General features: G+C 44.2%; 1 protein-coding gene and 1 non-coding gene across 2 annotated transcripts; one reads left to right on the plus strand and one right to left on the minus strand.

Moving 5' to 3' along the window:
• Nucleotides 1–3,547: 3,547 nt before the first annotated feature.
• Nucleotides 3,548–94,665, minus strand: LOC139259511 (regulator of G-protein signaling 10-like). The gene is made up of 5 exons (XM_070874997.1): nt 94,470–94,665; nt 43,020–43,138; nt 29,235–29,321; nt 25,506–25,649; nt 3,548–7,944 (listed from the first exon to the last, which is right to left on the minus strand). Exons 1-5 carry the CDS (start codon nt 94,519–94,521, stop codon nt 7,795–7,797), a joined length of 552 nt encoding a protein of 183 aa, XP_070731098.1. The 5' UTR covers nt 94,522–94,665; the 3' UTR covers nt 3,548–7,794.
• Nucleotides 94,666–111,460: 16,795 nt separating this feature from the next.
• trnar-ucg (transfer RNA arginine (anticodon UCG)) lies at nt 111,461–111,549 on the plus strand. The gene is given in 2 exon segments: nt 111,461–111,497; nt 111,514–111,549. It is a non-coding gene; the product is annotated as a tRNA-Arg (tRNA).
• The last annotated feature ends 32,630 nt before the right edge of the window (nt 111,550–144,179 follow it).

The following is a 144,179-nucleotide window of genomic DNA, read 5'->3' on the forward strand; positions in this document are numbered from 1 at the left end:
CCATTGAAACTGACCGCAACTTCAGGAATTAGCGTATGCACATCTATACACGGAAATCCTGAAGTTGTGGACAGTTATTCCCTGCTCCGACACTGACTGCGCTGTCGCCCACCCCACCCCACCCCCATAGCCGGCAATCAGTGAAAATGACCAAAACTTGAGCTTTTCTGCATTAATATCATTGTTAAATACTCCATTAAAAGTTAGGCCTTGTTGGATTAGGCATAACTGGGGTTTTAACAGCTTATTGACTGCTAAACAAATATTATGGCCCTGAAAAATTAATTTAATTTTATATAGTATCAAATTTCTCCATTATGATAAAAATTACAATTTTTAAGATTCTTATAAAAACGTTACATATTTTGATCGCTGTAATATTTTAAAAAGTCAGGATAAAAGCAGGTTCTTTCCTACTTCCCTGGCTGAGAAATCCTCCCCTGTATTGCACTGAAATCTCTTACACATCGAAAAAGGCAAATTTCTCACCACAGAGATCGCAAGTTTGCCATTTTGAAGTTTGAGAGTTAATAAAAAGTATTTACCAAAATTATTTGAGCTAAGCTTAAATATTAAAGACACATTGGTCTGTATTTTGCGGTCAGGAGCGAACAAATGCTGCTAGCCATTCATTACACTTACAGTTGCCCACAGATGACGTGTAGGTTTTTGCACTGCGACTTGTGGTAATGAGTCAAAACAGTGCGGCACTCTCGACAGGGGATTTGGGACGTGTGTGAACAGGGAAAACAACGGTTTGGCTCCTTAACCAATCAGATTGAAGAATCCTTACTGAAGCACACGGAGTCTAAACCAGGAAGTGTAAGTTAGAAAATTTACTTCAATTCCAAATCATGTACAGAAAGCGAAATAAAGAGAGGGAAAGAAAGATGGGATTAAGAGAGGAATAAAAGAGACAGAAAGAAAAGTTTTTTTTCAGAGAAGTTTGACAGTAATTAAGACTTAGCACGCCGGTAAAAATTCACTTACACTTAAATGGACAAGCCCTAACTTTTTCTGACCTGTTTAGTGGGTATCTAGTGGCTAAGTACCACAATATCACGCTTTGTATGTACCTGTACTTCAATGCCAAGTCTCTTGGCGAGATACTGTTATAGTGAAGCATCTGGAAGAGCAGGGCCACTCCGACAGCAAACTCCTGATTTCTTTGTTTAATTGCGCATGTGCGGATGCCGGAGGTTGTAATCTGATTTATTCCTTAATAACAGTGAACATGGATAGCCTAATCGTTATTCTTACTGCAAAATCCCTGCCATTGTTTTTCCTGTCAACTACCCTGGTGCTGACTTTCAGCTTATTAGGATAGAACTTTGCAAGGGAGGTCAGGGTACAGAAGCTCTTTAGAATCAGTTTCAGGGTTAAGTGATCCAAATCCTCCATGCTGCAAAGACACAAATGGAAGAGCTCATCCTTGATCAATTTTCCACCTGCCAATGGAATTGCATATCAGGCGCTGCATATAACGGGTGGCCGATCCAATACTGCCACCGTCTGAGATGAATTTCTAGCCCATCAAGTTGAATTTCATTGCACCTGTTACAGGGTAGTTCTTATTATCTAGCTGACAGTACCTTTGTTACATGTGCTTTAAATCCTCAATGGCATATCTATCAAAATGGCCGAATCAGTAATTGCCATGTGTTATGTATGTCTTATACAGTGACATGAAATATTTTATACAGCAATTATTTTTTAACCTCATCACAATGTTAACCTGGACACTGAAGCTATTAAAAATCAAGTGCAGCTTTGTTATTGGTTATTAAAGAGAGATATTTTGGAAATATTTATTGAGAGATGTTGAGATTTATACAGATAGAATCTAAAACACAGCTAATAGCCTGTTAAGATAATCAGAAAAATGGCTCATATCCTGTCCCACCAAAGTAGTCTGAAATGAAGTTCATGTCCTGTCAAGAAAAATGATTCATATCCTATTCCACCAAGCGAGTCTGTAACGTGGCTCGGTCTTGTCCTGCTGAGGCATTCTGACAAATGACTAGTGTTCTGTTTTCTCAAGGCAGGCTGATACCCAGTGAACGTTCTCACAAGACATTAACAAATGATTAAAACTACTCAAGAGACAATAGTGGAGTATAATTAAAAATCATTTCAAATGAGGCATGTTGCCCTGTAAAAAATAAATCTCAATTTATTCAGGATCTCAAGGAAGATTAACAATACAATGCTGTTATAAAAGAAAGCATTGACAGATTTAAAAAATTTTTTTTTAAAAGGACTACATGTGTGATTGCATCATTAGATGTTAAAGATCCCAAGGCTCTATTTGAAGAGCAGCAGGATGTTTTCCTGATGTCCTGGCCGGCAATATTCTCTCAATCAATAGCGTCAAAACAGATTAATGGATAAATCATTTAATTGGGGGTGAATTTTCGCTGGGGTTCTCCCACGGGAAACCCCAGAGTAAATTCACCCCCAATGTTGTTTGTGGGATTTAGCTGTGTGCAAAATGACTGCTGCGTTTGCCTAGGTAACATTGGTCATTGCATTTGGAAGTAATTCATTGCATGTGAAGTGTTTTGAGATATTATTAAGAGATGTAATAAAGCACTATATAAATGCAAATTTTTCTTTAACATACCTAAGCTTGCTTGCAGGAGGTCCCTATAACATCTCTGTTCTTTGCTAAATCAGGTTCCTCATTCACTGTTTAATAAGTTACAATTACTATAATTTTACTAGCAAATTGCACCTACCTAAATATACTTATGAATGTGCTGGGTTCATTTTTTGTTTGCCTAAAGCAGTAGATGAACTTCTACTGGCTCTGGTCCCAAAATGTGTGTTTAAAATTCCCTGCGAGCTGCAATGGATAAAATATTCAAGTATAGCAGTTGGGAGAAGGAATAAGAAACAGCAACACTGGTGTCCGAAATGTTTATCACTACCTATTAATAATGGTTTATACATAATACAATAATGCCTGCAAAAGTGAAATTTGAATATTGATTAAATAAAATATCAGTTTCAGTTTGAGATGGAAGCTTTGCAGGATCATACAAACATAGACAGTAGGCACAAGCAGTCTATTCTGCACCTTATATCCAGTGAAAGACAGATTCTGGCTTGGGCTCAAAGCTTCCTTCCACCGCTACATAGTTGAAAAGTTTTCCCTGGTGCTTCACAAAGACCCCGACAAGAATTCCAAAAACAACAGTATCTGCAGACGCTGGGAGTTAAGGTGGGAGATTTTTAATCAATCATCTTTAGCCATGACTGCAACGATTAATACCGGAACAAATGGAGAAATATTTCAAATAGCTTAAATAGATTTATGAAGAACAAGAAAAAACATTATGAACATCCCAAGAGACCTCTAAAGTTAACAAGAAGCAATTTGCTTTGTCGATCTGGTAAAAATTAGACTAAACATTATTACTGTACTTTAACCATTCCTACATTTTTCAATGCCGAGACCTTTAAAAAGTCTATATATTCTCCATGTCAGCAGGAGCTATGAGGCATGAATGAGAAAGAGAAAATCTTGAAGAAAATCAACCCCACATTACTCCATACCTTTTAATATCTAGTTCAAAGTGGCAGAGCCAGAACCAGACTGGAATCCATATCATAATCTACAACATTCAGGTGCCTACAGTGCAGAGTAGTGCATTTCACTTAAACTCAATACACACAGTATACTATTAAATCAGTCTTGGACAGACTGAATTTGGGAGCCCTTTTTCTGAGTGGACTAGTAGTTAGATACCTGTATATCCAAATGTGGAAAACATTAACACAACCAAAGAAATCTTTACCAGCAAGGCAACATTGAATTTTAATACTCAAACATAACAAATGCAAGACATATATACAAATACAAAAATTAGTTACACTACTGACAAATATCTTAATATAAACACAACTAGTATCAATACACATGTGGAATTTGTCAAAAAATATATTTTTTAATCCTCCTGAATTCAACTGTTTATAAGTTTTTGAAGACCGTAAGCTAGTCCTGAGCTGCATGCAAGTTTTCTCCCAAACCTCAACTTCAACTCTTTAAACCGTTCACTGTACTAATGACATACCATGGTCTGCAACAAATAAAAGTGGTCACTATAACCTTAAGCATGTATTTGGAAAAATAGTTCAAAGCAGTGTAGTGGCGTAGTGATTTAAGGTACCAACTTGGTGCGCTTGGGTCTAAATTTGCACACAATTCCCCACAGATTGAGTTCCTGATCTCAGGCAGGGAGTATCAAGTACATGATAAGCACTTCCTGACAGGGAAGGGAGGAAAAGAAAATCAAAGGATAAATGCATCACTCTTATGCATCGCCTAGCAGTCCAATAAAAAGTGGCATTCAGAGGGGCCTGGGAGCAGATCGAATACCTGCTCTCTCAGCAAGGTTACTAATGGAGTACAATGCTGCAGAAAAAATGCTCAGCTTTTCTTTAATAATTTATTTCATAAATCTGAATGTCACTTGCACTGCTCAGCAAAGTGAGAATTCACTACAATGAGATGAAAAACAACAAATTAATACTAAACACGTCTTAATTTCCATTTAAAATTTATAATTGGGTTTCCACAGAATAAATAGGCGATCATACTACTGGTCATGCATTCTTGCTAGCCTTTCCTTTGTATGAAAGAATGTCATAACTCATCACTGCCAAAGACAATTGTGAGCTTGGCTCTTCCACATCATGAGAACTTTCAGAGCCGAGCACTAACTACACAGTGCATCCTGGCAATACAAGACATTTATATTTTACCATCCCAGGGAGGTTGCCTCTCTGGGATAGTAAAATATAAATGTACAAACATTGCTACAGTTGTTTTATACACCATTATACAGTATACACTTGAAGCTCTTAAAAGTTGTCATCATTGTCTTATATCAACTGAATTTTGGGCCTGTTATAGAAAGCATATCAAACAACTGGACAGGTTCCATCAGCTGCCTTTCTGCAGCATGTGAACATTGAATGACAAAACAAGATAATCAGCACCAAGATTCTGATGACGGCAAAGACAACTGGCATTGAGGCAATGCTGACGAAGACTCAAATGTACTGAATTGACCATGTAATGCGAATGGCTGAGGATTGCTCCCAAAACAGATCTTTTATGGTGAGTTCAAAGAGGAAAACATAAGAGAACCAGTCAGCATAAATAGTTCAAGGACAAGCTCAAGCAAAATCTGATCAACTGTGCCATGCCAGTAGAGGATTGGGAACACACTACCATTGGTCGGTCAAGTTGGCATGCTTCTATTCGCAAAGGAGTAACACATGTTTGAAGCTCAGTGGCTGACACCTATGCAGCAGGAAGCAGAGGAAAGCACAACCCACCGATGATGACTTTCAATGTTATAAATGTGGATGAATTTTCCATGCACACATCTGCCTCACTGCTGGAGAACACAAACGTGAATACATGAATGTGACCTGAGATTTTGATCTTGAATGTGACCTGAGATTGGTGTGACAAACATCATGTCAATGGACAGCACTGTTGTCTGGCAGTTATGTTAAGGATTCAGGCTGTTGAATATGGATCTTGGTTTCATATTCTTTTATGTGTGAAATTAAGTTTGTTCAGGGGACCTCTCCACATGTTTTTGGTGGTTTTGTTTTCATATGCAAAGACTAAGGGTTAGAAATTTGGTGCATTTGCGCCTCCAGTTACCGCCTCTGGGCAAATGCCTTACCGCCTGGGTGTGGCGCTGATAACGACTCCCGCCATATTGGGCGGGAGTTTAGCGGCAGCGGTATGGAATTGTGCCCCAATCTCCTGCGCCCAGAAATCGTAACGCCATCAGCGTGCGCATCACCCCGGCCCTGAAATTCACTTTCACCCCCTGCAGCAGCGCCGGGCGAAAACACCGACAGCTGCAGGAGGCGGGGATCAGGCAAGGTGGTCGACGGAAACTAGAAACCAAATTTACCTTGGTTTTCCCACTGCTGATCCAGTTTCTTTGCGGGGTCCTGGCCGTAATCACTCAGCCTGGCACTCTGTCTGAGTGCCGGGTGGATCGCGCGGCACCCCCGCTCCATGCTCGCCCAGGTAGGTCCCTCTTTCATTTGCAGAGTCGGCAGCGTGAGCCCTTCCCTTTAAGTGAGGGAAGAGACCCTTGGACGTGGCAGTGCTGCACGGCCCAGTGTGCAGCGCTGCTGAGGTGTCCGCCTCATTAGCACCCCAGGAAGGAAGTGGAGAGCTTGATTTAGTGTTCCACTTCCTTACAGGGGTGGTATCCCAAATTTTTAGAGAGGGGTGAGACTTCAGCGCATGGCGCTAAGTCTCGCGCCTCCTGACTGTTACCGCACCCAAATGGTTCGATACCAAATTTCTCCCTCTAAATATCATAACAGCAACATCAAGCGTAGACGTAATGTGAATGATAGAAACAGTCTCTTAATATAATTTCATCCAAATTGAAAAATGCCCTCTGAGTTACCACTGAATGCATTTTATGCCTTCCCATCATTTCACCTCAGAACTGAAGATTTGGATTCCCAGCATTCGTGATTTTAGTAGCACAAAACAGTAAGTACAATACAATGCTGTAGAGGATGAATGACGGCACAATTACACAGTAAAGGCAGTAACTGCAAATTTATGGCTATATAAATCTTTCATTGGCTTTTGATGCAATCAATAGATCTTATAAAACATATCCAGTATAAAACAAGTTAAAAATAAAAATGAGTTATGAGCAAAACACCTTGCAGTTCGTTCAGTACAGTGGGTGCCTGCTTATTTGCAGACAGGTAACTGGATAAATAACCCTTTTTCTTTAATTGCAATTACTAAATACAAGTGGGATAAAATTGCAATGTATAACATTTGACTATTCATATGAAATTCCTTGATCTGTTATTTTAAAAAAGCTTTGACACATTTCTTTAAAGGAATTTTGTGCGTTAATATTGCACTGCATAATTTACCACATTGACTTGGTTAGGTAAGTAAAGATACTAAATGCAATCTTCACATTGATTAATGTGAAATATGGCCCACCCTCATTAGAAAGCTCAACTCTCACTTGTAAGTCTATCAACTATAAACATACTCCGCTCCCAATGCTTTTATGTTCTACTTTATGCTATTTTACAGAAATTGCTAACAGCATACATCTTGTGATAACAGGCACACACGGACTGTATTGTAATGAAGGTACAGCATATTTCAGTGAAAATTGTCGAAAGGTACCAGTAGTGTGTGTATTTATAGTTTATATTATGGTTTGGGTTGATAATCCACTGTGTTGCCCAGTTTAATAGTGAGCCTGCTTAATGAATAAAATTAACTGATTGCAAACAATACACAGTTAAGTGAATGCTACCTGCTTTTCTGCATGGTGTTTTTCTTTTAATCGTTCTCAGTTCAGGGATAGTATAGTAGTCTAAAGCAATGATTAGCACTATTGTCTTCATCTGTAGAAACTTAAATATAAATGGATTCCAGCAACAGATGGCGATAGCAGTGTAAGATAGATGGCAGTCTTGGTCTAGTGCCCAGCAAATCGTAATCACAATATAATACTGTTGCTTTTCACATCAGAGAATCTGAGGTAAAATTCAAAATGGCTTCTTATCCATACTGATGTTGAAATTTAGGTGTCACTGTTAACAGCTCCAGGTCTGCCATTACCCTATCTGAGAATACTCAGTATCGTCAGACACAGAGTACATCCACATCCCTTTCTTCAACACAGTCAACCTTTAGCCATTAGGGTCCATTAAGCAAGTAAAGCAAAGAAAGCACACAGTTGCTATGAAGCTATTCCACATTTTCAGCTATCGATTATAAATCCTGGATGCCCTTTTAGGGACAGATTCATCGCTGTCTAGGGAATTCTTTCCACTTTCTTCCAGTCGCTTGACTTGTTGGCATAAATCAGATTTCAAAAAACGGTTGTAACTGTCATACTTCATGAGAGTAAATATCTGAAAGATAAAAACATAGTGCATCAAACAATGTGGTCGTCAAACTGCACCATCTCTATCTCCTATGTAGCTATGTGTTTCACTAAAATGAAAGCTATTTAAACTAGAAATTATGTTGTTTAGTGCATACTTTAAAAAAAACTCAAATCGAAACTAGTAAAGAACAGCTGACCCTAAACCGCCCTGATTCCAGCATTACAAACCAATGCATACACTGGTTTATTCCAATTCAACTTTTAACCTTTAGCAAAATATGTTCTTCTTGGATCCTCAGCAGAGGAACACAGGGTTAACTTGTGGGAAAATGTGCCAGTTTAAAGAGCAAACAATGAATCTAGTTTCTTTTAAATAGTAACTCTACAAGATTCCTGTTTTCAGGAGGTGCAATAGACCATAAGAATAAATTCACAGCAATTTGAGGTTTTGTGAAATGGAGGATAATAAGGGTCGCATCGAATGACATTTTCTCATTCCACAGATTATACTTTTCTTGCATTCTTTCCCATTACCATACAGAAAGTAATCATTCTACATATACAGTTCTTGTTTGCATTTCTATGGAATAGTTTTCATGTTTTTAAAAATAATCATTTAAAGGGCAAAACAAAAAAAAAAAATCAACCTTAGGATGGACAGAAAAAATCTATCAATAAAATAAAGGATACAGTAAAGTTCACAAAAGAATTAATGGGCAAAACAAACTGGGCCATGGTCAGACGGCCAAAAAAAAATTCAAATATAAAACAATTCTCGATAAGCAGAAACCACGGCCTTAGAACAGGAACAATTGACATAATGGTTCCTTTGCTAAAATCACATCAATGGCAAACTACAGAAGAATTATAACATTCCATTTTTATAACATTCCGTACTTTGGTTCCTAAATAATAGAGGTAGAAAGTGTAACTATATGGTCAGCTGAGAGATCAGCATCAAAATCCAATTAGATTTTGTGTTACTGCGTGATCAATAGCAGAAGTGCAAAGAGCAAAGACTCAAAGCTTAAGCATTGCCCCCATCAGCCTGTATCATGTTCGAATGCTCTGGAACTCAGACAATTATGGTGGCACTAACTGAGAAACATGAGACAGGCATTAGGAAAATAACATGGAACATAGTGTCAGGACATCCTAAAGCAATTTATAACCAATGAAGTACTTTGCTTTGAAGTGTAGTCGTCATAGTAATGTAGGAAATGCTCTAAGAACTCATTTTTAGAGTGAAAGCAAGTCCTCCTCGATCCCGAAGAACTGCCTATGATGATTGTCATGTATTTCACCATCTTGCAATGACAATAGTTATGTAACTGTAACTCATGCACACTGTACCTGTACCCTTGAAATGCACACCCTGACCACAGGGGGTGAGCCTGCGGGAGACACTCCTCACCTGGGTTTCCAGGTATAAAAGGGGAGGTCCCTTGGTCCTGGGAATAAAGTGAAGGTCACAGAGTGACCGTGTCTGATAGATACATGCCTCGTGTGAGTTTGTAACAAGATGCAGATACGCTACATTTGGCGACGAGAATCGGGAATCACCGAACCACGAGGATGGCCACCGGTGGCACAGAGGAATGCTACTGTGTGGGTGAGGACTGGGACGACTTTGTGGAAAGACTCCAGCAGAGCTTTGTCACAAAGGACTGGCTGGAAGAGACAGCGGCTGACAAGCGAAGGGCGCATCTGCTGACCAGCTGTGGTCCACAGACGTATGTGCTGATGAAAGACCTGCTCGCATCCCAAAAACCAGCGGACAAGTCCTTCGAAGAGCTCAACCAGCTGATCAGTGAACATCTCAAGCTGGCAAGTAGCGTACACATGGCCCGGCACCGGTTCTACTCTCTCCGGCGTCGGGAGGGTCAAAACGTCTCGGACTTCATGGTGGAACTGCTGCGTTTGGCCAGTCTCTAAGTTCTCCGATGCCTGCAGGGGGAAGATGTTAAGGGACTTTTTCATCGAGGGCATTAATCATGCCGGCATTTTCAGGAAGCTCATAAAGACCAAGGACCTGACTTTAGAAGGGGCGGCGTTGATAGCTCAGACCTTTATGGCAGGGGAGGAGGAGACCAAGCTAATTTACGCACGCAGCCCTGGTTTTAATGTTGCGATGAACCAGGGAGTTAATGTTGTAAAAGTGATACAGAACCCCGCAGGCAGGCAAGGATAATTCGACACCGCCCAGGCAGGCAGGCAGGCAAGGGCAATTCGACACCGCCCAGGCAGCAACAAGCTCCAGGGTGGGCCCGCAACAGGGACAATGGAAAGGGGATCGGCAATTCACGCCATCATGAGGAATCAATGCATCCCGTGATGGAACCATTAACACCCTCCATCAGAGTGCTTAGGAACAGCCAAACGGGCAATCAGAGAGGAATGCCTGGGAATAGTCCTTTTGTTAACAGCACTCTCAGCTCATGCTGGAGGTGTGGGGGTAGACACACTGCCAAAAGCTGCAGGTTCCAGCTTTATACCTGTAGGATTTGTAATGTCAGTGGACACTTGGCCAGGATGTGCAAAAAGGCAGTAGCGAGGCTAGTCTGCGAGACAGAGGAACCAGACGAGGGGTCTGTAATGCAGGATGAGGCCTGGGGAACAACCATGGATGCTAAAGTTCAGAGAGTTCATGTGGCTGACGTCCACAGCTCATACACTAAAACGCCACCCATGATGATGAAAGTCTTACTGAATGGCATCCCGGTGCACATGGAGCTGGATACAGGAGCTAGCCAGTCATTCATGAGCACCCAACAATTTGAGAGACTATGGCCACACAGAGCTAGCAGGCCCAAACTGGAACGCATTGAGACGCAGCTACGTACGTACACCAAAGAGATCATCCCAGTGCTGGGCAGTGCATACTTGGTGGTAATGCATAATGGATTACAGAACTGGCTGCCACTCTGGATTGTTCCGGGAAATGGCCCCGCGCTTTTGGGGAGGAGTTGGCTAGCTGAGATGAATTGGAAATGGGGGGATGTGCACGCCATTTCATCCGTGGAGCGAAGTTAATGCTCGCAGGTATTGCAAAAATTCAAGTCACTCTTTCAACCCGGTGTCGGAACGTTCAAGGTCACTAAAGTAGTGATACACATCACTCCGGACGCCAGACTAGTGCACCACAAAGCCAGTGCGGTGCCGTACGTGATGCGTGAGAAAATTGAAAGTGAACTGGACAGGTTGCTCCGAGAGGGCATAATTTCGGCCGTTGAATTCAGCGACTGGGCAAGTCCCATCGTTCCCGTCCTCAAAGCAGATGGCTCGGTTAGGATTTGTGGCGACTACAAAGCCACCATCAACCGATTGTCGCTGCAAGACCAATACCCGTTTCAGAGAGCGGAGGTCCTCTTTGCCACGCTGGCAGGTGCAAAGCTGTTCACGAAGCTGGACCTTACTTCGGCCTACATGAGTCAGGAACTGGCGGAAAATTCCAAGCTTCTGACCACCATCACGACGCACAAAGGATTATTTGTCTGCAACAGGTGCCTGTTTAGCATTCGTTCGGCAGCGGCTATCTCTCAGCGAAACATGGAAAGCTTGCTCAAGTCCATCCATGGAACGGTCGTATTCCAAGACGACATCCTTATAATGGGTCGAGACACCGAGGAACACCTCCGCAACCTGGAGGAGGTGCTACGGCAATTGGATCAGGTAGGCATGCGGCTGAAAAAGGGCCAAGTGCGTGTTTTTGGCCCCAGAGGTCGAATTCCTGGGCAGGAGGATTGCCGCAGACGGGATTCGGCCCACTGAATCAAAAACTGAGGTGATTCGCAGGGCGCCCAGGCCCGGCAACACGTCGGAGTTGCGATCATTCCTGGGACTTTAGAACTATTTTGGGAACTTTCTGCCGAACTTAAGCACATTGTTGGAGCTTCCGTAAAGGTTGTGAATGGTTTTGGGGGGACTGTCAAGAACGGGCTTTCAATAAGGCGAGGAACCTGCTGTGTTCCAACAAACTGTTGACTTTGTATGACCCCTGTAAAAAAAACTGGTTTTAACATGCGATGCGTCATCCTACGGGTTGGGTGTGTATTGCAACAGGGTAACAATGACGGCCGACTCCAATCGGTGGCTTACGCCTCCAGGTCGCTCTCTCAGGCAGAGCGTGGATACGGCATGGTTGAGAAGGAGGCACTCGCGTGTGTGTACGGCGTGAAAAAGATGCACCAGTACCTTTTCAGTAGACAGTTCGAGCTAGAGACGGACCACAAGTCGTTAACATCCCTGTTGTCCGACAACAAGGCTGTCAACGTTAACGCGTCAGCTCGCATTCAGCGATGGGCCCTCACGCTGGCTGCGTATGACTACACCATACGGCACCGGCCAGGCACCGAAAATTACGCTGACGCACTCAGCAGGCTCCCACTGGCCACCACCGAGGGGGCGTCGGAGCAGAGCGCCAAGATGGTCATGGCCGTTGAGGCTTTTGACACTGCGGGCTCCCCCATCACAGCCCGACAGATCAAACTCTGGACCAACAAGGACCCCCTCCTATCCATGATAAAAAAATGTGACCTGACTGGGAATTGGGCGCCCGCACACAGGGCGTGCCCCGAGGAAGTCAGGCCGTTTCAGAGACGGATGGATGAGCTCTCCATCCAAGCCGACTGCCTGTTATGGGGCAGCCAGGTAGTCATACCCAGAAAGGAAGGGAAGCGTTCATCAGGGAACTCCACAGCGAGCACCCTGGCATCATGTTAATGAAGGCCATTGCCTGGTCACATGTATGGTGGCTGGAGATTGACTCAGACCTGGAACACTGGGTTCGCAGGTGCACGACGTGTGCCCAGCTGGGCAATGCCCCCAGGGAGGCTCCACTCAGCCCGTGGCTCTGGCCCACCAGGCCATGGTCACGTATTCACGTAGACTATGCGGGCCCGTTCATGGGGAAAATGTTCCTGATCGTAGTCGATGCATACTTGAAGTGGATCAAGTGCATCATATTGAACTCGTGCACGACATCCATCACAGTGGAGAGTCTGCGTACGGTTTTCACGACCCACGGCTTGCCGGACATCCTGGTCAGCGACAATGGCCCGTGTTTTACCAGCCATGAATTCCAGGAGTTTATGTCGGGCAATGGGATCAAGCACGTCCGAACAGCACTGTTCAAGCCGGCTTACAATGGCCAGGCGGAACGGGTGCTCCAAGTCATAAAGCAGGGCATGCTATGCATCCAAGTACCCTCCCTTCAGTACCGCCTATCGCACGTCCTGCTGGCCTACAGGTCCCGGCCGCACTCACAGGAGTCCCGCCAGCGGAACTCCTCATGAAACGCACGCTCAAGACGTGGCTGTCCCTCATTCACCCAGACCTGGCAGACATTGTTGAGGGCAAGCGCCAGTCCCAAACCGAGCTCCGTGATCGAGGCTCAAGGGGGAGGTGTATAGAAATAGATGACCCGGTATTTGTTCTTAACCATGCTTTGGGACCCAAATGGCTTGAGGGTAGCATAATTGGCAAAGAAGGAAACAGGGTCATGGTGGTCAGACTAAACAATGGGCAGATATGCCGCAAACACTTGGACCAAGTAAAGACAAGGTTCAGCATAGACATGGAGAAGAGCATGATGAGATAGCACCCACACCACTGCCAGCGTATGAGCAACAAAGACAGCCCTCAGCATGCACAGTCCCTGCGGCCAGCCCGGACAGGCCGGAATCACCTCAAGTGACAGAGACGTGTGCTGAGGCTCAGCCACCAGAGCCACAACTGCGGCGCTCCACGAGAGAGCGTCGACCACCCGATAGACTTAACCTCTGAAACTAAAAGACTCAATAGCGGAGGTGATGTCATGTATTTCACCATCTTGCAATGACAATAGTTATGTAACTGTAACTCATGCACACTGTACCTGTACCCTTGAAATACACACCCTGACCACAGGGGGCGAGCTTGCGGGAGACACTCCTCACCTGGGTTTCTAGGTATAAAAGGGGAGGTTCCACCCAGGGTCAGCACTCCTTGGTCCTGGGAATAAAGTGAAGGTCACAGAGTGACCGTGTCTGATATATACATGCCTCATGTGAGTTTGTAACAAGGTGCAGAGACACTACAATGATGATGATATAGGAAATGTGGCAGTCAATTTGCGCACAGCAACTCCTATAGACAGCAATGTGATAACGACCAGATAATCTGTTTCTTAGTGACATTGGTTGAGGGATATATATTGGCCAGGACACCGGGAGAAATCCCCTGCTCTTCTTACATGCACCTGAGAGGCCTCAGTTTAACGTCTCATCCAAAAGACGGCACCTTCCACAGTGTAGCACTCCCTCAGTACTGCACTGGAGTGTCAGCCTAGATTTTGTGTAAGTCTCTGAAGTGGGACTTGAACCCACAACGTTCTGACTAAGAGGCAAGAATGCTACCACTGAGCCACGGTGAACACATGTGATTATCAAGTACACAAAATCCACAAGGTATGCGCTATCCTCCAGGAGGACATCTCCCACTGATTTGTGTTTGCACCAAGTGAAGTATAACTCCAGTCTTAATGAGTGTCATTCTTTCAAAAACACGGTGAGGTTTTCCCCTTCAATGTCTTTGTTATTTCAGTTTAAATATAATACTTTTCTTGCAGAGTGCAGACGTGGGAAAAGGAATGCCATTGCCTGAAACTGCCTCCACTGTTGTCAATATTTTATCATCTCTTAACACAAAAGGTTTCAATTGTATTTCAGCACATATCATATTTCAGTGCTGATTAAAAGCACTACCTAAAAGGTACAAGGTATCTTTGAAAGAATTTGCATAATGAATATGTGTGCTTAAAAAAGGCTGTAACCTGACTTTACATTCTAAATTACTTCACTTTTAATTTGTGCAAGTAACTGACTGTGTGGATTCTTGGCTGAAAAGACGCATAATATGGAAAAGCTTAAACTCTTAGTGCAAGATAATGAATTAAACAGAAGGCCACTAGCTCCTCTGAGTAGAAAGCAGTTGGAAAATAGAAACATAGAAAATAGGTGCAGGAGTAGGCATTCGGCCCTTCTAGCCTGCACCGCCATTCAATGAGTTCATGGCTGAACATGCAACTTCAGTACCCCATTCCTGCTTTCTCGCCATACCCCTTGATCCCCCTAGTAGTAAGGACCTCATCTAACTCCTTTTTGAATATATTTAGTGAATTGGCCTCAACAACTTTCTGTGGTAGAGAATTCCACAGGTTCACCACTCTCTGTGTGAAGAAGTTTCTCCTCATCTCGGTCCTAAATGGCTTACCCCTTATCCTTAGACTGTGACCTCTGGTTCTGGACTTCCCCAACATTGGAAACATTCTTCCTGCATCTAACCTGTCTAAACACATCAGAATTTTAAACGTTTCTATGAGGTCCCCTCTCATTCTTCTGAACTCCAGTGAATACAAGCCCAGTTGATCCAGTCTTTCTTGATAGGTCAGTCCCGCCATCCCGGGAATCAGTCTGGTGAACCTTCGCTGCACTCCCTCAATAGCAAGAATGTCCTTCCTCAGGTTAGGAGACCAAAACTGTATACAATACTCCAGGTGTGGCCTCACCAAGGCCCTGTACAACTGTAGCAACACCTCCCTGCCCCTGTACTCAAATGGTTTGGAATGATTTAAAATTAAATGTGATCTTCTGAATATATATGTTAGCAGTATATTTAAGTGAGTTCAACTCCATTACTGTACACAAGACATCAGATTGACCAATAATAACTTGTCTTTTGCCATATTATAAAGTATTTTTGTTTCTTCACCACTGCTCCACACCGCCACACATCATTCCATGACTGAAAGGACAGTCAGGTGGTCTGATCACGGGCTGCTGCAAAGGGCATTGGGTAAATGGCAACAATGTGAGAAGGTACCGGGACTTTCTTCAGTGATTCTCATCAGCAGGGGTGAGACAGGGATTTCAGCTGAATTGTCCTGGTCAGTCCTTTAAACGGGGCTTCTGCCTGACTTGGATGGAGATAATACCACAGGAGGAAAGTGGAGGGACCAAGCTTGCATCCTTCCACTCACTGGTACATGTTGGGCTCTAGTACAGAGCAGCAAACTTTTCAAACAAAACAACTGTTGTTTTCATTTTAAGATTCACATTTGTTAGAGATTTGTGGTTGGCTTGACTTGATAATCATTTTATTTACTTTGTAGTCCCCTGCAACCTACAGCAAAGAAAAACTTTACTGGTCTGTAAATTCATCCGGTAAAATGGAATTACAATGGTATTTATCCATGCTCTTTAACATAAAATAAACGACTCCATATGGAGAGGCTGACAGAGGAAAATATGACTCACTGGTGTATGACAGAGTCAAAACTGGAAGTAAACTCTCAACGTGAAAGTTAATGTACAATTTGTTTGTAATTAAGATCTATGCATATCTCAGCTTTATGCAAGCCTGAGGAGGAATTTGTTTGAATATTTGCATAAATCCACATTATAATATCAAATAGTAATTTTAGTACTGATGCCTATGCAAATAAGTTGAGAACAAAGCTTACATACAAGAACAAACATTAACAATATATCAGACACATGGGTTACATGTCAAGATCAAGATGTAGAATCAGTTTGGGTGGAGATAAAAACATCATAAAGGTAAGAAGTCACTGGTGGGAGTGAGTGGTCTACAGGCCCCCAAACAGTAGCCACACTGTAGGACAGAGTATAAATCAAGAAATTGTAGAGGTTTATAAGAAAGATACGGCAATAATCATGGACAATTTTAATCTTCATATTGATTGGACAAATTGGCAGAGATAGCCTGGAGGAAGAGTTCATAGAGTGTAAGCGGGATGGTTTCTTGGAACACTACGTTGTGGCACCAACCAGGGACCAGACTATTTTAGATCTGGTAATGTGTAAATGAGTTTGGATTAATTAATGATCTTGTAGTGAAGGATCCTCTTGGGAAGAGTGATCATAGCATGGTAGAACTTCAAATTCAGTTTGAGGGTGAGAAAGCTAGTTCTCAAACTAGTGTCCTAAACTTAAATAAAGGTAATTACAAAGATATGAAGGCAGAGTTGGTTAAAGTGGACTGGGAAAATATATTAAAGGGTAAGACTGTAGAAAAGCAGTGGCAAACATTTAAGGAGCTATTTCATAACTCTCAGCAAAGATATATTCCAGTGAGAAAGAAAGACTCTGACAGAAGGATGAACCATTTGTGGCTAACTAAGGAAGTAAAGGATGGTATCAAATTGAAAACAAAGGCATACGATGTTGCAAAAAACAGTACAAGGCGAGAGGATTGGAAAATTTTTAGAAACCAGCAAAGGACGACTAAAAAAATGATAAAGGGAGAGTAAACTAGCAAGAAATATAAAAACAGAAAGTAATATAAAAAGGAAGCAAGTAGCTAAATAAACATTGGTCCCTTAGAGGATGAGACTGGGGAATTAATAATGGAAACAGAGAAACGGCAGAGACTTTGAACAAATATTTTGTATCGGTCTTCACGGTAGAAGACACTAAAAGCATCCCAATAATTGATAATCAAAGGACAATTGGGGGGAGGGGGAAACTTAAAACAATCACTATCACTAGGGAAAAGTACTAAGCAAATGAATGGGACTAAAGGTGGACAAGTCCCTTGGACCTGATGGCCTGCATCCCAGGATCTTAAAAGAGATGGCTGCAGAGATAGTGGATGCATTGGTTGTAATTTACCAAAATTCCCTGGATTCTGGAGAGGTTCCAACGGACTGGAAAACCGCAAATGTAACGCTCCTATTTAAGAAAGTGGGGAGACAGAAAGCAAGAAACTATAGACCAGTTAGCCTAACATCTATCATTCGGAAAATGCTGGAGTCCATTATTAAGGAAGTAGTAGCAGGACATTTAGAAAATCATGATGCAGAATCAGCATGGTTTTATGAAAGGGAAATCATGTTTGACAAATTTGCTGGAGTTCTTTGAGGATGTAACGAGCAGCAGATGTTGTGCATTTGGATTTCCAGGAAGCATTCAATTTGGTGCCACATAAAAAATTACTAGACAAGATAAGAGCTCACGAGGTTGGGAATAATATATTAGCGTGGATAGAGGATTGGCTAACTAACAGAAAGCAGAGAGTTGGGATAAATAGGTCATTTTCAGGTTGGCAAACAGTAACTGGTGGGGTGCCACAGGGATCAGTGCCGGGAACTCAACTATTTACAATTTATATTAATGAATTAGATGAAGGGACCAAGTGTAATGTAGACAAATTTTCTGATGATACAAAGATGGGAAAGCAAGTTGTGAGGAGGACGTAAAGAATCTACAAAGGGATATAGATAGGCTAAGTGAGTGGGCAAAAATTTGACAGATGGAGTATAATGTGGGAAAAGTGAGGTTATCCACTTTGGTAGGAAAAATAAAAATGCAAATTATTATTTAAATGGAGAGAGATTACAAAATGCAGTGGTACAGAGGGATCTGGGGGTCCTTGTACATGAACACAAAAAGTTAGCATGCAGGTACAGCAAATAATTAGGAAGGCAAATGGAATTTTGGCCTTTATTGCAAGGGGGATGGAGCATAAAAGTCAGGAAGTCCTGCTACAACTGTACAGGGCATTGGTAAGACCATAACTGGAGTACTGTGTACAATTTTGGTCTTGTTATTTAAGGGAGGATATACTTGCACTGGAGGCAGTTCAGAGAAGGTTCACGAGGTTGATTCCTGAGATGAAGGGGTTGTCATATGAAGAAAGTTTGAGCAGATTGGGCCTATACTCATTGGAGTTTTGAAGACTTAGAGGTGGTTTTATTGAAACGTATAAGATTCTGAGGGGGCTTGACAGGGTAGATGCAGAGGATGTTTCCCCTCGTGGGGGAATCTAGAACTAGGGGGCATAGTCTCAGAATAAGGGGTCACCCATTTAAAATGGAAAGGAGGAGGAATTTCTTCTCTCAGAGGGTCGTGAATCTTTGGAATTTTCTACCTCAGAGAGCTGTGGAGGCTGGGTCATTGAATGTATTTAAGGTGGACATAGACAGATTTTTGAAAGACAAGCGAGTCAAAGGTTATGGGGAGTGGGTGGGGAAGTGGAGTTGAGGCCGGGATCAGATCAGCCATGATCTTATTGAATGGCGGAGCAGGCTCGAGGGACCTACTCCTGCTCCTATTTCTGATATTCTTATGTTCTTATATGAATTAGTTTGATTTTAAAATGGAAATGTTGCAATCTCAATATTTTTCTAATTAAAAAAACTAACTGAAACTAAAATGGTATATATCAATGTGCAGTTTGTACACACAGATCTGCAGGTACTAACTAAATGACAGCAATCATGACATGCTCTTTGAAGTTAGAATGACAAATTTAAGTTTTCAAAATGGATGTCAAGCAGTCATGTGATCATGTCATGTGAGGTTGATCTCTGATAAAAGGGACAGCTTGTTGGGCCTAATGAATTTTTTTACTGCTCCTAAAAAAATCTTACACTGTTATGTTAGAAAAGGAATATGCTTCATACATTTAAACAGTGGACAATCCTGAATCAGAAGGATTTCTAAACTGGTTTTCTAGCACATATCCCAAATCCCAAAGTTAAGATTTAATATAGGCTATCACAGAATGTGCTAAGCCTGTGATAACCAAACAACACATTCAAAAAGCTTCACCATACCTGTAACACAGCAAAAACTGAATAATGAATAATTCTCAGGAACTAATTCAATTTTTGGCATTTGCTGAATAGGAACAACTGAATAAAATGGAACATTTTGATCATTAAGCAGTTTTGACAGCCCGATTGAATGCTGTCATCCTGTGTTTGTGCCAAAAGAGGTTTTCTACCCTTTCACAGGTATCACTCAGCACAGCCCACACACAACAGGAAGCAGCAAGTATTCAGCGTGCTGAGGATGGGGCAAGTTTTTAAAAAAATATTTCCATACAAACAACGGTAACTTGTATATATTACAAAATTTGAGACAAAGACTCATTTGCTCATGTGATAGAAAGATTTATAAGGTTTGGGGCCTGTATCACAACTAACTGATAATTACATATACATGGAACTGATAAATCATCCCTGTGCTGTTTTTAACCACCAAGTTTACCAAATTAGAAGTGTTTACTCAGCTACTTAAGTGAACCATTTCAAATGTTGAGTAAATGTCTGAATAGTGTAATGTTAAGCTATAATGCGTCTCTAGGGTAGCATTCAAGTCTGTGGTCCAGATGACAATCTTACATCCCAGATGATATCAATAAACCTGTCTGATACTTTAGAACGTTGTTTTGTTTCTCAATTAGGGAGACTTCATGTTATGGCAAATTGTCTATAATTTGTAGAAGGAATTAGTATTGTCTCATTTAGTGCTTTGTATTGTTTTGAAGTAGGAAGAGGCTGCGCGATGGAGCTAGAAGCAGAGAGAAGCCAGTAAGGGAGTACAAAGCAGGCTGAGGGGTTGGGAATAAAGGAAAAACTGATTGAAGCAAAAATTGACAATCCAATAGAGAGTGAGAATTTGGGAGAAGCTAATAGACAAAGCAAGTAGATGGGAAATGCTCCTCCATAATACTTTTCCTTTTTCAAATTGATCTTTGCCAGCTCTTTGTCAAGTCATTAAAATTAGTGGTACTTGTAGCCACGTCTATGAACTTTTTGCTGCAAACTCGTGTCTATAGAGTTGGAGACTATCCAGGCTCATTTCTAATAAGAGTCGTTCCTTGGGTTGAATCCAAACCCAGATTCCAAAGATGATACAATAATGTGCTAGCAAAGCTGATACAATAGCGTTCTAGCAAACGCAGGCATCCCATTAAACATGTAAGGTGTTATATCATCATCTTTAAATCTACTGTTAACACAAGTATATGGCGACAGACAGACCACAGAACAAGAGATTGAAAAGCAGTAGATTTTATATTTAACTTCAGCGTCTATTGCATAAAAATGATTTTCTAGGGATAAATGTAGTTATAGCTACCTTGCAATAAAATGGTTACAAGGTTGGTAGAACTACATTTATCTCTAGAAAATAATTTTATGGAGAAAGAGTCAGACTGAACACTGAGCTCAAAGTAAAGTGTGAACTTAGTCTTTTATTGCAGGTCTCCAGCATGCCTCTCCAACCTGTGAAGCCTCCTTAAATACCTGTGCTCCCAAGGGATTATGGGGTCCCTTGGGACTCCAGGGGATGAGCCCTCTGGTGGCTGTACAGAGTAAATACAAGTATACATATATAACACTCCCCCCCCCTTCCCCCCCACCCCCAAAGTCAATAGTGTAACTATTTACAATGTGAGTTGATCTGGGGCCCTTCTTGCCCTGGTTGATCGTCTCGGTGTGAAAGCTGGTGTTGTTGAATCATTTTTTGGGCCCTCACTGGGCTGCTGTGCAGCTGGCCTTGCTGGGCTGCCTGGTGTGTTGGGCACGGCTGGGTTGCTGTGGATGATGGGTTCTGCTTCGTGGTCAACCATGATGCCGGTTGCCAATGGTGTGTATGTTGGGGGATCAAAAAAGGAAGGGTCCAAGGTGGGTTGCTCAGGATAGACCGTGAATCTGAGTTTGATTTGGTCCAAGGTGAATGAGTCCATTTCAAAGTTTGACCTGAAACACCCTGCTCCCCTCTTTGGCCACGACAGTGCCGGGAAGCCACTTGAGACCTTGTCCATAATTTAATACAAATACAGGATCATTGATTTCAATCTCGCGTGACACATTTGCGCTATCATGGTATGCACTTTGCTGAAGCCACCTGCTCTCTACCTGTTCATGTAGATTAGGGTGAACTAATGAGAGCTTTGTCTTAAGTGCTCCTTTTATGAGCAGTTCAGCAGGTGGGATCCCACTGAGTGAGTGGAGTCTCGTGCGGTAGCTAAGCAGGACTCGGGATAGGCGAGTCTGCAATGAGCCTTCAGTTACCCTCTTCAAGCCTTGCTTGATGTTTTGCACTGCTCTCTCTACCTGACCATTGGACGCTGATTTAAATGGGGCAAATGTGACATGTTTGATCCCGTTACGGGTCATGAATTCTTTGAACTCAGCACTAGTAAAACATGGCCCGTTGTCGCTCACCAGGACATCGGGTAGGCCGTGTGTGGCAAACATTGCCCGCAGGCTTTCAGTAGTGGCAGCGGACGTGCTAGCCGACATTATCTCACATTCAATCCACTCGGAGTACGGAATATTTTACCCAAGAACAGGCCTGCATAATCGACGTGTACCCTAGACCACGGTTTGGAGGGCCAAGACCATAAACTTAGCGGCGTCTCCCTGGGTACATTGCTTAACTGCGAGCATGTATTACATCTGTGAACGCAGGACTCTAAGTCCGCATTGATAGCAGGCCACCACATGTGGGATCTGGCTATCACTTTCAGCATTATGATGCCTGGTTAGGTACTGTGGAGGTCATCGATGAAGGTATCTCTGCCCTTCTTGGGGACCACTACTTGATTGCCCCACAGAAGGTAGTCTGCCGGTATACACATTTCATCTTTGCGCCACTGGAACGGCTTTATCTCTTCCTGCATTTCCACTGGGACACTGGACCAGCTCCCATGAAGCACTGAACCAGCTTTTGAAATAATAAGGGGTCCTGGCTTGTTCAAGTTTTGATCTGCCGGGCAGTGACAGGTGATTGCTCACTCTCAAATGCTTCCATAACCATGGCTAGATCTGTGGGCTGCGCCATTTTCACTCCCATGGTGGGCAATGGCAGCCTACTGAGAGCATCGGCGCAGTTTTCTGTGCCTGGCCTGTGGCAGATGGCGTAGTTGTATGCGGACAATGTGAGCGCCCATCTCTGGATGCGGGCCGATGCGTTGGTATTTATCCCTTTACTCTTGGAGAACAGGGATATGTGGCTTATGGTCAGTTTCCAATTCGAATTTTAGCCCAAACAAGTATTGATGCATTTTCTTTACCCCATAGACACACGCTAACGCTTCTTTCTCAATCATGCTGTAGGCTCTCTCAGCCTTAGACAGACTCCTGGATGCATAAGCAACCAAAATCATTAGCTTGTTGCAAGACACACCCGACGCCATATGACGATGCATCACATGCTAGTACCAAACGCTTACATGGATCATACAACACAAGCAATTTGTTTGAGCATAACAATTTTCTCGCTTTTACAAAGGCATTTTCTTGGCTTTTGCCCCAAACCCATTTGTCCCCCTTTCGTACTAAGACATGCAGTGGTTCTAACAGTGTGCTGAGACCCGGTAAGAAGTTATCAAAATAGTTCAGGAGTCCCAGAAATGACAGCAGCTCCGTCATGTTCTGTGGCCTCGGTGCGTTCTTGATTGCCTCCGTCTTCGCGTTGGTGGGCCTGATGCCATCTGCCGCAATCCTCCTTCCCAGGAACTCCACTTCAGGCACCAGGAAAACGCACTTCGAGCGTTTTAACATGGGCCCCACGCGGTTGAGTCGACTAAAAACCTCCTCCAGATTCTGCAGATGCTCGACTGTGTTCCGACCTGTGACCAAGATGTCGGCCTGGAAGACCACGGTGTGCGGGACTTCAGTAAGCTTTCCATGTTTCTCTGGAATATCGATTGGATTCCAAACGGGTATCTGTTATAAACAAAAAGATCTTTGTGCATATTGATGCAGGTGAGGACTTTCGATGATTCCTCCAGGTCCTGCGTCATGTAGGCTGAAGTCAGATCCAGCTTCGTGAACGTCTTTCCTCCCACCAGCGTTGCAAAGAGGTCATCGGTCTTTGGTAGTGGGTATTGGTCCTACAGGGAGAAACGATTGATAGTTACTTTGCAATCGCCACAGATTCTGACGGTGTGGACTCCCTTGAGGAATGGGACGATAGGACTGGCCCACTCGTTGAACTCAATCGAGGAAATGATGCCCTCTCTTTGCAGCCGGTCTAGCTCAATCTCTACTCTTTCTCTCATCATGTACGGTACTGCTCTCGCCTTGTGATGGATGGGTCGCGCCCCCAGAATTAGGTGGATCTGCACTTTTGCTCCTTGGAATTTCCTGATGCCTCGTTCGAACAGCGAAGGAAATTTGTTTAAGACCTGGGCACACGAAGTGTCGTCAGTGGGCGATAGAGCTCGGATGTCGAAGTTCCAGTGTATCTTTCCCAGCTAGCTCCTGCTGAGCAGTGCGGGACCATCGCCCGGTACCACCCAGAGTGGTAGCTTGTGCACCGCTCCATCGTAGAAGACCTTTACGGTAGCACTGCCGATTACAGGAATCAGTTCTTTTGTGTAAGTTCTTAGTTTCGTGCGAATTGGAGTTAAGACTGGCCTTGTGGCCTTGTTGCACCACAACCTCTCGAAAGTCTTTTTGCCCATGATGGACTGGCTCGCACCCGTGTCCAGCTTCATTGACACTAGGAGTCCATTTAGTTCAACATTCAGCATTATCGGGGGACAATTTGTGGTGAATGTGTGCATCCCATGTACCTCTGCCTCCTCGATCTGAGGCTCTGGTTCGTCGTGATCCTCCATGGATCTGTCCTCCTCTGCAACATGGTGGTTTCCAGGTTTAACAGGCTTTGCAGCTCACCTGCACACTCGTTGGAGGTGTCCCATTGTTCCACAGCCCTTGCAAATATACTCTTTGAATCGGCATGAATGGAAACGATGATCACCCCCGCAGCACCAACAAGGTATTAATGGCCTTGCATTCATCACCCTTGATGGTGGACTCTGAGACATCTGCGGACGTGTAGCTGCAGGTATGTGTGACCTGCCCTGTACGTTACGATTTGAAAACAACATCACTTTGTTCACAGTACTTGTAGCAGAACTTGTGTGCTGAGTGATTTCCTTCATATTGTCAGTGGTGGCAATGAACGCCTGGGCTATCGCTATGGCCTTACTCGAGGTTGGGATCTCTGCAGTCAAAAGTTTGCGAAGTATGGTTTTGTGGCCAATGCCAAGTACAAAAAAGTCTCTGAGCATGTGCTCCAAATGTCCTTCAAATTCACAATGTCCTGCAAGGCGTCTTAGCTCGGTGACATAACATGCCACTTCCTGGCCTTCAGACCTTTTGTAGGTGTAGAACTGGTACCTCGCCATCAGAACGCTTTCCTTCGGGTTCAAATGCTCTCGGACCAGTGTGCAAAAATCGTCGTATGATTTCTCCGTGGGTTTCGCTGGAGTGAGCAGATTCTTCATGAGGCCATACGTTGGTGCCCCACAGACGGTGAGGAGGATCGCCCTTCGTTTGGCAACGCTCTCTTCCCCATCTAAAGTATTGGTCGAATCACTCCACATAAGTTTCCCAATCATCTCACTCCAAGAATTTCTCCAGGATGCCCACTTTTCTCTGCATCTTTGGGTTCGCTATCTGTATCTCGTCTTCAGTTGTTGTGTATGGAGAAAGAGTCAGACTGAACACTGTGAGCTCAAAGTAAAGTGTGACCGTAGTCTTTTATTACAGGTGTCTAGAGTGCCTCTCCAACCTGTGAAGCTCCTTAAATACCTGTGCTCCTGAAGGGATTACAGGATCCCTTGGGACTCCAGGGGATGAGCCCTCTGGTGGCTGTACAGAGTAAATACAAGTTTACATATATAACAGTAGCACCACATTTATCCCGAGAAAATAATTTGTTGTGCAATAGATGCTTGGAAAAATTAGCCATCCAGAAAAATAAACATGAAATAGGTTACCTGTTCTTGCAATTTCTGAAACATGAAGGGGTGTGGATGTGCCAGCATGCTCTCACTGAGACGAGACTGTCCCTCCACATTTACTTGTGTTGCGGCCTTACTGCACAGAAAGGTTTTGTAGATCTGCTGTGCCTTGCCATGAAGCTTAATCAATGCAATAAAGAGCGTTCAAGGAATTAATACATAAATATTGGGCCTAAATTAACTGACACAGATAATCAATTAGAATATTAGCCATAAGTTAATATATGTTAAGAATGTTATGATAATTACAATATACTGTAGTACAATATATAGTAGAATATTGTTTTAGTTTTATATAATTTTATCAAATATATTTCAGTGAGTTTGGGGCAATAATTTAGTCTGAGATACTGCTGAAGTTCATAAACTTCATGAGCTTTCTCGAACCAATGGTAGCCATCAATTATTATAGAATTATTAGACCAATTCAATAGAAGGAAATTGCTCTATAAAGAGATAACGGCCCAGAAATTCGTCTCGGGCAGTGGCGCAATACAGGTGGTATTGGATTGGCCGCCCGTTATACATACCGCCTGATATTCAGATCCACTGACTGCAGTAGAACTGATTATCAGGCGTTGCGTATAACTCTGACAAAAAGTTTGCATAGAAACATGTTAAAAGAGTGATCAGAGATACAAAGAATGAAAACATAGCTGTAGATGCAAAACATAACATGAAGAAATGTTTTCAGAACTATAATAGTAAGAGAGAAGCAGTCAGGGAAGTGATGAGAAGCTAAAATATGCAAACAGATCTGAAACCGAGAATCAGCACAGGATAGTTAATACACTAAAATAATTATTTCCTCCAAGTATTTACTACTTTTCAAGTATTTCATGAGCAACATGACCTCCCCAAGCTTTAATAACCCAAGCAGAATTAATGACTGATATAAATGAGAGGTTCCAGGTATAAAGGACTTAAAACAAATTTCAGAAATAGGTGATATTTTGTGCTAAGTGAGACAAGGGAGGAGATCTGTGAGGCACTTACAAACATCAGGGAGTCCTAGTTGATTGGAAGCAGGCTAAAATGATACCCATTTTTTTTAAAGTGACAGGGAGAATCAGGCTAATACAAACCAATTAGTCTTACTTCAATACAGCGCAAAGTAATGGAACTGATCATCAGGGGTAACATTGTGGAATAACAGTATTAATCTCGTAAGCAGCAGCTAACATGGATTCAGAAGAGGAAGAGTATGTCTGATCAATCCTCTTGACATTTTTTGAGGAAGTGACATCCCAAGTGGGTGTTGAAAGGTCTACGATGTGATGTACCAAGACTCACAAAAAGCATTTGACAAAGCTTCACATGCAAGGCCATCGGTTTAACTCAAAGCAGTGGTGATTCTGCATACAACTTGGGAATGGATAAGAAATTGGTAGATGAATAGAAAGCATTAGTTACTTCTTTAAAAAGTTATGTCAGGGTGGGGGCAAAGTGTTGAGTGGGGTCTCCAGAATCAATTTTGGGACTCCACTACTCTTCCTAATTTAAACCCTTGATTTCATAAATTTATGGCAGCTTGGTCAAATTTGCAAACTAGGAGGGGCAGTGGATTCTGAGGAGGCAGCTCAGGAACTACAAAATAGTTGGTCAAAGAGGCAGATTAAATTTAATATGGATAAGTGTAAAGTATTGGATGTAGAAAGAGAAAATGAGCAACATAAGTATTTCATAAATGGTGTGACATTTTAACAGATCCAGGTGTATAGTAAACTCCATGCTCTACATGCCCAACATCTAGAGCAGCAATTAACAACACAAATAGAATGCTGAACCATATCGACCGAGTGGAATACAAGTCGGAGGAAGTCATGCTCAAAGTCCATCGTGCTCTGAGCAGGATTATGCATTGAGTACTGTGTCCAGTTCTGCTCCCTGAGACACAAGGAAGACATTGAAGCCCTGAGGGCAGTTCAGAGAAGAGCCACGAGGCTCATCGTTAGCATCAAATGACTGATTTAGAAGGAGAAAGGAAAATCTTGGGCTTTTTAATCATGAAAGGAGGTGACTAAGGAATCACCCGTAGAGATTTATAAGAAAATGGCATGGAAAAGGTTGATTCAGGAAATTACTTCAAACTAAACTGTGAGAACAGGACAAGGAGAGACAGGGTAAAACAAGTAAAAGACCAATTTAGAATTGATGTCATGAAGTTCTTTATATAAAAGTGATCAACGCATAACGTAGAATCTTTAGTAGAGTGAAAGTGAAAACTGGTATTATTTAAGAAATTATTTCATACTCTGATGGGTAATTCTGGAAAGAAGAACTAAAATAAACTAAATCACCTTCCTTGCCCATACTTAGCTTGTGATTTGTAAAATAACACAAGCTCACAGTCTTCTGTCGGCTTTTTTCAATTGTGTAGGCATTTTTGTGCTTGTAAAGTGTGAGACGTTAGTATGAGGGAATGGCATCTTCTTCTTAGGCAGTCCCCCGGAGTCGAGGATGACTTGCTTCCACATTAAAATGAGTTTGAAGGTGTCTGAAGCCTGATGTTCCAGGTTTGGAACTTCATTTTAAAAGGAAGGTGCCTGTGCGTGAATTCACTCGTGTCAACATCAACCTTTCTCAATTCTGGCAAAGCATGGTCATATGCAGAGTAAGACCCACTGTTATTTTCCTCTGTAATCTGCCTTAACTCCACCTTCCATACAACATGCCTTACAGTGCCAGTGCAAATTTCTCTAGCTTTCACCTCAGTAACTCACTGGTATCTGAGTCAATATCGTGTTAAATTACAAGCTGTTTGATGCTGCATGCCCAACCTCAGGAAGTTTTAAACAGCTTCTGTGAATCTACTGGAATTTAAAAATTGGCAAGGCCCTACCTTTAAACAATAACACATTTCTCATGCTGTGTTAAATCTTGCCTGCTGGGAAGTTCAGTTTACATTTCACTTTTGATGGTTATATAACTGAATGTTTACGAATGCGACAGGATTGCAGTTCAGCAGATTTATGTTCAAGAATGAAATTTAAGATGCAATAAATCAAAAAATGTATCAATATCTATAAATGTTCTTCAGCAGGGATAAGGAATATCTCAGTGGCCTATCACATTGATGTACCAATACGTTGCAGTGCACCAGTGGATTCCTCAGGTCAATTCCTGATCTCACCTGGGCTGATGGCAGGAAACACCAGATGAAGGTGGAGCACTTTTTTCACACAGTGAGAAATGAGTCAGACAAACTGCTTTCATATACTTCTTAAGCATTGACTCAACAAGAGCCTCTTGGCTAGGAATAGTAAGTGAGGGGGTGGGTGGGCGAGGAATAACTAATAGAGTGAAGTGACCTTAAATGGTCAAAGGAACAGTTTCCTGGGGTTAAATGAACACACTCAGCCATGTGAATTGTGTGCGAATGATATGGAGATCAGTACCAAGCAGTTATATACTGAAAAAAAATTGAACTTTCTGGAACCTTTGAAATATAGAAATAGATACAATTCTTATATCCATGAAACTTAAAAGACTACAATCCACTTTATTCTGGAAATACGAAACACACAGACCAATTCCATGTTATTGGTCATAACTGTTACCCAATTCTACACTTTCTTTCAGTCATCTTGAATAAGATTGTTACAGCAAAGTCAGACTGCAGAAATTATGCAAAATTACACCTCCATAAACAGCAACAGACAGAAACCACTAATTCATCACTAAAGCCAAGTGACTAATACCTACCAGCTTTTTGTCTTGAATATTCTTGAATTCCTCGCATTCTAACCAGAACAAAACATTTTCCTCACTAAATTCACGCTTTAGAAAATCCTATGAAGAAAAGAAGAAAAATAATTCTTACATTGATCAGAGCTAATTAAGAGATCAACAAGGGTTCGGGTTAAGAGCATGTCCATTAAACCCCAAGGGAGTGGAGAATTGGGTGCAAATGCCAGTATGTCTAATTTACAGTGCTCTTAATTGCCTGCTCATTAAAATCAATAACAGGAGTAACACCCTCTGCCCAATTCTCCAATCCATGTACCTGTTGAGTGAGACTCAACTACGGGAGTGTAGTCTCAGAAAATTTACCCCAAAACACACCAGAAATAAATATATCTAAAAGGTTTACAAAGTCTCCTGATAGAGTCAACGCTCTTAATGCAGTCACTTAATTTGAATTATCAAATAATTAGAATTTTTTTCTGCACCAGATTCCCACTTTGTTAATTTAAATGCTTTTATTTGCATTGATTCATTCAAAATATTGGATCAATTGATTTTTTTTAATCAATTAAAAATGACTGAATTATTGAACATGCTTTATTTCAATGAAGTTTATTCAAACAAGTTTGAAGTATGATTTGGAAAGTTACCTACACGTGCAGTTTCCATTCTGCTCCCTTCTTTTACTTTTCCTTCCCTAGGAGCTAAATTAAAAAGTAGGACCTCAAAGGTAGTAATCTCGGGATTGCTACCAGTGCCACGTGCTAGTCAGATTAGGATTCGCAAGATAGCTCTGATGAATACGTGGCTTGAGCAGTGGTGCAGCAGGGAGGGATTCAAATTCCTGGGGCATTGGAACCGGTTCTGGGGGAGGTGGGACCAGTACAAACCGGACGGTCTACACCTAGGCAGGACCGGAACCAATGTCCTAGGGGGAGTGTTTGCTAGTGCTGTTGGGGAGGAGTTAAATTAATATGGCAGGGGGATGGGAACCAATGCAGGGAGACAGAGGGAAACAAAACGGGGACAGAAACAAAAGACAGAAAGGAGATGAATAAAAGTGGAGGGCAGAGAAACCCAAGGCAAAAAACAAAAAGGGCCACTGTAAGCAAAATTCTAAAGGGTCAAAGTGTAATAAAAAGGCAAGCCTGAAAGCTCTGTGCCTCATTGCTAGGAGTATTCGGAACCCAGGAGAGGACTCTGAGCTAGTTAGAGTGGGTGAGAGCTCAGATGAACAGGACCACAAGAAAGAATGCAAAAGGCAGGAGGCAACAGAGCAGAGTAGCACTGGGGTAAGTGTAAACCACAAGGTGATAGGAAGCGACAATATGTATGAATATAAAGGGGTTGCAGGAGGGGTCAAAACTAAAAATCATGGTTTAAAAACTAGTATTAAAACACTCTACCTAAACGCACGCAGCATTCGAAATAAAGTAAATGAGTTGACGGCATAAATCATTACAAATGGGTATAATTTGGTGGTCATTACAGAAACGTGGTTGCAGGGTGGCCAAGACTGGGAATTAAACATACAGGGGTATCTGACAATTCGGAAAGATAGACAAGAAGGGAAAGGAGGTGGGATAGCTCTGTTAATAAAGGATGATATCAGGGCAGTTGTGAGAGACGATATTGGCTCTAATGAACAAAATGTTGAATCATTGTGGGTGGAGATTAGAGATAGTAAGGGGAAAAAGTCACTGGTGGGCGTAGTTTATAGGCCCCCAAATAATAACTTCACGGTGGGGCGGACAATAATCAAGGGAATAAAAGAGGCATGTGAAAAAGGAACGGCAGTAATCATGGGGGATTTTAACCTACATATCGATTGGTCAAATCAAATCGCATGGGGTAGCCTTGAGGAGGAATTCATAGAATGCATACGGGATTGTTTCTTGGAACAGTATGTTACAGAACCTACAAGGGAGCATACTATCTTAGATCTGGTCCTGTGTAATGAGACAGGAATAATAAACGATCTCCTAGTAAAACATCCTCTCGGAATAAGTGATCACAGTATGGTTGAATTTGTAATACAGATTGAGGGTGAGGAAGTAGTATCTCAAACGAGCATACTATGCTTAAACAAAGGGGACTACAGTGGGATGAGGGCAGAGTTGGCTAAAGTAGACTGGGAACACAGACTAAACAGTGGCACAATTGAGGAACAGTGGAGGACTTTTAAGGAGCTCTTTCATAGTGCTCAACAAAAATATATTCCAGTGAAAAAGAAGGGCGGTAAGAGAAGGGATAACCAGCCGTGGATAACCAAGGAAATAAAGGAGAGTATCAAATTAAAAACCAATGCGTATAAGGTGGCCAAGGTTAGTGGGAAACTAGAAGATTGGGAAAATTTTAAATGACAGCATGACTAAGAAAGCAATAAAGAAAGGAAAGATAGATTACAAAAGTAAACTTGCGCAAAACATAAAAACAGATAGTAAAAGCTTTTACCGATATATAAAATGGAAAAGAGTGACTAAAGTAAATATTGGTCCCTTAGAAGATGAGAAGGGGGATTTAATAATGGGAAATGTGGAAATGGCTGAGACCTTAAACAATTATTTTGCTTCGGTCTTCACACTTGAAGACACAAAAACCATGCCAAAAATTGCTGGTCACGGGAATGTGGGAAGGGAGGACCTTGAGACAATCACTATCACTAGGGAGGTAGTGCTGATCAGGCTAATGGGACTCAAGGTAGACAAGTCCCCTGGTCCTGATGAAATGCAACCCAGGGTATTAAAAGAGATGGCGGAAGTTATAGCAGATGCATTCGTTATAATCTACCAAAATTCTATGGACTTTGGGGAGGTACCAGCGGATTGGAAAGCAGCTAATGTAATGCCTCTGTTTAAAAAAGGGGGCAGACAAAAGGCAGGTAACTATAGGCCGGTTAGTTTAACATCTATAGTGGGGAAAATGCTTGAAGCTATCATTAAGGAAGAAATAGCGGAACATCTTGATAGGAATAGTGCAATCAAGCAGACGCAACATGGATTCATGAAGGGGAAATCATGTTTAACTAATTTACTGGAATTCTTTGAGGATATAACGAGCATGGTGGATAGAGGTGTACCGATGGATGTGGTGTATTTAGATTTCCAAAAGGCATTCGATAAGGTGCCACACAAAAAAGTTACTGCAGAAGATAAAGGTACGCGGAGTTCGAGGAAATGTATTAGCATGGATAGAGAATTGGCTGGCTAACAGAAAGCAGAGAGTCAGGATAAATGGGTCCTTTTCGGTTTGGAAATCGGTGGTTAGTGGTGTGCCACAGGGATCGGTGCTGGGACCACAACTGTTTACAATATACATAGATGACCTGGAAGAGGGGTCAGAGTGCAGTGTAACAAAATTTGCAGCTGACACAAAGGTTAGTGGGAAAGCGGGTTGTGTAGAGGACACAGAGAGGCTGCAAAGAGATTTAGATAGGTTAAGCGAATGAGCTAAGGTTTGGCAGATGGAACACAATGTCGGAAAATGTGAGGTCATCCACCTTGGGGAAAAAAACAGTAATTAGGGGAATATTATTTGAATGGGGAGAAATTACAACATGCTGCGGTGCAGAGGGACCTGGGGGTCCTTATGCATGAATCCCAAAAAGTTAGTTTGCAGGTGCAGCAGGTAATCAGGAAGGCGAATGGAATGTTGGCCTTCATTGCAAGAGGGATGGAGTACAAAAGCAGGGAGGTCCTGCTGCAACTGTACAGGGTATTGGTGAGACCATACCTGGAGTACTGCATGCAGTTTTGGTCACCTTACTTAAGGAAGGATATACTAGCTTTGGAGGGGGTACAGAGACGATTCACTAGGCTGATTCCGGAGATGAGGGGGTTACCTTATGATGATAGATTGAGTAGACTGGGTCTTTACTCGTTGGAGTTCAGAAGAATGAGGGGTGATCTTATAGAAACATTTAAAATAATGAAAGGGATAGACAAGATAGGGGCAGAGAGGTTGTTTCCACTGGTCGGGGAGACTAGAACTAGGGGCACAGCCTCAAAATACGGGGGAGCCAATTTAAAACCGAGTTGAGAAGGAATTTCTTCTCCCAGAGAGTTGTGAATCTGTGGAATTCTCTGCCCAAGGAAGCAGTTGAGGCTAGCTCATTGAATGTATTCAAGTCACAGATAGATAGATTTTTAACCAATAAGGGAATTAAGGGTTATGGGGAGCGGGCGGGTAAGTGGAGCTGAGTCTACACCAGATCAGGCATGATCTTGTTGAATGGCGGAGCAGGCTCGAGGGGCTGGATGGCCTACTCCTGTTCCTAATTCTTATGTTTTTATGTTCTTATGTTCCCAGATAAAAGTTGGGCTGTGACTGAAGCTATGGATTTCATCAATATCACTCCATCCTTAATAGATAAGAGGAGTGATTGCGAGGTATTATCCTGGCAATGTTTAATCTCCACTGAGACTGAGCACTTCACTGCAGCAGATATGCGGTGCTTCAGTGATCTAGCTGAGAACTGGTCAAAATCAACCCAGTGAGGAACGGACAAGTTCAGCAAAGAGTGGAGAAATACAGCGAAATAACGGGAGTTCAAGGCCCCGCTATTTACAGAAGATGGGGAGGGGGTTGAAATCGACTGAAGAACCTGGCAAGGCCGGGGACGCAGTCTGCAGGACCCCATCATCCTTTTTTGGATCCATTTCCCGTCCAGCAAACAGCCAAAATGACAGCCTGGCCGGGAGGGAAAACCAGCAGGAGGCCGCAGCCGGGATCCATTCGGCATGGTCCCCAGCAATCGGAAGGGTGAAGATTGGACATCACGGCAGGGGGGCCGGGTTGGAGGACTTGGGGAGGGGGGGGTGGGCGGTAAGATCTGTGATCAGAGGATGGTGGGGGTTAAGAGTTAAGAGAGTGGGGCCGCGATCATTTTCCACATTTTACTGAAGAATTACTGATTTGAGGGCCTGGAGTGTTGGAAAAGACACTTACCTTGCGGAGCTGGCACCTCCCGCCTCCCTTTCACTACCAGGGTTCCCGTCCTTTGTGAAAGCCGCCCAGCAGCAGTGAATTTTAAATTGGGCTCCCAATTGCACTGTGAATGCCCGATTTAAATGCGTTAATAAAGTGCCTCGCCTCTGTATGGTGGGATACTCGGACATCGTGATATTCGCTGCCATAAAAATAGCAACAGGCACGTGCCAGGCAGGTTAGGGTCACGTTTCGTGTATTTGACAATGTAACCCTCACCCGCCCTTCGTGGGAGAGTTGATATTGAGACCCAACAATCTAAAGCTGATAGGCCCAGAATTTGCGATCAGCGGCGATGCAACGCACTAGCCGCTGACCTTGAAGAAAGCTGCCCACAAAGATTTAGCGATCTCTGTGGTGTGAATTTCAGCTCTCCCGACCTTTGTTTGAATCCGGCAGCAAATGAAGTGAATCTCCAGCGTCAGCAACAGTGATGTAATCAAGCAGGCTAAGCAGCCAATCACATTGAAGAATTCTCACAGCCAGCACATCAGGAAGTAAAATGCACAGATTCTAGTTTACCTTTTATAAATTTTACAGACAGTGAAATAAAGATTGGAACATGCACGTAGGATTAAGGTAGAAGATGAAATACCATAAACAAACTTAAAAAAAAAATTAAAAACTTGTAGTTCTTAATCACATTAATGGAAAAATTTGACATTCCACAAATATAAAAATTAGCTTTTCAAGGCCAGAACTGTTGTTCAGCAGTCAATATGCCATTAAAACCCCAGTTACATCTCTTTCAACAAGGCTTAAAGTTTTACGGGCTTTTTAACAGCGATATTCCATATGGGATTTCAACTGATTGCTGCCTCCGGGGAGTTCCACAGCGCAACCTGTGACAGAGCAGGGAATGACTGACTGCAACTTCAGGATTTCCGAGTTCATCTGCGCATGTTTCAGAGGGATAATGACGGCAAACGCTGTCAGCCAAATCCGGGCCATACTCCTTAATGGTCCTTTATGATCTTTATCCTATTGCCATACATAATCCTAATTAAACTGTATCTACAGATAGCAAAACAATCATTTTGTTTTAACTTTATATATAATTTTGAGAAATAAGAGATGAAGCAGAATGGGTGCATTCACATCTTGAGACAACATTATGCAGCCATCAAATGCATCCAATACCTAAATAACTGAAGACAATCTCAGACCCAGGCAATATCTAAATCAAATGATTGTAAGAAGAGAACAAGTGGTGCCTGGGCCCAAAGTAGGACTAATAGTGAAGATGTAGATTTTGTTTTTGTATTTGTTCCCACCTTAATACATTTGCCAGTCTGGAGCTCAGAAAGAACCCTCCACTTTCTTTTGTGAGAGGCATGCAGTTAGGAATTTATTTTTGTGGACTGGCTGTCTCATCAACAGGATATAAAAAGTGACGGTAGGGAGTGGTTGACTCTATAAAAGTTCCGTCATGCCAGTTCACTCACCACAAGCTCATGTGGCATTTGATACATGCCTTGTTCATACTAGCATAACCAAGTGGATGGCTTCTCATTCCAACTGGAAGGAACAAGATAAAGGGAGGCTTTATAGAAATATAGTTTAAAGTTTATTAACTGAGGTACCCATTTATCTGATCATCCCTGGGAGTCCAAAGGTCCTAATTAACCATGTTCAACAGTAATCCATAACTCTTTGAAGATGGATATTTTAGAATCTGAGAAACAAATGTGTTTTCCACCAGCAATTTTCAAAATGATACCCTTCAGGAATCCAACACTATTATAAAGAACAGCCACAAAAAAAGTGCCCTGTTTATAGCACAGCCTAAAAAAAAGAAATCACACATCATCAAATTCTGGAGATTGCATTGAAAAAATGCACCTGCGATTCTTGAAACAAAGTGTGACTAGAACGTAATGAGCAAACAATTCGCAAAGCATATATAGCTAAATGAGAGCTAACGCATAGACCACACACAGCATTTTACATGACAATGCTCCAGTTCCTCTTACACTTATCTTATTGATCTCATTGAATGGCGGAGCAGGCTAGAGGGGCCAAATGGCCTGCTCCTATTTCTTATGTTCTTATGTTTTTACTACACCTGTGTGCAGATAAAAACAATAGGCACGATATGTATTTTAATGTTCCCTTGAAGAAATGGATTCATCTGTTCTTTGCAGCATATATTTTCAATATGGTTAATGTGGAAAGATAGAAAAAGAGCAACCATAGATTGCAAGGCTTGCTGGGACATTATATTTGGTCAACCTAAGAATTAGAGCTTACTTCAGCAACTATACCAAACAAGCTGTCAGCAGTTGAAACCACGGGTTGCATTATCTCAGGGCAGCTAAGGTCATCTGTCTTCTCTGTCTAATTATAATCACAATAAGGATATGTAAACCAAAAAAAACAGACAGTGTGTAGGGGGCAAGGAGAGGTTAGCCCAAAATATGGAAAGGATAGCTAAGACAAGTAGCCATTGGATAACACTGATGAGCTAATTAAATTAACTGCTACACTCTGCACTATTACAAAAAAAAGAGGAACCATCACATATGATAATTGTTTACTTAGAGGTATAAATATTCCACATTTCTGTAGATTGTCGGAGTTGGTACCCTAAGCCTTTGACTAGGGCACTCTCCTCTTGTATACAGGTAAAAATAAACTAACAATCTGACGGTCTGCTTGAGTTAAGAGTCTTACCTTGAATCGTTATCTTTGACAGAATTTATTGGAGGTTCCATCGAGATCGCTTACTATTTGCCGGTGAATAAACGGACAAGAACACGGTGAATCTCTAGGGAAGGACTTTAACTGGCCAATTATCAGTGACATTTTTGTTCCTAAAGGAGCCCTTCCTTGGAGAGAGCGCGAGTGTAGTCTGTTTGTCTCGGCAGAAGTACTGCGATCGTAGGACTCATTTCAGGATTGAGTTAAATTTTTGTAATCACTTCCTCTCTCAGCTTGACAGTAAGAGGGGACAGATTCCGAAAAGAAAAAAAATTCAGCGCTGAAGCGGGCCGGCAGATTGTAAAGGGGGGAAGGTAAGAAAATACATCATTAAAAGGTCCCTGTTTCTTGTGTGATAGAAACAAATACCCTTGTGTGATAGGGAGAAATAAGATGGGACGCGATCCTTGTGGGATAGGATCATAGAAATTATCCTTGTGTGATAGGATAAGTCATCCTTGTGTGATCGGATGAGGACCCTTGTTTGATGGGGTCATTTAGAATAAGTTAAGGACTCAGTCTGTAGGGGCGTACAACGCAGACTAAAAATTGATTATTTGTTTAGTTAAAGCATAAGGATTATGATCTGTGCACCCCTTTGGGTTTTCACGTTTTTTATGGTCTTCATAATATTGTTATGTGCGTCAATTGTCTATGAGCTCTTAATAAGACATAACAGGGAAATCAACAGGGGAGGTTGTGTTTCAGAAACGTATAAATTGGTTGAGACAGAACAGTGATCGGTTGATTAGCAGCGAGTGACTCGTGTTCAACAATATCTCAAACACCCAGACTGAGCCCAAATTAAGAACCCAAATGGGTCAGGTGACGGCCAGGTGAATTGGGCGTGGGGAACTCGGTTGGAGCGAGAGGACTGTGATACGGAGAACTGTGATATCTCAAACAGTTAAATATGGGTGCCGGAGCAAACAAGGGCACACCAGCCTTTTTCATGCTCCAGAATTGTGGTCAGTCTTCAATTGATCACCTAAAAAAAAATGGGTAAAGTGGACTACGGGTGAAAACTGGCTATTTCCACCCAAAGGTTCATTTAATTTAGAGAGAACAACATGTAGAGGAGTGTCTTGTAAACAGAGACCCAGGGGAAAAAGTAATTTAAAAAAAGGCCTGGGTTCCGATTCTTCGAGCCCACGGAAAATTAACAGAGGAAGTAAATCAATATGTAAGAAAAGGAAAAAAAAAAGAAACCTTATAGTGATGTATATGGATCCAAAATATAGAGCTGGCCGAACAATAAGCTTTGTTGAATGAAGAGAGACTTTTGTGAATGTCTGTTTTTGAGTGAGAGTACTTGTGTGATTTTGACTGCGGAATGAATGAAAGCCTGTTTGGGAAACTGGGGAGTTGTCGGTTTGTTTTAGCCCCACCCACTTTTTCAAAGAGTGAAGTTTTTTTTTAACCCTTCGTAGTGTTGTCCTGAATGTGGGAAGTTTAAGAGTGTGAGCCTTATTGAATTACATTTTAAGTTAGAAACGAAGGTGTGGATTTATTCGGATGATAAGTTACGGAGCTAGGAAATGAACAAAGGATAGGTTTGTTGAGCAAAAGATTTTTTTTTTTTTAAACCTGCGTGATCTGAGAAGGGAAGTTGTAATGCATTTTTTTTTAAATGCCTGCGTGGTCTCTCGAGGTTGCAGGCTGGGGGAGTACGCTCCCATTGCCCTTTGTGTAAAACCTTGACGCGAAAGCTTCTAGCTCAGTAAATAGATTGTAAATAAAAGATTGGCAGTACAATATCCGAATTGGGATTTTGAGATATTTCAGGTGATTCTCCTTGATAAACATTTTGGTTGTGTTGGAAAAATCTTGGGTTTGGAAGGCTTTTTAATAAAATTACACAACTACTGAGTCAGGAGCTGAAGCTTAAAAGGTTGTAACTTATGAGACATTGTATCATAAAATTGAAGTTACAGAGCAAAATATTGGAGTTTTTTATGTTCAGCTTCTAAACCAGGAGCTAGGCACACAATTATAAAACAAGTACTTTGCATTCTATGATCTGTGAATCACAAGAAGCATAAATGAGAAGTCCGATTTAAAAAAAACAGTATTACCATATTTGACATTTTGTAATCCAACAATAGATACAAATACAAAAGTGGGACGGCAGATTATATTTTGGCAACTTGGTATGCACCAGGTATTTCAGCAATTACAAAACAAATCTGTGAAAATTATGTTACCTGTCAGACAATGAATCCGAGTAAAACGGAAAAGGTAGAATCTGCCTCCCATTCAAACCCAATGGGGCCTTTTGCAAATTTGCAAATGGATTTTATTGAATTATCCCCATGCATGGGATTTAAGTATGTATTAGTAATTAGATATGTTTTCTAAATGGGTTGAAGCTTTTCCATGTAAAAAGAATGACGCAACTACTGTCGCTAAGCATTTGTTAAAAGAAATTGTGCCACGATTTTGCATACCTGTACAACTCTCAAGTGACAATGGGTCACATTTTACTGGGACAGTTGTGAAAGAAATGTGTCGAGCGTTACAAATCGACCAACATTTCCACTGCAGTTATCACCCACAGTCAGCTGGATTGGTGGAGAGATACAACGGAATGTTGAAGAATAAACTAGCAAAGTTATGTGATGAGACTGGACTCAAATGGGTCGAACTGTTACCTTTGGCAGTAATGGTAATGTGATCAGCAACAAATAGAACGACAGGATTATCACCACATGAAATCATCATGGGATGTCCCCAACGTTTGCCTTTTTCTGCACCGTTTACTGCTAAACAAATGGATGTCCACAAAATGGAAGAAAATATGCTAAACTATTGCATTGCTTTAACAAAATGTATTTCTAGCTTTCATTCCCAGGTAAAGGAAGCCCAAATTGATCCTGCTGAAGGAAGGTGCCATAGCTTGGAGACTGGCGAGTTTGTGTACATGAAGGTGTTCAAGAGGAAAAATAGTCTTCACCCAAGCTTTGAAGATTCATTCCAGATCCTGTTGACCACCAATACTGCTGTGAAGATAAAGGAGAGACCAACATGGATCCACGCCTCACACTGCAAAAGAGCTCCAGGACACGAGGAAAAGAAATCACCAACCCCATCAGGAAAGGGAAATGGACATTAGGACTATGTTTCTTTGTGACACTTATACCTGTAATGCCCGAATTGCATGTAAACACCTTCTTGTATATGTCCGACAAATACAGAAAACAACAAAGAAGGAGGTTGTTGGATATGTACCCAAACCCCTCTCCACTCTAAGGGAGGGATTCCTCTTAGACCTATCTCACTTAACCTGTCAGAAGTAGTAGAATGGTATATCTACCAGAACGGCACATGCTAATTCCCTAGGATGATAAGAGTTGCGTCTGTGGTAGTGTACCCACCATCAGGCGACAGGAAGATGATGGAATCCTCTAGTTTATCATTTTACCCCATATCTGCAGAGCCCTGGGAAAAGGGGGGATATCGTCTGAATACCTTTGAAGGGTGGTACCAACCGAGGCATGACCACTCCCAACAGCCTCCCTTCCTCACCCTTACCAGGGCCACAGGTATGGGAAGGCCGCCGGGGACAATAAGGAACTTGGCCGGGGGAATATTCATAGGCATGAGTCAGTGCGAATATAATTTTACAGTGACGGGTACTCCTGACGAGTTTCCCCTTTATACGTCCTCTCAGTTTTATGGTTGTACATTGAATGTCCCATACGCCAACCAGATAGGTACTTTCAACTATTCCCTGGTATCCGCAGGGTTTGATGTGGATAAAACCACCTCGTACAATGAAACATACTTTGTTTGTGGCCACAAGGCCTACCCCTGGTTGCCAAGGGGCTGGACAGGATCATGTTACCTGGCACATGTGGTACCATACATTCGTCACTTATCCTCTCTAGTAAATCACCCGCATTATCGATCCAGACGAGCCATTACAGAAACACAACGATTCTTTTCTATCCTTGTTCCCCCTCTAGGAGTAGCATTTGCCATAAGAGAAATAAGAAAAGTGGCTAGAATATTAGAAGAAGTAGCAAACGACACTGCAGAAGCTATAAGCGGATTAAATGATGAGATGGTGGCTATAAGAACAGTAGCTTTGCAAAATAGGGTGGCTCTAAACTATCTGCTAGCAGAAAGGGTGGAACATGTGCACTAATGGGGTCTGAGTGTTGCACGTACATTCCTGACAATTCTGAGGAAATAGGTAACTTAGTGAACCACATCCGAAAGGAAGTTGAAAAGTTAAAGAAACCAGGTTCCTGGGGCATGTTTGATTGGGCAGGCGGATGGTTCAAGCCTATAGGTCAAACCATAGTACAAGGGCTGATCATATTCCTGGTCATTACCTTTGCTCTATATTTGGTATTTGTCCTGATAAAATGCTGCTGTGCGCGACTAGGGGCTACAGCCGTACCAGTGGGAGCGACCATCATGATGGTAGCCACAACCCCAGCAGCCTCAGAGAAGGCAGAAACCATGGAGATGGAGAGACTCTGTAAAATTCAGTTGGACTAAAAGTTATTGTCCCTATAGGGACAAAAGGGAGGCATGTGGAAAGATAGAAAAAGAGCAACCATAGATTGCAAGGCTTGCTGGGACATTATATTTGGTCAACCTAAGAATTAGAGCTTACTTCAGCAACTATACCAAACAAGCTGTCAGCAGTTGAAACCACGGGTTGCATTATCTCAGGACAGCTAAGGTCATCTGCTTCTCTATCTAATTATAATCACAATAAGGATATGTAAACCAAAAAAAAACAGACAGTGTGTACAGGGGAGCAAGGAGAGGTTAGCCCAAAATAAGGAACGGGTAGCTAAGACAAGTAGCCATTGGATAACACTGATGAGCTAATTAAATTAACTGCACTAAATACACTCTGCACTATTACAAAAAAAAGAGGAACCATCACATATGATAGTTGTTTACTTAGGGGTATAAATATTCCACATTTCTGTAGATTGTCGGAGTTGGAACCCTAAGTCTTTGACTAGGGCACTCTCCCCTTGTATACAAGTAAAAATAAACTAGCAATCTGATGGTCTGCTTGTGTTAAGAGTCTTACCTTGAATCGGTATCTTCGACATCAACTTCTATGTCTTCATCCTGCTGTCAGCTGACGTCACTTTCTGAAGAGTATTCCTCACTTATATTAATAACTAGAGGGTACAGTAGTCTAGTGGTTATGTTATTGGACTAGTAATTCAGATGTCTGGACTAATAATTTAGTATAAATATGAGTTCAAATCCCACCACAGCAGTTTGAGAATGTCAATTCAATTTAAAAAAAAATCTGGAAATACAAAGCTGGTATCCAAAGTGACCATGAAGCTACCAGATTGTCATAAAAACCCAACTCATGTCCTTTCGGGAAGGAAACCTTCCTTCCTTACCTGGTCTGGCCTATATGTGACTCCAGTCCCACCCCACCATGACTCTTAACTGCCCTCTGAACTCGTATCAAATCGCTACACAGGAAGGCAATACATGAAGGCCTTGCTCGTGACACCCACATCCCAAGAGTAAATAAATAAAGACAAAAGTTGAGAAATAGCTTAAAATATTTTCTCACTTTTAGCAGTGTTTTAGTCATTTCAGGCATTTCAGTTCAGGTTTCCAGTGCAAGGGTATAATATATTTCTGTTAGATTCTTAGATAGTTGGAACAATACTGAGACTTTGTGTAGACCCATAGCACAATAGCAGCAGTGAGGTGACAACCCTGTTGATGTTGCTATTTTGTTCTGTTCGATCAAACATGGTTCCATATAAACCGATGATGGATTACCAAAATATACCACGTTTTCCCAAAAGTATATTTGAAAGGACAGAAATGGTACCAACATCCAGTATAAACTCACAATTCTGGTGTTGAACAGTTCATAAACTCTAATCTACCAAGGAATGAAAGAGAGTAAATGAGAATAAGGGAAAGAAAGAGTCAGCAAAACAGGAGAACAAAAGAAAAAGTGAGAACAGAAAACAAGAGGAAGAGAACATAAGGAAATCATTTTTTATGGGATTGTCCCATTATGACCCTCAAGTAACTGAAATGATTCTCATATTTTTGCTACAGCCACCAAAGAACCCTAAACAAACCAATTTAACAAACTTAAGATAGACAAACCCTAAAAAGCTTTACTCCTTCCGGGTCTTCTAGGAGATTTTCTAACGAAATGGCCCATTTTGAGGTTCCTGTTGCATTCTGTTGGCTACTACTGGCACGCACATCATTATCATGTATTTCTGTAACAAAAAAAAAGACAATACTTTACAATGAATATTCCTGTGACATAACCAATTTCAGCAGGATTTATATTAGTCAGGCTAGCAGAGGTTACAGGTCATCTTCAGGAGTATATTTGCTGGTCTATTTATTTTTCTAAAGTTTCACTTTACAGTTCATGGCAAATGGAAATCTCCCCCCCCCCTCCCCCCAGAGAATTCATGAAATGCCCCACTTATACAATCTGCTCTTCGAAGGCAGAAAGCTAGCGCATGTTTTTCTCACATTCATATGCATGCTTGTCATCTGCATCAAGGCAGGCAACCATATTTTTGGAAATAAATCATATGGCAATAACAGTGGATGGCAGGCAGAATAAGGGAAATACAGTACATGGTATGGAGAGGTGAATGTAGCGGGCAAAATGGGTGAGATTCAGTCGTGTCAGGCACCAGGCTAAGCTGGCAGGCATCCAAAGCTAACACCACAATGCAACATTCAGACAGGTTTTATTTACATTTACACCAATTATGGGTATATAAATCATCCTAAAATATTATACTTCACAGATCACATTTCAAGTCCTAACCAACCTGTGAAATCCAGCATGGTTAAAGAAAGGACAGGTGACCGTAGGCACAAAAAAGAAAGCAATTTTGTAAAACAAAATGGAGAGGTAAGTAAATTATTCTAATAATGAAGTTTTAAAGCATCACACTGTCACTCTGGGACAGAAAGTAAGACTTCATTTGTTTTTCACCAACACTATATTGACAACACTTTCAGTTGTTCCAAAATCAGAAATCCCAAATCTTCCTCTGTCCCAAATTCATTTTGTTCAGATTAAGTTAAAGGAAAAGGGAAGATAAATATATATTTATATAGGACCTTATCACATTTAAACATCTCAAAGCTGTTCACATACAATGATTACTTTGAAATGGAGTGACTGTTTGTAGGAGGCAATCGCATGTCCCTCAAACAGCAATGAGAAGAATGACCAAATTATCTGTTTTTGGTGGGGTTGGTCAAGGAAAAAAGGTTAATTAGGACACTGGGAAAACTGTTCAGATACTGCATGGAATTTTTAGCTGCTTTTATACAGCTGCTTGTTTAGGTCTGATTCTGGAAGACCATTGAGCAATCTCCCAGGGTTTACACAATTAAATCTGAATCCCTTACCCCAGCAGCAGAATTGTAAACTCTTGAAATATTTGGTCTATGATTCTGCTGCCAGGAAAAGAGGCAGATTTAGTAGTGGTGAATGGGAGGAGACAGTAAACAGTGAAGAGACTCCAGAATCTGACCTAAATAAGTACTAACAAGAAAGCAGCTTTTAACATCCATCTGGACTGGCAGAATGAGTCGTGCTTACCCAAAGTACCTCACAGTACCTCTTACAATGCAGCGCTGCTGCGATTAAACAACAACGGACTAGGGTTTGAAACCACAACTTTCTGACTTACAGACAAAGGTACTACCAGCTGAGCTGAGCTGGCAACAGTCAGAAGACTAGGGGGTGATTTTCTGCAGGGATTCTCCCGCTTGTCTACCACAGTGTCATTTGTGGCTCAGTGGGAAGCACTCTTGCCTCTGAGTCAGAAGCTTGTGGGTTCAAGTCCTACTCCAGGGACTTGAGCACAAAAAAAATCTAGGCCTGACCCTTCAGTGCAGTGCTGAGGGTGCGCTGCACTGTTGGAGGTGCCGTGTTTTGGATGAGACGTTAAACCGAGGCCCCGTCTGCTCTCTCAAGTGGATGTAAAAGATCCCATGGCACTATTTCGAAGAAGAGCAGGGGAGCTATCCCCGGTGTCCTGACCAATATTTAGCCCTCAATCAACATAACAAAAACAAACTGATTATCTGCTCATTATGTTTGTGGAAGCTTGCTTGTGCGCAATTTGGCTGCCGCGTTTACCACAATACAACAGTGACTACACTCCAAAAGTACTGCATTGGCTGTAAAATGCTTTGGGACGTCTGGTGGTTGTGAAAGGCGCTATATAAATCCAAGTCTTTCTTTCATAACTTCAGGGAAGACCCGTTGGAACCCTGGAAAAATGATGTAAATGTGGACGAGTGAGAGAAGCCTTGCAGAAATTCACCCCCATAGTGTTGCAAGAATATCCAGTCATCTTTACTGCAATTAACAACAAGATGCTGCTTTTTAAACTTCTTTTTAAGTTAGGTGTTTAGTAATATATTTATATAGGACCTTGTCACAATGGAATAAAGACTTGGAAGCGCAAATAAATAATCCTTTTAAAGTTTCAATGCAGGTAGCCAAAGCCATAAAAAAGGCCAACAGCATTTGGGATTTGATAAATTGGATGTAGAGTGCAAGAGCAAAGAAATGATGATAAATTTTTGCACAGCATTGGTATGGCCATTGTTACAGTACTGTATACAGTTTTGGACAACCCATGAAAGAAAGGACATGAAAGCCGCATACAGTTTGCAGCACAGAGTCACTAGGATGATACCTGTACCAAGTATGAGAAACTGTAGTTGTGAGAAGAGGCGTGCGATACTGCGTTTATTTCCACTGGAGCAGATAAGGCTAGATTTAATAGAGGTTCTTTTTCAAGTTGTGAAGCCTAAATAAGGAAACGTTATTTCCTCTGGTTAGGGAATCAGTGACAAGGAGTCAGCAAATTAAATTTTAGAGTGTGGCGAGAGATTATAAAAAATGTCTACACGTAGGGAGTTGTTAGAGCATCGAATGATTCACCACATGGAATAGTTGAAATAGAGAGACCACTGCAACTTTTGAGAGAAGAGTAGATAAATACTTGAATCATACAAGAACATACAGAACTATGGATAGAGATCAAGGCACTGGGATTAGTTTTGGATGTCTCCAGCAAAGAACCGGCAAAGATAAAATGGGCCAAATGGCCTCCCTCTTTGGTTCTCTGTTGGGCAAGCGAGCCCCAGGTGGGCAAAGGAAACGTTTCAAGGACACCCTCAAAGCCTTCTTGATAAAGGGCAACGTCCCCATCAACACCTGGGAATCCTTGGCCAAAAACCACCCTAAGTGGAGGAAGAGCATCGGGGAGGGTGCTGAGCACCTCCAGTCTTATCACCGAGAGCATGCAGAAAGCAAGCGCACCCTTTCCTTCAACGACTGTCTGACCCACCTATGACAGAGTGTAATTCCCTTATTGGACTGTTCAGTCACCTGAGAACTCACTTTTAGAGTGGAAGCAAGTCTTCCTCGATTTCGAGGGACTGCCTCTGATGATTCCCTTCATAAATTACAAATAAGTGTTTAGGAAGGTTGACAGATGTAGAGACCACCCACAGAACATTTTTTTAAGGGGGGGAGGGGGGGTCACATTAGCTAAAGTGTATAAATTATTACTAATCAGTTAGAGAAAATGGACCAGCAAGATGATTGTAATCAGAAAGTTTATTGCTGTGCAGCAAAACTAATCTTTCACCATTTATACGTATTAAGCAACATGCTGTTAAACTCAGGTTGTGAGCTTTTCATTGAAAAGTTGTTGCATGCTGCTATGCAAGTTCTCTCCAGGTCATACATCAAAAGCAAATGTGGCAGGTGTCCTGCTGTGAGGAGACTGCTTTCTGACCTGGTTATGGAAATAAATGGCAGAGTGCCAGGAGCAGGATGATCACCCACTGCCTGACTGGAAGGGGAGGAGTGTAAATGGGGGAATAAATAAAAAATGCTGAGAAAGCAAACTATTTTGTTTTGGTGAGCAATATTTGATGAATGCTGTTGTCAGGAGCTCCTGGTGGTCGAGTGGGTGGGCAAATGTCATGTGCATGGTACTGAGCTACGCAAACCAGGAAGATTCAAGTTCAGTTCCTGGTCTGTATTGTGTTAACGAATCAATGGATGAAGTACAATTGGCGTCGGTAACCCGGTGCTAGGAAGGGAAACGTTCAGCCAGGTTTTATACTCCTGGTCATTATTCAGAAAGTCCTGCTGGAAAGTGTGCATGTGTGAATTTCAGCGAGGGACAGGATTGGGCATGGCTGTGATCACCCATTACCAACATTTACTATTGTTTTTGGCATTGATTCTATTTCCTTACCTGGTTGCCCATTCAGGTCGAACCAGGCTATGCGCAATATCTGTGTCATACTTGACCACGAGTTTCAAATCCCATATCCTACCCATCAACAACACTATTTATTCACACTTTTGCAATATCACCCACCTCTGGCCCTACTTCACCTCAAACCACTGCCAAAACTCTTATCCTCGCCACTGTCATCTCCAAACCTGATTTTTCCAATGTCTCCCTTGTCAGCCTCTGCTCTGTAAACTCCAACTCAATGCAAAACTTCACTGCCCGCCTCCTGACCAACACTAAGTCCCACTCGCCCATTGATCTACACTGGCTTTCTGTCCCCCCAAAGGATCAAATTTAAAATCCTTGTACTCATTTTCAAACCCCTTCAGGGTCTTGCCATACCATCCTCCAGCCTTCCATCCCTCAAGTGCCTTTCGGTCCTCTAACTCTGTGGTTCTGTGTATCCCTCCTTCCTCCACACCAGCCTTGGTGGAAGAGTCTTGAACCAGCTCAGCCCTACACTCTAGAACTATCTTCCTAAATCCCTCTGTCTCTCTAACTCATCTTTTAATAGGCTGTTCACAACCGATCTCTTAAACCAAGCTTTTGTTCGCCTCTCCCAGCCTTCCCAATAATGGCTTGGCATCCACTCCTTTCTTCCACGCTAAAGCTCCTTAAAATGTTTTTCTAGGCTTTATATAAATGCAAGTTGTGTTCTCGGCGAACATCTGAAGAATGGCTACTTAAAAGAGGTGCCATTCCTGCAACAGTGCAGAGAAAAGATGGTAACATTATCCAGGTTTTTTAAATGTAGGGATACATATATGATATTTTCATAAATAAACTATTTGATTTAGACTGTGAACACAAATGAGGGGAAACAGGTTTGAAATTAACAAGTCAAATGAGACCATAAATTAGAAGAATTTTTCTCACAGACTTGTGGAAACTCCCAGCAAAAGCAGGTGATTCTGTATCAGTTAACTTCTCTAAAACAGAGCTGGAGAAGTAAAGTGATTGGAGGTTTTGAGGAAGATAGGTCAACTGACATGATCCAAGCTTTCAAAGGTCATGTTGAATTGTACATCCCTGTCTGGAGTAAAAAATAAAACGGAGAAGGTGGCTCAACCGTGGCTAACAAGGGAAATTAAGGATAGTGTTAAATCCAAGGAAGAGGCATATAAATTGGCTAGAAAAAGCAGCAAACCTGAGGACTGGGAGAAATTTAGAATTTAGCAGGGGAGGACAAAGGGTTTAATTAGGAGGGGGGGAAATAGAGTATGAGAGGAAACATAAAAACTGAGTGCAAAAGCTTCTATAGATATGTGAAGAGAAAAAGATTGCAGTCAGAATCAGGTGAATTTATAATGGGGAACAAAGAAATGGCAGATCAATTGAACAAATACTTTGGTTCTATCTTCATGAAGGAAGATATATATAACCTTCCGGAAATACTAGGGTCTAGCGAGAAGGAGGAACTGAAGGAAATCCTTATTAGTCATGAAATTGTGTTAGGGAAATTGATGGCTGATAAATCCCAGGGCCTGATAGTCTGCATCCCAGAGTACTTAAGGAAGTGGCCCTAGAAAGTGAATGCATTGGTGATCATTTTCCAACAGTCTATCGACTCTGGATCAGTTCCTATGGACTGGAGGGTAGCTAATGAAACCCCACTTTTTAAAAAAGGAGGGAGAGAGAAAACACGGAATTATAGACTGGTTAGCCTGACATCAGTAGTGGGGAAAATGTTGGAATCAATTATTAAAGATGAAATAGTAGCGCATTTGGAAAGCAGTGACAGGATCGGTCCAATTCAGCATGGATTTATGAAAGGGAAATCATGCTTGACAAATCTTCCAGAATTTTTTGAGAATGTAATTAGTAGAGTGGACAAGGGAGAACCAGTGTCTGTAGTGTATTTGGACTTTCAAAAGGCTTTTGACAAGGTCCCACACAAGAGATTAGTGTGCAAAATTAAAGCACATGGTATTGGGAGTAATGTATTGACGTGGATAGAGAACTAGTTGGCAGACAGGAAGCAGAGAGTAGGGATAAACGGGTCCTTTTCAGAATGGCAGGCAGTGACTCGTGGGGTGCCGCAGGACTCAGTGCGGGGACCCCAGCTATTTACAATATACATTAATGATTTAGATGAAGGAATTGAGTGTAATATCTCCAAGTTTGCCGATGACACTAAGCTGGGTGACGGTGTGAACTGTGAGGAGGATGCTAAGAGGCTGCAGGGTGGCTTGGACAGGTTAGGTAAGTGGACAAATGCATGGTAGATGCAGTATAATGTGGATAAATGTGAGGTTATCCACTTTGTTGGTAAAAACATGAAGTCAGAATATTATCTGAAGGCAGAATATTATCTGAATTATCAGATTAGGAAAAGGGGAGGTGCAGCGAAACCTGGGTGTCATGGTACATCAGTCATTGAAAGTTGGCATGCAGGTACAGCAGGCGGTGAAGAAGGCAAATGGCATGTTGGCCTTCATAGCTAGGGGATTTGAGTATAGGAGCAGGGAGGTCTTACTGCAGTTGTACAGGGCCTTGGTGAGGCCTCACCTGGAATATTGTGTTCAGTTTTGGTCTCCTAATCTGAGGAAGGATGTTCTTGCTATTGAGGGAGTGCAGCGAAGGTTCACCAGACTGATTCCTGGGATAGCAGGACTGACATATGAGGAGAGACTAGATCGACTAGGCCTGTATTCACTGGAGTTTAGAAGAATGAGAGGGGATCTCAAAGAAACATAAAATTCTGACGGGACTGGACAGGTTAGATGCAGGAAGACTGTTCCAGTTGTTGGGGAAGTCCAGAACCAGGGGTCACAGTCTAAGGATAAGGGGTAAGTCATTTAGGACCTAGATGAGGAGTAACTTCTTCACTCAGAGAGTTGTTAACCTCTGGAATTGTCTACCGCAGAGAGTTGTTGATGCCAGTTCATTAGATATATTCAAGAGGGAGTTGGATATGGCCTTGACGGTTAAAGGGATCAAGGGGCATGGAGAGAAAGCAGGAAAAGGGTACTGAGGTGAATGATCAGCCATGATCTTATTGAATGGTGGTGCAGGCTCGAAGGGCCGAATGGCCTACTCCTGCACTTATTTTCTATGTTTTTTTTTCTATGTCTATGTTGGTGAGGTTGGTGGTCATATTTGTGTTGGTCGGTGAGCATAGATATCCAAAGGTTTTACTTGATTACTGTAATGATATAATGTATAGCGCCCTCTAGCTAGGAGGTAGAGAGTCCTGGTTCTGTATTTAAGAAAGCTGCTTGTCTGATGAGGACTCCATTTTAATCTGCACATGGCTGTCTGAGATCTCCCAAATAAATAAGAGTTAAGTTGAACTAAGAGTGTTCAAGAGACTGTAAACTACATGGTGTCAGAAGCGGAGACTTCCGATCTTTTGTCGACGCATCAACGATCAAAATATTGGAACTGTAAGACTTTTTCAAACCGATCGAAATCGATGTTATGTAGTGCAGTGCAGAACGTGCCTTGTACACATCGCGCGTGGATCCGTGAAGGACGATAAATAGTCATAAACTTGTAAAGTAATCTAAAGGCATTAGTAAAATAAATTTAAGGTAGCATAAGCTATTGTCGAGCTTGGTTTGAAAAAGTATTTATACAAATACATGGCCATGATATTTTACTATTAAGACTTGTTCTAGTCCTCTGGATTTTTGAACTGTATACATGTATGTGACAAACTCAAAGTCCTAAACTGTAGTGAGCTATCATGACCACCACGGTGCCAACTCCCACTCACATTCTTCTCCCACCTCCATTACAGGTGACTGGCAATTTGAAAGCCAACTGGAAAAAATTCAATCAGCTGTGGGACAGCTATGAAATTATCACGAATTTGTGGAAAAAACAGATAGAATTAGGGTCGCACCGTTTATCACTGCCATTGGCAGGGATGCCCTAGATATCCACAATAATCTTCCTTACAAATCGGACGAAGATAAGCAGGAAATTGAGATTATTTTGAAGCTCTGGGAAGAGCACTGTAAAGGTAAAACCAACATCATCTATGAACGGTACCAGTTTAACAACTGTACAAGGGAACGAATGGTTTGACAGGTATCTAGTGAAAGTGAGGGAGCTTGCATAGTCATGTGATTTTGGCAACTTGAGGGATGATTTCATCAGAGACTGCATAGGTTGTGGAATGTCTGCTAACATTCTGCGTAAGAGGCTGTTGCAAGAGTTAAGCCTAACACTCGATAAATGTGTGATGCTCTGTAAAACTACAGAGGTCACAGTTGCGCAAATGAAATCCATGAAGCTCACTAAAATGGACTCTGAAGACGTCAAAGCTGTCAGACAGAAACCCTGACCCACAAAGAAAGAATTCACAGACAAAGAGTTCACGAACAATTGTAGATATTGTGGCAAAAGACATGAGCTGTCAAAAACTAAATGCCCAGCATATGGGAAGACCTGCACAAGTTGCGGCAAACAAAATCACTTTTCTCAAAAGTGCAGGAAAATTGGATCGAGGCAGAAGTCTACACATAAGCATAGATATAAAGACAAGTCAAAAGTTCATGCACTATATGAAGACGGTGATGATTCTGATTTTGAAGTCATGACTGTAAAGATGCTTGGTAACGTTGATCGCAGAATCAAGGACAAAGCTGACAGAAAGTATCCTAACAAGATTATAGCTACCTTCTCCATTAAAGGTCAAATGGTAAAAATGCAAATAGATTGTGGGGCCACATGCATTGTGCTACCTGTTAGATACTTACCTAAAGGCTTAAAGATAAAAGAATCTAAGACAACACTGTCACTATATGACAACCATTCCAGTGATAGGAACTTGTAATGTGCCACTGGAAAATACGAAGAACAAGCAAAAGTACGTTGTGCCCTTTGTGATCATTAAGCACCACTGATTGGCTCACACACTGCTCAACAGCTACAGCTGATACAAGTGCAGCATCAGAATATTGCGGTGATAAATGAACCACGCGAATCGCAAACTACGAACAAGGCAAACATCTCGCTAGCGTCAAAAACTGATGTCAACAATGTGTATCCGGATGTGTTTAAGGGACTTGGACACATGCCAGGGACAGTTCACCTTGAACTTAATGAATCAGTGACACCAGCTGTAATGCCAATAGGGATCAAACAAACGCTGAAAGAGGAACTCGATCGTTTGGAAGAACGACAAATCATCACGAAAGTTGAACCGACGGACTGGGTATCTAGTCAAGTGACTGTACAAAAGCCAAATGGAAAGATACGAGTATGTATCGACCCTCAACATCTGAACAACGCCCTGAAATGCGCACACTGTCCACTTCCTGTGATTGATGACATCTTGCCACAGTTGTCAAATGTAAAGATCTTGACTAAAGTAGACTGCAATGTAGACACAGAGTCCGCCTACCTCATGACCTTCCAGACTCCATGGGGACGATATCGATATAATAGAATGCCATCTGGCATCAGTCCTGCCCCAGAAATCTTCCAGCAGAAACTATACCAGAACCTCAAGGGTCTAGATGGAGTCTACAAGATTGCAGATGATATCTTGATCACTGGTCGCGTTGAGACACTTAAAGAGGCCAATCACAATCATGACGCAAACTTACACAAATTCATGCAGAGATGCAGAGAGCGCAACATCAAACTAAACTTCGATAAGTTCGAGTACAAGAGCTCCCAAGTGAAATACAGGGGACACATACTGTCTAGTGATGGACTCAACCGGATCCATGCAAAGTGGCCGCAATCAACAAAATGCAGAAACTGCAGGATGTCGCAGGTGGACAACGATTTGTCGGCATGACAAAGTACCTCACAAAATTCTTGCCAGATCTTTCAGACCTCAGCGAGCTTCTGCGACAGCTTACTCATAAAGACGCAGTCTGGAAATGGACTGAAGAACAAGACAAAGCGTTTGAAGCTATCAAACAACACATGACAGATTCTCCGGTGTTCAGGTCCTTTGACCAGAAACGTGCAACCGAAGGTCAAGGAGATGCTTCGAGCAAGGGTCTTGGGTTCGTCCTTCTACAACAGGGACAACCAATCGGATACATGAGCCGAGCGCTCACTCCAGCAGAAACGCGATAGAGGTTGGACCTCCCTTCTCCGGCACCACCTCTCGTCTGGCATGATTCTGGTGGCCGGGAGCGCATATGCAGAATGCAGCCGACCTCCATCCCGACTTTGGGGCCCGCCGACACTCGCCGACACTTCGGGCCCGCCCGGGTCACCGACCTCCTCCCCGACTTCGGGCCGCATCCTCCCCCACACCTCAGGCTGTCCGGCAAAATCCCTTGTTCGGCACAGGTCAGGTCCCGAGGGTGCCGGATAAGGAAGGTCAACCTGTACTCTCAAATCGAAAAAGAGCCGCACGCTCAAGTCTTCGGAATGGAATGAAACCATCAATATGTATACGGTCGCAAGGACAAACCATAAGCCTTTGGTTGCCATACCAGGCTAGCAGTTATCTGCAGCACCCAAACGGCTACAATGTCTGCTCAATCGGATCAACCAATATGACATTGAAATAAAATATCAACCAGGAAAAGAAATGTACCTAGCAGACACTCTTTCGCGCGCATACCTCGAAAACGTGGAGATCTCACCAACTGAAATTGCAGTGGAATAAATCCACATGGTGGACTTTCTCCCACTCTCCAAACAAGGACTAACATACAACGCGCAACTGAAAGCGACTCCACACTACAACTGGTCATCCAACAAATCACAACAGGATGGCGAGAAACGACACATGAATGCCCTCCTGAAACGCATGCATACTTCAAAGTTCGTGATGAACTCACAACACAGGATGGCATAGTCTTCAAAAGCTATCATTGTGTTATACCAAAAACCCTGAGATCCGACATTAGTCAGCGACTTCATGCTGCTCACACTGGCGTTGAGAGCACTCTTTGATGTGCCAGAGAATCCGTTTACTGGCCAGGACTGAACAGTGACATAAAAGATGATGCAGGTGTAGCACCTAAAATCCAGAACCCTTGGAACCGAGGTCGTCCGGTCCCCACCGAGGTCGTCGTCGGGCAGGTCCCGCCAAGGATGTTGTTGTCGGGCGGGTCCCACCAAGGATGTTGTTGTCGGGCGGGTCCCACCAAGGAGGTTGTTGTCGGGCGGGTCCCACCAAGGATGTTGTTGTCGGACGGGTCCCACCAAGGAGGTTGTTGTCGGGCGGATCCCTAAAGGATGTTGTTGGGCGGGCCCCGCCAAGGAAGTTGTTGTCGGGCGGGTCCCACCAAGGATGTTGTTGCCGGGCGGGTCCCACCAAGGAGGTTGTTGTTGGGCAGGCCCCACCAAGGAGGTTGTTGGGCGGGCCCCGCCAAGGAGGTTGTTGTCGGGCAGGCCCCACCAAGGAGGTTGTTGGGCGGGCCCTGCCAAGGAGGTTGTTGTCGGGCGGGTCCCACCAAGGATGTTGTTGGGCGGGCCCCGCCAAGGAGGTTGTTGTCGGGTGGGTCCCACCAAGGATGTTGTTGGGCGGGCCCCGCCAAGGAGGTTGTTGTCGGGCAGGCCCCACCAAGGAGGTTGTTGGGCGGGCCCTGCCAAGGAGGTTGTTGTCGGGCGGGTCCCGCCAAGGAGGTCGTCGTCGGGCGGGTACCACCAAGGAGGTTGTTGGGCGGGCCCCGCCAAGGAGGTTGTCAGGCGGGCCCTGCCAAGGAGGTTGTCAGGCAGGCCCCGCCAAGGATGATGTGAGGCGGGCCCTGCCAAGGAGGTTGTGGGGCGGGCCCCGCCAAGGAGGTCGTTGGGTGGACCAGCGAGGAGGCCCTGCGTAAGGGCAGCGGCGGTGAGGTGAGCAGGGTGAGGTGAGTAGCGGCGAGGCCAGAGGTCGGGCAGTGGTGGGGCCCTGAGGTCAGCAGGGTCGTCGGGCCGGATTCCGGAACATTTTACGGAATCCGGACGACCCTGCCACCGATTGGTCCGGATTCTGGAACACTGGATTCTTGACGCTGCACCTGTATTTCAAAGTGTGAAACATGCAACACCCATCAATCAAAAAAGCCAATTAAAAGTCACGACCTACCTCAGAGACCATGGGAAAAGATTGGTTCTGACATATTCACACTCAATAGCGGATTACTTATGCACAGTGGACTGCTACTCGGACTATTTCGAGATAGACAATTTGCACGGAAAGAAAGATGCCACTGTCATCATCCAACACCTCAAGAAACACTTCTCTAACCACAGTATTCCAGACAAGATTCAATCCGACAATGGACCTCCCTTCAACTTACAACAGTTCACAAACTTTGCCACAAAGTATGGATTCGATCACGCAACAAGCTCATCAGAATATCCACAAAGCAACGGAAAGGTTGAGAACGTGGTTAAGCTTGCAAAGCGTTTAATCACGAAGACAAAGAAAGACTGTGGTGACTTCTACATGAACCTTCTCATCTGGCGAAACACACCAACTGATAGTTCGCCAGCACAACACTTACTCGGTCGCCGCACAGAGACAAACATCCCAATTGTAAATGAACTACTCAAACCAATGTCATCGTCAACAATGAAAAACACCATGCCAAACACGCACACTACTACAACAGAGGTGCTACAGCACTTCCTACACTGCAGGAAGGAGAAACAGTGAGACTCAAGTAAACGAGAGACAGCAAAGTGTGGCAGAAAGCTCAGGTTCAGAAACAAGTCGGCATTCGGTCATATCAGGTTATTACAGATGATAGCCGTGAGTATCGCCGAAATAGGAAACATCTGAGAAAGAGCGCTAAGACATTCATCGAAACTCCAGAGATCTCATTGACAACCACACACGATCTGCTGTCAACACAGTCAACTAACACGTAAAACAGCATCATCATAGCCACGCCCCATTGCCCCGCCCACTGCCACGCCCCTTGTCCCGCCCACTGCCACGCCCCCATGTCCCTTCTCCCCCTCCCCTCGCTGTCAGAAACACAGACACTGACAGACAGAGAGTGAGAGACACACACACAGGCAGACAGAGAGAGAGATAGAGACACTCCTTCCCGCCCTCCCTCCCTCCTCTCTCCTTCCCTCCCTCCCTCCCTCCTCACCTCTCTCCTTCCCTCCCGTCCTCCCCTCCTCCCCTTCTCTCTCCTTCCCTCCCTCCTTTCTCCTTCCCTCCCTCCTCTCTCCTTCCCTCTTTCCCTCCTCTCTCCCTTCTCCCCCCTTCTCCCTCTCTACCCCACCTTCTCCCCCCTGCCCAGATATGCGCATAATCTGATCCCGCATGTGCAGTAGCTCCAGGCGCCCAAAACTGTGGGAGGGGCCCGAAGCACGCAGCCCCTAGCCCTGGCCGAATGGCCTCACTGGGGCTGCGTGAATAAGGCTCCCCCCACCCCCCCCCCCCGGACCTCCGCGATTCTTCCCCTACCACCCCCCCCGGACCTCCACGACTCCCCCCCCCCCGGACCTCTGCAACTCTCTTCCCCCCCCCAGACCTCCGCAACTTCCCCCCCCCCGGACCTTCGCGATTCTTCCCTCGCCCTCGCCTCCCCGCCGAGACCTGACGCCACCTACTTGTACATCCAGCCCGAGGTCTTGGGCCCGGCCATTCAGCTTCCTTCTCTCCCTTCGCCCCCCCCCCTCCTCTCTCCTTCCCCCCCCCTCCTCTCTCCTTCCCTCCCCCCATCTCCTTCCCTCCCCCTCTCCTTCCCTCCCCCTCTCCTTCCCTCCCCCTCTCCTTCCCTCCCTCCTCCCCTCCTCCTCTCTCCCTCCCTCCTCTCTCCTTCCCTCCCTCCCTCCCCTCCTCACTCCCTCCCTCCCCCCTCTCCTCCTCCCCTCCCCTCCTCCCCTTCTCTCTCCTTCCCTCCATCCTCTCTCCTTCCCTCCCTCCCTCCTCTCTCCTTCCCTCCTCTCTCCTTCCCTCCTCTTTCCTTCCCTCCCTCCCTCCTCTCTCCTTCCCTCCCTCCCTCCCTCCTCTCCTCTCTCCTTCTCTCCCGTCCTCCCCTCTCCTCCTCCCCTTCTCTCTCTCCTTACCTCCCTCCTCTCTCCTTCCCTCCCCCCTCTCCTTCCCTCCCCCCCCTCTCCTTCCCTCCCCCCCCTCTCCTTCCCCCCTCTCCCTCCTCTCACCCTCCCTCCCTCCTCCCCTCCCCTCCCTCCTGTCTCCCTCCCTCCTCTCTCCCTCCCTCCTCTCTCCCTCCCTCCTTCCCTCCCTCCTACTCTCCTCCTCTCTCCCTCCCTTCCTTCCCTCCCTCCTACTCTCCTCCTCTCTCCCTCCCTCCTCTCTCCTTCCCTCCCCTCCCTCCCTTTCCCTCCCCTACTCACTCCCTCCCTCCCCTCCCCCTCTCCTCCTCCCCTCCCCTCCTCCCCTCCCCTCCTCCCCTCCTCCCCTTCTCTCTCCTTCCCTCCCACCTCTCTCCTTCCCTCCCTCCCTCCTCTCCTCTCTCCCTCCCTCCTCTCCTCTCTCCTTCCCTCCCGTCCTCCCCTCTCCTCCTCCCCTCCTCTCTCCTTCCCTCCCTCCTCTCTCCTTCCCTCCCTCCCTCCTTCCCTCTTTCCCTCCTCTCTCCCTTCTCCCCCTCTCCCCCCCTTCTCCCCCTCTACCCCCCCTTCTCCCCCTTCTCCTCGCCTCTCCTCCTCCCCCCCTCCTCTCCCCTCCCCTCCCCCTCCCCCTCCCCCTCCCCCTCCCCCTCCCCTTCTCCCCCTCCCCTCGCTGTCAGAAACACAGACACTGACAGACAGAGAGTGAGAGACACACACACAGACAGACAGACAGAGAGAGAGATAGAGACACTGACAGAGACACACTGGGGGGGCCGTCCCAGCATGCTGTTGGAGGACTCCCGTGCTGCAGTCGGTAAGTAGAAAATGTTTTATTAATTGATTTTTTTTTAAATTATTTTTTATTAATTTTTTTTGATTGATTTATTGGTTGATTTATTGATGTATTTATCATTTATTATTGATGATGGCTCTTTATTTGTAAAACTGAAGTGTTTAATGTTTGTAAACTTCCCTTTAAACACCCCCCCCCCCCATTCCCAACGCCTAATTTGTAACCCATGCCTGATTTTCTAAAGTGTAGACAAGGTTTTTTCGAATGTACAAAAATCTTCACTTACTCCATTCTAAGTTAGTTTGGAGTAAGTTTTCACTGCCTAAACTTTGAAAACAGGCGTAAGTGGCCGGACACGTCCCCTTTTGAAAAAAAAATTCTGTTCCAAAGTGAAACTGTTCTAACTGGCTGGAACTGGAGCAAACTAAATGCCGAGAATTCAAATTTCTAAGATACTCCATTCTAAACCAGTTGCTCCAAAAAAACAGGAGCAACTCAGGCCGAAACTTGGCCCCATTGAGTGGGCAAAATGTGGCAGAGGGAGATGATTGTGGGGAAGTGTGGGATCATCCACTTTGGACCCAAGAAAGACAGATCAGAGAATTTTCTAAATAATGAGAAGCGAGGAACTGTGGAGGAGCAGGGAGATTTAATTGTATGTAATTGTACAATCCCCCACACAAATGTCAAATTTGATTAAAAATCAATGATATACAGCTCCAGACAGACGATACCGTCTTAGTAATATTATATATACTTAGCATTCTCGGGACTATTTTACATCAAGAAAATAAAAGCAATTAGAACTTGCTTTTAGAACATAATGCCTTTTACATCCTCAGGATGTTGCAAAATGGTACAATGTTGATGAATTGCTTTTGAAGTGTAATCACTTGTTATGTTAATAAATAAGGAAGCCAATTTTTGCACGGCCACGTCCCACAAACAGCAAATGAAATAAATGACCAATTAATCTGGTTTTTTTTTGGTGGTGTTGGTTGAGGGATATGTTGGCCAAGACACAGGCAGAAGTCCGATGCTCTTCCTCAAGTAGTTTCATGGGATCTTTTATGTACACCTGAACACGCAGATAGGGCCTCAGTTTAATATCTCATCCAAAAGACCACAATTAAATACTCCCTCAGTACTGCACTTCACTTCACTAAAAATCGTCTCCTTAAACTCCTCTCCCCTGCCGTCTCCTCTCTCACCTCCAACAAACCAGTGTGATGAGCTCATGGACCTCTTTGTCACTAAGATTGAGACCATCAGCTCAGCTGCCTCTGTCGCTTCCCCTAGCCCAACAAGCCAAACTTCCCCTAAGGTTCCTGACTGCCCTAGCCCTGAACTCGCATCTTCCTCTAGTTTCTCTCCTATCTCCCCTCGTGCCCTCTCCAACTTCATCTTGTCCATGAGATCCATCTCCGGCTCCCACGACCCTATTACCACCAAACTACTGACCACCCAACAACCCTTCTTAATCCCCATTTTAGCTGAAATTGCTAACGGTTTCCTCTCCTCAGCCACTGTCCCTCTCCCCTTCAAATCTGCTGTCATCACCCCCCCTCCTCAAAAACCCATCCTTGCAAACTATCACCCCATCTCCAACTCTCCTTTCCTCTCCAAGTCCTTGAACATGTTGCCGTCTGCCAAATCCATGCCCATCTTTCTTGCAACTCCATGTTTGAACCCTCCAATCAGGTTTCCGCCCCGCCATAGCACTTACACAGCCTTTATCAAATTCACAAATGACATCCTAAGTGACTGTGACCACTGTAAACTATCCCTCCGCATCCTTTTCGATCAGTCTACATGATTTCACACGGTTGACCACACCATGCTCCTCCCAACACTTCTCCTCCATTGTCCAGCTGGGTGCCCTAGCCTGGTTCCATTCGCATCTAGCCAGTCGTAGCCAGAGTATCACCTGCAATGATTTCTCTATTCTTGTCCCCCTTCTATTTCTCATCTCTATTATGCCCTTTGGCCACTTCATCCAAAAACAAAACATCAAGTTCCACATGTTAGCTGATGACATCTAAATCATGAGCTCTAAATCACCGCCACCGCTCTTGACAACTCAACTGTCTCTGATTTGTCACACTGCTTGTCCGACGAGTAGAAATGTCCTCCAACTAAACATTGGGAAGACCGAAGTCAATGTTTTTGAACCCCACCACAAACTTGAATCCCTAGCCACCGACTCCATCCCTCTCCCTACCCACTGTCTGAGGCTGAACCAGACATTTGCAACCTTGGTGTTGTATTTAACCCAGGGATGAGCTACCGACCACATATCCACTCCATCACCAAGATCACCTACTTCCACCTCTGTAACATCACCCGTCTTTGTCCCTGCCTCAGTTCATCTGCTGCTGAAACCCTCATTTATTTGCCTTTGTTACCTCTAGGCTCGACTATTCCAAAGCACTCTTGGCCAGCTTCTCACTTTGCATCCTCTGTAATCTTGAGCTCATTCAAAACTCTGCTGCCCATATCCTAACTCACACCAATTCCCATTCATTCATCACTCCTGTGCTCACTGACCTACCTTGGCTCCCAGTCCAGCAATGCTTCGATTTTAAAATTTTTTGTGACCTCTCAGACCTTGGTCTCTTACACTGTTCCAACGAAGCTCAACGTGAGCTCGAGAAACAGCACCTCATCTTTTGATTAGGCACTTTACAGCCTTCTGGACTCAGCATCGAGTTCAACAATTTCAGACCATAACCTCTGCCCATTTTTTCAGATGATAATTCTGCCATTCCCATTTCCACCTCTTCTAGACCCATCTTTTGTTTGTTTACTTATCCCATTACCATCTCCTTTTGCTTTGTACAATCATATCTTTTGTAATTTAATCACTGCTGCCTTCCACCCAATCACAGACTTTCCTTTTGTTCTTTCCTCCCCTCCCCCATTTCCCAGCCCCTGCACATGCTTAAAATCTGTTACATCTCTCTAACTTTTTCCAGCTTTGATGAAAAGTCATCGACCTGAAACCTTAACTCGGTTTCTCTCTCCATGGATGCTGCCTGACCTGCTGAGTATTTCCAGCATTTTCTGTTTTTATTTAAACTTTTCTTCCTCGTTTTCAAATCCCTCTATGGCCTCAGCCTTCCCTATCTCTGTAACCTCTTCCAGCCTTATAACATAAGAACATAAGAAATAGGAGCAGGTGTAGGCCATTTGACCCCTCGAGCCTGCTTCGCCATTCAATAAGATCATGGCTGATCTGATCTTGGCCTCAACGCCACTTCCCTGCCCGACCCTAAAAACCCTTGACTCCCTTATCGTTCAACAATTTGTCTAGCTCCACCATAAATATATTCAATGACCCAGCCTCCACAGCTCTCTGGGGTGGAGAATTCCAAAGATTCACGACCCTCTGAGAGAAGAAATTCCTCCTCATTTCCATTTTAAAAGGGTGACCCCCTTATTCTGAAACTATGCGCCCTAGTTCTAGATTCTCCCATGAGGGGAAACATCCTCTTTGCATCTACCCTGTCAAGCCCCCTCAGAATCTTATACATTTCAATAAGATCACCTCTCATTCTTCTAAACTCCAATGAGTATAGGCCCAACTTGCTCAACCTTTCTTCATATGACAACCCCTTCATCTCAGGAATCAACCTCATGAACCTTCTCTGAACTGCCTCCAATGCAAATATATCCCTCCTTAAAAACCACGCCCTGTACAGTTGTAGCAGGGCTTCCCTACTTTTATACTCCATCCCCCTTGTAATAAAGGCCAACGTTCCATTTGCCTTCCTAATTACTTGCTGTGCCTGCATGCTAACTTTTTGTATTTCATATACAAGGACCTCCAGATCCCTCTGTACTGCAGCATTTTGTAATCTCTCCCCATTTAATTAATAATTAGCTTTTTTATTTTTCCTACCAAAGTGGATAACCTCACATTTATCCACATTATACTCCATCTACAAAATTCTTGCCCCCTCACTTAGCCTATCTATATCCCTTTGTAGATTATTTGCATTATCCTCACATCTTGTTTTACCACCTATCTTTGTATCATCAGCAAATGTGGTTACATTACACTCGGTCCCTTCATGTCATTAATATAGATTGTAAATAGTTGAGGCCCCAGCACTGATCCCTGTGGCATCCCACTATTTACAGTTTGCCAACCTGGAAATGACCCATTTATCCCGACTCTCTGCTTTCTGTTAGTTAGCCAATCCTCTATCCATGTTAATATACAACCCCCAACCCTGTGAGCTCTTATCTTGTGCAGTAACCTTTTTATGTGGCACCTTATCGAATGCCTTCTTGAATTTCAAATATACAACATCTACTGGTTCCCCTTTATCCACCCTGCTTGTTACATCCTCAAAGAACCCAACAAATTTGTCAAACATGATTGACCTTTCATAAAACCATGCTGACTCTGCTTGACTGCATTATGATTTTCTAAATGTCCTGCTACTACTTCCTTAATAATAGACTCCAGCATTTTCCTAATGACAGATATTAGGCTAACTGGTCTATAAGTTTCCTGCTTTCTGTCTCCCTCCTTTCTGAAAGAGGGACATTACATTTGCGGTTTTCCAATCCGCTGGGACCTCTCCAGAATCCACAGAATTTTGATAGATTACAACCAATGCATCCACTATCTCTGCAGCCACTTCTTTTAAGACCCTAGGATGCAGACCATCAGGTCCAGGGTACTTGTCCACCTTTAGTCCCATTAGTTTGCTTAGTACTTTTTCTCTAGTAATTGTGATTGTTTTAAGTTTCCCCCTCCCAATAGCCCCTTGATTATCAATTATTGGGATGCTTTTAGTGTCTTCTACCGTGAAGACCGATACAAAATATTTGTTCAAAGTCTCTGCCATTTCCCTGTTTTCCATTATTAATTCCCAGTCTCATCCTCTAAGGGACCAATGTTTACTTTAGCTACTCTCTTCCTTTTTATATACCTGTAGAAGCTCTTACTGTCTGTTTTTATATTTCTTGCTAGTTTACGCTCATAAACTATCTTCTCTCTCTTTATTATTTTTTTAGTCCTCCTTTGCTGGTTTCTAAAAATTTCCCAATCCTCTGGCCTTCCACTATTCTTCGCAACATTGTATGCCTTTGTCTTCAATTTGATACCATCCTTTACTTCCTTAGTTAGCCACGGATGGTTCATCCTTCTCTTAGAGTCTTTATTTCTCACTGGAATATATCTTTACTGAGAATTATGAAATATCTCCTTAAATGTTTGCCACTGCTTATCTACCGTCTTAACCTTTAATCTATTTTCCCAGTCCACTTTAGCCAACTCTGCCTTCATACCATTATAATTGCCTTTATTTAAGTTCAGGACACTTCTTGAGACCTAGTTTCTCATCCTCAAACTGAACTTGAAATTCTACCATGCTATGATCACTCTTCCCAAGAGGATCCTTTACTATGAGATCATTAATTAATCCAGTCTCATTAACACATTACGATCTAAAATAGTCTGCTCCCTGGTTGGTTCCACAATGTATTGTTCTAAGAAACCATCCCGCATCACTGAAAGTGGGCACGCAGGTACAGCAGCCGGTAAAGAAGGCGAATGGTATGTTGGCCTTCATAGCTAGGGGATTTGAATATAGAAGCAGGGAGGTCTTACTGCAGTTGTATAGGTCCTTAGTGAGGCCTCACCTGGAATATTGTGTTCAGTTTTGGTCTCCTAGTCTGAGGAAGGACGTTCTTGCTATTGAGGGAGTGCAGCGAAGGTTCACCAGACTGATTCCAGGGATGGCTGGGCTGTCATATGAGGAGAGACTGGATCAACTGGGCCTTTATTTACTGGAGTTTAGAAGGATGAGAGGGGATCTCATAGAAACATATAAGATTCTGACGGGACTGGACAGGTTAGATGCGGGAAGAATGTTCCCGATGTTGGGGAAGTCCAGAACCAGGGGACATAGTCTTAGGATAAGGGATAGGCCATTTAGGACTGAGATGAGGAGAAACTTCTTCACTCAGAGAGTTGTTAACCTGTGGAATTCCCTGCCGCATTGAGTTGTTGATGCCAGTTCACAGGATATATTCAAGAGGGAGTTAGATATGGCTCTTATGGTTAAGGAGATCAAGGGGTATGGAGAGAAAGCAGGAAAGGGGTACTGAAGGAATGATCAGCCATGATCTTATTGAATGGCGGTGCAGGCTCGAAGGGCCGAATGGCCTACTCCTGCACCTATTTTGCTATGTTTCCATACACTCTATGAGCTCTTCCTCAAGGCTACCTTTGCAAATTTGATTTGTCCAATCAATATGAAGATTAAAATCGCCCATGATTATTGCCGTATCTTTCTTACAAGCCTCCATTATTTCTTGATTTATACTCTGTCCTACAGTGTAGCTACTGTTAGGGGGCCTATAGACTACTCCCACCAGTGACTTATTTCCATTATTCTTAACTCCACCAAAATTGATTCTACATCTTGATCTTCTGAGCCAATATAATTTCTCACAAAAGCACTGATCTCATCCTTTATTAACAGAGCTACCCCACCTCCTTTTCCTTTCTGCCTATCCTTCCGAAATGACAAATACCCCTGAATATTCAGTTCCCAGCCTTGGTCACCTTGCAATCACATCTCTGTAATGTCTATCAGATCATAGCCACTTATTTCTATTTGTGCCGTCAATTCTTGTTACGAATGCTGTATGTATTCAGATAAAGAGCTTTTAATTTTGTCTTTTTACCATTTTTTCCTACTCTGACCCCACTTTCTGTTGCACTCTTATGTTTATACACACTGTCCCTTCCTGTCACACTTCTCAAGATCTCTGTGCTGCACCAATTCTGGCCTCTTGCACATCCCTGATTTTCATCACCCCACCATTGGTGACTATGCCTTCAGCTGCCTAGGCACTAAGCTCTGGAATTCCTTCCCAAAACTTCTTCCTCCTCCTTTAAGGTGCTACTTAAAATCTACCTCTTTCACCAGGCTTTCTGTCACCTGTCCTAATATCTCCTTATGTGGCTCAGTCTCAATTTTTGTTTGATAACGCTCCTGTAAAGTCCTTTGGGACGTTTTACTAAATTAAAGGTATTATATAAATGCAAGTTACACATTTGTGAGACAATGTGATGAGATTATGATTTTAGCTTTCTTCCCTTCCCAGAATATAGCCTGCCAGCACTTAAGAGTCTAGACTCAAACCTATATGGTTGACCCATGAGTCAGCATCGTCAAAAGAGGAAGGGAGAACAGTTTTTTTTTAAGCAATTCAACAGCTGCCACAGGCTTTTCAAGACTGGAATGTTGCCATATCAATAGAGGATCTCAAAACTCCTGGACACTCTCTCGCACACACACAAACACAATTTTTGCTGTCTCTTGTATTTTACTGCTCCTACTATGTCCAATGTTCCTAAGAATTTTTGTCTCTTGTTCTACTTAAGCTCCAAATATGTCATTGGGCTCAATTTTCCCCAATGTGTATGTGAAGAGTTACGCCCGTTTTTTTGGGGCCCGACTATGCCCCCAAGAAAGTTGAAAGTTTCCCCGTTTGAACTTGTGAATGTGGCCTGGCGCACATTGTCCTTAAGCTCTGTGGATGGAGCCTAACTTGTGCATCAAAAAGATCGGGTTGTCAGGGTAACGAGGGACACATTGTACTCTGAGGCTGGAAAGTGAAACATACAAGACATTCTGGCCAACTCATAGTAACCTGCACAAGCACTTTGCAGCTATTTATCATCATCATCATCATAGGCAGTCCCTTGAAACGAGGATGACTTGCTTCCACGCCCAAAAAAAAGGATGAGTTCATAGGTGTTTCGATAACAGCTATTTAAGGCAGCGGCTTACCAACATGAAAATATTAAAGAGACTTTGTGCCAAAAGTCTATCCTGTAAATTGAATTAGAAAGGCCGCCCTCCCCCCGTCCCCCACCCACCTCCCAGTGCCCAGTGCCGCTCCTAGCCCAAGCCGAAAGGCCTCCCTCCTCCGAAGCCAGTGCCGTTCCCAGCCCAGGCTGAAAGGCCTCCCTCCCCTGGAGCCAGTGTCGCTCCTAGCCCTGACTGAATACCTCTCCCCCGCCCCTCTTCTCTCTCCGTCTCTGCCGCTGCTGTCCTGGCTGTGGAACTGGATCTTCTGCGCTGACTCTCTTACCTACGCTGATTTTGTTAACTACCCAGAAGGTTTTTCAGAGCGGACACATACGCCATCTTAAGAAAAATCGTAGTTGGCCAAACTTGCTTAAATGGCCAGCATTGGCGTGGGTGGCAGGTTACGCCCCCAATGAGGTAAAAAAATCGTAGCCATAAAAAATCTTCCGCAAAAACTTTGGGGAAACTTGGAGATTTTAATTTACTCCAAAAAAAATGGCGCATGCTAAAAAAGGTGCAGATAATTGGGGAAAATTAAGCCCATTGTCTTTCTCTGCATTTTTGCTGTGTTGAACTCGAGGCTTATCACACCATCTCCCAATCTAACACATTCTTTCCCAAGACTTTAGAACTATGGACCTCCTCCTCTCCCTAATTCTTCCCTTCCTTCTTAAATCATTCTTAAACCCTAAGCTTGGTGACAAGAACCATTCTTAATTTACTTCATCCTTTCCCTAATCTTCTCAACTCTTTCACATTCACCAAGGTTTCGAAACAAAATGAAAACAGAATATCACACTAGCTGACAATGGCTTCATACTTTCTCACTCGGTAATTCATGTGGGTTGGATTTCCTTCTCACATGAGAAATTAAAGAAAACATATTGTAACCAAAGTGATATCCTACATAGAATTTCAGACATTTCTTCTGTCACTCATATGTATACAAGAGTCACTAGACCAAGGGAGTTCTCTGATTATACTAGCAATTGATAATGGAAGGCTTCTGAATTTACCAATAAAGACACAACAATGACAACTTGCATTTATATCATGCCTTTAATGTAGTAAAATGTACCAAGCATTATCAGGCAAAATTTGACACTGAGCCACATAAAGAGCTATTAGGACAGGTAACCAAAACCTTGATCAAAGAGGTAGGTTTTAAGCAGTCTTAAAGGAGGAGGTAATGTCCTGGGGGTAACATTTGCTAATGCAGTTCGGGAGTATTTAAACTAATATGGCAGGGGGATGGGAACCTATGCAGCGTGACAGAGCGAAGTAATATGGAGTCAGAAACAGATGATGGAAAGGTAAAAAGCAATAGTGGAAGGCCGAGTAAACAAAGGCAAGAAACAAAAAGGGCCATGCTACATCATAATTCTAAAAGGACAAAGGGTGTTAAAAAAACAAGCCTGAAGGCTTTGTGTCTTAATGCAAGGAGTATCCGTAATAAGGTGGCTGAATTAACTGTACAAATAGATGTTAACAGATATGATGTGATTGGGATTACAGAGACGTGACTCCAGGATGATCAAGGCTGGGAACTCAACATCCAAGGGTATTCAATATTCAGGAAGGATAGAATAAAAGGAAAAGGAGGTGGGGTGGTATTGCTGGTTAAAGAGATCAATGCAATAGTTAGGAAGGACATTAGCTTGGATGATGTGGAATCTATATGGGTAGAGCTGCAGAACACCAAAGGGCAAAAAACGTTAGTGGGAGGTGTGTACAGACCTCCAAACAGTAGTAGTGATGTTGGGGAGGGCATCAAACAGGAAATTAGGGGTGCATGAAATAAAGGTGCAGCAATTATCATGGGTGACTTTAATATGCATATAGATTGGGCTAACCAAACTGGAAGCAATACGGTGGAGGAGGATTTCCTGGAGTGCATAAGGGATGGTTTTCTAGACCAATATGTCGAGGAACCATCTAGGGGGGAGGCCATCTTAGACTGGGTGTTGTGTAATGAGAGAGGATTAATTAGCAATCTCATTGTGCGAGGCCCCTTGGGGAAGAGTGACCATAATATGGTGGAATTCTACATTAGGATGGAGAATGAAACAGTTAATTCAGAGACCATGGTCCAGAACTTAAAGAAGGGTAACTTTGAAGGTATGAGGCATGAATTGGCTAGGATAGATTGGCGAATGATACTTAAGGGATTGACAGTGGATGGGCAATGGCAGACATTTAGAGACCGTATGGATGAACTACAACAATTGTACATCCCTGTCTGGCGTAAAAATAAAAAAGGGAAGGTGGCTCAACCGTGGCTATCAAGGGAAATCAGGGATAGTATTAAAGCCAAGGAAGTGGCATACAAATTGGCCAGAAATAGCAGCGAACCCGGGGACTGGGAGAAATTTAGAACTCAGCAGAGGAGGACACAGGGTTTGATTAGGGCCGGGAAAATAGAGTACGAGAGGAAGCTTGCAGGGAATATTAAGACGGACTGCAATAGCTTCTATAGATATGTAAAGAGAAAAAGGTTAGTAAAGACAAACGTAGATGCCCTGCAGTCAGAATCAGGGGAAGTCATAACGGGGAACAAAGAAATGGCAGACCAATTGAACAAGTACTTTGGTTCGGTATTCACTGAGGAGGACACAAACAACCTTCCGGATATAGAAGGGGTCAGAGGACCTAGTAAGAAGGAGGAACTGAGGGAAATCCTTCTTAGTCGGGAAATTGTGTTGGGGAAATTGATGGGATTGAAGGCCGATAAATCCCCAGATCCTGATGGACTGCATCCAAGAGTACTTAAGGAGGTGGCCTTGGCAATAGCGGATGCATTGCCAGTCATTTTCCAACATTCCATAGACTCTGGATCAGTTCCTATATAGTGGAGGGTAGCCAATGTAACCCCACTTTGTAAAAAAGGAGAGAGAAAACAGGAAATTATAGACCGGTCAGCCTGACATCGGTAGTGGGTAAAATGATGGAATCAATTATTAAGGATGTCATAGCAGAGCATTTGGAAAGAGGTGACATGATAGGTCCAAGTCAGCATGGATTTGTGAAAAGGAAATCATGCTTGACAAATCTTCTGGAAATTTTTGAGGATGTTTCCAGTAGAGTGGACAAGGGAGAACCAGTTGATGTGGTGTATTTGGACTTTCAGAAGGCTTTCGACAAGGTCCCACACAAGAGATTAATGTGCAAAGTTAAAGCACATGGGATTGGGGGTAGTGTGCTGACATGGATTGAGAACTGGTTGGCAGACAGGAAGCAAAGAGTAGGAGTAAATGGGTACTTTTCAGAATGGCAGGCAGTGACTAGTGGGGTACCGCAAGGTTCTGTGCTGGGACCCCAGCTGTTTACATTGTACATTAATGATTTAGGTGAGGGGATTAAACGTAGGATCTCCAAATTTGCGGATGACACTAAGTTGGGTGGCAGTGTGAGCTGCGAGGAGGATGCTATGAGGCTGCAGAGTGACTTGGATAGGTTAGGTGAGTGGGCAAATGCATGGCAGATGAAGTATAATGTGGATAAATGTGAGGTTATCCACTTTGGTGGTAAAAACAGAGAGATAGAATATTATCTGAATGGTGACAGATTAGGAAAAGGGGAGGTGCAACGAGACCTGGGTGTCGTGGTACATCAGTCATTGAAGGTTGGCATGCAGGTACAGCAGGTGGTTAAGGAAGCAAATGGCATGTTGGCCTTCATAGCGAGGGGATTTGAGTACGGGGCAGGGAGGTGTTACTACAGTTGTACAGGGCCTTGGTGAGGCCACACCTGGAGTACTGTGTACAGTTTTGGTCTCCTCACTTGAGGAAGGACATTCTTGCTATTGAGGGAGTGCAGCGAAGGTTCACCAGACTGATTCCCGGAATGGCGGGACTGACATATCAAGAAAGACTGGATCAACTGGGCTTGTATTCACTGGAGTTCAGAAGAATGAGAGGGGATTTCATAGAAACGTTTAAAATTCTGACGGGTTTAGACAGGTTAGATGCAGGAATACTGTTCCCAATGTTGGGGAAGTCCAGAACCAGGAGTTACAGTCTAAGGATAAGTGGTAAGCCATTTAGGACCGAGATGAGGAGAAACTTCTTCACCCAGAGCGTGGTGAACCTGTGGAATTCTCTACCACAGAAAGTTGTTGAGGCCAATTCACTAAATATATTCAAAAAGGAGTTAGATGTAGTCCTTACTACTAGGGGTATCAAGTGGTATGGCGAGAAAGCAGGAATGGGGTACTGAAGTTGCATGTTCAGCCATGAACTCATTGAATGGCGGTGCAGGCTCGAAGGGCTGAATGGTCTACTCCTGCACCTATTTTCTATGTTTCTAGGAGAGAGAGGTAGAGAGGTGAAAAGGTTTAAAGGGGGTATTCCAAAGCTTGGGACCTAGACAGCTGAAGGCATGGTTGGCAATTGTGGGGTGAAGGAAATCGGGAATGCAGAAGAGGCGAGAATTGGAGGAACACAGTGTTATAGGGCTGGAGGAGGATACAGAGATCGGGACATAAACAAGATATGTGGCTGATTCCCATCTTGGGAAGTAGCCTGCTCCTGAATTCTGAATAAACTGGTTATAGTGAAACTACTGGCTGGTTTCTGTAGCCTAGTTATTTATATAATAAATGCAGTGATACAATTGTGTTATTACTCATTTTGTCATTATGTAGCCATAACTCAAGCATGGAAGCTTACTGTTTTCATAATTCATTGCAATTAAGTAGCCATAAATTATGGAAGCTCTTAATCATTATCCAATGACACTTACTGAAAGTTGTGTTTGGACACTGGTGAGGGACCAATGCCAAATGTCCAGAGCACACGAATAATGATCATTTGGACAAGGTACCAAAAGGTCACCACTGTGTATTAACAATTTCTTTAAAGGATGGAGTCCAATAATAAAGGATATATTATAAAGGGTCAGGCATGCTATTTCCCACTGTTTGGAGTTGTGCAAGGTAGGATCCATATTTAATGGAAAAGTGGAAAATGATGCTCATCAGAAGCTTTTATTTATCAGTCAAAGGGTCGAAACCAGCGGTCACAGATTTAAGGTGATTGGCAGAAGAACCAAAGGAAAACTTTTTTATGCAGCGAGTGGTTAGGATTTGGAATTCACTGCCTGAAGGGGTGGTGGAGGCAGATTCAATTCTGGGTTTCAAAAGGGAATTGGATAAGTACCTGAAGGAAAAAAAAACCTGTAGGGCTACAGGGAAAGGGCGGGGTAGTGCGATTAGCTGAAATGCTCTTGCAGAGAGTCGGCATGGCGTCAATGGGCTGAATGGCCTCCTTCTGTGCTGTAACCATTCTATGATTCTACTGACATCTTCTAGTGGTAGATAAGAAAAGCGCCGATGATCCAGATTTAGACATCTGGTCATCATTTGTAAATCCTGTGAATAATGCCCATGTAATAATGAACTTTTGAAGTTAATTAGCAGAATAGTTCTTATCTTATTACAACAGTACCTGGTTAGGATAAAGTGATATAAAGTTGGCTATACAGTACAAGTGGACTTATAAAAATTTTATCACCGAGATATCTTCACTGCTTTCCTCCCTCAGCCTCTGCACCGAGCGACCTCATCCTCGGTGATTTCAACCTCTATCTCAATTCATCATGCTCTCTCTCCTCTGAGTTCACTATCCTCCTTTAATCTCTCCCTCCATGTGAATTCCTCAACGCATATTCATGGGCACCCTTGACCTTGCCATCTCTCGTGGCCTCGCTATTCCTACCGTGTCAATTACAGATAAGGCCATCTCTGACCATTTCCTTGTATCTCTCTCCACCCACATCCCCCTTCCCCAATCCAACCCTACTTCCTTCTGCATCCACCTCTGGAAAAAACTCTCTTACAACTGCATTTATCAACTCCAAACTGCCCAACCTTTGACCCTCCTTTCACCATGACGTTTCTGCAGCCACCGATCTGCTCAACCACACCCTCATCACCACCTTTGATGCCCTAGTCCCTATTAAAACCATTACTCTCTCTCACCCTGGCTGGTCCCCCTGGTACAGCCCTTATCTTCATTCCTTCAAGTCCAAGGGGCGCAGACTTGAACGGATTTGGCGGACAACTGGTTCAGCCAATCACCGCCAGATCTGGTTTAACCACATAAAGCATTATTAGGTCCGACTCTTGTCTACAAAAACTGCTCACTGTTCTAGGATCATTCTGGATTGCAAAGATAACACTCGGCTACTATTCTCTACTGCTAACCGTCTCCTTAAACCCTCTCCACCACAAATCAACTCCAACAACAAGTGTAAGAAGCTCATGGATTTATTTGTCTCAAAGATTGAGAACATCTGATCAGCTGCCTCTGCGTGTTCCCTTCCTTCCCCTAGCCCACCGGGCCAAACTTCCTCTTAGATTCTCCCCTGTCCTAGCCCTAAACTTGCATCTTTCGCCAGTTTCTCTCTGAACTCCCCTCTTGACCTCTCCACCCTCATCTTGTCAATGAGACCCACTTCCTACTGCTTTGACCCTATTCCCACTAAACTGCTGACCACCAACTTCCTTTTTTGGCTCCCATGTTAGCTGACATTGTTAACGGTTCTCTCTCCTCAAGTACTGTCCCCCTTGCCTTCAAATCTGCGGTCATCACCCCTCCCCTCAAAAAAACAACCTTTGACCCTCACTGTGCTTGCTAGCTACCGCCCCCATCTCCAACCTTTTTTTCCTCTCCAAAGTCCTTGAATATGTTGTCGCCTCTCAAATCAGTGACCATCTTTCCCAGAACTCCATGTTTGAATCCCTTCAACCTAGTTTCTGTTCCTGTCACAGTACCGAAACAGCTCTCATCAAAATCACAAATGACATCCTTTGTGACTGTGACAAAGGTAAATTATCGGCTCATCATCCTCCTGGACAAGTCTGCAGCCTTTGACCATTCCATCCTCCTCCAATGCCTCTCCACCAATGTCCAGCTAGGTGGAACTGCATTCGCCTGGTTCCATTCTTATCTATCTAATCGTAGCCAGAAAATCTCCTGCAATGGCTTCTCTTCCCACTCCCACATTGTTACCACTGGTTTCCCCCAAGGATCTATCTTTGGCCTCTGCCACAACTATATACTGCCCCTTGGTGATATTATTCGAAAACACGGAGTCAGTTTCCACATGTACACTGACGACACCCAGCTCTATCTCTCCACCACTTCCCTCGACCCCTCCAAGGTCTCTAAATTGTTAAGACTGCTTGTCCGACATCCAGTACTGGATGAGCAGAAATGTTCTACAATTAAATATTGGGAAGATCGAAGCGATTATCTTTGGTCCCCGCCACAAACAGCATTCCTTAGCCAATGATACAATTTCTCTCCCTAGCTTCTATCTGAGGCTGAACCACACTGTTCGCAACCTAGGCGTCATATTTGACCCTGAAATAAGCTTCCGTACACATATCATCAGCATAGCTAAAACCGCCTATTTCCACCTCTACCGCTGGCTCCACCCCTGCCTCAGCTCTTCTACTGCTGAAACCCTCATCCATGCCTTTGTTACCTCTAGACTGCACTACTCCAACGCTCTCCTGGCTGGCCTCCCATATTCTACATTACATAAACTTGAGCTCATCCAAAACTCGGCAGCCTGTGTCCTAACAAGTTCCGATCACTCATCACTCCAGTGCTCGCTGACCTACATTGGCTCCCGGTTAAGCAACGCCTCGAATTCAAAATTCTCATCCTTAAGTTTACAAATCTCTCCATGGCCTCACCCCTCCCTAACTCTGTAATCTCTTTCAGCCTCACAACCCCACAAGATGTCTGCCCTCTTGAACATCCCTGATTGTAACTGCTCAATCATCGGTGGCCATGCCTTCAGCTGCTTGGGCCCTAAGCTCTGGAACGCCCTCCCTAAACTTCTCTATTCCTCTTTCCTCCTTTAAGACTCTCCTTAAAACCTACTGATTTAACCAAGCTTTTGGTCATCTGCCGTAATTTCTTCTTATGTGGCTCAGTGTCAAATTTATCTGTTTTGTCTTATAACAGTGCTGTGAAGCGCCTTGGGACGTTTTACTACGTTAAAGATGCTATATAAATAAAAGTTGTTGTTGTTGTTGACTGATACTATCTACATAGTGAGATTAGAGGTCGCTCTTGATATCCTATTACTTGATATTGAGAAAGCAAACAGCCTCATGCAATGTAAATGAGGCTTACAATCGCTACTTGGTGTAAGTGGGCTTGACACCAACTGCACACTGTAAATGGGGCAAACAGGGATTCTAAATTGTTGCAGTAAGATCAGCGCAAAGAAAGGAAACTCATGCACACTTGTACATAAACAGTGACACTTTCAGCAATGTGCTTGTTGCTTGGCACACATGGAAATGAATGGCCTCAGGGAGGAACAGAGAGATAAACTGAAAAAAATGCAAATAAAACTAAATGTTGATACTGTGTAATAGATAAAGCTGACAGGAGGAATTGCTTTTAATATGATATTAATTTCAGGTTTCAGAAACCCAATCAGTGATCTTAAAGAAGCCAAATGCTTTCCATTGCCAGAGCTATAAACTGTAGGCATTTTATTGGACACTTCTTGCAAATATGTCAAAAGTTCCACATTAAATGCACTCTTAGTACGTGGTTGATTTTACATCCAATGTAGAGCAATGGCTGCCATTTTCTCTCAAGGTAGTTGGCACTAGATTAACAGACATACACAGATATAATGCAGTGTTCTATCTGCCTTATAACAGAATTTACGAATTGAATGTCTAAAAAACACCTTTCCTCTGTCTTGCTAAAAAAAGACATTGTGCCATTGTACTCACTAGCAAACTATAACTTCACCACCCCAAACTGGCAAGAGTCCCAATTCCACTCCAAAAATACATAAACATAGTCATGGGTTTATATAAAGTAAATGAAACATGGGCTATTTGAGAAATGAACTGTTGAATATTACTGCCTGGCTGACTGTAAACAGTTAGTGGTATTCTGGCCAACCAGTTTTGTCTGCTAGCAGAATTTGGAGCTTAAGTAAATGTTCTGCCATGAATCAATCAGCCTAGTTCCAGAATATTGTTAAATTCTGATAAATTTTCCATCTATGTCTCTGCTGATCTGGGACATAAAGGCGAACTATTTGCTCCAACATTGAACTATCCCCTGCATTTCAATAATCAGCAAAATATAAATTATGTTCTCAGTTATATGATGTGATCATATTATACAAAGATTCGTGTTTAAATGTTTCAACAACTGTAAAGCACTTTCTTCAAGAAATCCTACCAGAGCCAGGCTGATTCACTTATGAATATATCAGGGGTATTAGAGAATTTGTACAACATGTCAAGGTATAAAACAATTAGTTTTGACAAATTGTTTGACAAATTAAAACTAGAGGAAAAACTTAAATAGTAATAGTGATTTTACTTTCAATGCTGGGACAGGAAGGAGCTGTATCACTGGGATGGGCTCCATCTGACACGGAATGGGACCAATGTCCTATCAGAAAGGATAGAGAAGGCTGTGAATAGGGCTTTAAACTAGTAAGATGGAGGCAGGGATCTGATGAAAATAGCATGTCTGAAGATAAAAGAAATAGAAGATGAGAGTAAGGGTCAGACCAAGGTACGGAACAACGGTAACACAAATGGTCAGGGGAAAAAATACAGTTATCGAGCATAAGTATAAAATGACTGTTAAAAATAAAGTGAGGGAAATAATTAATAGCACTGTAGGAGTACCTTCACCACGGACTGCAGCAGTTCTAGAAGGTGGCTCACCGCCACCTTCTCAAGGGCAATTAGGATGGGCAATAAATGCTGGCCTTGCCAGTGATGCCCACATCCCATTAACTAATTTTTTTAAATCTAGGCAGTAGCGATCATAACATAATAAGGTTTAAGATAAAGATTGAGAAAGTCGGACAAGTAAAACAAAGGCCGAAATAGTAGATTGGAAATCATCTAATTTTGAGGATTTGAAAATGGAACTAGGGAAAGTAAACTGGAAACAAATTGACAAAAAGATAGAGCAGCAGTGGGAAATATTTAAAATGGTGATCAACAGAGTTTGAGAGAAATATATTCCTCTAAAAACAAGGACAAATTAGTCAATAATGAAACATCATGGATGAAAAGGCACACAGGTAAAATTGAAACTAAAAAAAGAGGCATTCTCTAATTACATGGACAATAAAGGAAAGGATGACAAAAGGGAATACGAGGAGGTTAGGAAAGAAGTCAATAAAATAATTAGGAAGACAAAGAGGAACTACAAAATTAAATTAGCAAGGAATAGAAAAAGAAATAAAGTATTCTACAGACACATCAATAACAAAAGAAAATCAGGTTAAGGATAGGATGATGAAGGGATGCACAAGATAAACTCACAGGTAATGATTGCAAAATGGCAGAAATGTTCGCCTGGATTTTGAACAGCTGCGAGCTTTTGAGCGGCAACTTGCACTAGTTAGAGATCATTTCCAGCGCGCTCTCTAGGAAATCTGGGGCGTCTGTGAGCAGGTCAAGTCACAGCAAGGTTCTCCAACCAATCAGATTGAAGAATCCTCGCTATAACATGCAGAGTCTAAACCAGGAGGTATAAAGCAGGAAATATAAATTAGATTTAATTCAACGTAAAGTCATGTACTAAATTAAGATTGGGAAAGAAAGATGGGATTAAGAGACAGAATTTTTTTTTGAATTAAATCTCCAACACTAAGTAAATTCTGAAGGAATGAGACTCCACACTTGTCAAATAAAATTTTCAGGACCAAATAGGTTGTTAGGCAGTAATTATTACTATCACGCCATTAAAAATTCACTTATTCTTGATTGCACCAGCTCTAACTTTTTCTGGAGTGTTAGGGGGTAACTAGTGAGCAAATACTGCAATTTCACGCCATTAGAATCATATACATTGATTTCAGTGCTGTGTCTATCAGCGAGGACTGTTACAGCGCAGCATGTGGAGGGGCGGGATATCTCTGAGAGCAACTTCCGGATTTTCGTGTTTAAATGCACATGTGCGGATGCCAGAAGTTGCTGTCAATTTACTTCATGTAACAGTGAGCTCCGTTAGCCTCATCGTTATTATCAACATAAAATCCAGACCAAGAAATAGTTACTTTGCCTCAGTATTTACCAGGGAGAGTAATAAGGTGGGCATGAAATTAGAAGAGAACATAAATGATATAAAAGACATTTGAGATAGAAAGGGGAGAGATAAACTAATAAAATTTAGAGAGGATAAAACCCCTGGTCCGGATGGATTGCATCCATTGATATTAAAAGAAGTTAGGGAAGAAATAGCAGAGGTACTATTACATAAATATAAAAATTAATTAAAAAGGGGAAGACTGCCAGAGGACTGGCAGACAGCTAACGTGATTCCTATATTTAAAAAGGAATACACAAGTTAAGGGAACTATAGACCAGTCAGCTTAATATCGGTGGTAGGAAAGACAATGGAATCTTTACTCAAAGATGTAATTGACAAACATCTAGAAACTAAAAATATAATAGTCAGCACAATTTCAAATGGGACTGTCATGCTTGACCAACCTTCCTGAATTCTTCAAGAGGCAACAGAAACAATAGACAAGGGTAATACAGTAAATATATTTGGATTTTCAAAAGACCTTTGATAAGGTATCGCATAATAGACTCGTAACTAAGGTCAGAGCATGTGGACTCAGGGAATAGATAACAGAATGGGTAATAAGCTAACTACAAAATAGAAAAGAGAGAGTAGCCGTTAGAGGTAGCTACTCAGACTGGGAAAAGGTGGGAAGTGGTGTTCCACAGGGATTGGTGGGACCACTGTTGTTCACAATTTACTTGAACGATTTGGACTCAGGAATCAGAAGTACAATTTCAAAATTTATGGACAACACCAAATTTGGGGGTGTAATTTACATAAAGGAAGACTGCGACAAAATACAAGAGGGTAATAAACAGAATGGGCAAATTTCAATGTAGGTAAGTGTGAGGTAGTGCATTTTGGTGCGAAGAATAAAGAGACCACATACTGCTTGGATAAGTCTAAATGGGGTAGGGAAGCAAAGGGATCTAGGGGTACACATACACAAATAATTAAAAGTAGCAACACAGGTTAACAAAGCCATAAAAATCAAACCAAGCATTGGGATTCATTTCTAGAGGAATAGAATTGATAAGCAGATAAGTATGTTAAATTTGTATCGAACTTTGATTAGACTACACTTGGGACTATTGTGCACAATGTTGGTGAAGGGGCAAAAAGGATTCACAAGGATGACACTAGAACTGAGAGGTTATCCTCATCAGGAAAGGCTGAACAGGGTGAGGTTCTTTTCTCTAGAAAAGAGAAGGCTGAGGGGTAACTTTAAGATAATGAAAGTGTTTGATAGAGTAGATGTAGTAAAAATGTTTCCACTTGTGGGGGACTCCAAAACTAGAGGTCATAAATTTAAGATAATCACTAATAAATCCAATAGGGAATTCAGGAGAAATTTATTTATCCAAGGAGTGAGTGGTAAGAATGTGGAACTCGCTACCACAAGGAGTCGTTGAGACAAAAAGCACAGATGCATTTAAGGGGAAGCTAGATAAGCACATGAGGGAGAAAGGAATAGAAGGATATGCTGATATGGTTAGAGAGAGAGGTGGAAGAAGCACATATGGGGCCCAAGTTTCGGGCCGCGCCTAGAACGGTGCAGCCCCGACCTGGACGCCCGTTTTTTGCGTCGGAAAGTGTGCCTAAAAAATACTTACACATTCTCCGGCTCCCTGCAGGTTCTCTGGAGCTGGGCGCGGCGCAGCACGAGCTGTGGGGGGCGGAGCCAGGTCCCTGCGCTGAAAACAGTGCCGGGACCTCTGCACAGGCACGCTACAGTGGGCGCGCATGTGCAGTAGCTCCAGGCGCCCAAAACTGTGTGGGAGGGGCCCAAGCACGCAGCCCCTAGCCCTGGCCGAATGGGCTCACTGGAGCGGCGTGGATCAGGCTACACCTCCCACGCCCAAGCTCCTGCTTCCTCCCTTCAGCTGGCTCTCTCAAACCCCCCCCGCCCCCAGCTCCCGCTCCGACTCCCCCACTGACCCCCCCCCACCCCCCTGGACCGACTCGACTCCCCCCCGGACCCAACTCGACTCCCCCCCCCCCCCGACCCGATTTCCCCCCCCGGAGCCCGACCCGACTCCCGCATCCCCCCCCCACTCCACGACCCGACTCCCCCCCCCCCCCCCCCGGACCCGACTCCCGCAGCCCCCCCCTCCGGACTCGACCCGACTCCCCGGACTCCTGCTCCGCTCCCGGACCCGACTCCCGCTCCCCCCCACCCCCCTCCCCCCTCCCCCCAGGTCCCGACCCCCGGCCACCTACCTTTAACTCCGGTGCTGGGGGCGGGCTCCGCCCGAAGTCTTGGGCCAGGCCGGGCCGGGCCCGTTCAGCCTCCCTCCCCTCCCTCCCTTCTGCCCCTCCCTCCCTCGCTTCTCCCCCTCCCTCCCTCCCTTCTCCCACACTTCTCCCCCTCCCTCCCTTCTCCACCCCTCCCTCCCTTCTTCTCCCCCTTCCTCCCTCCCTTCTTCTCTCCCTTCCTCCCTCCCTCCCTTCTCACCCTCCCTCCCTTCTCTCCCCCTCCCCCCTTCTCTCCCCCTCCCCCCTTCTCTCCCCCTCCCTCTCTCTCTCCCTCCCCCCCCCTCGCTGTCAGAAACACAGACACTGACAGACAGAGAGTGAAAGAGACGCACACAGACAGACAGACAGAGAGATAGAGACACTGACAGAGACACACTGGGGGGGGCCCCGTCCCAGCACGCTATTGGGCTTCCGGTGCTGCAGTCGGTAAGTAGAAAATGTTTTATTTATTGATTTTTGAATTTTTTTTATTTTTTATTAATTTTTTTTGATTGATTTATTGGTTGATTTATTGATGTATTTATCATTTATTATTGATGATGGCTCTTTATTTGTAAAACTGAAGTGTTTAATGTTTGTAAACTTCCCTTTAAACCCACCCCCCGCCATTTCCTACGCCTGATTTGTAACCTACGCCTGATTTTCTAAGTGTAGGTAAGGTTTTTCTGAGCGTACAAAAATCTACACTTACTCCATTCTAAGTTAGTTTGGAGTAAGTTTTCACTGCCTAAACTTTCAAAACGGGCGTAAGTGGCCGACACGTCCCCTTTTGGAAAATAAATCTGTTCCAAACTGAAACTGTTCTAACTGACTAGAACTGGAGCAAACTAAATGCCGAGAATTGCAATTTCTAAGATACTCCATTCTGAACCAGTTGCTCCAAAAAAACAGGAGCAACTCAGGCCGAAACTTGGCCCCATGGAGCATAAACGCCGGCATAGACCAATTGAGCCGAATGGCCTGTTTCTGTACTGTAGACTCTATATATTTCCATTGTCATTCTACAGTACACAATAAGCAGTGTATATTTTTTTGGTGAGTACAGTCAACCATTTCACTTTGCTGTGAAGTCAGCTACAACCGTAGCACAATATATAAGCATTGATATAGCCAGATTACATGATTAAAATTGTCATCTTGCAGCCAACAATCTAACAAACAGATGTTTTTTATGTAATCAAGAGCCACTGTTTTGAACGGCTGAGAGAGATGCGCTCTCATGTGTGCTCATTTACCAATAGCGTGTATCAGATTCCCTGACACATCTATCCATGTATCTGTCCAGAGTAGAGGAAGGATGATAGGACTAGTCAAGCTCAGACTGCACTACGCAATTATTTTAAAACTATCTTGTCAGCATAAGAACATAAGAAATAGGATCAGGAGTATGGCCCCTCGAGCCTGCTCCGCCATTCAACAAGATCATGGCTGATCTGATCATGGACTCAGCTCCACTTCACTGTCCGCTCCCCATAACCCCTTATTCCGTTATTGTTTAAGAAACTGTCTATTTCTGTCTTAAATTTATTCAATGTCCCAGTTTCCGAGGCAGCGAATTTCACAGATCCACAACCCTCTGAGAGAAGAAATTTCTCCTCATCTCAGTTTTAAATGGGCGGTCCCTTATTCTAAGATTATGTCCTCTAGTTCTAGTCTCCTCTATCAGTGGAAACATCCTCTCTGCATCCACCTTGTCAAGCCCCCTCATAATCTTATACATTTCGATAAGATCATCTCTCATTCTTCTGAATTCCAACCTACTCAACCTTTCCTCATAAGTCAACCCCCTCATCTCCGGAATCAACCTTGTGAACCTTCTCTGAACTGCCTCCAAAGCAAGTATATCCTTTCGTAAATATGGAAACCAAAACTGCACACAGTATTCCAGGTGTGGCCTCACCAATACCCTGTACAACTGTAGCAAGACTTCCCTGCTTTTATACTCCATCCCCTTTGCAATAAAGGCCAAGATTCTATTGGCCTTCCTGATCGATCACTGTACCTGCATACTAACCTTTTGTGCTTCATGCACAAGTACCCCCAGGTCCTGCTGTACTGCAGTACTTTGCAATCTTTCTCCATTTAAATAATAACTTGCTGTTTGATTTTTTTTTGCCAAAGTGCCGGACCTCACGCTTTCCAACATTATACTCCATCTGCCAAATGTTTGCCCACTCACTTAGCCTGTCTATGTCCTTTTGCAGATTTTTTGTGTCCTCCTCACACATTGCTTTTCCTCCCATCTTTGTATCATCAGCAAACTTGGCTACGTTACACTCCGTCCCTTCTTCCAAGTCGTTAATATAAAGTACAATTAAAATTATATTTAAATAAAAATAAAACATGTCACTCCTCTAAGAATATATTTTTCTAGAAGGCAAAATCCTCTCTCCTGGTAAATTGTTTTAACAAATTTTAAGTGTACAATAGCAATGGCTACTTTCATTTAAACAAGCAGCAATATTTTTCACTCATACAATAGCCCGGAATTTGCGGTCAGAGGCGAAGCGACGGCACTCAGTGCCGACCTCGAAAAAAGCTGGCCACAAAGATCGAGCGATCTCTGCGGTCTGAATTTCAGCTCTCCCAATGTTAGTTTGAATCTGGCACAAAATCAAGCGAATCTCCAGGGTCCAACAAATATGATGTCACCACACAGGCTAAGCAGGCAATCACATTGAAGAATTCTCACAGACAGCAAACCAGGAGGTAAAATGCAGATATTATAATTTACTTTTTATAAATTTTAGAGAGTGATATAAAGATTGGGACATACACATAGGATTAAGGTAGAAGCGGAAATATCATAAACAAACTTTTTTTTTAAAATTATTATATTAATAACAATGTAATTTTTATCATATGAATGGAAAAACTTGACATTCCACAAATATAAAATTAGTTTTTCAAGACCAGAACAGTTGTTCACCAGTCAATATGCCATTAAAAACCCAGTTACACCTCTTTCAACAAGGCTTAATTTTTTTAGGGGGGTGGTTTAACAGCGATATTCTAGTGTAATAGGGCAAATTTTTGTCCTTATATGTGATTTGAAGTGATTGCCGGCTCCATGAAGTTCCACAGTACAACTTGTGGAGGAGCAGGGAATGATTGACAGCAACTCCTGGATTTCCTTGTTTATCTGCGCATGCGCTGACTCTAACCGTTGCTGTCACTTTCAGAGGAGTAATCATGGTGAATGCTGACAGTTTTGCCATCATTACCAACGCAAAATCCGGGCCAATATAAATTGAAAGAACAGACTGATGTCCTAATCCACATCTTGTGAAATACTATTCTGTTCCTTGTTACTCTAAATAGTTATTTTACAATTCACAAATTATTAGCATCCTGCTTACTGTAAATATTTTGTGTCTAAATACTGTCATTTATAATTTTTCTAGGCAGTCTCACTTATGAAGATGTTCATTAGCATCATCACTTGGCCTAATGTCACTTCTATACATAATGGACCAGCTTTTCCTGTAGAAATAATGGTGAGGCTAACAGTACTCACCGTTATTTACATGGAAATCAGACAACAACTTCTGGCGACTGCACATGCCAATTAAACGCGGAAATACTGAAGTTGCTACCCATATGCAACGTTTCTCCAAGTGCTTCCCGAAATGGTATCTTGCCGTCTGGCTCACCATTCAAATTCTTTGAATGGCATGATTCTGTTGTACTTACCTCATATATACGGACTAAACTCTTCAAGAAAAGTTAGGGCTATCCATTCCAGTCTAAGTACCCTTTAAGGCATGATAAGTCTTAATCACTGCCAAAAATAATCTCTCTGGCACTGAAAATTAACTTTTACAGTGTGGCATCTTATTCTTTCAGATTTTAAATATTGTTGAAGATTTAAAAAAATTTAAAGATTTAACTAAAGAGTTTTTGTTTTACTTTTTCTTTTTGTCTCTTTTAGCTCTTTCTTAATCCCATCTTTCTTTCCCTCTCTTTATTTTGCTTTCTGTACCTGATTTGACATTGAATTCAATATTCTAACTGACACTTCCTGACTTAGGCTCTGTGCTGCTTATTAACAATTCTTCAATCTAATTGGTTAAGGACATGCACAGTTGCTTTCCCTACTCACACAGGTCCTAGATGTCCAGTAGAGGGTACTGCGCTTTTTGGATACTTGGCTGTGCAAAAACCCATACTAAGTGCAAGTGTAACGAAAAATGTAGAGCAAAATCCAGCCCAACATGTTCTTCAGCTTTTAGCACCATCATTGGAAAATTCATAGATTTTTATATTGATTTTCACTCAGAAACTGAGACTTCTCAACTCTCATGATTTTATGAGTCGTATGAAAGTTATTTCTGTCTGCTTATTTCAGTTACATAGAAACATAGAAAATAGGTGCAGGAGTAGGCCATTTGGCCCTTCGAGCCTGCACCACCATTCAATATGATCATGGCTGATCATGCAACTTCAGTACCCCATTCCTGCTTTCTCTCCATACCCCTTGATCCCTTTAGCCGTGAGGGTCACATCTAACTCCCTTTTGAATATATCTAACAAACTAGCCTTAACAACTTTCTGTGGTAGAGAATTTCACAATTCTCTGAGTGAAGAAGTTTCTCCTCATCTCAGTCCTAAATGGCTTACCCCTTATCCTTAGACTGTGACCCGTGGTTCTGGACTTCCCCAACATCGGGAACATTCTTCCTGCATCTAACCTGTCCAATCCCGTCAGAATTTTATATGTTTCTATGAGATCCCCTCTCATTCTTCTAAATTCCAAAATTCTAAATTCCAGTGAATATAAGCCTAATCGATCCAGTCTTTCTTCATATGTCAGTCTTGCCATCCCGGGAATCAGTCTGGTGAACCTTCGTTGCACTCCCTCAATAGCGAGAATGTCCTTCCTCAGTTTAGACCAAAACTGTGCAATATTCAAGGTGTGGCCTCACCAAGGCCCAGTACAACTGCATTAAGACCTCCCTGCTCTTATACTCAAATCCTCTCGCTATGAAGGCCAACATGCCATTTGCCTTATTCACCGCCTGCTGTACCTGCATGCCAACTTTCAATGACTGATGTACCATGACAACCAGATCTCGTTGCACCTCCCCTTTTCCTAATCTGTCACCATTCAGATAATATTTTGCCTTCCTGCTTTTGCCACCAAAGTGAATAACCTCACATTTATCTACATTATATTGCATCTGCCATGCATTTGCCCACTCACCTAACCTGTCCAAGTCACCCTGCAGCCTCTTAGCATCCTCCTCACAGCTCACATTGCCACCCAGCTTAGTGTCATCTGCAAACTTGGAGATATTACATTCAATTCCTTTGTGTAAATCATTAATGTATATTGTAAATAGCTGGCACTGAACCTTGCGGTACCCCACTAGTCACTGCCTGCCATTCTGAAGATAACCCGTTTATTCCTACTCTTTTCTTCCTGTCTGCCAACCAGTTCTCTATCCACGTCAATACATTACCCCCAATACCATGAGCTTTGATTTTGCACACCAATCTCTTGTGCGGGACCTTGTCAAAAGCCTTTTGAAAGTCCAAATACACCACATCCACTGGTTCTCCCTTGTCCACTCTACTAGTTACATCCTCAAAAAATTCTAGAAGATTTGTCAAGCATGATTTCCCTTTCATAAATCCATGCTGACTTGGACCGATCCTGTCACTGCTTTCCAAATGCGCTACTATTACATCTTTAATAATTGACTCCAACATTTTCCCCACTACCGATGTCAGGCTAACCAGTCTATGGGCCCAAGTTTCCACATGATTTGCGCCTGATTTTTAGGAGCAACTGGTGGAGAACGGACTATCTTAGAAATCGCAATTCTCCACATTTTTTTTTCTGCAGTTCTAGTCAGGTAGAACAGTTCTACTTTGGAACAGAATTTTTTCTTCAAAAGGGGGCGTGTCCGGCCACTGACGCCTGATTTCAAAGTTTCCACAGTGAAAATGTACTCCAAACTAAAGTAGAATGGAACCAGTGAAGATTTTTGTAGAACTGAAAAAACCTGTTCTACACATTAAAAAATCAGGCGCAGGTTACAAATTAGGCGCCCAGAACGAGGTGGGGGGGGAGGGGGGGGGAAGGGAACTCATTAAATTCGACAATAAATCCTTATTTATACTTCTACAAATATTATACAAATAAATCCAACCTGAATAAACATTTTATAAGCCAAGAAAAGATTAAATAAACCATCTTCCTACCTGTGTGAAAGTGCTTCAGCCAGGGAGAATTCTGCAGCCGTTCGTGCCGCTGAGCGGGAGGGGGGGGGGGGAGAAAGCCGTTCATGCCGCTGAGCGGCAGGGAGGGGGAGAGAGAGAGAGAGAGAGAGAGGGAGGGAGGGAGAGAGAGAGAGGGGGAGGGAGGGAGGGAGAGAGAGAGAAGGGGAGGGGGAGAGAGAGCGAGGGGGAGGGAGAGAGGGGGGGGAGCGGGTGTTGGGGCGGGGGGCGGGTCGGGTCTGGTCGGCGGGGCGGGGGGGGGAGCGCGGGTGTCAGGTCGGGTCTGGTCCGGAGGCGGGGGGGGGGGGGGGGGGGGGCGGGGAGCGAGTGTCGGGTCTGGTCGGGGGGGGGGGGGGGGGTGGGAGCAGGAGCTGGCCGTGGGAGGAGCCTTATTCACGCAGCCCCAGTGAGGCCATTTAGCCAGGGCTTGGGGCTGCGTGCTTCGGGCCCCTCCCACACAGTTCGGCGCCTGGAGCTACTGCACTTGCATGCCCACTGTAGCGCATGTGCAGAGGTCCCGGCACTGTTTTCAGTGCAGGGACCTGGCTCCGCCCCCCCCACAGCTCGTGCTGGCTGCGCCGAGAGCCAGAGGACATGCAAGTAGGTGGAGAATACCGAGGATTTTTTTAGGCGCGAAAAACGGGCGCCCAGCTCGGAGGGGCGCCCGTTTTTTTTCTTGTGGAAACTTGGGCCCTATAATTCAGTTTTCTCTCCCTCCTTCTTTAAAAAGTGGGGTTACATTAGCTACCCTCCAATCCATAGGAACTGATCCAGAGTCTATAGAATGTTGGAAAATGACCACCAATGTATCTACTATTTCTAGGGCCACTTCCTTAAGTACTCTGGGATGCAGACTATCAGGCCCCGGGTATTTATCGGCCTTCAATCCCATCAATTTCCCGAAAACACAATTTCCTGACTAATAAGGATTTCCTTCAGTTCCTCCTTCTCGCTAGACCCTCCGTCCCCTATTATTTTCGGGAGGTTTTAATTAGTGTCTTCCTTAGTGAAGACAGAACCAAAGTATTTGTTCAATTGGTCTGCCATTTCCTTGTTCCCCATTATGAATTCACCTGATTCTGACTGCAAGGGACCTACATTTGTCTTCACTAATCTTTTTCTCTTCACATATCTATAGAAGTTTTTGCCGTCAGTTTTTATGTTCCCTGCACGCTTACTCTATTTTCCCCCTCCTAATTAAACCCTTAGTCTTCCTCTGCTGGATTCTAAATTTCTCCCAGTCCTCAGATTTGCTGCTTTTTCTGGCCAATTTATGTGCCACTTTCTTGGATTTAACAATATCCCTAATTTCCCTTGTTAGCCACAGTTGAGCCAACTTCCCCTTTTTATTTTTACGCCAGACAGGGATGTACAATTGTTGTAGTTCATCCATGTGATCTTTAAATGTCTGCCATTACACAGTGAAATAGAATCTGTTGTCTGTTCCTTATCTCTCCTTTTCAGTAGATTATGAAAAATATAAACATTGCAATACTTAACTAAAATAAAAATACATTGAGGGCTATATTTTTTTTTGTATTTTATTCTCTACTTTTTCATTAAAATTAGCGAACAGAAGAAAAGATACCTCGAAGGAGCAAAATTACACATTTAATATTTTAACACATTACACATTGCCAGGAAATTCTCTGGCCACTATTTTAACAGATGCATTAACTTGCTTAAAATAAAGGGTAATATGCTGTAAAATATGATAGTAGCATAAGTCATAAGCATAAGCAAGATCCTGCAAATCCCCTGGGAGGATAGACACACAAACGTCAGTGTTCTCGATCAGGCCAACATCCCCAGCATTAAAGCACTGACCACACTCGACCAGCTCCATTGGGCGGGTCACCTTGTCCGCATGCCCAACACAAGACTCCCAAAGCAAGCTCTCTACTCGGACCTCCTACATGGCAGGCGATCCCCAGGTGGGCAGAGGAAACATTTCAAGGACACCCTCAAAGCCTCCTTGATAAAGTGCAACATCCCCACCGACCCCTGGGAATCCCTGGCCAAAGACTGCCCTAAGCGAAGGAAAGAGCATCCGGGAGGGCGCTGAGCACCTCGAGTTTTGTTGCTGAGAGCATGCAGAAGACAAGCGTAGACAGCGGAAGGAACGTACGTCAAACCAGACTCCTCACACACCCTTTCCTTCAACGACTATCTGTCCCATCTGTGACAGAGACTGTAATTTCCGTATTGGACTGTACAGTCACCTGAGAACTCACTTGGAAGCAAGTCTTCCTCGATTTCGAGGGGCTGCTTGTGATGATGATGAAGCATACAGAAATATTTTGTGAGCCTTTCAAAGCACTGAATGTTCTCCACAGTTTCACTCACAAAATGTAACATGCATTTTTTTAATCTTGGTTTTCATTCGGATTTAATTTATCAAGTAACAATTGAAAATGTTCCTGAGCACCTAAAAAAAAAAGTGGGAGAATACTACAAACTATCAAAATGATTTAACCAGAGGAACCTGTGTCAATCACACATACACTCACTACATGACATTTAGTAACTTTTGTTGGTAATGACTGAATGAATCTGGTGGCCTAAGCTTTAATTGGGATGTGAACTCACCATGGGAAATAATCATTGATACACTCTAGTCTTTACACAGGGTTAACTGATGCAGTGTCTGGGTATTTTAGCAGCAGTGTGAATGCAAGCGGCAGCTACATAACTGCTTGCAACGCTGTGAATAGTCATGTTCATGCTGATATTCTAAAACATGAATGAAGAACTGGATGCTGCTATTGGTTGCTGGTAAGTTCTTTTACAAACAAAAACAACTGATGTGTAAGCTTTCTTATGCCCCTCAACTATGAATCACCTTGGCTTGTTTTGCTATGTTGAAGGCATTATATAAATGAAAGTTGTCATTCCCTCCCTTCCCTCCTAAAACTAATGACTTGCAGTTTCACAGCCAGTGCCCAGTACCTCACCCAAGGTACCATTCTGCACATATCAGCCTAGATGGCAAGTACCAATATACATCAACCATAGGAGCATTACAGGTGAGTACAATCCTACTCTCATCTGGTGTCCACATATCATCCTCATAGGCAGTCCCTCAGAATCGAGGAAGACTTGCTTCCACTCCTGAAGTGAGTTCTTTGGTGGCTGAACAGTCCAATACGAGAGTCACAGACTCTGTCACAGGTGGGACAGATAGTTGTTGAGGGAAGGGGTGGATGGGACTGGTTTGCTGCGCACTCTTTCCGCTGCCTGAGCTTGATTTCTGCACGCTCCCGGCGTTGAGACTCGGGGTGCCCTCTCGGATGCGCTTCCTCCACTTAGGGCAGTCTTGGGCTAGGGACTCCCAGGTGTCAGTGGGGATGTCGCACTTTATCAGGGAGGCTTTGAGGGTGTCTTTGTAGCATTTCCGCATAGAAGCATCCTCTTGCAAAGGATAGTGATTGGGAGTGGAAGCTGAGGCTGATCTTCCTGCTCCCTATTCTACAAGCACAGAAGATAATTATAGTACTGTACTCCTACTGAAATCAGCTAACTCAGAAAACAACGGGACTTTTCTGGTCAGTATCATTCAGTATCGCTCCTGGCTGTGCATTACCCACTCAGCCATCACACGAGTAGCGCATAATTTGATACATACAGCAAACAAATAATAAGAAATATCAAACAAAATATTTTTTGAACTGCAATAGCATAACAGGCTTAAATCAAAGATTATAAAGTTGTAAGAAACTTTAAGGGCTTTAGATATCTTTTACAAACAATAACAATAGAGTCCTTGTGCACACAACAGCCTTTCAGCGCACTCTGGGTTACTCTGTTTATAATATTCTATTCTACTGACATGTATTTCTTTTGTTTCTGAAATGGCACTACAAAAGTCTAAAGTAACAGGATTTCCCTTCCTCCTTTCACTACCCTTCCCCTGGAGGGAGAGTTGGATCGTAAAGGCTTTTGTTTGTGTTACTTGAATTCATTCAAGAAAAATATGTTCTTAAACATTTGCAACTGTATCCCTCACCCCACCATGTAATTATAAACCTCTTCAAATGAATAGTTACAAAGGGTGTGGATACTTAAGGACTTTTTGTGGAATAAATTCCAATTACTAACATCTTCCCAATGAATAACTGTTTTTGACTAAAAACATAGGAAGTTGTAACTGTACAACTACATGGAACGCTACTATAAACTTTTATGCTGTTGCCTCCCAAGTACAATTTCTCCAAGTCTTCCGATAGACTACTCAGTAATGACCAGTGTCAATTTAGTGAGTCCCTTCCACCATTACAATTATATACTGCTGTCTGATTTCTATCAAAAAGATGGTGGTTTTAGCCAACTGATCTTAAAAAGGAGAAATGGATTCTGCATCAGTATAATCCCAGTTCTCAGTAAACACAAGCTTATATTTATAACTATCCAATTTGGTGTAAGATTATTTTATTTGGCTATATTTTTCCCTTTAGATTCCGCATTACAGGAAGGTGTATCCCACACTGATATTTAGGATTCCCATCAGCTAATATTTTCTGTTACTAACAGCAACAGAAAAGCCCAAAGGCCAAAGCATGCCAAGGTCCCAGATAAAGGACTAAATGGCGGCATAATGACAATGGTAAACAAACAACAAAGCTACTCTATTTTCTTTGATAAATTGTTCATGTGGGAAGATTTCTTATGTGCATTATGTACAGCAAAATTGCTAATATGTTTCTAAAGAATGGGTTCTCAATTTAGTGAAGAAATCTTCACTCCATATTAGTGCAATAAACCATCCAATGCTAACACAATGGTTAGAAAATCATTCCATGCAATTGCACAGCACTATGGTGGACTCCCCAAGTGTAATTTCTTATGTTGAGTTTTGCATTAAATGACTAATTTAATCTATTTCCTCAGAAAATGGGATTTCTCTCAAAGAAACAAATAGACCAATTTACAAATGAAGTCTGTTTCATAAAAATTCCATTTCATAAATTAAAAATGAATCAGAGGTAATTATAGCAATTCACACAATGTGCATTTCATTTAAGCTTTAACATGTTACAGGCCTAATATGTAAGGAAATGAGCACTGTCTAAATAAGGTAAAGTTAGATGGTTGGAGGTATTTAGTAGTGCTTATGGCACGATTCCTGAAAGCAGCTGCAGATGTTTTCCATCAGTTACAATGATTTTCTTTGTAATTATGTAGTAGTTTCACTTTTTTAATCATCTCTTTACAACTTATTAGCTTTGAGCACTTTATTGACATGATATTAGTAATCCTGTTGAACATTAAGGATATGACATCCAGAGTGACAATCAAGTCACAATGGAAAATAATTAAGTGTTAGAGAGTTAAAATGTAAGTCCTCACAAATAAACAGGGACACTGTTAAACCAAATAATAAAAATACCGTACTTACCAAAAATTCTGCTTGAGATTTGATCCATTTGGGAGATTTTTGCATCAATGATTAAGAGTGTTGGCTTTATAAATAGCAATGTTCTCCAGTCTGCACTGCTGGTTCCTGACTCTTGCGTTAGACAGGAACTAGCCTTGCAAAGCAGAAGTCAGGGTTATTTGTAAACAAAATGTGTACGTTAATCTAAATAAATAGAAATGTCCTATAGCGTTGAGTTTTAAGTCTGTTTTGGATTATTTTATGATACTGTGAATTTGAATAGTACATCATCTAATTGTTGTACCCTGTAGCTTTGATGCGTTTAAGAGTTATCTTGGATCATTATTTACCCAACCTAACCTGGAAATCAGATTATATTCCTGCTTATTTCAATTTGATGTTCTGTTACTCTACTCAGTCCATTAAACACACCAAACATCAATAAAGGAATATAGGGCCCAAGTTTCCACAGGAGTTGCTCCTTTTTTTTGGAGCAACTTGATTTTTCTGGACTATTTTTTTAGTTGCAATTCTGGCTATTTAATTTGCACCAGTGTAAGTGAGTTAGTAGGTTTTTTTTTAGTTCCTTTTTTTTTCAAAAGAGGGCGTTCCCGGTCACTTACCCCTGTTTTAGGCATTTGGCCAGCAAATAGTTGCTCCAAACTAGCTTAGGCCAACGTATGTTGCCACTTCTGTCCACACAGAACAACCTTACCTAGAGTTAAGGAATCGGTGCAAGTAACTACATTTAAAGCACCATCAAGCACCAAACAATGCACAAAAAGTAATAAGCAATTAATTAACAAATAAAATAGAAAGAACCCTGCCCCTAAAGCACCAAGACCAAAGTAATAAGCAATCAATAAATAATTAAAAAGAAGGAACCCTGCACCTAAAGCACCAAAATCAATCAGTAAATAACAAATAAAAAATAGAAGTCCTACCTGAGGGAGCCCATTCGGCCAGGGCTAGGGACGGCGTGCTTCCGGCCCCTCCCACACAGCCTGCAGCGCATACTCACAGATTCGGCCTGCCAGGAGCTACTGCACATGCACGCAGACTCTAGCGCGCATGCGAGGAGGTCCCGGCATTGTTTTCAGCGCCGGGACCTGGATCCGCCACCAATCCATTGGGCCACGCTGCGCCACGATCAAAGAGAGGCTGGGGAGCGGCCAGAATACTGACGTCTTTTTTTCGGCGTGCTTGGAGACAGATAAAAACGGCGCACCTCGGGTGACGGCACCAGAAAACCAGGTTAGGGAAACTCTAGTCCGTTATCTTAAAATGTGAAAGAAGTTTTTTTGAACATCTTAAAAAAATGCAAAATACACCTAGACCAGTTCATTGTGATAACAGTTATACTGTAACAACATTGTGTTAGGATTCAAAATATTATAAGTTAAATCATAAAACATAATAGGTGTTTGAATAAAAGTTCCATTAAAGAGGAAACATGAAAAGTATCAAGGACTGATCAATAAGTATTACACATCCTATTATTTCTCTTGCTGTTTTGCTAAATGATCAGTGTTCAAAAAATAGTGGATTCTTGATATCTAGCTCTTGGAAGTCTTCTTTTCTCATAAAAATACAAATTTCTTTAAAATAAATGGAATTACAGTACGAGGTAAAGAAACATTAGAACCAGCATGATTTAACTGATATTAGAAAGTGAGTCGTGAAAAATTTTACTCCAACTTTTAGCCTGCATTCCTGAATGTATTAATAGTTGGGTGTAATAATTAGGTTGTACCTGATATCTGGCTTTGTGCTAATTCATTATTTGATTGCATTATGTATAGCCACACTAAATCAGCATGTTAATATAGCTTTGTCTTTGTTGGCAATCTATATAATCTTCAATGCATCAGGAGAAATGGGTCTAACACAAGTCCTCTTGATTTTCGATTTTTGTGATTTTGTTATTTTTAAAACTTGCATCATGTCAAAAGATGGAATTTCATTTAATCTTATTGAAACAAACTGTGGTGTAGCACCATGGTTAAACCACTAAAATATTTGGTTTAATGCAGAAGGGAAACAATTTTCAGGGGAAATTTTCTTTTTTTTTTCATGTTTTGCACTAGCCTGGGTTATGAAGTGCAGTCCTAATCGCAACAGCATGGTGTGTTCAATGAAGAGTGAAGAGTAGCAGCATGTTCTCTTTAACAAACCGCAGTGTTAGCTCCTGACATCTGTACTACCTGCAATATTTTTCACAGCAGTCAACTCGACAAAGTATTTATTATGTCAATGGAAACATGAATCGGATAGAAACCTACAGCTTCTAATCAATTGTATCTCACTGCATGTTACGAAGCTGCAGCTCAATCACTGAGAAACATATCCACTAAGAAAAATTACAGGTGTATATAAGACAGGTTCGAATGATGAAGAACTGAATTAAAACCAGCAATAAATGTAAAATCTCACCCAGCTGCACAACATTGTTATTGCAATACTGAAATGTTTTTGCTGTCATGAAGATTGCAGACAGCACACAGGAGATAAAAATGTCACAACATGGAATATAGAGATCAAAAATAAACACATGTATTCTCATTCATTGCTGTCCAACTGCAAAGTCAATACTGGGGTGATTGGAATGCATTCACAGTCGACCAAATCTACAGTGCATGAATAGTACTAATCAGATACTCTTCACCAGAAGAATTTATAATCATTAGATTAAAGATCGGTGTAGGAGTAACAGGACACCATGGGTTAAGAAGCCAGGCTAAGGAGAAGCAAGCTCAGTCTGATTTCCTATTCCACTATACAGGTATAATGAAGACATGGCATGGTTCCCAAAAAGGCTCATTTTGCCCAGCGCACAAGTTTTGTGGAGGAAGCAGTTTCATCACAGTTGCCATGCATGACTTAAACAATCAGTCAGTTCAAAATGGCTATTCTATATGTGTTGTCATAGAAAATAGGTGCAGGAGTAGGCCATTCGGCCCTTCGAGCCTGCACCGCTATATTGTCATTCTATATGGTGAGACAAGTCTAGATGTGACCCCACAGGCAGGGCAACTGAAATCTGAAGAGAATAGGAGATGGGTAGAGATTTCACACACAAATACATTACACCTCCCAACTCTCCTTTGTCACTTCTTGTTCTGAATAAAACTAATAGTTCCAAAGAAGTCAAGTGCTGCCAGATGGTGAAAAACATTACTTTAAAAAAAAAATGCGGTAGCAAGTCCTTCCCCAGCAACCAATTCCTTATTCTTTGAACTGAGAAAGCTGGGACGAACACCAGTGAAGAATCATTTAGAAAACAGCAAACTGGCAGTGTGTGTGGTAGGGGGGGAGGGAGTATAATTTGAAGTAAAAGCAGTTTAGGTCCGTTGAATATTGCGAGAAACTTGGAAGTCAGCTACTTTCTGTGCTGTTTGTGTAGTTCCGCTTTTTCTTTGGGGGGGGGGGTTGCAAAACGCAAAACGCTCTGCCGAACGGCCGGCCGGCCGGCGGAGTGGTGCTTACCTCAGCTTTCCACGCGCGTCGCCCGCCCGCGCGCTTTCCCGGCAACTCAGCGAGAAACGGTTGGCCGGAGGGCGGCGCGTGAGGGAGAGAGAGAGAGAGAGGAGGGCGCGCGTGCCAACCGGCCGTCCGTTAACAACAAAGGGCACATCTTCAACCTGAATGAGAGATTTAGAGCTTTTTTTTAAAAAAAAAACCTCCACACAGATAGCCCTCCAACGTGCTTTTTGGGGAGATCAGAGAGTGAATGTGATCGTGGACTTACCTGAAGGTGGCCGCTTGCGGCTGAGCCGGCTGACAGCTTTGGACATGAACATGATCCCGGCCAGAAGGAAGGCAGAGCTGTGACTTTCCTTGCAAACTCTTGTTTCCTCCCTCTCTCTCTCTCTCTCAGGTCTTTTTTTCTCTCTCTCAATCTGCCGACTGACTCACTGACGCGAAAAAAAAGTGTGCATCTTCCTCCTCCCCTCTGCTTAACAAGTGGCATGGGCTTCCTGTGGTTACACTTCACTCAAAACGCATCACAAGTTCAGCCCTCGCAATACATTGACACCCCGACAGCCACTAAAAGTACAGGAAGAGAGAAAAATGCAAGCGAGAGAGCCGCAGGTCAAAAAAAAGGAAATGCGAAGCTGTGTCATCAGTTTAGGTAGATGAAAGGGTGCCCATTTCTTTTCGTCCTACTGATTCCTCAGTGCAGTCATCAACTGTGCAGGATTCTTCTGAACTGTTCAGAAATTACCTGGGTTCTGGGAAGGTGTGCCTTTCTAAAGAATGCATGCTTGAAATAAAATCTAGCAGTTGTTTGGGCTATCATCAAGTCCAATGCTTTGCAAAGAATTCAATCTCTGTTGAGGAAATTAAACAATGGGAGTTAGCAACATTTAATTATAATAGGCAGTATGACAGCGACCCACTACAAAATCCGGACCCATAAATATTTATGTCTGATTCTATACCACATAGAATATGCAGCACAGAAACAGGCCATTTGGCCCAATCCGTGCCAGTGTTTATGCTTCCTCCTCCCATCCTTCCTCGTCTACCTCTAGCAGCATAATGCGCTATTCCCTTCTCCCATATGCTTATCTAGCTTCCCCTTAAATACTATTCACCTCAACTATTGCCTGTGGTAGCAAGTTCCACATTCTCACCACTCTCTGGGTAAAGAAGTTTCTTCTGAATTCCCTATTTGATTTATTGGTGATTATTTTATATTGATGGCCTCTAGTTTTGCTCTTCTCAATTGGAAATACTCTTTCAGTGGCTACTTTATCACAACCTTTTATAATTTTAAAACCCTCTATTAGGTCACCTCTCAGCCTTCTCTGTTCAAGAGAAAAGAGACCCAGCCTGTTCATCCATTCCTGATAGGTATTACCTCGCAGTTCTGGTACCATCCTTGTAAATCTTTTTTGCACCCTCTCCAGTGCCTCTATATCCCTTTGTATAATATCGTGACCAGAACCATACACAGTAATCCAAGTGTGGTCTAACCAAGATTCTGTACAAGTTCAGCATAACTTTTCTACTCTTCAATTCTATCCTTCTAGAAATAACCCTTAGTGCTTGGTTTGCTTTTGTTATATACTACGCATGTGGTTTGAGAAATTATGGTTTGTGCACAACAGAGTTATTCTTCATCTGGACCATTTTAATTGTCCCAACAATATCCACCTGTTCCCTTTGTTATAGCCTGCCTCCATTACTGTGCTTCTCAAATTATCAGATTGGTCTTTCTGTATCTCAGCCCAATTATCAGCTGTCCCACTCCATTCTGATACTTTGTCAGTCAGTACTTTGCTATATGTGGGCTAAATATTAGTGGCTACCAGAGTGAAGGGTCTTGCTCCTGATCTCTGTTTTCAGATAATATAACACCGGAGGGAAGGGTCTTGCTCCTGATCTCTGTTTTCAAATAATATAACTCTCCCTGATATTTCTGTTAAGAAGAAAGAAAGAACTTGCTTTTATGTGATGGCTTTCACATCCTCAGGACATTCCAAAGTGCTTTACAGCCAATTAATTACTTCTGAAGTGTTGTTTTATAGGCAAACTCACAAGCAATTCGCACACAGTAAGGTCCCACAAACAGCATTGAGATGAATGACCAGATGATCTGATTTGGTATTGTTGAGGGATGAATGTTAACCAGGACATCGGGAGAACTCTCTGCCCATCTTTAAAAAGGTTCCATGGGACTTTTAAGTACAACTGAACAGACAGATGGCGTTTTGGTTTAATTTTTCATCTTAAAAACTGCACCCCCAATTTATATATGTGAACTTGTATTTACTCTGTACAGCCACAGGGCTCATCCCCTGGAGTCCCAAGGGATCCCATAATCCCTTGGGAGCACAGGTATTTAAGCAGGCTTCACAGGTTGGAGAGGCACTCTGGAGACCTGCAATAAAAGATTACGGTCACACTTTACTTTGAGCTCACAGTGTTCAGTCTGACTCTTTCTCCATACACAACAACTGGCGACGAGATACAAATAGCAAACCCAAAGATGCAGAGAACAATGGGCATCCTGGAGAAATTCTCAGAGGTAGATGATTGGGAAACTTTTGTGGAGCGACTCGACAAATATTTCGTGGCCAACAAGCCAGATAAGGAAGAGAGCACTGCCAAACGAAGGGGAATCCTCCTCACTGGCTGTGGGGCACCAACGTATGGCCTCATGAAGAATCTGCTCACTCCAGCGAAACCCATGGAGAAATCGTACGATGATTTGTGCACACTGGTCCGAGAGCATTTGAACCCGAAGGAAAGCGTTCTGATGGCGAGGTACCAGTTCTACAGCTACAAAAGATCTGAAGGCCAGAAAGTGGCGAGTTATGTCACCGAGCTAAGACGCCTTGCAGGACATTGCGAATTTGAAGCACATTTTCAGAGACTTTTTCGTACTTGGCATTGGCCACGAAACCATACTTCACAAACTTTTGACTGTAGAGACCCCCAACCTTGAGTAAGGCCATAGCGATAGCCCAGGCGTTCATAGCCACCAGTGACAATACGAAGCAAATCTCTCAGCACACAAGTGCTGCTACAAGTACTGTGAACAAAATGATGTTGTTTTAGAATCGTAACATACAGGGCAGGTCACACATATCTGCAGCTACATGTCCGCAGATGTCTCAAAGTCCACCATCAAGGGTGATGAATGCAAGGCCATTAACACCTTGTTGGCGCTAGGGAGGTGATCATCATTTCCATTCATGCCGACTCAAAGGATACGTTTGCAAGGGCTGTGGAACAATGGGACACCTCCAATGAGTGTGCAGGCGAGCTGCTAAGCCTGTTAAACCTGAAAACCACCATGTTGCAGAGGAGGATCACGACGAAACAGAGCTTCAGATAGAGGTACATGGGGTACACACATTCACCACGAATTGTCCCCCGATAATGCTGAATATTGAACTAACTGGACTCCCGGTGTCAATGGAGCTGGACACGGGCGCAAGCCAGTCCATCATGGGCAAAAAGACTTTCGAAAGATTGTGGTGCAACAAGACCTCAAGGCCAGTCTTAACTCCAATTTGCACGAAACTAAGAACTTACACAAAAGAACTGATTCCTGTAATCGGCAGTGCTACTGTAAAGGTCCCCTACGATGGAGCGGTGCACAAGCCACCACTCTGGGTGGTACCGGGTGATGGTCCCACTCTGCTCGGCAGGAGCTGGCGGGGAAAGATATGCTGGCACTGGGACGACATCCGAGTGCTAGCGCCTGCTGACGACATTTCATGTGCCCAGGTCTTAAACAAATTTCCTTCACGGTTCGAACCAGGCATCGGGAAATTCCAAGGAGCAAAAGTGCAGATCCACTTAATTCCGGGGGCGCGACCCATCTATCACAAGGCGAGAGCAGTACCATACATGATGAGGGAAAGGGTAGAGATTGAGCTAGGCTGGCTACAAAGAGAGGGCACCATCTCATCGATCGAGTTCAGCGAGCCGGCCAGTCCTATTGTCCCAGTCCCATCGCTCCGAGGGCCAGGACGTGGCGAGCTATATCGCTGACCTAAGACGCCTTGCAGGACCGTACGTATTTGCTGGATTTTTGGGGGAAGTGTTGCGGGACTTTTACGTGATTGGAATCGGCTACGAGGTCATTCTTCGCAAACTGCAGTCTGCCGAATCCCTAGATCTGAGCAAGGCCATCACGATAGCCCAGGCTTTCATGTCCACAAGCGATAACACTAAACAGATATCATTGCAGCATCGAAGCTCACTGGCAAGTACTGTGAATAAAATAACGCCTTCAGCAGGCAGAACTGTACATGGCAGGGCCTACACACCCGCAGAGGCCAGACCTAGGATGACTCGGAGTCTGCGTGGGGCATGAATGCGAATCTATTAACACCATGTTGGCGCTGCGGGGGTAATCATCGAGCCCATCAATGTCGATTCAAGCACTACGTGTGCAAGGGCTGTGGAACAATGGGGCACCTCCAGCGAATGTGCAGACATGCTGCGACTCACCACGTGGCAGAGTCGGCAGAAGATGACCGATCCGGCACGGATCACGCTGGACGAGTAAGAGAGGCAACTCAACCCGAGGCTGAAGAGGAAGTGTATGGGGTACACACCTTCACCACCAAAAGCCCTGCGATAATGTTAAAAGTCAAAATAAACAGCCCTCCAGTTTCCATGGAATTGGACACGGGGGCGAGTCAGTCAATTATGAGCCAGAAGGCTTTTGAGAAACTGTGGGGCAACAAGGCACAAAGGCCAAAACTAAGCCCGATCCACACCAAGCTGTGCACTTACACCAAAGAGCTCATTCCAGTCATTGGCAGTGCGGCAGTGAAGGTATCGTACGATGGAGCTGTGCATGATTTACCATTATGGATTGTACCAGGCGATGGCCCAACGCTGTTTAACAGAAGCTGGTTAGGAAAGATCAGATAGAACTGGGATGACATCAAGGCATGGTCTTCAATGAATGACGCCTCATGTGCCCAAGTGCTAAACAAATTCCCGTTGTTATTTGAGCTAGGCATCGGCAACTTCACAGGCGCCAAAGTGCAGATCCATCTAGTCCCTGATGCATGACCCATTCATCACAAGGATCAAGTGGTTCCATACATGATGCGAGAGAAAGTCGAGATCAAGCTAGACAGACTTCAACGAGAGGGGATCATATCGCCAGTCGAGTTCAATGAGTGGACCAGTCCAATTGTTCTGGAGTTGAAAAGTGATGGGACGGTCAGAATCTGCGGGGACTACAAGGTAATGATCAACTGAGTCTCGTTACAGGACCAGTACCTACTACCCAAAGCGGATGACCTGTTCGCAACACTAGCAGGGTGGAAGTCGTTCACCATGCTGGATCTAACTTCTGCTTACATGACACAGGAGCTGGCTGAACCTTCAAAAAATTGACGTGCACCAACACGCACAAAGGACTGTTCATATACTACAGATGCCCCTTTGGAATTCGCTCGGCTGCAGCCATCTTCCAGAGGACCATGGAGAGTCTGATGAAATTGGTTCCGCGCATCGTGGTGTTTCAAGGCGACATCTTGATCACTGGCCGCAACACCACCGAACACTTGCACAACCTGGAAGAGGTTCTAAAGCAACTGGACAGAGTGGGACTCAGGCTGAAACGCTCCAAGTGTGTTTTCCTGGCACCAGAGGTCAAATTTCTGGGGAGAAAGATTGAGGCGGACGGCATCAGACCCACAGACTCCAAGACGGAGGCCATCAAGAATACACCCAGACCACAGAATGTGACGGAGCTGCATTCGTTCCTGGGACTCCTCAACTATTCTACTGGGGTTGAGCACTTTGATGGAGCCTTTACATTTATTGCTATGCAAGGGCGACGACTGGGTTTGGGGTAAATCTCAAGAGACAGCCTATAACAAGGCCACAAACCTGCTATGTTCTAACAAGTTACTTGTATTGTATGACCCGTGTAAACATTTAGTACTAGCTTGTGATGCATCTTCGTACGGGGTCGGTTGTGTGTTACAGCAAGCCAATGTGTCAGGCAAACTGCAACTGGTTGCATATGCATCCAGAAGCTTATCTAAGGCTGAAAGAGCCTACAGTATGGTTGAGAAAGAAGCATTGGCATGCGTATACGGGATTACGAAAATGCACCAATACCTATTTGGACTCTGGTTCGAGTTCATTTCGCTGTTCTCAGAAAGCAAAGGTATTAACACCAATGTTTCGTCCCGCATCCAAAGATGGGCACTAATGTTATCTGCGTATAACTATGTAATCCACCACAGACCAGGCACTGAGAACTGTGCTGATGACCTCAGTCGGCTACCGTTTCCCACCACCGGGGTGGAAATGGAGCAACCCGCAGACTTGCTTCTTGTAATGGATGCTTTTGAGAGTGATACGTCCTTACTACACAGTATAAATGCATACGAGGCCCATGCTTGAGAGAAGGTCAGTCTGTGACCTGTCCTTTATTCCTTAGCACTCAAGTGATGAAGGTGGGTGGAGCTTCCCCTTTTATACCTGAAGGTCCAGGTTAGGAGTGTCTCCCACCTAGTGGTCAGTGTTCTCACGGTGTACAACTTAGGTCAATTTATACATGGGTTACAATGCTGGTTGAATAGATGACATCACCTCCCCCCCCAAAGTCTTATTGGGATCACAGGTTGAGTCTCTCTGGTGGTTTATGCTCCCTTGTAGAGCGCCTGAGTTGGGGCTCCGGTTGTTGGGCGCTGGCCTGAGTGTCTGCTGTTTGCAGTGCCTCAGACCTGTCCGGACTGCCCACAGTGACTGGGCTCTCCTCCCTTTGGTTCCGGTGTTCGGTCACCTGTGGTGGAGTGAACTCTATATCGTGTTCTTCCTCTGCTTCTTCTATGGGGTTGCTGAACCTCCTTTTTGTTTGATCCACATGTTTGCGGCAGATTTGTCCATTGGTAAGTTTAACTACCAGAATCCTATTTCCCTCTTTGGCAACCACAGTGCCAGCAAGCCATTTGGGCCCTGCAGCGTAGCTGAGGACAAAAACAGGATCATTTACATCAATACATCGTGCCCTCGCATTCCTGTCATGGTAGTGATATTATGACTGGCGCCTGCTCTCGACAATTTCTTTCATGGTGGGGTGTATAAGGGATAATCGGGTTTTGAGCGTCCTTTTCATTAGTAGCTCTGCGGGTGGAACCCCTGTGAGCGAGTGTGGTCGGGATCTATAGGCCAACAGGAGGCGTGATAAGCGGGCTTGTAGGGAACCCCCTTGGAATCTGAGTATCCCCTGTTTGATTATCTGCACTGCTCGTTCTGCCTGGCCGTTTGAGGCCGGCTTGAACGGTGCCGTTCTAACATGGTTAATTCCATTGCCTGCCATGAAGTCCTGGAATTCAGTGCTTGTGAAGCACGGGCCATTGTCGCTGACCAAGATGTCCGGTAGACCGTGGGCGGCGAACGTTGCCCGTAGACTTTCTACCGTGGTAGAGGATGTGCTTGAATTTAAAATGTCACACTCGATCCATTTGGAGTAGGCGTCTACTACAACCAAAAACATTTTCCCCATGAAAGGACCTGTGTAGTCCACATGGATGCGTGACCAAGGCTTGGTGGGCCATGGCCAGGGGCTAAGGGGGGCTACCCTGGGCGCATGGCCCAGCTGGGCACACGTGTTGCACCTGCGAACACAAATTTCCAGATCTGCGTCTATCCCTGGCCACCAAACGTGTGACCTGGCAATTGCCTTCATCGTGACAATGCCCGGGTGCCCATTGTGGAGTTCTCTGATGAACACCTCTCTGCCCATCTGGGGCATGACTACGCGGTTTCCCCACAGTAGGCAATCGGCCTGAATCGAGAGTTCATCCTTGCGCTGTGAAATGGTTTAAATTTCTCAGGGCATGCCCTGTACGTGGCTGCCCAGTCCCCATTCAGGATACATTTCTTGACTAGAGACAATAGCGGGTCTCTATTTGTCCAGACTTTAATCTGACGGGCTGTCACGGGTGAGCCTTCACTTCCGAAAGCTTCAACAGCCATGACCATCTCAGCACCATGCTCGGTAGCCCCCTCAGTGGTGGCTAGTGGGAGCCTGCTGAGTGCATCGGCGCAGTTTTCGGTGCCCGGTCTGTGCCGAATTGTGTACTCATAGGCAGCTAATGTGAGTGCCCACCTCTGTATGCGGGCCGATGCATTTGCATTTATGGCCTTGTTGTCGGCCAAAAGGGACGTTACGGGTTTGTGATCTGTCTCCAGCTCAAATTTCCTGCCAAACAGGTACTGGTGCATTTTCTTTACCGCATATACACATGCGAGCGCCTCCTTTTCTACCATCCCGTAGCCCCTTTCTGCCTGGGACAGACTCCTGGAGGCATAAGCTACCGGCTGTAACTGACCCTTGGCATTGACATGCTGCAACACACACCCGACACCATAGGACGACGCATCGCACGTTAACACAAGTTTCTTACATGGGTCATATAGCGTTAACAGATTGTTGGAACATAACAAATTGCGTGCTCTATTAAAAGCCCTTTCCTGGCTGTCCCCCCAGACCCATTCACGACCTTTGCGTAGGAGCACGTGTAGCGGCTCTAGCAGCGTGCTCAATTTGGGAAGAAAGTTACCAAAATAGTTCAGGAGCCCCAGGAACGAACGCAGCTCCGTCGTGTTACGGGGTCTGGGTGCTCTCTAGATCGCTTCCGTCTTAGATGCAGTAGGGCTGATCCCGTCTGCTGCTACCCTCATCCCCAGGAATTCTACCTCTGGAGCTAGGAAGACGCACTTCGCCTTTTTCAATCGCAGACCTACCCGGTCCAGTCTGCGTAGCACCTCCTCCAGGTTGTGGAGGTGTTCTTCAGTATCGTAACCCGTAATGAGGATGTCGTCCTGAAAAACCACCGTCCCTGGAATTGACTTGAGGAGGCTTTCCATATTTCGTTGGAAGATCGCGGCAGCCGAACGAATCCCGAACGGACATCTGTTGTACTCAAACAACCCCTTGCGTGTCGTGATGGTGGTCAGCTTCTTCGACTCACTCGCCAGCTCCTGGGTCATGTAAGCTGAGGTCAGGTCCAATTTTGAAAAAAGTTTGCCACCGGATAGCGTCGCAAAGAGGTCCTCCGCTCTCGGTAGCGGGTACTGGTCTTGGAGTGACACCCGATTGATGATGGCCTTGTAATCGCCACATATCCTGACCGACCCATCCGCCTTGAGCACTGGCACAATCAGGCTCGCCCAGTCACTGAATTCGACTGGCGAGATGATGCCTTCCCTCAACAGGCGGTCCAATTCGCCTTCTATCTTTTCCCGCATCACGTACGGCACCGCTCTGGCCTTGTGGTGTACTGGCCTGGCGTCCGGGTTTATGTGAATCACTACCTTGGCCCCCATGAAAGTGCCAATGCCGGGTTGAAATAATGAGTCAAATTTGTCCAGGACCTGTGAACATGATACTCGCTCCACAGAGGAAATTGCATTGACATCGCCCCATTTCCAGTTCATGACAGCAAGCCAACTCCTCCCCAGTAATGCGGGACCGTCCCCTGGGACAATCCAGAGTGGCAACCTGTTCTCCGAATCTTTGTGGGTCACGACTACCGTGGCGCTGCCTAGCACCGGAATGATCTGCTTTGTGTAAGTCCGTAGCTGTGCGTCAATCGGCAATAATTTTGGCCTCCTGGCCTTGGATGCCCACAACTTTTCGAACTGTTTGATACCCATCAGGAACTGGCTGGCACCCGTGTCTAACTCCATTGATACTGGGATGCCATTGAGGAGCACTTTCATCATTATCGGTGGCGTCCTGGTGTATGAACTGTATACGTGCTCCACATGAACTCGCTGAACTTCAGCTTCCAGCGATTTCACCCAGTGTCCATTTCTGCAATTTCTGCAGGTATTTTGCTCATCTCTGCAAACTCCAGCTGAATGTATGCCTCCACGCCTCCAGCATGAGTTGCGGTTTGAAACAAAAGGTCCCTTGCCAGTCGATTGCCCCTGACTGCCCCTGTTATTGTCCTTGAGTGCACCATTAACAGGTGTTGATGGCCCCATTACTGGCCGCATTGTCCCTTGCAATGGCGTGAATCGCTGTTCAGCTTGCCATTGTCTCTGTCGAACTCCCCCTCTGGGTTCGACTACATGTTGGGGCATGCCTGACTGCCCTTGTCTGCCTGGAGAACTGTGTGCTGCTTTAACAATGTTGAATCTCTGTCCCAACCATTCCTTAACACAGTACCTCTCGTCTGTTCTGCTAGTGGCCATGCTCGCGTGGTTTAAATCCCAGTTTCTTGTCGCCATTGATACGTCCTTACTACACAGTATAAATGCACACGAGGCCCATGCTTGAGAGAAGGTCAGTCTGTGACCTGTCTTTTATTCCTTAGCACTCAAGTGATGAAGGTGGGTGGAGCTTCCCCTTTTATACCTGAAGGTCCAGGTTAGGAGTGTCTCCCACCTAGTGGTCAGTGTTCTCACGGTGTACAACTTAGGTCAGTTTATACATGGGTTACAATGCTGGTTGAACACATGACAGAGAGTGAGGGGTCACCCATCACGGCTCGCCAGATCAGGACCTGGACTAGCCAGGACCCTGTGCTATCACTAGTAAAAAGCTGCATCCTAAATGGGAGCTTGTCGGTGTTTCACGGGGAAATACAAAACAAAATTAATCTGTTCCGCCGATGCAAGGATGAAATGTCCATCCATTCAGATTGTCTCCTATGGGGTAATCGTGTAGTTTTGCCAAAAAAGGGCAGGGAAATGTTTATACGCGACCTTCACAGTACCCACCCAGGCATAGTCATGATGAAGGCTATCGCCAGGTCGCACGTTTGGTGGCCCGGCATTGACTCGGAATTGGATTCATGCGTACACCAATGTAACACTTGCTCACAGTTGAGCAATGCACCAAGGGGGGCCCCACTAAGTCTGTGGTCATGGCCCTCCAAACCGTGGTCCAGGGTCCACATAGATTTCGCTGGCTCCTTTCTAGGAAAGATGTCCCTAGTAGCAGTGGGCGCTTACTCTAAATGGATTGAACGTATAATAATGTCATCATGTTCATCCACTACCACCATTAAAAGCCTCTGGGCCATGTTCACCATCCATGGTTTGCCCGACGTCCTTATTAGTGACAATGGAATAAGTTTTACCAACTCGGATTTCAACGAGTTCATGACCCGAAATGGCATCAAGCATGTCAGGTCTGCGCCATTTAAGCCCGCATCCAATGGTCAAGCGGAGCTTGAAACGCATGACAGACGGTTCCCCGCAGACCCGGTTATCTCGAATCCTGTTCAGCTACTGCACGCAACCCCACTCGCTTACCAGGGTTCCCCCTGCAGAATTGCTAATGAAGAGAGCACTCAAAACCAGGCTCTCCTTAGTCCACCCGGATCTCGATGATCATGTAGAAACCCGGCGTCACTAGCATAACGTGTACCACGATCGCGCGGCTGTATCACGTGACATTGAGGTTAATGACCCTGTATTTGTTCTTAATTACGGTCATGGTCTCAAATGGGTTGCTGGCACTGTGTTAGCCAAAGAGGGGAATAGAGTGTTTGTTGTCAAACTTTTGAATGGACAAACGTGCAGAAAGCACTTGGATCAGACCAAACTGCGGTTCACTGACAACCAAGAACAGTTTGAAGAGGACATTACCATCAATGATCCACCCACACACACCCAACCAGCAATCGACCTCGCAGTCAACCACGAGGATGAACCCACCATGCCCGACAGTCCGATCAGACCAGCCACACTGCAGTGCAGCAATGATCCGACTGACTCACCCATGCCAGGACTTCAACTCAGGTGATCAACCCGGGAATGCATAGCCCCGGATCACCTCAACTTGTAAATAACTTGGGCTAGACTTTCTACTAGGTGGCTAAGGCCCCAAAAAAGAGGCCTTGTTCCAGCGATGTGGGACGTATCGCTTGTGCTGATCGCCGGCACAAGGCCCATTTTTTTTTTTTTGCGATTTTCCACTCGGCCTTACCCCGGCGATATCAAATGGGCGATCTGATTTTTCAGCGATCTCACAATCGCCCAAAGAAAACAGAAGTCAATGAAGAAAAAAAAGCTTCCCTAGCACCGCAATACTGCGCATGTGTAGCTTGAGTTTTTTTTAGGTAGATTCTTTACCGCGTTTTGAGAGGTCAGGAGTCATCACACATGCTCAGAAGCTCTGTAAGGGTCGGGGAGAGAGAGAGAGGAGAAAGGAGAAAAGAGAAAGGAGAAAGGAGTTTCTGGATTGTTTGAATTTATCTGATAATATTACACATATTTTGAATTATTTTCACATTTTAACAAATTTTAAATACTGTTAAGTACAGTGATAATACTATTTACAATTTACTTAAAAAACATATCATCAGCATTTTATTCTTTGAAAATGGAGGGATCAATGGAAAGGCGAAGGGCCAAGCCCTTCAGCGAGGAGGCCAATGAGGCCCTCGTGAATATAGTCAGCACAAGATGGGAGGATCTGACATGGGGTGGGCATGGGAAACCTCCACCCCGTGCATATAGGAGGATTTGGGCAGAGATTGCCGACGTGGTCACGTCGGCATCAAATGAAGCGCAGACACCAGACCAGTGCCGCAAAAGATGGAACAGCCTACTGGCAGCTGCCAGAGTAAGTTGAAATTTATTTTTGAAATCATCCATATGTATTATTTAATGATGTATGGAAATTGTAACTAGAATCTGCAATGTTATTTCGTAATTTTTAAACATAACTAAATTATGAATACATTTATGCACCCCAGCATAAAGTTGAATGTTATAGTATGAAATATTTTATTCCTATGCAATATAATGCAAATTTGTAATTGAACATTTAAATCTGTCAGTCTTAAATGTTTATTGCCAAATCCATTTGCTTATGCCATGCAATGTTATCTTATCATTTACAGAAGAAGATATCTATCAACCACCGCGAGCAACGCAGGACGGGCGGGGGCTCTGCCATGCTCCAGTCTTTAAGCGCTTGCGAGGAGCTTGCGGTGGCCTTGGTGGGGCCAGAAAGCCGTTCAGTCCCAACCCATGGTGTGGCCAAACCCACCCTTGAGTCATGTGAATAACGAGAACTGTGCATTGTGCAATGTGTGAATCAATAGTAAATACAACATATACCTTAGTTACGCATGTAATGTTATGCAATTATAATGTAATTTGATTTATAATTATGATGTACTCTTGATCTTCGAATGAGATCATGTTAGGCCTGGTGATCCCTTGTGCATATGGGGTAATGGAAAGCATTGTAATGTTTTGAGTTCTTGAAAAATTGAGATGTATTGATGTGAATTGTTAAATGTTGTTTATAAATGTCATTTGTCTTTCAAAGATCAAGTGTCCGTGGAGTCAGTGGACACGTCCACTGAACCTTCAGGAACTTCACAGGAGGACGAGGTAGAAGAGGAGCCCTGCAGACTCCTGCTGCTGTGCATGAACAGGAGGAGGACAAGGAAGACGACATTTTTTTGTGGGGGGGTAGGGCGGGAACAACCTGCGGCCATCTCTTTTGAGGTGGATGAGGCACCAGGACCAAGCGGTGTGCGGGTGGTGACGCAAAGGTGCGTGAAATTGCACATGCCGACCCCACGAGATCCGGTCAGAGTGCTATGCAATCGCCTACCACTGAGGACCAGATGGAGAGCTTACTATCTCTGTGCAGGGAGACGGTCGCGATCGGTCGCGACCTTATCCAGACGTTCCCGGGTTTCTCATCAAATTGGAGCCAGTTCTCCACAACCTGGAGCGAGTTCTGCACGCGCTTCTCCAGCTGGTCTTCTGAGCAGTCACAGACTGCTCGGGAGACATTGGAGGCGATTAGGGAGCAGATAGCCGCAACAAATGCCCTACAGCATGCGTTGCTGGCTGGACACGGCACTGCACCCCAAGATGTCGTATCCATCTCGCAGCGAGACCTCAAGCACGCAAGCGAGTACGAAGGATACAGTTCCTCCTGACTCGGAAGTGGAGCCTGAGGCTTCTGCTTCCGCTCCACCACAGCAGGAAGTCTTGCCGTCACAAACTGCACAACGCGTTCGTGTCGGTCTGCGTAGACCAAAACGGGCGGGTGGGGTGCGAACACAGGGTGGGACAGGATCTGGAGGGAAACGTGGCCGCAGGTAGGGAGGGGGGAGTGTTTTTCAATGGTTCCATAAATGTTATTGTTACTTAAATGTTCACTTGTTATTATTACTTACATGTTCAATTTCTTCATGTTATAACGTTTTGGGGATTTGAGGGAAGGTTGGGTTGGTGCAGGGGGTGGGGGGGGGTTGGAGGGAGGGTGTTGTTCATTAGTTTATAACATTTTTTTTATCTTTGTTAATAAAAAAAATGTATTCAACAACTTTTGTGCCTTGTCTCTTAGTTACACTAGTTTTCAAACATACAGTTTTTCATGCATATTTGTTTGTTTATTCTGCTATTATACCAGTACTTTTACTTTGCCAGTACTTTAAACTTTACTTAAACTAATTCAGATGATAGGCCAGTGCAGGAAAGACAACAAAGAAACCCCACGCAAATGAAACTTTTGATTAACCCTAACTGTAATTGAACATTTGAATATCCACAATTAATAGTTTATGCAAAGCGTTCATTAATGAGCTGCTAACGCAAAAGCTTAGTGGCTGTGTAACTGCCACTGGCTACTGGTCCTGGGGAGAGGTGTGGTGGTACCAGTGCTAGATCGCCAGGCTGATTAAGCTCCCCTATGTCCTCGCCTGCGGCCTCTCCCACCTGTTCCTCCTCTTCATCCTCGCCGCATGGCTCTTCTGTCTCATCTCCTTCTGGAGGTGGACCTGCAGCATGATCTGGCATTATTTGTCCTCTCTTTATAGCTAGGTTATGCAGCATGCAACACACCACAATAAACTCTGCTACCTGATCAGGGTGGTACTGCAGGCTGCCTCCAGAATGATCCAGGCATCTGAAGCATTGCTTTAGGACTCCAATTGTCTTTTCAACGATGTTGCGAGTCGCTATGTGACTTTCATTATAGAGTTTTTGTGCTTCAGTGACGGGATTACGCAGAGAAGTCATCAGCCAACTTGCAAGGCCATACCCTTTATCCCTCAGCATCCAACCATGACCTTCTGGCTGATTGACAAACAGATCAGGGATAGCACTTTCACGTAAGATGTGCGCATCATGGATGCTGCCAGGAAATGTAGCATTCACTGTTAAAATTGTTTGATTGTGGTTGACAACAAGCTGCACATTTAGTGAGTGGAACTCCTTTCTGTTACGAAACACCTCCGCGTTCTTTAAGGGTGCTTTCAGGGCAATGTGCGTGCAGTCTATTGCTCCCTGCACCTTGGGGAAGTCTGCTATTCTCAAGAAACCCAAAGTCCTCTCAGTCTGTGCCTCCCTGGTCATTGGGAAGCTTATGAAGTCCATCCTGCGAGCGTAAAGGGCTTCAGACACCTGTCGAATGCAGCAGTGTGTAGCGTGCTGAGAGATACGGCAGATGTCGCCAACTGAAGCCTGAAAAGATCCCGATGCTTAGAAGGCTAGGGCAGTAGTAACCTTCACCTCAATGGACAGTGCAGTTCTGATGGTGCTGGAAGGCTGCAGACCACCCTTGATGAGTTGATATATCTCATCGATGACCTCCTTCTGGAATCGCAGCCTCCTAAGACAAGCATTTTCAGACTAGTTCAGGTAAGATTACATTTCCAAGTACCTTCGTTGGCTGTACGGTCTCCTCCTCTGTCTTTGTCTCCGTCTACACATTTCTCTGCCACCTCTTCGATTGATCCTTTCAGTAACCAGTGTGTGAGCAGTTGCAATTAAAGGCAGGGAAAGCATGGGCCTCATCACTATCGATAATTACTTTCACTAATTTTAATAATCTCTCTACTCTATACTCTCTAATCACTGTACTCTGTACTCTCTGCGCTATACCACTCAGTTTGATAGGCCCCAACAATATCAGTAAATAACTTCACTATGTAAAAGCTATTTCCAAAATAATTTCAATATATAAAAGCTATTTACCAAAAATAACTTGATAATATCTATTTATATTCCCTGTCCCAATATTCTGAGTACACTTATCTTTAAATTAACTCTCTAAATAACTCACAACTAATCCTCCACCCTTCCTCTGAAGTTCAAAATGGTGTCCGTAGTGCCCATTTCCTTCTCTTAGGCCCAGTAAAAGCAACTATTTCTCAGCACTCTTTTGGGCCTCGCACCGCTCAGCGAAGTGCATGCTAGGTGCTCAAAATGGGCGATAGAGGTCCATTTTGGGCAATAGATGGGCCATAGATGGGCGATGTGAAGTGGAAAGTCTAGCCCCTTGTATCGAAGACTTTGGGGATGGGGGGGGAGGTATGATGTTATGTATGTAAACATTATCAATGTGTAAGACTTGCCACCAGGGGGTGCACCTGTGGGAAACCCAAGGGTCACCCGCACACCCTGGGCAAGCAGGTATAAAAGGCAGTCTACCATGCTGCTTACTCACATAAGAACATAAGAATTAGGAACAGGAGTAGGCCATCTAGCCCCTCGAGCCTGCTCCGCCATTCAATAAGATCATGGCTGATCTGGTCGTGGACTCAGCTCCACTTACCCGCCCTCTCCCCGTAACCCCTAATTCCCTTATTGCTTAAAAATCTATCTATCTGTGACTTGAAAACATTCAATGAGCTAGCCTCAACTGCTTCCTTGGGCAGAGATTTCCACAGATTCACAACCCTCTGGGAGAAGAAATTCTTTCTCAACTCAGTTTTAAATTGGCTCCTCCGTATTTTGAGGCTGTGCCCCCTAGTTCTAGTCTCCCCTACCAATGGAAACAACCTCTCTGCCTCTATCTTGTCTATCCCTTTCATGATTTTAAATGTTTCTATAAGATCACCCCTCATCCTTCTGAACTCCAAGGAGTAAAGACCCAGTCTACTCAATCTATCATCATAAGGTAACCCCTCATTTCTGGAATCAGCCTAGTGAATCGTCTCTGTACCCCTTCCAAAGCTAGTATATCCTTCCTTAAGTAAGGTGACCAAAACTGCATGCAGTACTCCAGGTGCGGCCTTACCAATACCTTATACAGTTGCAGCAACACCTCCCTGCTTTTGTACTCCATCCCTTTCGCAATGAAGGCCAACATTCCATTTGCCTTCCTGATTACCTGCTGCAGCTGCAAACTAACCTTTTGGGCACTAGTCTGAAAACGCCCGATCTCGTCTGATCTCAGAAGCTCAGAGTCAGGCCTGGTTAGTACTTGGATGGGAGACTGCCTGGGAATACCAGGTGCAGTAGTCTTTAGGCAGAGGCCGCGTGGCCTAATGGATAAGGCGTCTGACTTCGATTATAACCGCGAAATTATCAGAAGATTGCAGGTTCGAGTCCTGCCGCGGTCAACTTAGCTTGCTTCATGCATAAGGACCCCCAGGTCCCTCTGCACCACAGCATGTTGTAATTTCTCCCCATTCAAATAATATTCCCTTTTACTGTTTTTTTTCCCAAGGTGGATGACCTCACACTTTCCGACATTGTATTCCATCTGCCAAACCTTAGCCCATTCGCTTAACCTATCCAAATCTCCTTGCAGCCTCTCTGAGTCCTCTACACAACCCGCTTTCCCACTAATCTTAGTGTCATCTGCAAATTTTGTTGCACTACACTCTGTCCCCTCTTCTAGGTCATCTATGTATATTGTAAACATTTGTGGTCCCAGTACTGATCCCTGTGGCACACCACTAACCATTGATTTCCAACCCGAAAAGGACCCATTTATCCCGATTCTCTGCTTTCTGTTCGCCAGCCAATTCTCTATCCATGCTAATACATTTCCTCTGACTCCGCATACCTTTATCTTCTGCAGTAACCTTTTGTGTGGCACCTTATCGAATGCCTTTTGGAAATCTAAATACACCACATCCATCGGTACACCTCTATCCACCATGCTCGTTATATCCTGAAAGAATTCCAGTAAGTTAGTTAAACATGATTTCCCTTTCATGAATCCATGCTGCATCTGCTTGATTGCACTATTCCTATCCAGATGTCCCGCTATTTCTTCCTTAATGATAGTTTCAAGCATTTTCCCCACTACAGATGTTAAACTAACCGGCCTATAGTTACCTGCCTTTTGCCTGCCCCCTTTTTTAAACAGAGGCGTTACATTAGCTGCTCTCCAATCCGCTGGTACCTCCCCAGAGTCCAGAGAATTTTGGTAGATTACAACGAATGCATCTGCTATAACTTCCGCCATCTCTTTTAATACCCTGGGATGCATTTCATCAGGACCAGGGGACTTGTCTACCTTCAGTCCCATTAGCCTGTCCAGCACTACCTCCCTAGTGATAGTGATCATCTCAAGGTCCTCCCTTCCCACATTCCTATGACCAGCAATTTCTGGCATGGTTTTTGTGTCTTCCACTGTGAAGACGGAAGCTAAATAATTGTTTAAGGTCTCAGCCATTTCCACATTTCCCATTATTAAATCCCCCTTATATCTTCTAAGGGACCAACATTTACTTTAGTCACTCTTTTCCGTTTTATATATCTGTAAAAGCTTTTACTATCTGTTTTTATGTTTTGCGCAAGTTTACCTTCGTAATCTATCTTCCCTTTCTTTATTTCTTTTTTAGTCATTCTTTGCTGTTGCTTAAAATTTTCCCAATCCTCTAGTTTCCCACTAACCTTGGCCACCTTATACACATTGGTCTTTGATTTGATACTTTCCTTTATTTCCTTGGTTATCCACGGCTGGTTATCTCTTCTCTTGCTGCCCTTAATTTTCACTGGAATATATTTTTGTTGCGCATTATGAAAGAGCTCCTTCAAAGTCCTCCACTGTTCCTCAATTGTGCCACCGTTTAGTCCTTGTTTCCAGTCTACTTTAGCCAACTCTGCCCTCATCCCACTGTAGTCCCCTTTGTTTAAGCATAGTACGCTCGTTTCTGACACAACTTCCTCATCTTCAATCTGTATTACAAATTCAACCATATTGTGATCACTCATTCCGAGTGGATCTTTTACGAGGAGATCGTTTATTTTTCCTGTCTCGTTACACAGGACCAGATCCAAAATGGCTTGCTCCCTTGTAGGCTCTGTTACATACTGTTCTAAGAAACAATCCCGTATGCATTCTATGAATTCCTCCTCCAGGCTACCCCCTGCGATTTGATTTGACCAATCGATATGTAGGTTAAAATCCCCCATAACTACTGCCGTTCCTTTTTCACATGCCTCCATTATTCCCTTGATTATTGCCCGCCTCACCGTGAAGTTATTATTTGGGGGCCTATAAACTACGCCGACCAGTGACTTTTTCCCCTTACTATCTCTAATCTCCACCCACAATGATTCAACATTTTGTTCATTGGAGCCAATATCATCCCTCACAACTGCCCTGATATCATCCTTTATTAACAGAGCTACCCACCTCCTTTCCCTTCTTGCCTATCTTTCTGAGATACATTAAAGAGACCAAGGTCACAACAGTTTGAGCTTACAATATACAGCCTTTTGGAGTTATTCTGAACATAACATGCATAATGGAGCATATTAGACCTACATCACTTGTTGGAGTTGGTCCTTTAGAGACTGAAGCTGAGGATTATCCACCACAAAGAAAGATCTGTGTCTGACTACACAAGCACTATGTCTCTCTTCTTCTCTTGGGCAGTCCCCCCAGGGTTAAGGATGACTTACTTCCACACTAAAATGAGTTCTAAGGTGACTGATGAGACCAATGCAGGATCTACAGTCTCTGTCATGGGTGGGGCAGGTAGTGGTTGGAAGGACGGGTGGATGGGGTGCTTGATTTATCATAGGCTCCTTCTGCTTGTTCCTGGTGAAGAGACTTGAAGGGTTCGGTGTCTTCTCAGATGCTCCTCCTCCACTTTGAGCCATCTTAGGCCAAGGATTCCCAAGATTTGGTGGGAATGTTACATTTTTTCAAGGAGGCTTTGAGGGTGTCCTTGAAGCGTTTTCTCTGCCCTCCTGGGGCTCACCTGTCGTGACATAGCTCGGAGTAGAGTGCTTGTTTCTGGAGTCTAGCATTGGGCATGCAGACAATGTGGCCCGCCCACCAGAGCTGGTCGAACGTGGTCAATGCCTCAATGCTGGGGATGTTGGCCTGAGTGAGAACATTCACACTTGTGCGCCTATCCTACCAATTAATTTGCAGGATTTTGCGGAGGCAGCGTACATGGTACTTCTCCAGTGCTTTGAGATGACTACTGTACATATTCCATGTCTCTAAAGCATATAGGAGGGCGGGTATCACTATTGCTCTGTAGACCATGAGCTTGGTGCCGGGTTTGAGATCCTGGTCTTCGAACATTCTTTTCCTCAGGCAGCCAAAGGCTGCACCGGCACACTGAAGGCAGTGTTGGACTTCGTCATCGATGTCTGTCCTTGCTGATAGTAGGCTCCAAAGGTATGGGAAGTGGTCCAAATTGTCCAAGGTCTCATCGTGGATCTTGATAACTGGGGAGCAGTATTGTTTGACGGAGCAGGTTGGTAGAGGACCTTTGTCATACTGATGTTTAATGTGAGGCCCAGACTCTCGTATACTTCAGTGAAGGTGTTAATGATGGTTTGGAGTTCGGACTCCGAGCATACACAAAGGCATGCATCATCTGCATATTATAATTCAATGACAGAAGTTGGAGCAACCTTGAATCTGGTTGAAAATTTCCCGCTTGTCCTGTAGATTAACTCCACTCCAGTGGGGAGATGGTGAAGGGTAAGATGAAGTATTGCAACAAGGAAGATTGAGAAGAGCGTAGGTGCGATGACACCTTGCTTGACCCCACTTGTATTGTCTGCACTTGTATTGGGTCTGTGGTGGAGCCGTTGGTAAGAATCACGGCTTGCATGCCATCGTGAAACAGGCGGAGGATGGTGACAAATTTTTGAGGACAGCCAAATTTGAGAAGGACACTCCATAATCCTTCATGGTTGACAGAGTCGAAAGCCTTTGTGAGATCAAAAAAAACCATGTACAGAGGTTGATGCTGCTCCCTACATTTTTCTTGGATTTGTCGCGCGATGATGATCATGTCCATTGTGCCCCTTAGTGGGCGGAGTCCGCATTGCGATTGTGGGAGGAGCTCTTCAACCACTGACGATTGAGGAGGATTCTTGTGATGATTTTCCCTGCAGCAGACAGCAGGGAAGCTCCTCTGTAATTACCGCAGTCGGACTTGTCCCCTTTCTTGAAGGGACTCTTGGTTACTCTACCAGAAAACATCAAACTGGTTTGATGAGCATGACCAGGAGATTCAGGAGCTAATAAACCACAAATGCTAGGCATTTCTGAATTGAAAACAACTCCACAACTCGAGTGAAAGAAAGCAGACCTACAGACAACTGAAGACCGAGGTCCAACGAAAAATTCGTGACCTAAAGAACAAATGATGGGTCAAAAAAGCGCAGGAGATCCAGCATCTAGCTGGCAATCACGACATGCGTGGATTTTTTAAGCGTGGTCAAATCCACCCACGGCCCAGCACTCAAGGTCCTATTCCACTGAGAGCAAGAACAGAGAGGTGCTCATCAAGGACAGAGAGGCAGTCAGTGCCCGCTGGAAGGAGCACTTTGATGATCTTCTCAACCAAGACTCTGTCTTTGACGTGAGTGTCCTTGACTCCATCCCATAGCATGCTACCCGTCACCACCTCGACACAATCCCAGCCCAGCATGAGGTTGAAAAGGCCATCCGACAACTGAAAAACAACAAGGCCACAGGAGCAGATAGAATCCCCGCTGAAGTACTGAAGCGGAGAAGTACTCTTGGTGCGAATCCATGACCTCATCTTTCTGATCTGGAAGGAGGAGAGCATGCCAGGAGGAGGCAAGCACTATGTATGATGCATCCAGCTACCCATTAGGCTGTAGCAAATATAGCAGTGTCTGGAAGCATATTGAAGTGGAGGTACAAGTAGAGGGAAAGGGAGAACTAGAGGCACTTTAACATTGCAATTCTTGATCCTTAAGTACTTGAATGTTCCTCATAGCATGCACTAGCACATATTTTCTATATAGTTACCATGATTGATACCTGCTGGTTTAATGGGAGAGATGTTAGTACTTCAGCCTTATAAACAGTTGAGTGCTTGGTATCTTATTAGCAACTAGGAGACTAATGAGACCAGTACTGCTGTATGATGAATTATCCATTTGCAAATTTGAAAACACCTAGCAGCCATCAGCTCCAGCGAAGGGCCATATCTTCCATGTAAGCTGCAAGGCAGCTTCGGTACTGCAAAGGATAATTAGTAATCAAGTCCCAAAGACAACTGAACAATAGCAAAGGTAACTGATACCATCAACCAATGTGGAAGAAGATAGACAGAATTTTATTGTAACTATTTGTCCGGCTCACCATCTTTGTGTAGAGATTTTGAATGGTGGACTGCCACAGGATGTAAAAGCCATGTCAGTAACCGCATTAGGTATTAGTAAAGAGGATGCTCAGGTCGGGGTAGCACACTGTCTCCACACTGATGACTAACATCCTTTTATGAATTTTATAGGGCACAGCTTGATCTACTGGCGCCCAAATAAGTACATGCTCTGCACCCGTGTTAAACTGGCAGTATTAAAGACATCTTGTTTCCTGGATCTGTGCTGCAGCAGATTGCAATCAAGCTGCACAAAGCATGGTGTGTGCCTCAGCAGAGGCTTAATAACATTGTGGATGCATTGCTGCATCAAGGACTGGCTTAATGATGTCAGATTCCTCCCCATTCCAGCTTGAAAAGTGCCTGCACCATAACATTTAAGGACTGTCATCACTTTAAGAGTTTGTGTAATGCCTGGTTGTGCATTTACTACTGAGCCATGAGGCTCAGTATAAACCATGATGTAAATCAATACATAATTTTATCAGCTTTCTTCAAAATGCACACCCACGCGTACACATATTTGAAAATCAACTTCCACACTAATATGGTTAAATATGCTGCAAGAATTTTCAATCGGAAATGATTCATATGTACACGTTTATTGTCAGCAGAAAGTATAATGGTTTCATCTTACACAGTTCTCTTCTTTCATTTCATCTCATGCTTTCTGGACTCAGATGATTCTACATATTTTATTGATTTTGCTAAACCATGATTCTTGCTGAGGATTTTGTAGCCCTCTTATTTATAGTGAGTTGTGAATAAAAGATAAGGAGATACAGTCTGTTGATAATTTATTTTGAAAACTTATGCTTCTGTGATACAAAACGCATAATGCTGGAAAAATTTTCATCATTAAGCTAATGGAATAAACTGAGACATATAATTAGAATTCAACAATTGAACTGGCCTTGTATTTTTGCCAGAATTTCCACCAATTGAACGTTGAGTCCCACCCCTTTATATATAGAACAAATGCTTTATTACATATCACTCACAATAAATGATGTCTACTACACCTTGGGCTGGATTTTCGGCTTTTTGTGTTTTCGCCCATTTTCGGGCGCAAATCGTAGCAGAGCGAAAAGTTTAGTGCCAGGTTAACGTTTGTGCCAGAGTGAGGAACTTTCGCCGCATGAAAGTTCACGAGGAGTGTTAGCGTTAACTCTGGCTTTGCATCATAGACTTTGTGCGCTGGAGCCGAAAATTCCGGCGCTGAAAAAAAATCTGCCGTTCTGCGCATGCGCAGTTTGTTTTTTCTTCCCGCGCTACTCGTTTGGTCTCCTGTTGCAAATGCTAATGCAGGGCATGGCCGCGCGGATGCGCAGTACAACCAAGGCTGAATCAGCCATTTCACATTTGGATTTTGATCATGGAGGACAACAATTCCAGACAGCGTGCCAGCCGCGAGGCTAATAAAGCTCTAGTGGGGGCTGTGAAAAGAAGATGGCAGGAGTTGCATCTTCTGGGTGGTTCCAGACCACTGCCATCGATATTTAAAAGGATTTGGAAGAAGATAGCAGAGGAAGTCTCTGCTTCAGACACGGTGGCCAGGACTGGCACATAATGCCGAAAGAAGTTTAATGATCTGACAAGAGTCGTCAGATTGAGTACAATTTTAATTCATGCACTCCTTCATTATTTCAATTATAAATCTGACTCACTATTTGTTCTCATGCTCTTGGTGTCTCTCAGCACTCTGTGGGTTGCCTCCAAAAATGCATGACACATAGGTAGGCTTAGTTCAGCATCCTATTTGTCATGAATGATCTTTACACATTATTAAGATTGCTTTCTGAGATCTCATAAGCTGGCTCCCCATTTCGATATCTTCCTGTTGAACCACATGCATTTTCCAAGGCCATTAAACAGAGGACTCCAATACATTCAGACAGTATGGTATAAATGCTTTGGTGGCTATCTGTGCCACAAGAGCAAATGGACACTCTTGTAACCATTCCCATTTTCATCTTTGCAGACAAAGAAGTCTCATAATCGCCGCAAGCATGTGCAGACAGGCGGCAGTCTGCCTCAGACTCTGACACTCACCAACATCGAGGAGAGAGTGGCAGGCCTCATTGGCGTGACTGGTCGGGCAGCTGTTACTGGGGGCGCTGACCCCCACTCAGATACTGAGGGTAAGTCCTGCACACTCCCTGGGCTGGGTTGGAACAATGTCCTGCTGTGCCTCTGGACTAGGGTTGGGGCAATGTCCTGTAGTGCCTCTGGACGAGGTTGGGGCAATGTCCTGCACACTCCCTGGGATAGATTGGGGCAATGTCCTGCACACTCCCTGGGATAGGTTGGGGCAATGTCCTGAAGTGCCTCTGGACTAGGTTGGGGCAATGTCATGCAGTGCCTCTGGACTAAATATAATTGAGTAGCGGTAGTCCTTCAAATGATCCTGCGCTATGCGACATTCACCATGTCACCCTGCCCCCTCCCCTGCTGCAAACCACTCGTCTATTGCTTTCTACTTCCAGATGACTAGTCACAGGCGCTGCATCCCTCAAGGGACCACTCCATGTCAGGCCATCGGATACCGATGAGCCGACTACGGCGCAGCATCAATCGACCCCTGCTTCACCACCGGCACTCAGCTCCTCTGAGGATGACGTGACCTTCTCGGGGCTCGACGAATCTGAGGCTCCTGGGACCAGTGACGTGCAGCAATGCAGTGCTGGAGTTGAATCACGCAGGTCATCTCACCGGAGGATGAGTCGGCAAAGACGGTCTGCTGACAGACAGGCAGACATGGAACTGGACATGGTGGGAATATCCAGGGAGAGCATCCAGATCAGCGTCAGCTCCTTCTTGTCTTGGGTAGGATTCCCGTGAGCATTGACAGTCTGAAAGCGACCATTACGGAGGCAGGGTCGCAGATTGTCAGTGCAAGCCGTGATACCGTGAGACCATCAATGCCCACATGAGGGTGGTGGCCTCCAGCAGTGACAGTGGAGTTCCGGAGAGTGTGGCGTGAACCTTTGCAGAATATAGCGCATCACTGGCACAAGCTCTGCTTCAGCTTGGGCAGGTGATGCAGTCCATGCCTGCCGCCGTGCTCTCTGCGTTGCCCACTGTCACACAGCGAAGTGATGGTTCCGAAGCAGGCCAGCAAGGTGCTCCGGTTGCTAGGGACGAGCCCTGTTGGTGACTGAGTGGCTCCAGGGATATGGGAGGTAGTGTCCTCCAGATGACAGCATTCCGTCTCCACCCACTCAGTCGCCAACCAAGCGTCAGCGACGGTTATCACCCAAACCACCTGTGACTGGTGATGCCGATGAAGAGGCTAGCCAGTCAGAAGCCAGGCCTTCCACACCATGAGCTGGTCCAATGCGTCCCCAAATGGCGTCTCTATTGTCTCTCCCCCCAACACAGCAGCACTCTGGCAGCCTTACTGCGCGCCATCCTGATGCCACTTGGAGCAGGAGCAGCAGGCAAGGGAGGGTGATAAGGGGAAGGGGGGAAAAGACGGTGGGAAAAAAAAAGTGGGGCAGGATATGATGTTGCTGCATTATGTTGTTGATGCTGGATGCATCGTATGTTTTATGTTACAGTATTATGTTACAGATTATATTACAGTGTCACACTGGATTATGTTCTGATAATGTTGTTGAATTATCACACTGCTGAATGCAGCTCATTTTATTTTATTTAAGTCTCACAATGAAGGTTACAAAGTTTACAATGTTACAATGTTCAATACATTATTTTCTTTACCTTAACCATTTCTGTGTAGTGTCTCATTTGCAGAATAAGAGGGGGAATAGTCAACATGGTGGGATCGAGTGGCCAGGCAATGGTCAAACGTGCTGTTCGCTCTTCAAGCAAAGCGTTCAATTATGAGCTGCCAACGTAAGGCTTTTGCAGCGGTGAAATCTCCACGATGCCTCGCCTGTGGTTATGGTGGTGGTGGTGGTGGCAATGGTTCCTCACCAGGCTCCTCTTCCTCGACTTCCTCCTCCCCCTTTCTCCTGAGATGGTCCTGCAATCCCTATTGGCAATTCCTGTCCCCTCACGATGGCTAAGTTGTGTAGCACACAGCACACCACAATGAATTCAGAGACCTGCTGAAGGGAGTATTGCAGGCAGCCTCCAGAGTGGTCCAGGCATCGGAAGCGCTGCTTGAGCACTCCAATTGTCTGTTCGACAATGTTGCATGTGGCTGCATGGCTCTCATTATAGTGATTCTCGGCTGCTGTCTGAGGGTTCCGGAGGGGGTTCATGTGCCAGGTGGTGAGGCTGTAACCTTTGCCCCGAGCATCCAGCTCTGGCCTTGTGGTTGACGCTGGAACATGCGTGAGACACTGCTCTCACACAAGATGAAAGCATCATGGATGCTCCCTGGATATTGGCGGTTGACTGCCATGATGCGCTGAGTATGGTCGCAGATGATCTGTATATTCATGGAGTGGAATCACTTTCAGTTTCGGAAAACCTCGGCTTTATCTAAAGCTGCTAGTAGGGCAATGTGCCAAAGGCACCCTGAACCTTGGGGAAGTCAGTAAATCGTCCAAAATCTATAGCCCTCTCATTGGGAAATTTATGAAGTCCATTCTGCGTGCAAACAGTGCAATAGTCATCTGGCGAATGCAGCAATGTGTAGCGTGCTGCAAAAAGAAGCATATGTCCCCCACTGATGCGTAAAAGGAGCCGGAGGCATAGAAGGCAAGTGTCACAGTCACCTTCACCTCGATGGGCAGTGCAGTCCTGTTCCCGCTGGTAGGTTGTAGGTCTGCCTATAGGAGCTGGCATATCTCTGTGACCACCTCTTTTTGGAAGCATATTGTTTGTTAGTGGAAACAAATATTATGTATTGGCTTGTATATTATATCTGATTGTTTTGTTAATTAGCTTTTCTTTCACTTTTTGTCCCATGTCCTTTCATCCATGACAGTTTTTCATTTCAGTTTCATATATATATTGTCATCCTGCACCATGGCAGCTTTTCCCATTCCAAAATGCAAACTTCACAACTATAATATTCTACCACATATGGTTCCCATTTATCATCTAAGACCTGCTTTCATAATGGATTTTGCTACATCCAAATTGTATTTTCTTCGACAATTTTGCAGGAATAAGCTACCCCTTCGTGTCTATTGAAAACAAAAGAAAGAAGGACTTACATTTATATAGCACCTTTCACATACACCAAATGTGCCAAAGTGCCTTACAGCCAATGAAGTACTTTTGAAGTGTAGTCACTGATGTAATGTAGGAAATGCAGCAGCCAAATTGTGTACAGTAAGTTCCCACAAAAAGCAACAGTGATAGCGACCAGATAATCTGTTTTTTGTTATGTTGATTGAGGGATAAATATTGGCCAGGACACCGGGGATAACTCTCCTGTTCTTCTTCAAAATAGTGCCATGGGATCTTTTACACCCACCTCAGGGAGCAGACTGGACCTCGGTTTAACGTCTCATCCAAAGGGCACTCACCTCGGACAGTGCAGCACTCCCTCAGCACTTCACTGGAGTGTCAGCCTAGATTTTTGTGCTCAAGTCTCGAGAGTAAGACTTGATCCCACAACCTTCTGACTCAGAGGCAGGAGTGTTACCCACTGAGCCACAGCTGACACTGGAGAAATGTAGAATAATTCAAATAGGGCTGTTAGAAATATTGGGCAAACCAGTAACGTTGCTATTACTCATACAAAAATTATAACTATTTATATTAAATTGGTCCAAATGTGGCATACTGTGCAGGTGGGGTATGACATTTTGATTGAAAAAATATACCTACCATTGTGTCAACATAGCAGATTAAGCTCAATGAGTTGATTGGCCTACTCCTGTTCCTATGGGTAAAGATATTTATTTCAGAAAAAGGTGCCTTACTTAATTTAATTGCATTTGCTCCCTAAGAATTGATTCAACTGATGTTTTTAATCTCCGTATTCACCATTGTGTTAAACCAATTTTAGAAATTCTGATTTGACACTAACAGTACTTAAATGAATATAAATACCAAGATGCAAGATTTTCTTTTTGCTCTGTGAGTAACAACCACTAACCCAAAATTTTTACCATTTTGTTTCACATAGCACACTTGAGGAAGTCCTCCCAAGGCTGTTTTTTTCTGATTTGTACCACGTCAGCATAACATACCACCACCCCCTTTGTAATTACCATGAAGTTCAGCTTGCTGCAACCCACAAAATACTACAACCTAAAAAAGGAGATAAATGTGGTACCTCCTTAGGTCATATTTCAATAAACCTGCTGTAATTATGTTTTATTTCAGGCTAATTGGCGATCCTGTTTCACACTGCTTCTGTACAATCAAACTTAACTTCTGTGACATTCCTGGACAAGGGAGCTGGTTGAGAATATATAGAATTTAGGGTACATTTCTGGGTCATTGGTTGTGTAGGGCTTTGCCACATTCTCCAAAGACACCTACAGGCAACATATGACATAGGTATGGCATTGCCAATGGATGTGATCATGTTAGCCTTTACCTTTTTTGCCTGCAGCAGCTTATAGGCATTCTGCATGGCGGCCCAATATGGATAGCACCCTGGAATGCCAAAGAGGGTAAAGTTGCTGAGATCCACCTGACACAGTATAACGTTCACTTCACCAGCCATGAAAAGGGGACACATTCTTCACCAGTCTGTCCGTAGATTCTGTTTTATGCCTCTGTATTGATTTCCTTTCACTTCAATTTTGCCTGGCACTTCTCCCTTCCCTCCGCCCTCATTCCTTTTCACCCTTAGCAAAATGCTGCCATTCAGTTGGAATGTGTTGCAGACCTTTCTAAAGGCTGTAAGAATTATTTCCCTTTTAAGTGGATAGACCCCTTTAAATTTAATCTACACTGCACCTTACCAGTATCTCCATTAGGCTAGGTTCCTGCATAAGGCCAAAGCTGCAGTGGTAGTTGTGAATACTTGTAGAAATGAGTTCATCCAGGAAAGCGTGCCTACAATCAGCACAGTTTACTGACTGTGGGCCCAAATTTTCCCAACCCCTTTTTTTGGCACACTGTCCCGAGATGTGTCGACTTTGTGCACTGGAAATGGCGCCGAAAAACTTACTCACGATTCTGGCCGCTCTGCTGTGTGTCCCGGGTCCTGGCACGGCGCTCCTCGTGGAGTGGTGGGGGGGGCGGAGCTACAGCCCTGCACGGAAAACAATGCCGGCAGCTGCGCGCGTGCGCAAAAGAGCGATCACGCATGCGCAGTAGCTCCGTCCCATGATTGTGATGATGATGCCTGCAGAACATGCCCAGCCCTATCCCAGGCCGAATGGCCTGCCGCACAGGCCGGCCGCCGAGGGCTGCAAGAAACAGGTTGGTGCGACTGAGTTTTGATCAGGCCGTGAGAGAGGGGGAGAGGTTGGTCGTCTTTGGTTGTAGACTAGTGGTTTGGACCGAGGATAGCTTGTTATGTAGTGATGTCACTTGCCATGCTGGGCTGGCTTTGCATTCGTTTGGTTGGGTGGCGGTCTTGTCATGTTAAAGAAGCACATGTACAGTGACAGCCATGTGCTTAACCTACATCCCATCCTGTGCATCAATAAATAACCAGCAACATGCAGTTAGGTTGTATTACAAATGATTTATGTGTGAAGCTCTTTGAAGATGTCAGTGGGCAAAAAGGGAAAATGGGCAAAAAGGGAAAAAATTCTCGCCAGAAAAGGGTTGAAAGTTGGTGGGGCGGCAGCAGCATTCACCCTCCCCTATCCCAGGCCGAAAGTAGGATTTACCAGCTCTTTATTTGCTAATGTTGTTAATTTAATAATGTTGTTAATAATGAGACTGTCACCCATCTCCTTCAGGATTGCGCCTTCGCAAGGCAGGTTTGGAAAGAGATGCAGTGGTTGCTGTCGAGGTTCATCCCAAGCAGCTCCGTAACACAGGACTCTGTGCTCTACGGGCTGTTCCCAGGGATACACACCGAGATAGACATCACCTGCTGCTGGAGGGCCATCAACTCGGTCAAAGACGCTCTTTGGTCTTGCCGAAACTTGCTGGTCTTCCAGAGCAAGGAGATGTCCACGTCTGCGAGTTGCAGACTGGCGCAATCCAAGATCTAGCATTACGTGCTGAGGGACGCACTTAAAATTGGTGCAGTCGCCGCAAAGGCACGGTGGGGAAGAGCCACAGTTTAAAGCCCTTCTGCCACGGTAAACCCGGAGGCAGGAATCAGTACAAAACTCCCCTCGGGCTGTACTTGCAACTTCTTTTTCGTGTACATGGAGCACCGTGATCTGTCAACACCTATGTAGTGCCATGTACAATGTAAGGTCTGTTTCGTAATGCACGTTGAAAAGAAAAAAATATAAATGTACCGTCACCCATTCCGTGTACTGTATAGTGACACATGTAATGTAATTTTGTTGAATGTACTACAAGGTATCCCGTATTGTACCAAATTGTACTTGAACTGAAAAGCAAGGAAATGTATCGAACGGAATTCTGTCAGCACCCAAATGTAGTGTATGGGATTGCTGACCGCAGCTAAACGTACTGAACTGCTTTTGAATGTACTGTACAAATTTTTTATATGAAAAGTATATTTTGAAATAAAAAAAATGTTAATTTAATTATTTACTTCAATTTTTTAGTTTTTATTGAATGGTTACTACTGGGAGTGCTTTGTTTGGTGCTTGGTGGTGCTTGAAATGTTGTTTCGTTGCAGGGTTCCTTCTATTTTTTTATTTTTTATTTATTGATTGCTTATTACTTTAGTCTTGGTGCTTTAGGTGCAGGATTGCTTCTATTTTATTTGTTAATTAATTGCTTATTACTTTTTGTGCTTTGTTTGGTGCTTGGTAGTGCTTTAAATGTAGTTACTTGCACCGATTCCTTAACTGTAAGTAAGGTCCTCCTGTGCAGAAAAAAGTGGACACATACATTACCCTAAGTTAGTTTAGTACAACTTTTTTCTGGCCAAATTGGCATAAATAGTGTAAGTGGCTGGGAATGCCCCCTTTTGAAAAAAGAAACTGACCTAACAAAAAACCTAACTAACTCACTTACACTGGTGCAAATTATATGGCCATATTTGCAACTAAAAAGATACACCAGAAAAATCAAGCTCCACCAAAAAAACGGTGCATCTCATGGGGAAATTTGGGCCCTATATTTATACAAAACGTGGCCATTTAGAACTGAATCTCACAAGGACCCAAAAATCTACCCTCAAAAGTCTGTTCAACAAGCATTAATCTACAAATCCAAATATAAAGTTAGGCTTTCTTCTGTTCGGCAAGAATAGTCACATTGCTGTTTAATTATTTATTTTAATAAAATCTAATATGATATTTTGTAGACTAAATGATCTTTTTTCAAAATTTATTTTATTTTGATGAAAAATTGAAAAGGAAATGGTACTCATGAAGTTACAAATTACGATTTTGGAGTAATGTAATGCATGATTTCCTCATGCTGGAGTTCACTTCCTCTTTCAAGTTTTGTAAAGTCGTTTCTGTGTATTTTCTTTTGTAGTTTCACAGGATATCATGGCATAGTATAGTTGTGTTGATTTCTTTATATACCCTTAAGCAAATGGTTCGGTCTTCTGATGTTCCTTTCACTGAATTGTTCAGTTAAAAGAAAGTCCTGCTCCCCTAGATGAGCCTTGTAATGCTTAATTCAATCTGTATTTTCAAATAGATTAGTTACAGATGAGCTATACAGAACTGTAATTGCAAAATACAGACGAACCAAGACTCTTGTGCCTTGAGATCATTCAGAGTTTTCTAGTTTTGACTGACTAGTTCAGGCTTGCTCAGCTCACAGAACAATGGCACAAGTCAGAACATTCAACAGCTATTACATCGTGAATTTCAAAAACTTTTTCTTAGGTCTTTTAAAGACCTATTTTTAAGATCTAACACATTTGTAACATTACCCATCATCTATTAATTTTATCTTAATCATTTTTCGTCAACAACAAAAACAACGTATATATAGCGCCTTTAACGTAGTAAAACATCCCAAGGCGCTTCACAGGAATGTCATAAGACAAAACAAATAAATTTGACGCCAAGCCACAAAAGAAGAAATTACAGCAGATGACCAAAAGCTCGGTCAAAGAGGCAGGTTTTAAGGAGTGTCTTGAAGGAGGAAAGAGAGGTAGAGAGGTGGAGAAGTATAAGGAGGGATTTCCAGAGCTTGGGGCCTAGGCAGCTGAAGGCAAGGCCACCAATGGTTGAGCAGTTATAATCAGGAATGCTCAAGAGGGCAGAATTTGAGGAGTGCAGACATCTCCGGGGGTTGTGGGGCTGAAGGAGATTACAGAGATAGGGAGGGGTGGTGCCCATGGAGGGATTTGTAAACAAGGATGAGAATTTTTTAACTGAGGCGTTGCTTAACCGGGAGCCAATGTAGGTCCACGAGCACAGGGGTGATGGGTGAGCATGACTTGTGCGAGTTAGGACTGCTGAGTTTTGGATGACCTCAGGCTTATGTAGGGTTTAATGTGGGAGGCCAGCAAGGAGTGCGTTGGAGTAGTCGAGTCTCGAGGTGACAAAGGCATGGATGAGGGTTTCAGCAGATAAGCTGAGGCAGGGGCAGAGACGAGTCATGTTATGGAGGTGGAAATAGGTGGCTTTAGTTATGCCGCGGATGTGTGGCCGGAAGCTCATTTCAGGGTCAAATATGACACCTAGGTTGCGAACAGTCTGGTTCAGCCTCAGACAGATGCTAGGGAGAGGGATGGAGCCAGTGGCTAGGGATCGCAGTTTGTGGCGGGGATCAAAGACAATGGCTTCCGTCATCCCAATATTTAACTGGAGAAAATGTCTGCTCATCCAGTAGTGGAGGTCGGACTAGCAGTCTGACAATTTAGAGACCATGGAGGGGTCAAGAGAAGTTGTAGTGAGGTAGAGTTGGGTGCCATCAGCGAACGTGTGGAAACTGATGCCATGTTTTCGGATGATGTCGTCAAGGGGCAGCCGATAGATGAGCAATAGGAGGGGGCCAAGGATAGATCCTTGGGGGACACCAGAGGTAATGATGCGGGAGTTCAACACTAGTTTAACACTAAGTTCAATCTATTATCCTTGTAAATCAGCCTGTAGAGAGAACAATTGATGGTTTGTTATTGAATGTCACGCGTGGCTCAGTGGATAGCACTTTTGCCTCTGAAGCCAAAAGGTTGGGGGCTCAAATCCCACGCAACTTGAAACTTAAGCACCAAAATCTCGGCTGACACTCCACCACAGTACCAAGCGAGTGCTGTACTGTCAGAGGTGCTATTTTTTGGATGAGACATTAAACAGAAGTCCCATCTGCTCACTCAGGTAGATGTAAAAGATCCCATGGCTCTACTGTGGAGAAAAGCAGGATACTTATCCCCGGTGTCCTCGCCAATATCTATCCTTCAATCAACATCTCAGAAAACAGATTATCAGGTCATTATCACATTGCTGTTTGTGGGAGCTTGCTGTGCACAAATTGGCTGCCACATTTCCTACATTACACTCCAAAAAGTACTTCATTGGCTCTAAAACACTTTGGGATGTCCCAACATTCGTGCCACACAAGTACCAGGCAATGACTATTTCCAACAATAGAGTCTAACCACCGGCCCTTCAACAACATTCACGGTGTTACCATCCCCCACCATCAACATCCTGGGAACACCATTGACCAGAAACTTAACTGGACCAGCCATATCAATACTGTGGCTGCAAAAGCAAGTCAGAGGCTTGGTATTCTGTGGCGAGTGTCTCACCTCCTGACTCCCCAAGTCTTTCTACAAGGCACAAGTCAGGAGTGTGATGGAATACTCTGCACATGCCTGGGTGAGTGCAGCTCCAACAACACTCAAAAAGCTCAACACCATCCAGGACAAAGGAGCCCGCTTGATTGGCACCCCATCCACCACCTTAAATATTCACTCCCTCCACCACCAGCGCACCGTGGCTGCAGTGTGGACCATCTCTCGTGGTCTTGCTATTCCAATCGTATCAATTAAACATAAAGTCATCTCTGACCATTTCCTTGTATCGCTCTCGACCCACATCCCCCTTCCCCAATCCAAACCTACTTCCTTCTGCATCCGCCCTTGGAAAAAAACTCTCTCCAAACTCTCTTACAACTGCATTTATCAACTCAAAACTATCCGACCTTTGGCCCTCTTTTAACAATGACATTTCTGCAGCCACTGATCTGCTCAACCACACCACCACCTTTGATTCCCTAGTCCCTATTAAAAAGATTACTCTCTCCCACGTTGGCCGTTCCCCCTGGTACAGCCCTCATCTTCGCTCCCTCAAGTCAAAAGGGCGGAGACTTGAACGGATGTGGCGGCCAACTGGTCTGGCTCGAACACATAAAACATTATCGGTTCCTACTCTTGTCGACAAAAACTGCCCACTATTCCAGGATAATTCTGGATTGCAAAATAATCCCTGGCTATTATTCTCTACTGCTGTCTCCTTAAACCCCTCTCCCCCATCTCCACCACACAGGAGCTCATGGACATCTTTGTCTCAAAGATTGAGACCATCCGATCAGCTGCCTCTGCGAGTTCCCTTCCTTCCCCTAGCCCACAGGGCCAAACTTCATCTGATGCTCCCACCTGCCCTAGCCCTAAACTCATATCTTTTTCTAGTTTCTCTTTGATCTCTCCAAACTCATCTTGTCCATGAGACCCACTTCCTGCTCTCTTGACCCTATTCCCACTAAACTGCTGACCACCCAACTTCCTTTTTGGCTACAACTCTATTTTTTCTGCCCTTGTCCACTCTCTTCCCACCTATATCCGTGACTGCTTCGTCACTTTAACAGCTTCCAGTTTCCTGGCCCCAACTGTCTCCTTTTTACCATGGACGTCCAATCCCTCTACATTTCCATCCCCCACCAGGATAGCCTGAGGGTGTGACGCTTCTTCCTCGAGCAGAGGCCCAACCAGTCCCCATCTACCACCACTCTCCTCCGCCTGGCTGAACTTATTCTTATATTGAACAACTTCTCCTTTAACTCCACACACTTCCTCCAAAATAAAAGGGAACCTGCATGGGTCCTAGCTATGCTTGCCTTTTTGTGGGATATGCGGAACATTCTTCGTTCTAGTCCTACTTGGGTGTCCTCCCTCACCTCTTTTTCCGATACATTGATGACTGTATCTATGCCGTTTCCTGCTCTCACCTTGAACTTGAAAATTTAATTCACTTTGCATCCAATTTCCACCCTTCCCTCACCTTCACATGGTCCATCTTTGACTCTTCCCTTCCCTTCCTCGACTTCTCCGTCTCCATCTCTGGGGATAGGTTTTATCTTTGGTCCCCGCCACAAACTGTGTTCCCTAACCACTGACTCCATCCTTCTCCCTAGCATCAATCTGAGGCTGAACCAGACTGTTCGCAACCGAGATGTCACATTTGACCCCAAAATGAGTTTCCAACCACATATCCGCGGCATGACTAAAATCGCCTTTTTCCACCTCCGTAACAGTGCCCACCTCTGCCCCTGCCTCAGCTCTTCGCTGCTGAAACCCTCATTCATGCTTTTGTTACCTCTAGACTTGACTACTCCAACTCACTACTGCTCGGCCTCCCCATTCTACACTACGTAAACTTGAGGTCATCCAAAACCCAGCAGCCTGTGTACTAACTTGCACCAAGGCACGATCACCCATCATTCCTGTGCTTTCTGATCTACATTGGCTCCCGGTTAAACAATGCCCCTGTAAATATCATGTCTAACCACAATCCCTCGGGAGCACCTGTATGTAAGGAGGCCTCACAGGCTGGAGAGGCACTCTGAGATCTGTAATAAAGGACTATGGTCACACTTACTTTGAGCTTGCAGTATCTAGTCTGACTCTTTATTCAAGACATAACAACTGGCGATGAGATACAGACGACGATCCCCACTGCAACAATGCAGAGAACCGTGGGCATCCTGGAGAAATTTTCGGAGGGAGATGATTGGGAAACCTCATGAAAAACCTGCTCGCTCCAGCGAAACCCACAGAAAAGTCATACGATGAGTTGTGCACATTGGTCAAGGAGCATCTAAACCTGAAGGAAAGCGTTCTACACATACAAAAGGTCTGAAGGCCAGAAAGTGGCAAACTACGTCATCGAGCTAAGGCGCTTTGCAGGATATTGTGAATTTGAAGGACACTTGGAGCACATGCTCAGGGACTTCTTTGCACTTGGCATTGGCCATGAAGTAATACTTCGCAAACTTTTGACTGTAGAGACCCCAACCTTGAGTTAAGCCATAGCAATAGCCCAGGCATTTATCGCCACCAGTGACAATACCAAACAAATTTCTCAGCACACTAGTGCTGCTGCAAGTACTGTGAACAAAGTAACGTTGTTTTTGAATTGAAATGTACAGGGCAGGACTTACACGCCTGCAGCTGCACGTCCACAGATGACTCAGAGTCCACCATCAAGGGTGGTAAATACAAGGTCATTAACACCTTGTTGGCGCTGCGGGGGTGATCATCATTTCCATTCATGCCGCTTCAAAGGATACGTTTGCAAGGGCTGTGGAACAATGCATGTGCAGGCGAGCTGCAAACTCTGCTAATCCTGAAACCACCATGTTGCAGAGGAGGACAGATCCACGGTGGATCACGATGAACCAGAGCCTCAGACTGAGGAGGCAGAGGAATATGGGGTGCACACATTTATCACAAAGTGTCCCCCGATAATGCTAAAGGTTGAATTAAATGGACTCCTGGTGTCCATGGAGCTGGACACGGGTGGAAGCCAGTCCATAACGAACAAAAAGACTTTCGATAAATTGTGGTACAGCAAGGCCTGAAGGCCAGTCTTGACTCCCATTCGTACTAAACTGAGAACATACACAAAGGAACTGATTCCCATAATTGGCAGTGCTACCGTAAAGGTCTCCTACGATGGAGCGATGCACGAGTTACCACTCTGGATGGTACCGGGCGATGGCCCCACGTCGTTCAGCAGGAGCTGGCTGAGAAAGATACACTGGAGCTGGGACGACGTCCGAGCACTTTCGTCCATCGATGACACCTCATGTGCCCAGATCCTAAACAAGTTCCTCACGCGGTTCGAACCAGGCATCGGGAAGTTCCAAGGAGCAAAAGTGCAGGTCCATTTGATTCCAGGGGCGTGACCCATCCATCACAAGGCGAGAGCTGTACCTTACATGAAAAAGAGTAGAGATCGAGCTGGACAGTCTGCAACGAGAGGGCATCATTTCACCGATCGAATTCAATGAGTGGGCCTGTCCGATTGTTCCAGTCCTCAAGGGAGATGGCACCATAAGAATCTGTGATGATTACAAAGTAACTATCAATCGTTTCTCACTGCAGGATCAATAACCATTACCGAAGGCAGACGACCTACTTGCGACGCTGGTGGAAGGAAAAACGTTCACGAAGCTGGACTTGACCTCAGCCTACATGATGCAAGAACTGGAGGAATCTTCAAAAGGCCTCACCTGCATCAACCCGCACAAAGGTCTCTTCATTTACAACAGATGCCAGTTTGGGATTCGATCAGCTGCGGTGATATTACAGAGGAACATGGAAAGCTTGCTGAAGTCGGTCCCGCGCACAGTGGTCTTCCAGGAAGACATCTTGGTTACAGGTCGGGACACCGTCAAGCACCTGCAGAACCTGGAAGAGGTTCTTAGTCGGCTCAATTGTGTGGGGCTCAGCCTAAAACGTTCAAAGTGCGTTTCCTGGCGCCTGAAGTGGAGTTCCTGAGGAGAAGAATCGCAGTGGATTGCATCAGGCCCACCGATTCGAAGACGGAGGCAATCAAGAACGCACCAAGACCGCATAATGTGACGGAGCTGCGGTCGTTTCTAGGACTCCTGAACTATTTTGATAACTTCTTATCGGGTCTTAGCACATTATTAGAACCCCTGCACTCTTTACTGCGTAAGGGAGATGAATGGGTATGGGGTAAAAGCCAAGAAAATGCTTTTGCGAAAGCTAGGAAGCTGTTATATTCAAACAAATTGCTTGTATTGTACGATCCATGTAAGCGTTTGGTACTAGCATGTGATGCATCGTCGTAAGGGGTCGGGTGTGTATTGCAACAAGCTAATGAATTTGGGAAATTGCAACCGGTTGCTTATGCAACCAGAAGTCTGTCTAAGACTGAGAGGGTCTACAGTATGATCGAAAATGAAGCGTTAGCGTGTGTTTACGGGGTAAAGAAAATGTATCAATATCTGTTCGGGCTCAAATTTGAATTGGAAACCGACCATAAGCCACTTATATCCCTTTTTTCTGAAAGCAAGGGGATAAATACGAATACATCGGCCCTCATCCAGAAATGGACGCTCACGTTGTCCGCATACAACTATGCCATCCGCCACAGGCCAGGCACAGAAAACTGTGCCGATGCTCGCAGTGGGCTGTCATTGCCCACCACAGAGGTGGAAATGACACAGCCTGCAGATTTAGTCATGGTAATGGAAGCATTGGAAAGTGAGCAATCACCTGTTACCGCCCGACAGATTAGAACCTGGACGAGCCCAGACCCCTTATTGTCCTTAGTAAAAAAACTGTGTGCTCCATGGGAGTTGGTCTAGTGTCCCGTTAGAGATGCAGGAAGAAATAAAGCCGTACCAGCGGCGCAGAGATGAAATGTCTATACAGGCAGTCTGCCTCCTATGGGGTAATCGGGTAGTGGTGCCAAAAAAGGGCAGGGACACCTTCATTAGTGATCTCCACAGTACCCACCCAGGCATTGTAATGATGAAAGCGATAGCCAGATCCCACGTGTGGTGGCCCGGCATCGATGCAGACTTAGAGTCCTGCATGCACAAATGTAATACATGTGCACAGTTAAGCAATGCACCCAGGGAGGCGCCACTAAGTCTATGGTCCTGGCCCTCCAAACCGTGGTCCAAGGTCCATGTCGACTATGCAGGCCCATTCTTGGGAAAAATGTTCTTAATGGTTGTAGATGCGTACTCCAAATGGATTGAATGTGTGATAATGTCGGCAAGCATGTCCGCTGCCACCATTGAATGCCTACTGGCCATGTTTGCCACGCACAGCCTGCCTGATGTCCTTGTGAGTGACCATGGGCCATGCTTTACCAGTGCTGAGTTCAAGGAGTTCATGACCCGCAATGGGATCAAACAGGTCACATCTGCCCCATTTAAACCAGCGTCCAATGGTCAACAGGCGGCTTCAACAGAATACATATCATGATCATGCAAATGTGTCATGCAAAATTGAGATAAATGATCCTGTATTTGTGTTGAACTATGGACAAGGTCCCAAGTGGTTTCCTGGCACCGTTTTGGCCAAAGAGGGGAGTAGGGTGTTTGTGGTTAAACTCTCAAATGGACTCCCTGCAGGAAACACTTGGACCAAACCAAACTCAGATTTACAGACTATCCAGAACAACCAACAATAGGCTCTACCTTTTTCGATCCTCCAACACACACACAAGTGACAACCGACTCAGCAGTTGACCACGAAGCAGAACCCATCACCTGCAGCAGCCCAGCAGGACTCACCACCCCCAGCAGCCCAGCAAGGCCAGCTGCGCAGCAGCCCAGCGAAGGCCCAACAAACGATTCACTAACACCAGCATTTGCACTGAGACGATCAACCAGAGAGAGAAAGGGAAGCTCCAGATCGACTCACATTGTAAATAGTTACACTATTGATTTTGGGAGGGGGGGGTGGGGGGGGGGGGTGATGGGGAAGTGTTGTTATATATGTAAACCTGTAAATACCATGTCTAACCACCAGAGGGCTTATTCCCTGGAGTCCCAAGGAATTCCACAATCCCTTGGGAGCACCTGTATATAAGGAGGCCTCACAGGCTGGAGAGGCTCTCTGAGATCTGTAATAAAGGACACCTTACTTTGAGCTTGCAGTATCTAGTCTGACTCTTTATTCAAGACGTAACTGCCTCGATTTCAAAATTCTCATCCTTGTTTACAAATCACTCCATGGACTTGGCCCTTCCTATGGCTGTAATCTTTTTCAGCCTCACAATCCCACAAGATGTCTGCGCTCCTCACATTCTTGAACATTCCTCATTATAACTGCTCAACCATCGGTGGACGTGCCTTCAGCTGTTATGGCCAAAAGCTCTGGAACTCCCTCCCTAAATCTCCCTGCCTCTCTACCTCCCTTTCCTCCTTAAGACGCTCCTTAAAACCTACCTCTTTAAACAAGCTTTTGGTCATCTGCCTTAATTTTTCTTTTGTGGCTCAGTGAAAAATTTATCTGTGTTGTCTTGTAACACTTGTGAAGCACCTTGGGACATTTTACTACATTAAAGACGCTATATAAATGCAAGTTATTATTATCTACAAGATGCACTGCAGCAACTCCCCAAAGCTTCTTCAACAGCACCTCACAAGCCCACGACCTCTACCGCCTAGAAGGTCAAGGGCAGCAGGCGCAATGGTACATCACCACCTCCAAGATCCCCTCCAAGTCACACACCATCCTGACATGGAAGTATATCGCCGTTCCTTCATCATCGCAGGGTCAAAATCCTGGAACTCCCTACCTAACAGTACTGTGGGAGCATCTTCACCACACGGACTGCAGCGGTTCAAAGCAGCGGCTCACCACCACCTTCTCAAGGGCAAGTAGGAATGGGCAATAAATGCATGTGACTCCCACATCCCATGAATGAATAAAAAAAAATACAGACAGACCATACGTGTGCCAACTACAAAACAGACTTCAGTCACAAATTGGGACATTTTTTTTTGGGAGGGGGGGCGCGAAAAAAGAGATGGGGCAGGATTTCCATCTTGGTCTCTGAGTATGTTTCTCTCTCTCTCTTTCTAGCCAGCCATGTGTCCCTCCAGACATTATGGGGTTGAAATTGCCACTTTTTGCAACGCCTGCTATCGCCTCTGTCGGGGGGGGCGGTGCTAACTGGGCGCGAAACACTTTTTGCCTGGTGGGTTGAGGGAGCAGGGGACGTTACCAGCTCCTGGAGTTAGCGGAAACATCATTGCCGCACATAGTGACCCCGTTCCTCCCCGCGGCGAATATTCGCCCGCGAGGCTGGACCTCGCAGGTTGCGAACTGGGCCAACATCCGCTCGTGGGGCGGAAGTTAAAGGAGAGGTCGCAAGTGCCTCGCGCCACCATCTTGGCGGTTTTGGCGACTCACTGGTCGGTTCCAATTTTTGTCCCCTTGCGTGGTCCAGGCTGCAATTGTGCAGCTTGGCACTCCATATTTGGAGCCGGGCTGAGCTTCGGTACTACGCCGCCCTGGTTGCCTAGTGGAGGCCATCAGAGGCAGTGCAGAGGGTGCAACAGCCCTCCCCTTTAAGCGAAGGAGAGGTGCATTGAAACGCACAAGCGCTACGCGAAGCATCAGTGTAGCGCTGCTGGACCCACCCCAGGAGGAAGTGCAGCGCGTGAGATTGCGCTTCGCTTCTGTCATGTATCTTACATTATTATATATAACTGTATCCTAACATGCTATACATGACTGTAATAAGATATGACCTGTAACCACCAGCATACCTTACCACCAGGGGTGCACTTGCATGAGACAGGTATATAAGGACAGGTCTCAGGCAAGTGCAGCATTCCAGAGCTGTGAAATAAAGGTGCAGATCCAGAGTGACCTTGACTTCAATACATGCCTCGTGTGAATCTGTACTGAGGGGACAGGACTTTACAGCTTCCTCTGAGGGGCGGTAAGGCCAATTCTGCAGCCGAGGTGGGGCTTCGGTGCCGGGTGCAGGAAGTACTATCCCAAGCAGGTTACCGCCCCCAATCGAAGCGCCGGACAATTTCTCCCCTTATGTACACTGTTGAAAAAGACACTATGGGCTAGAAATTGAGCAGCACCCCTTTTGGGGTGTGAACTTGTGTGGGAGCGCAAAAGTATTACCGGGCGCTACACTATTGAATCTGATGCGAACTTCCGGTTTAGTGCTCCAAGAAGGAAGTGGGGTGCTAAATCAAGAGCTACCGCTTCCCTTGGAACACTAAAGGGAGCAAGAGGGGTGGTAGTGGCAGAGCTCTGCACAACGTCCCATGCACGCTGCCGGATTCATAAGCTCCTTCCCTCCCTTAAAGGGAAGGGCCAATGTCAAAATGGAGAGCAGCCCCAAGCACTCTATGAGTGCGCCAGGCTGAACAATCGCGGCCTGGAAAAAAAATGAAAACACGTCACTCTGAGGACATTATTAAATTTGGCCCGACCTGACCACCACTGCCTTTCATTACCACTCCCTAAGTGGCCGCCCAAGGTCACAACGCCTCCTGCAGCTGCCGTTGTTCGCGCCGGTGATGCTGCAGGGGGCAGAAGCGAATTTTACATTCAGGACGATAATGGAGCACTGGGCACCAGATGACATGATGATCTCCGGGGCACGGCAGTAAGTTTTAGCGCCAGTGCTAAACCGCCATGCAAGTTCATGGACATCGGTAACTTTTCTGCGTCCAGTTGATAAGCCGTTGGCGCCCCATTATCGCCCCCCAGAGGCGCTAACGGAAGGCACAAAGTAGGCCCATTTCTCCCCCTATAGATCAGCAAAAGAATGCAGATGGAGTGAGAGAATACTCTTGCTCACTTTTAAGTTAAGCCAAACGCACAGCATCAATAATAGGGGCTGAACAAGCTTCACAGGCATCTTTCACCCGGCGAGTTACATCATTGACTATCATGCCTCTATAGCACATCCTGTCACTGCTGCATGATCTGGTATTGTGCAACTCTGCCTGTGCACACAGATCTCTAAAACTGTCCCACCCAAGCCTCAAGTGTTCTTGCTGGAACATAACATACAACAATTTCTGAAGGATTAGGTCTTGACATGGGCGAGTGAAACTCTTAACAACATTGCCCAGAAGGCAATTTCAATGTCATTCTCCATGAGGCAACCGGTTCCATTTTCCATTCTGTATGCTGCCGAGAAAAAACTTTAGCAGTCAAGGTTTTCACACCAGTTTAGTCATCTCTATGCTGTGTGCTACACATAAATAGTTATTACAATGCAATCACCCAAATTCTGGTAGGTTGAAGTTTTGGTGACATTACATTGGATGTTGCATTCTTTTAAAAATATTTATGTTGTAATTCAGATCTCCTTAGCAGCCTCTGTAGAAAATGAGATTATTCAATTTCAGAATTCTCATCCTTATTTTCAAATCCCTCCATGGCCTTGCCCCTCCCTATCTCTGTAATCTCCTTCAGCCCCACAACCCCGAGATGTCTGCACTCCTCTAATTTTGCCCCCTCGAGCATCCCTGATTATAATCGCAACCATTGGTGGCCGTGGCTTATGTTGCCTAGGCCCCAAGCTCTGGAACTCTCTGCCTAAACCTGTCCACCTCTCTACCTCTCTTTCCTCCTTGAAGCCGCTCCTTAAAACCTACCTCTTTGACCAAGCTTTTGGACACCTGCGCTAATTTCTACTTGTGCGGCTTGGTGTCAATTTTGTTATCTTATATTACTCCTGTGAAGTGCCCTGGGACGTTTCACTATGTTAAAGGAGCTATATAAATACAAATTATTGTTGTTGTATTCCTTAAACTATATATTTTTTTAAACTACTTCATGGCAGCATGAGATCTACATCAATTATTAAGCATAGCGTAAATTCACTGGGCTGCACTCAAAGGGAGCATGAATTGGAGATGGGGCTACAATAATAAAATAAAGCAGGGAGCTTTGGAAATTTTACTTTTCTTATATGCTGACTGACCTCTGAAACCGTATTCCAGAAGTGATGGTGGGAGGAGGAGTGGGGGGAGCAGGAAGGGGGGGGGAGGGGAGAGGGATGGAGAGGGGGGCAGGGGGGAAAGAGGAGAGGAAGGGGAAGTGGAGAGGAGAGGGGGGAGGGGAGGGGAGGGGAGGGAGGGGAGAGGAGAGGGAGGCTGAACGGGCCCGGCAGACGTGAAAAAGGATAGAACACGCAAAACCCCTGATTAGTATACACACACACACACACACAAACAATTATGACACAATCCCAAAATCTAATAAATGTTAAATACTGGGGTTATCCTATAAAATGACATCAGCAGAATTCATGTGTGTTTGTTATTGTCTTGTGTTGCATTCCCCACATCCTGTATTAAAATAGGTCCCAGAAATGTTTTACAGTAACAGAAGCAAAAATGAAAGGCCATTATAAAATGACTGAACCATGGGAAGTGACGAGGGTGAGAGAGGAGAACAACATTCAACATTAACGGAACTATATTGTAGTCAGGTTTGGGTCTATCAATTCTGCCTTTCATTTTAAAATGCCATATAGAAAATAAAATGTTGTTTGATCTTAATAGGGGTATGTGAGCAGTAGTATTTTTAATTCTCTTTTATTGCAATACTCATCAAATCAGAGTTTCATTTCTCGTTGCCTCGTTTGTTGTAATCAAATCAGGTGCTGCGAAGGGTGCTAGTTGAGTTCTGTTGTGTCGTGTCTAGATCAATCTTTTCCTCTAACATTGCAATATTCACTTCTGTTGTTCTGGATCACTTCCCTGTGCTATTTGTAGTCCTGCTTGTATTCAGTGATGTTAGCCACTTGTGATTTGTTCTGAGCCACCAAGAGTAAAAGATGTAAAGATGAGGAAAAACTTTGTAATTATGAAGAATCTTTCCCTGTTCAGGCAACATATTTTATTTTATTGGTATAATTCCAAAAAAGAAGGACGTTGGCCCATATGTATGGAAAAAAAACAACAGCAATAGATGCTGCCTGGAAATTTAGCATTAACTGCCATGATTATTTGGTTGTGATTGACAACGAGCTGCACATTCAGGAAGTGGAATCACTTTCGGTTACGAAACACCTCCGTGTTCTGTAAAGGTGCTTTCAGGGCAATGTGTATGCAGTCTATTGCTCCCTGCACCTTGGGGAAGTTTGCTATTCTTGAGAAACCCAAAGCCCTCCCAGTCTGTGCCTCCCTGATCATAGGGAAGTTTATAAAATCCATCATGTGATTGTAAAGGCTTCAGTCACCTGTCGAATGGAGCAGTGTGTGGTGTGCTGAGAGATATCACAGATGTCGCCAGCTGAAGCCTGAAAGGAGCCAGATGCGTAGAAGGATAATGCCGCAGTAACCTTTACCTCAATGGGAAGTGCGGTCCTGGTGCTGCTGGTCGGCTGCAGATCCCCCTCGATGAGCTGGCATATCTCATCGATGACCTCCTTTCGGAAGCACAGCCTTCTAAGGGAAGTTTATCAGGCAAGTTGAGGTAAGATTGCTTTTTCCTGCAAGTTCGGCAGCTGTACGTTCTCCTCCTCCACCTCTGCATTAGTCTGCCACCTCTTCGATTGGACCCTTCATTGAACCCTTCACTAAAACCAATTTCAGACTCCAGCATGTGAGCATTCACAAGTAATGGTCGAGAAGATACAAGCCCCATCACTATCACTATTATAACTATAAATGACCTTTGTACTAAAATAAATATAAATATAACTGAGTGGATCAATGAGTAACTTAAAGGCCCTTAAATAACTCTCAAATTATAAGCCCCTTCTTTAAGCAGCCTCCTCACTTCCTCTGACTTTCAAAACAGCGTCCGTAGTGCCACGTTCTGTGAGGAACGCCCGGTAAGAGCAGCTTTTCTCCAGCGATGTCTACCAATCTTCTCTGCAAGCGATCAGCCCGGCAATGTGTGGGCGATGTGTCGAAAGTTGCGCTGGGCGATGTATGGGCGATCACCTCGGCGATATGACACGAAAGTTGGGCCGGCAATTTTCCGGCCCACTTTTTCAGCAAAATGGGCGATAGCCTGCCTTTTAGGGCGATATATAGGCCCTAGCCCAGCGATCAAGTGGAAAGTCTACCCCTATGTACACACTAAAAAGTCAGGACAAGATGTCAGAGGAACAGGTCACCCAAAAGAACAAAGATTAATGTTAGTCTTGGCACCAACTTTCTATGGGAAGTAGGCACAGTGGAGACAATACTACAAATATCACTTATTACTACAATTCCCAGATAATAACATAGTTATTAATACACAAACATTTAAAACAAAATCAATCATTGGAATTATAGACACAAAAGCAAAATACTGCGGATGCTGGAAATCTGAAATAAAAACAGAAAATTCTAGAAATACTCTGTGGAGAGAGAAGCAGAGTTAACATTTCAGATGTTGTCTGACCTGCTGAGTATTTCCAGCATTTTCTATTTTTATATATTATATTGGAATTGCAGGTGTTGTTTGGAAACTTTTTCTTCTGATATATACAGTTAAACTTCATATTTTATATTGGACTATTGTGCTCAAAATGTATTCAGCTCATCTTGGGACCCAGAAAAATGAGTTGTTAGGAAAAACCATCAGCTACAAGTGTGATATATTCTTTACATCACAAACACACATACACATACACAAGATGGCTCTACAGAAATTGGTCATCATGTGCATTACTACCACAGTAGTCCACTAGGTGGAGCAGTAGTCCACTAGAGGGAGCTCGATATTACACACTTCTCCCTCCTTAATGAAAAAGTAATCATTAAAACAAAATAATCATACATAACTTGCATGGTTATACACAACAAAACATATGGACTTATTTTGTCATATTTACAGATCAAATTTAACCACAGGTTTTCTGTTTTTTGAAGAGGATACCTTCGCTCTCGAACAGAACTTTCCAAACTGGGTGTCGATCTTAGAATCATTCTAGGCAGAGCTGGAGAGAGTTTTTCTCCAAGGGATGCCATTGATCTACATTTGAACCCTTTACAACTTCAGACTGTTTGTCTGCCTGACTCGGACTCGGACTCAAATTCTGACTTTCTCTTGGACTTGTTTCTAGTACCTCTGATGTAGGATTTGCTACTGCTATTGTAACAAGACTACCTGACTCATCAGAAATAATCGAATCATTCCAACTTTTAACTCCTTCCACATCTGTCATTAAAATATCAATGTGAGCAAATCCAACCTTTCCATGATGAAACATCTTGACCAAATATGTGCGAGGGCCACATATCTTCACTACTCTTTCTGATAACCACTTTAACCATTTATGGTGATGGTTCTTCACTCTAACCTTCTAATTCAATTTCACACTTCTCTCTCTTACTCTACCTCTATCATAATTTTCTTTGTCTTACACTATTTACACTGTACAGCCACCAGAGGGCTCATTCCCTGGAGCCCCAAGGGATCCCTTAATCCCTTGGGAGCACAGGTATTTAAGAAGGCTTCACAGGTTGGTGAGGCACTCTGGAGACCTGCAATAAAAGACTACGGTCACACTTTACTTTGAGCTCAGTGTTCAGTCTGACTCTTTCTCATAGACCACAACTGGCGATGAGATAAAGATGCAGAGAACAGTGGGCACCCTGAAGAAATTTTCAGAGGGAGATGATTGGGAAACTTTTGTGGGGCGACTCGGCCAATACTTTGTAGCCAATGAGCTAGATAGGGAAGAGAGCGCTGCCAAATGTACAGCGATCCTCCTCACCTTCTGTGGGGCACCAACGTATGGCCTCATGAAGAATCTGCTCACTCCAGCGAAACCGACGGAAAAATCGTACGACGATTTGTGCACACTGGTCCGAGAGCATTTGAACCCGAAAGAAAGCGTTCTGATGGCAAGGTACCGGTTCTACACCTACAGAAAGTCTGTAGGCCAGGAAGTGGAGAGTTATGTTGCCGAGCTGAGATGCCTTGCATGACATTGCAAATTTGAAGGACATTTGAAGCACATGCTCAGAGACTTTTTCATACCTGGCATTGGCCATGAAACCATACTTCGCAAGCTTTTGACTGAAGAGATCCCAACCTTGAGTAAGGCCATAGCGATAGCCCAGGCATTCATTGCCACCAGTGACAATACGACGCAAATCCCTCAGCACACAAGTGCTGCTACAAGTACTGTGAACAAAGTGATGTTGTTTTCGAATCGTAACGTACAGGGTAGGTCACACATACCTGCAGCTACATGTCTGCAGATGTCTGAGTTCACCATCAAGGGTGATGAATGCAAGGCCATTGACACCTTGTTGGCGCTGCTGGGGTGATCATCATTTCCATTCATGCCGATTCAAAGGATACGTTTGCAAGGGCTGTGAAACAATGGGACACCTCCAACGAGTGTGCAGGCGAGCTGCTAAGCCCGTTAAATCTGCAAATCGCCATGTTGCAGAGGAGGACAGATCCACGGAGGATCACTATGAACCAGAGCCTCAGATAGAGGAGGCAGAGGTACATGGGGTGCACACATTCACCACGAATTGTCCCCCAATAATGCCGAACGTTGAACTAAAATGGACTCCCAATGTCAATGGAGCTGGACATGGGCGCACGCCAGTCCATCAAGGGCAAAAAGACTTTGGAAAGGTTGTGGCGCAACAAGGCCTCAAGGCCAGTTTTAACTCCAGTTCGCACGAGACTAAGAACTTACACGAAAGAACTGATTCCTGTAATCGGCAGTGCTACCGTAAAGGTCTCCTAGGATGGAGCAGTGCACAAGCTACCACTCTGGGTGGTACCGGGCGATGGTCCCACGCTGCTTAGCAGGAGCTGGCTGGGAAAGATACGCTGGAACTGGGACGACATCCGAGCGCGATCGCCCGCTGACGACATTTCGTGTGCCCAGGGCTAAAACAAATTCCTTTCGCTGTTCGAACCAGGCATCGGGAAATTCCAAGGAGCATAAGTGCAGATCCACCTAATTACGGGGGCGTGACCCATCCATCACAAGGCGAGAGCAGTACCGAACATGAGAGAAAGGGTAGAGATCGAGCTAGACCGGCTGCAACTAGAGGGCATCATTTCCCCGATTGAGTTCAGCGAGTGGGCCAATCCTATTGTCCCAGTCCTCAAGGGAAATGGCACCGTCAGATTCTGTGGCGATTACAAAGTAACTGTCAATCATTTCTCCCTGCAGGACCAATACCCACTACCAAAAGCCGACGACCTCTTTGCAACGCTGGCGGGAGGAAAGACGTTCACGAAGCTGGATCTGACTTCAGCCTACATGAAGCAAGAACTGGAGGAATCATCGAAGGCCCTCAACTGCATCAACACGCACAAAGGTCTATTTGTTTATAACAGATGCCCATTTGGAATCTGATCAGTGGCGGCAATATTACAGAGAAACATGGAAAGTTTACTGAAGTCGGTCCCGCACGACATCTTGGTCATAGGTTGGAACACAATCGAGCACCTGCAGAACCTGGACGAGGTTCTTAGTCGACTCAACCGCGTGGGGCTCAGGTTAAAATGCTAGAAGTGCGTTTTCTTGGCACCTGAAGTGGAGTTCCTTGGAAGGAGGATTGCAGCGGATGACATCCGGCCCACCAACGCGAAGACGGAGGCAATAGAGAACGCACCGAGGTCACAGAACGTGATGGAACTGCGGTCATTTCTGGGACTCTTGAACTACTTTGGTAACTTCTTACTGGGTCTCAGCACCCTGTTAGAACCACTACATGTCTTACTACAAAAAGGGGATGAATGGGTTTGGGGCAAAAGCCAAGAAAATGCCTTTGTAAAAGCGTCAAAATTGTTATGCTCAAACAAATTGCTTGTGTTGTATGATCCATGTAAACGTTTGGTACTAGCATGTGATGCGTTGTCATATGGCGTTGGATGTGTATTGCAACAAGCTAATGATTTCGGGAAACTGCAACCGGTTGCTTATGCATCCGGGAGTCTGTCTCAGGCTGAGAGAGCTTACAGCGTGATTGAAAGAGTTAGCGTGTGTCTATTGGGTAAAGAAAATACATCAATA

The sequence above is a fragment of the Pristiophorus japonicus genome, chromosome 3 (assembly GCF_044704955.1).
Source record: "Pristiophorus japonicus isolate sPriJap1 chromosome 3, sPriJap1.hap1, whole genome shotgun sequence".
NCBI classification, from domain to species: Eukaryota; Metazoa; Chordata; class Chondrichthyes; family Pristiophoridae; genus Pristiophorus; species Pristiophorus japonicus.

Excerpts from the sequence above, each read along its gene's own strand:
- LOC139259511 (XM_070874997.1), bottom strand. The coding sequence starts at position 94,521 with ATGTTCATGTCCAAAGCTGTCAGCCGGCTCAGCCGCAAGCGGCCACCT. Across the intron at positions 43,139-94,469 it reads CCGCAAGCGGCCACCTTCAG|AAATACATGATAATGATGTG; the intron begins GTAAGTCCACGA and ends TTTTTGTTACAG. Across the intron at positions 7,945-25,505 it reads TTCAGAAATTGCAAGAACAG|ATATTTACTCTCATGAAGTA; the intron begins GTAACCTATTTC and ends TTTATCTTTCAG.